The 144179-nt window shown below is 41.5% G+C and overlaps 3 protein-coding genes across 7 annotated transcripts; all 3 read left to right on the top strand.

Annotated features, from left to right (window-relative positions):
- The first annotated feature begins 27137 nt into the window (after nt 1-27137).
- Nucleotides 27138-127000, top strand: LOC308620987 (synaptotagmin-like protein 2). Of its 5 annotated transcripts, XM_081240987.1 has the most exons (20): nt 27138-27284; nt 72020-72517; nt 82229-82380; nt 84942-85077; nt 90605-90707; nt 91944-92058; nt 93173-93976; nt 97177-97245; nt 103859-103960; nt 105921-105974; nt 107223-107270; nt 110706-110800; nt 113898-114017; nt 115333-115502; nt 116603-116705; nt 118715-118885; nt 120882-120960; nt 122690-122789; nt 124715-124920; nt 125757-127000. In XM_081240987.1, the coding sequence occupies exons 2-20, from the start codon at nt 72417-72419 to the stop codon at nt 125900-125902; spliced, it is 2874 nt and encodes a 957-aa protein (XP_081097113.1). In that variant the 5' UTR covers nt 27138-27284; nt 72020-72416; the 3' UTR covers nt 125903-127000. The 5 variants fall into 5 exon arrangements, with proteins under 5 accessions (XP_081097113.1, XP_081097110.1, XP_081097109.1 ...); XM_081240983.1 differs by lacking the exon at nt 113898-114017 and having other exon boundaries at nt 27139-27284; XM_081240984.1 differs by lacking the exons at nt 107223-107270; nt 113898-114017.
- LOC308620120 (uncharacterized protein) lies at nt 97257-100073 on the top strand (the record flags this gene model as incomplete). Its single annotated transcript, XM_081239437.1, has 1 exon — nt 97257-100073. Exon 1 carries the CDS (start codon nt 97575-97577, stop codon nt 100071-100073), a length of 2499 nt encoding a protein of 832 aa, XP_081095563.1. The 5' UTR covers nt 97257-97574.
- An 8043-nt stretch (nt 127001-135043) lies between the features above and the next one.
- On the top strand, nt 135044-137781 carry CCDC89 (coiled-coil domain containing 89). Its single transcript, XM_081239606.1, has one exon. The coding sequence runs from the start codon at nt 135753-135755 to the stop codon at nt 136866-136868; it is 1116 nt and encodes a 371-aa protein (XP_081095732.1). The 5' UTR covers nt 135044-135752; the 3' UTR covers nt 136869-137781.
- Nucleotides 137782-144179: the final 6398 nt, after the last annotated feature.

Here is a 144179-nt window from a genome sequence, read left to right as displayed (position 1 = left end):
GAGTCAATTATTCATCCTTTTGTCCCCAGTAGACAAAAATTAGCTGCTCTCTTGGGCCTCCACTCTCTGCATAAGTCTCCTGTTTGGCATTCTTGAATTTGATTTAAAAAAATACATTTTCATATGTTTTATGATTAATGCTGTTACATTAATACATATTAAGAACTTAAGGAAGGGAACTGAAGCAGTGAATAAAAATATTAATTACCTTTGGTTAAGGTAGTTTTTCTCATCAATAAAAAGTCATCCAAAACCTAGCCAGTTTGAGGTCATTTATGTCTCCTACCTCATTCGAACCGCCCTTTATTCTATTACTGTTATATATTTCTTTAGTGTCAATTATAATAACAACAGGTGGGGATATGGGGTAAAATTATTGAATAGAGTTCAATACAAGAGGGACCAAAAAATCTATCACACAAATTTTTTAAAGCATGGGGATTTTTTTGTTGCTGTTCAATGGAAAAACAATTTTGTGATTCTTCAGTACTTTGAATTCATTCCTAAATCACTTTCTATAAATCTTAGGCCAGCTTCTTTTGCTAGAGCCTGGGCCCATGGTCAAAAATGTACTTTTACCCTATCATTTATCTCTTGTGCAGTTTTTCTTATGGTGTTTGCCAGTTTGTGGTCAAACAGTGAAGCCAGATAAAAACCATTTGCTGAGTTTCCTCATTTGACCTTGATTTTCTGTTAGCCTTGCCATGTTGAATGAGGCAGAAATAGAGGCAGGAGAGTTTCTGTGGTAGAAAAAGCCAAATATGTTGTCTGATTTTGGCAAACACACAAAGAACTTGTTTGGTATGTTCTGTTGCTAAGCATTTTATACTTTAAAACCTATTTTCATTACCTCTGCAAATAGACCATAAGGCAATCAACTAAATGTATTAATATTAAATCTCACAATAATTTTTAGGAACACAAGCTAGTGATTAACCCATTGGCTTTGTAAACCAGTTCAAACTTCTAGTAAATCAGAGCTTTTACTGACAGCAAAGTTACTTTTTTTTTTTTTTTGCGGTACGCTGGCCTCTCACTGTTGTGGCCTCTCCCGTTGCAGAGCACAGGCTCGGGACACACAGGTTCAGCGGCCATGGCTCATGGGCCCAGCCGCTCCGTGGCACATGGGATCCTCCCGGACCGGGGCACAAACCCGCGTCCCCTGCATCGGCAGGCAGACTTTCAACCACTGTGCCACCAGGGAAGCCCCAAAGTTACTTTTGAGAAATATAAAAGCCCTGCTATAACTTCTTATCCAAAAACTTTGTTCCTGACAAATTTGAAACAGTTAAATTGGTGTTTTGCCAAAAAAAAAAAAAAGTCATAAAGTAAAATATTCGCTTGAGGGGAAAAGTTTACATCACCTTTAAGCAGGCATGGTGACAAACTCATAGAGGAGATTATGTTTTGACCCATCATCAACAGCATGATGAGTCTCAAAAGAACTTAGCTAAGTGAAAAAGCCGAGTGTGAGAAATTATATACTATGTCACATGAAATTGTAGAAAATCCTGAAAGCAGATCACTGGTTGCCTAGTGCTGATGGGGGGAATGAGGGGATTGACTACAAGGGGGCAGGAGGGAACTTTTTAGGATGAAGGAAATGTTCTATAACTTGATTGCAGTGGTGGTTACAGGGTGTATGTATTTGTTAAAACTCATCAAATTGTCTTTAAATGGGTGCATTCTGTTGTATATAAATTATATGTTTAAAAGTTAATTTTAAAAATAGCTAAAGTTATTTGACAACTCCTCTCATCAAGAGATGGGGTCTCTGTTTCCTCTTCTTGAATCTGGGTGGTCTTTATGACTGCTTCAACCAAGAGAGTATGGCAGAAATGACTCTATGTTACTTCCAAGGCTAGGTCATAAAAGCTCATGCAGCTTCTTCCAGGTTCTTTTGGGATACGTGCTCTGAGAGAGGCCAGCTGCCACGTAAAAAGTCTACTTTGAGACGACCATGCTAGAGAGAGCACGTGTAGGCTCTGTGGTTAACCGAATGAGTCCTGCCTTCCAGCCCACAAAGTGCCAGGCCTGTGAGTGAAACCACCTTGGATCCTCCCAACCGGCCCATGCATCAGCTGAGTATTGCTGAGTTGATCTCAGTTGATGCCACAAGGAGCAAGAGATCACCAGTTACTAACCTACAGAATCTGAGATTCGGTTGTTTTAAGCCACTGAGCTTTGATAGTGCATTAGTTGTCCATCGGTATATGACAAATTACCCCAACGTTTAGTGATTCAAGACAACAATAATCACTTATTATCTCACGGTTTCTATGCATCAGGAATTTAGGAGCAAGTTGACTGGGCAGTTCTAACTTGGGGTATCTCATGAGGGCAGATGTTGGACAGATTCTGTCTCTGCCTGAAGGAGCTTTCAGTCTAGGAAGAGGGAGGGGCAGACAAATTAATAGGCAACCACAACAGAGCTGGATAACCCCTGGAACAGGGGTAAAAGCAGAGTGCTAAGGGAAAACCGAGCCCAGCCTTGAGGGTCAAGGAAAAATTCCTAGAGGAAGTGAGGTCTAAACTGAGTCTTGACGGTGAGCAGGAATGAGTCAGTTTGGAGGGTGTGAGAGGGGCTGGGACAGAGGCATGGGCATGTACAAAGGCCTAAAGGTGAAAATGAACATGACGAGTTTCTCATGGAGCTGAAAGAAATTTACTACGTTAGATCATAGGGTCCCAGAGAGAAGAAAGGGGCGAGAGGGGAGGCTGGAGAAGCAAGCAGGGGCAGGTCCTGATGGGTCCTCTGAACCACGCTCTTTTATGTAACAAATATTCACTCTGGCCACAGTGTGGAGGACGATGGGAGAGGTCAGGATGGGGACAGTTTCCAGGATGAACTCCACTGACCACAGTTCTAATCTTTTTCTGCCTAAGAGCCTCTCCCTTAGGTCTAGTTTCTGGTCCAAGAAACATGTCTCAGGATCTGCCTTTTGCCAGATTGCAGCAACTGGCAAAAAGAATGACTTCATCTTCCTGGCTCAAGTTATCAGCTTGCCTAATCTCTGGAGCCTTCTATGACTCAGGTGAGATGCCTACCTCCACACCAGGAAGTAGTCTATGAAGCTCTGCCTCCAGCAAACATATGAAAGGAATTATTATTATTATTTAACATCCTTATTGGAGTATAACTGCTTTACAATGTTGTGTTAGTTTCTGCTGTATAACAAAGTGAATCAGCTATATGTATACATATATCCCCATATCTCCTCCCTCTTGCATCTCCCTCCCACCCTCCCTATCCCACCCCTCTAGGTGGTCACAAAGCACTGAGCTGATCTCCCTGTGCTATGCGGCTACTTCCCACTCGCGATCTATTTTACACTTGGTAGTGTATAGATGTCCGTGCCACTCTCTCATGGAGTAACACTACCTCATATCTGGAGAATAGGGCAGTATAGATAATAATTTCTACCTTTTAAGAACTGTATTCATATCATTTTTTTCCCTTGATTTTTTTATTATTGTGGTAAAAACACATGAGATCTGCCCTCTTAACAAAATCTTAAGTGTATAATACAATATTGTTAGCTATAGGCACTATATTTAACAGCAGATCTCTAAAATTTATGCATCTGGCATAAATGAAACTTTGTTGAATAGCAGCTCCCCATTTCCCCCTACTATGAGCTTGATTATTTTAGATATTCCATATAAGTGGAATCATGTAGTATTTGTCCTTCTGTGACTGGCTTATTTCCCTTAGCATAACGTCTTCCAGTTTATCCATGTTGTTGCAAATGGTAGTATTTTCTTCTTCAATTAAAGATACATAATATTCCATTATATGAATGTACCATGTTTTGTTTATCCATTCATTTATCAATGGACATTGAAATTGTTTCCATATTTTGGTTATTGTGACTAATACTGCAGTGAACACAGGAGTGCAGATATCTCTTTGAGATCCTGATTTCAATTCTTTCGGATAAATACCCAGAAATGGGATTGCTGGATCCTATGGTAGCTCTATTTTAAATTTTTTGAAGAACCTCCATACTTTTTTTTCCAAATTTTAAATTCACAATTCAGTAGATTTCCTGTCTATCAGAAACACTGATTTAGAATAGACTATGGGAAAATGTGTCATATAAAAATATCACAAAAAGAACAAAGGGTTTAGCTATATACTGCTAGCATATGTTCAAAACCTAAATAATAATTTTTTTAAAGTTCTCAAAAGTTTTGACTTAGCTATTGCATTGGAAAGGAAATGCGTGCCTGAAGAGAAAATATGCAACATTGAAGAATGTCAATTCTTTCCAAAGAGATGTATAAGTTTAATGCAGATCTACAAAAAAAGTATTTGTTTGCAGAAGGGAAAATAATTGGGACATTTTCAGGACTATAAATCAATATTAGCACATCCAAGGTAGTGTGCTGTATTTTTAAATGAAAAGAAATAATGAGGTTTTGGGTTACTCCCTACAACTTCGTATGGTGTTGAAAAATACTAAATATTTTACCTTTTATGCAGCACACTAGCTAAGAAAACCATTGCAAAAGACCACATTATGTGATTCCTTTTAGAAGATATTTCCAGAAAAAGCAAATCTCCAGAGACAAAAATTGAGAAAGGGGGCTTCCCTGGTGGCGCAGTGGTTGAGAGTCCGCCTGCCGATGCAGGGGACACAGGTTCGTGCCCTGGTCCGGGAAGGTCCCACATACCGCGGAGCGGCTGGGCCCGTGAGCCATGGCCGCTGAGCCGGTGCGTCCGGAGCCTGTGCTCCTCAACGGGAGAGGCCACAACAGTGAGAGGCCCGCGTACAGCAAAAAAGAAAAGAAAATTGAGAGACTTCAGTTAGGGCTGTACACAGTAGGGTCACCAGCAGGGGGACCACTTGGAGAGAGAACTGTCCAAATGAGGGATGTGTACCTCAACAGGGCGCTGCGGAGAGAAGTCTTTGGGTGCTGAAATTGGAAGATCCTTCTAGTGAACGCACTTGACTTTGCGAATTGCTCATTGTGGTGTCTAGAGAGACTGAGAGACATAGGATACAGAATCACGCTTTGTTGATGCTTATTTTCTTTAAGAACATGAAATTTGGAGTAAGTCCAGAGTTTTTCTGAAGCTGCTTACCAGCTGTGTGACCTTGGATAAGTTACTTCTCTTTTCTGCACCGCAATTCCTCATCTGTAAATGGAGATAATATTGCATACCTCTCTGGGCTGTTCAGAAGAGTAAACAAATGCCTGGTACAATTCCTGGCACATAGTAGGTTCTCAATAAATATTCATTCTCCATCATACTACTTCTAAAATATTATTTTAGAGGGAATGCCAGAAAGTAGGAAAAGTGGAGCTCTTCTGGGTCATATTTCCCATGTGGCTGGTCTGGTGGGACCCAAATATTCATCTCTGACCCAGCTGCAAACCTGTACACCCAGCTGCCTACTCAACATCAGTTAGATGTATCACAGGCACATCATGCCCCAAACTCATTATCTCCTACCCCCTCTAACCTGCCCCTTCTCCTCGAGGCTGTGTCCATATTCAGTCAATAGCACCAGCATCTACTTTGCTGTTCAAGCCTGAAGATGGGGAGTTATTCTCAACTCTTTCCTTTCCCCAGACCCTAGACCTAATCAACCTTCGAGTTCTGTCAGTCTACCTAGAAATTCGGTAGATTGAACCCATTCACTAATTTTAATCAAAAATATTTGTTGAGCAGCTCGCTTTGAACTAAGCACCATGTCAGGTTCCGTCTTCATTGCCTTCTCCCTAATCTGGGTCACAGTTTTCTCCTATTGACTGAAGAAATAGGTTCCCAACTAGTTGCCCTGAATCTACTGTTTATTTCCTCTAATCCTTTCTCCACGTTCTTCCAGAGATTCATTCCTTTGCTTAAGACCTTAAGTGGCTTCCCACAGAGCCCTCAGGAAAGAATTAGTGACACAGCTGGTAAGGCTTTCTAAAATCCAGGCCCCCCAGGTCTAGGGCAGGTTCCCTGCTATGTGCTCCAGTCACTGGTTGGGTTCCCCCAGAAACATACCCTGAGACTGAGATTTGAGTGCAAATTGTTAATTTGGGAGGTAGTCTCAGGGAGCTCTGGTAGGAGGATGGGGAAATGAGGAGGGAAGAAAAAGAAACCAATTCAGCATGCATTGATGAACAAGTTACTGGGAGATGGGTAACTGGGGCTCAGCCTCAGTGGAGAACTCTGGGAGACAGTGTATGCTATGGACTGAACTGTGTTCCCCCAAAACATGTATGTTGAAGCTCTAACCCCAAATGTGACTGTGTCTGGAGATAGAGCCTATAGGGAGGTAATTAAACATCAAGGAGGCCCTACAGTGAGATGGTGAGGGTGGGGCCTGATGCAGTAGGATTAGTGTCTTCAAAAAGAGGCACCAGAGAGTTCTCTCTCTATCTCTCTGTCTCTCTGTCTCTCTCTGTCTCTGTCTCTCTGTCTCTGTCTCTCTCTGTCTCTCTCTCTCTCCGTCTCTCTCTGTCCCTCTCTCTGTCTCTGTCTCTGTCTCTCTGTCTCTCTGTCTCTCTCTCGGCACACAAGAGGTCACGTGAGCCCACAAACCAGGAAGAGACACTTCACCGGAAACCAAGCATGCTGGCACCCTAATCTCAGCCGTCCAGCCTCTAAGAACTGTGTGAAAAAAATTTCCTGTTGTTTAAGCCACTCAGTCTATGGCATTTTGTTAATGGCAGCTCAAGCTAAGACAGCATGGAACAACCTCAGAGTTGCCAGGGTGCTCTGGGTGGAAGCCGGGTAGTTAACTCTCAATCCTCATTTGCCGTTGGTTTAGGCTGCACCTGAAGGCACTGATTCCCCAGCAATCACGGCCTGCACCGCATGCAAGGGCAGAGCTTCTGCTCCCCTGGGCCAGAAAAGTTCTCACTCAGCCTGAGAATCCCTGGTGGGAAGAAGGCTCTGGCTTGCCTGGTGAGTGCTAAGGGATATGGGCAGGGCAATAGTGTCTACCATAGCTCCCAGAAAGCAGTTTATCTCTGCTTTGTGGCTCTCTTTACCCTGTAGTGACCCATCAGCTAATCTGTTAGTTCTATAAGGGTGCAGATGATACCTCTCTGCTTCACCAATATACCACCAGGGCTAAGCACAGAGCCTGATATGTAATAGGTGCTCAAGAGATATTTAGTGAATGTGTGGATAAATGAAATATGGTGATCCTTTCAGAAAGTAACCCAGTCACGGCATGCTTTGTATTTGACAGAGAAATTACACATGCAGCAAAAAAACCTCTAAGTTATTGTTACATTTGAATCCCTATATTCACATAAATCACTGAAATTTCTTAACAATGACAATTAAGGGCCTTACTAGGCTTCCTAAATAAAGCTTAGGATGTTCATTTTTATCCCTTTGCAGCAAATACAGTCCCGATATCTTTTTTCTAGACCCAGGTCCTCTCCACACGTTGTGCTGGGTCCAGGGAAGATGCGACGCTCCACACGTTTTGCTGGGGCTGGGCAGCAGCTTGGCTCAGCCCTGGGAGCTGGCTCCCAGCTGCTCATCAGTATGAGTGCAAACAGGTGGAGCCTACAAAGGTGGCCTTATAGAGCTTGGGCTTAATCCTGTGAGCACTGTAGAGCCGCGGAATATTTCCCAGCATGCCAAAAGCAAGACTTTAGAAAAATGAATGGAACAGTGATATTTAGGCAGGGATGGAATGGGAAGAGACTGGAAGAGACTGGGGAACGAAAAGAGAGGAAATAAGCCTGAGACAGCGTGGCTGACAGAAACTTTTGAGCTGTGTGAAACTTTCCACTGTGGGTCACTAGGCTGATTGGGGACAGAGAAATCACTGTGGTGAATGAATCAAAGTATACCCCTTCCTGTTATGTTCTCTTTGAAGTTATTTCCTAAAGCACCAAAGGGGTGTTTGTAAGAAGAGTAATAGGCAATCATAAAAGTTCCCTGTAAACAATCAAGAATGCAAGTTCCCATAGCTGTGTAGGTTTAAAAAGGAGGCAAAGTGGCATTGATTTTGGTGTGTTCCTGGGATAATGCACGAATGTTCCATGTGTACCGCACTTGACTTTCTCTGAAACTAATAAACTCTGTGCTTTTAAGGGTAAAACTTTGTCTAAACTTGAAATATTCCTCGTCAAATGCTCTGTATCTTGATTGTAGTGGTGATTACTTGCTGATATTCATGTATCAAAACTCATCAAATTCTACATTTAAAATTGGTGAGTTTGTAAGTTATGCCTCAATAAAGCTGATTTTTAAAAATTGAATAAAGTTCAAATATACCCAGAGATTAATCCAGGCAAATAATACATATGTATGATTCCATCTACGTAAAACCCCAGAAAATGCAAGCTAATGTATAGCGTGAGAAAGATCAGTGGTTGCTTTGTCGTGGGCAGGGTAGGGTCAGGAGGCAGGAATTACACAGGATCATGAAGACTCTTATGGTAGTAATGGGTACGTTCATAATCTTCAGCGTGCTGTCAGTTTCAAAGGTGTATACATATGTCAGACATATTTCAATGAAATGGCATATCTCTTTACCCCTGCCTGTAAAGTTTATGATGTTGGAAGCCATGACCTCCACTACTGTATCTCCAACATCTAACCTAGAGCCTGGCGTATATTTGTTGAATAAATTAACAGTTTGGAAAATATTAGCATAGTGGGATGAGTCTAGTTCCCAGCTCCGTCATGTTCTAACTTTGTAAATGTCTCTAAATCACTCAATGTCTCTAACCTCAATTTGCTCATTGGTGAAATAGAGTTAATAATATTGATCTCATAGGATTGTTGTGAGGGTTACAAATGATGTATCTAAAAAGTTACAAAATAGACCTTGGCAATGATAGATGCTAAATAAGTGGTAGCTTTTATTACTATTTGTAAGACATGCCTCATAATTTCTGGGGATTAGAATGTATTTATTATTTTGCATGGATGCACTTTGGAACATACTCATATAGCCATTTCAAATAAGGAGTAATATAAAGAGCTTTAGCCCATAATGGATCACTGCATAAGTGTGATAATTAATGGATTATTCCAGAAAGTGGATTTTAAAATGATATAGACTTAAAACTAGGTAGAATTGCTTTCAAAAATAAGCCAGCACAGTGGTTTCATGGGTGCATACATATGTCAAAATTTATGCAGTTTATTATATGTCAGTTATATTGCAATCAGGCTGTTTTCTTTAAAAAATTAAGCCACCAACGAGTGGAATTAAATACATGAAATAGCTCTATTATTTAGGATGAAGTTTGATTAATTTAATTATTTTTTTAACCAAAGGGATCTGTCTCCATTATTTGGCTTCAATCTGAGGACAATTTAATTGTTTCTCAGACAGTTCTTTTTTTAATTGAGATTTGAACTGCAGTTTGACAAATGTCAATGACATCACTGCTGCAACTGCACTCCTTAAATGTAAATATTTGCTGAAAGTTAATCTTGCTTTGACAGTACAAAAGGAAACATATCCATTTCAGAATGGATGGTTGCTTTTTATAGTGATGCCTGAAAAATATGCATAATGCCAGTTTTTTTTTTTTGTTTGCGGTACGCGGGCCTCTCACCGTTGTGGCCTCTCCCGTTGCGGAGCACAGGCTCTGGACGCACAGGCTCAGAGGCGATGGCTCACGGGCCTAGCCGCTCCGCGGCATGTGGGATCTTCCCGGACCGGGGCACGAACCCGTGTCCCCTGCATCGGCAGGCGGACTCTCAACCACTGCGCCACCAGGGAAGCCCCATAATGCCAGTTTTTTTCTGCTGTCGTCCTTCACAGATCTGATACTAAATGAACTTGGGCCTCTTTCTGAAGAGTGACTACTTAAGTATACAATTAATAAATCATGAGTATCTGCACATGATGCAACAGTCTGTATTTTTGCTACTGTTATGGCAGCAACAATCATTGTATTATTTATTTAACACCCATTGAGTACACCTAACTTGGATTAGCCAACCGAAAGACCTGCGAATAAAGCCCCAGGGCATAGAATCGAAAGGTGAAAAAGAGAAGATGTGGGTCAGCCAGCAGGTGATGCTTCCGTGAATTTGATGAAGAACTTGGAGATGGAGTGTCTTAGTTTGTGTTCCCCCAAAAGCAGACTCTGAGACAAGAGCCTGAGATTCGGATAGTTTATTTAAGAAGTGATCCCTGGAAGCACAAATAAGGAAGTGAGAGAAGTGAACAGGAAAGGGAGAAATACCAATAAAAGGTGCACTAATGAGCAAGTTGAGGGGACTTCCCTGGTGGTCCAGTGGGTAAGACTCCACACTCCTAATGCAGGGGGCCTGGGTTTGATCCCTGGTCAGGGTACTAGATCCCGCATTCATGCCACAACTAAAAGATCCCGCGTACCACAACTAAGACCTGGCACAGCCAAAAAATAATAATAATAAATAAATAAAATAATTATTTTTTAAAAAAATGAGCAAGTTGGTGCTGTGGGAGACTGGGGTTCAGTCTCACTAGGGACCCTCTGAGGAGTCATTTGAACAAGCTTCACAATTGTCCCACAGAGGTATAGTGACTCTGGAGTATTTTTCAGCAGAGTCATGGCCTCATTGTTTGAAGGAAAGTGGGGACATGAATTACTCACACACATACACACACACACACACTGCCTGTGGACTGAGCAAGCTCTTATTGGCTAAAGAAAGTCCTCAGAGACACAAAGAGATGTCAGCCATTGAAATGGGAAGCTGGCAGTGTGTATGGAAACCGCCCACTGCAATTGCAGGTAAACTCAGAAGCTGGATGAGCAGGTATGGGCTGGAACACCAATGCCATCTGCTACATGGTTAGTTTAGGATCTTTGATGCGATAGAATATCAGTGTTAGCTGTTGAGGCATGTGTAGAAGTGTGGTTAAAGCAATGGGTTTATAAACTCTGAAGGAGGAATTTCCTTTTACCATTTTCTCAGCATGAAATAAAATTGATGAAATGTACAATTAGCTGGTCAATTCAGTTGACTTTTCTGTTGTTTTATATCCTGTAGACAAGTGATTCTCAAAATGTGTTCTCTGGTTCAGCAGCCTTGGCATCACCTGGAATGCAGGTTCTCAGGCCCCACCCCAGCCCTATTGAATAGAACCTCTGGAGGTGGGGCCCAGAACTCTGTGACCAGCCCTGCAGATGTTCCTGATAACATACTGAAGTTGGACAACTTTGGATGTAGACAAAATACTGTACTGAGGGAATTAACTTTTATCCCAATCACAGAGTAGTGGACTGGTTTCTAGTCTTAGTTGGGTAAATTACGTGATATTTATGGATCTTTTCCAATCGGTCAAATGAGTAGTTTAGATTAGTATTCTGGAGTTTCAGATTTCTTTTTTCTTTTTTTTTTTTTTTTTTTTGCGTTACACGGGCCTCTCACTGTTGTGGCCTCTCCCGTTGTGGAGCACAGGCTCCGGACGCACAGGCTCAGTGGCCATGGCTCACGGGACCAGCCGCTGCACGGCATGTGGGATTTCCCGGACCGGGGCACGAACCCGCTTCCCCTGCATCGGCAGGCGGACTCTCAACCACTGCGCCACCAGGGAAGCCCCAGATTTCTTTTTAAAGCTGTGGAATTCCAAAGAAATTTTACCTGAAACACCAGTATATGGGACGTAAACAAAGTTGCTCAGTTGGGATAGTAACACAGGACCCTGTCTTCTCACTTCCCTATGGTGGCTTCTTAAGTACCACCATGGACCTTTAGGTTTCTAAGAAATAAAGTTTGAGAACCACTGCTCTAGAAGACCCTCAAGGTCCTTCTGGAATATGATCTAAGACATCAGGCAGACTTAGCCATAGTTTACCTCATGATAAGAGCACTGAGATTGGGCTTCCCTGATGGCGCAGTGGTTGAGAGTCCGCCTGCCGGTGCAAGGGACGCGAGTTCGTGCCCCGGTCCGGGAGGATCCCACATGTGGCGGAGCGGCTGGGCCCGTGAGTCATGGCTGCTGAACCTGCACGTCTGGAGCCTGTGCTCCGCAACGGGAGAGGCCACAACGGTGAGAGGCCCGCGTACAGCAAAAAAACAAAAAAACAAAAAAACACTGAGATAGACCTGGGATCACAAACCTTGGGTTCAAGACCCAGCTGAACCCTGCTACCAGGGTGACCATGAGCAAGTCATGTAGTTTCCATGGACTTAGCATCCTCATTTATAAAGTGAAGTTAACACTAATTCTTGTTATACCTGACTTACAGGGCTGTTGAGAGGATCAAATGAAATCATGTATGTCAACACTATAAATTGCTAAGTCCTGTCTCACTGGAAGGGATTATTGTGAGAGAAATTATCCTTCCAGGTAGTTTTCCTTTGTAACTGGTGCCAAATATAAGTAGAGATAGAGAGAAACTGTAGATAGTTAAATATTATGTAGTTTCTTCTTTATCTTCAAGGGATGCAAATATAATTTTTCTTTTTAATTAAAAACTTGTTTACCAGGAAGTGTTACTTTAAATAAAATGACGCTTAAGCAGACTTGAGTTAGCCTGTTGAATCATTTTACAATGCTTGTAAAAGTAATGTTTAAGGTAATACTATCAGAAGAGATAATTAATTTTCCTTAATAATTTACTGACCACATACTAATAGGGAGAGCCAATTTTGGACTAGGTTGATTTAGCATTTCTGATTTCTTGAATATTCAGAAAAATTTTAGCACAACATTAATTCATATTTATTTGGCTTTTTTGTTTGTTTTTTCTGTCAGATGGGTCTTTTGGGAGAGGTTTATTCATCTGCCACAGAGATGCCTGAGAAATATCCAACACTATGTTTTACGGCTGTATTTTGTCACCAGGGAAGTAGTGAATAATTCCTTGTGGAACTTTTGGAAGATTACCTACCGTGAATGTCAAATATGGTTACTGGGGTTACAAGGTAGTCTGATTTAAGACCTCTTTATTTCTAAACCCTCAGTGTAGCAGAAGGTCAGGATGATGTCTGAAAACTGTCATCATAAAAACCTGCCAATCTGCCAAATCTGCCAATCCCTACAGCCCCTTTGAAGGCAGCTACCACATGGACCTACCAACATTTTCTAAGGGTGTCTCACTCTGCTTTTCCTACACACAGTTTTCCAGTTACCTGGATCTTCAACCTGACACTATTGTACACCAATCAGAACTCCCACAGAGGGAATCAGCACAGACCGGACAAGCATTTTCTCACGACCAGCCCAAATTCAGGTAGAGGGAGCCATCAGCATTTCTGAGCCTTGGAGCTGGCGAAGCAGCTGTGGAGCAAGGCTCTTGTAAGTGGTCTCCTTCATTCATTCTAAAAGGAGACACACAGCGTTTACTATTGGTCAGACACTGTGCTGGGCACAGCAGACAGAACAGACAAGCCTCTGCACAGATCCTCAGGTTCCAGAGGAGTCAGGCAGGCAAAAGTAGGGCTGGGAAGACAACGAAGCATGGAAGGGAGCAGAGAGTATTTCAGATGGAGAGAATAGCACATAGAAAGGCCCCGAAGAGAGAGTATGTGAAGAAAAGTCCACAATGGCCATGGCGAGGTGAACTAATGCCAGGTCATGGAAGACCTTGTCTGCATGGGCTTCCTTCCCATTTGTATAATGACAGCACCAGTACAGAGCAAGTGGAGCTTCTCAAACTGCCCCACAGAGCCCAGGCATTCTACCAAGGGGACTCAGAGGGTCTTGTGGAGTACGGGGTGGAAGGGAATGGCTTGGGCTCCAACTTCTGCTTCAGTGAGAGCACCTTTGCTAACACCCATTTCAAATGTTAGGGATCTGAGTAAGATAGTGTTAGAAGACAAGGATTAAAAAAGTGATGGAAAACTACCAGGCCCTCTCCTCCGATAATAGGATTCCATGTTGTTCCCCCTGAGAGAATGCTGTCTGGGTGACTGGGGGCATCGGCTTATTATCTCCTGAAGAGCAGCCCACTTCTGATGGGAAACACACAGGGTTATGGTTTGAGCAAAAGGTCCTGGGAATTTCTGCCCATTTTTTCACAGAAATTTCAGAAATAGTCTCTGGAATTCTTACTTTCCCACACTGTTGTCTTTTTAAGTCGGCAGGACAGGAACCTTCCAGCAAGCCTCATCCCTGCCTCCATTGTAGTGCTGAGCCCCCTCAGATGGACTACAGATACAGAGCTACAAAGACACACCCACCTACTACTCACTGAAGGGGGTGAGCTACAAACCTGAGCAAAGAGCAGCCTTTCCTAAAAGGAGAGCTCACCCATCAGCCGTCTTACCCATCAGCAGCTCAGTAAGTATTAGTAGAACCGTCTGTTTCTGTTCTCTAGACTCTGGCTCTCTGGACCAGCATAACTGGTTTTAGCTTCTCTCACCTGATACCCCTGGCCTTGACTTCTTGTCTCTTTGACCTCTGGACATTCATTGCCTTCGAGCCCGGGCTGAGGCTCGGAAACTCCACCTTTGCTCACACCTTCATGCAACCTGCAGACCGCCCCTGCCCAGCCAGCCTGAGGTCCCAGCTCCTCTGATGCAGAGCAGCCTGGCCATCTGCGCAGGTCCTGACGGACAGAGGTCACAATTTAAGAAATCACTTTGGACGCTACCTGACAGATCCTACCTCCCCCAGTCCCTCCCAGCTGGAGCCACTAGATGTCTTCCAACAGGAGACTCAGGCCTGCTCATCCCTCCCGTTACTCCTGACTAAGCAGTGCTGCTCAAAGTGTAACGTGTAAACAACTCTTCTGGGGATCAGGCCGAAATGGATCTTCTGCTTCATTAGGCCTCGGCGGGGGTTAGATATCCTGTGTTTCTAAGAAGAGCCCAGGTGATGTCAATGGTTCATGAACTTCCCTTTGAGTAGTAAGAATGAGAATGTGTATAGACTATAACTTCAGCCTTACCTGGGGATAGGTTCTGGAATATGTTGGATTTTTTTTCGTTTATTAGTAAACATTTATTAAACATTCTTTCTATGTAGCCATTGCTGTGCTGCTAAGATTCATTCTTTGCTTTCAGGAAGCTTATAATCTTTTGGGTTTTTTTTTTTTTAGGTTTTTTTTCCTTTTTTATCTTATTGACATCTAGTTAATTTACAGTGTTTTGTTAGTTTATGGTGTACAGCAAAGTGATTCAGTTTTATGTATATATATATATTCTTTTCCATTCTAGTTTATTACAAGATATTGAATATAGTTCCCTGTGCTATACAGGAGGACCTTGTTGTTTATCTATTTTATATAGTAGTTTGTATCTGCTAATCCCAAACTCCTAACTTATCCACGCCCCCACCTTTCCCCTTTAGTAACCATAAGTTTGTTTTCTATGTCTGTGAGCCTGTTTCTATTTTATAAATAAGTTCTTTCATACCATATTTTAGATTCCACTTATAAGTGATATCATATGGTATTTGTCTTTGTCTGCCTGACTTACTTCACTTAGTGTGATAATCTCTAGGTCAATCCATGTTGCCACAGATGGCATTACTTCATTCTTTTTTTATGGCTGAGTAGTATTCCATGTAAATGGTGCTGCTGTGAACATTGAGGTGTGTGTATCTTTTTTTTTTTTTTTTTTTTTTTTCCGTATGCGGGCCTCTCATTGCTGTGGCCTCTCCTGTTGCGGAGCACAGGCTCTGGATGCGCAGGCTCAGCGACCATGGCTCATGGGCCCAGCCGCTGCGTGGCATGTGGGATCTTCCCGGACCGGGGCACAAACCTGCGTCCCCTGCATCGGCAGGCGGACTCTCAACCACTGTGCCGCCAGGGAAGCCTAGTTGCTCCTTATTTTTTTTTTTTTTTTTTTCTTTTTGCGGTATGTGGGCCTCTCACTGCTGTGGCCTCTCCCGTTGTGGAGCACAGGCTCCGGACGCGCAGGCCCAGCGGCCATGGCTCACGGGCCCAGCCGCTCCGCGGCATATGGGATCCTCCCAGACCGGGGCACGAACCCGTATCCCCTGCATCGGCAGGCGGACTCTCAACCACTGCGCCACCAGGGAGGCCCTACTCCTTATTTTTTTTTTTTTTTTTTTTTTCTTTTTGCGGTATGCGGGCCTCTCACTGTTGTGGCCTCTCCCGTTGCGGAGCACAGGCTCCGGACGCGCAGGCTCAGCGGCCATGGCTCACGGGCCCAGCCGCTCCGCAGCATATGGGATCCTCCCAGACCGGGGCACGAACCCGTATCCCCTGCATCCGCAGGCGGACTCTCAACCACTGCGCCACCAGGGAGGCCCTTACTCCTTATTTTTAACTGCATCATCTGTTCAGTTTTCTAGGCCTTTCAGAATCTGACTTCACTTTCTTAGCCACTGAGCTCCCTCTGCTTCCTAACACTCCCCCTTTCTGTCTCACCCAGAGCTGTGTCTCTCATCACAGCTTCTCCTTCCCCCTTGGGTGCTTCACCTCCAGCTGCCCCTCCTGTTCCTCCTCTCTCTAAAATCCTACTCTTCCTTCAACCAGGCTCAAGTCTCCTTGCCCTTGAAGCCCTTTTTCTAGTTCTTGTTGTTTTCTTCCAGTTTTATTGAGATATAATTGACATACCACACTGTATTATAAGTTTAAGGTGTACAGCATAATGATTTGTTTTACATACATTGTGAAACAATTACCACAATTACTTTAGTGAACATCCAACATCTCATATACATACAAAAGAAGAGAAAGAAAATGTTATTTCCTTGTGAAAACTCTTAGGATTTACTCTTTTAACAACGTTTACATGTAACATTCAGCAGTGTTAATTATACTAATCATGTTGTACATTACATCCCTAGTACTTATTTATCTTATAACTGGAAGTTTGTACCTTTTGACTCCTTCATCCAATTCCCCTCACTCCACCTCCCACCTCTGGGAACCACAAATCTGATTTCTTTCTTGAAACCCTTTTTGACTCCTGGAATGCTTATAGATCTACATATCCTTGAACACCTGCGATACTTAATATACAAAATCTAAGATGCCATCAACTAAAGATGCACCATTATTTTATGTGCCATTAGGAAAACCCTTCTAATTAAACTGGCAACTAAAGAATGTAAGACACCTTTTGATTTCAGAAATGTTAAGCTATAAAAAAAAGGACATGTTAGAATCAATGAAATATGGTAATTATTTAGTGGTACTTATTATAATTATAATGGACATTATCACTGTTTCATAATTACTGTTTATTTTCTGACTCCCCTACTAGAATGAGGACTTCATGAGGACAGATTTCATGCCTGGCTATTCACTTACCATCCAGCTCACCTCTGGTACTCAACAAATGTTTGCATAGGTAGATTTCTAAAGTGAACAGAAAGTTCCTCGAAGACAAGAATTATGTATTACACTCTTATGTATACTTATTTTTTAAATTGACATGTAACACATGTAAAGTGCACTAGTCTTAAGTGTGGAGCCTAAAGTCTTTTTATATATGTATACATCTGCATTATAATCACTCAAATTAAGATATAGAACATTTTCCTACAGTACTTTTCCCAGGGCTGAGGAAATAGGAGGTATCTGTCTATACTTATTGATTGATTAAATGGTCTTCAGCTACCCTTGTATTGCTCGGTTTCAACACACTACTGTTTTCCCTAGTTCAGTGGTTCTCAAACTTGCAAGAATTTGGAGAATCACCTGGAAGGCTTGTAGAAACACAGATTGCTGGGCCCCAACCCCAGGTTTCTGATTTAGAAGGTCTGTAGTAAGCCTGAGAATTTGCTTTCCTAACAAGGTAGTGCTGACGTGGCTCTAGTGGGATGGAGGAGGGGGCGTGTCTTTCCAAAGGTATTAAATTCTCCCTAGTCATATGCTCATTCTAATCAGGGGTTCTTCACCTTTTCTGAAAGCCCTGGCAGTGTGGTGAAGCCCACGTACTCCCTAGAATAATATTTCTAAATGGAATAAAGTAAAATACTTGGGACTACAAAGAAAACCAATTATATTAAAATGGATTGTTCAATTATTTAAAAAATTGTAATATGTACAATATTTGTGACAAGTCAGCTGTGATGTGATATTAAAACATTTGAGGTTTCTGTTGGTGAAAACCTCCCACACCTACCGATAGTACTACTGTGGTTTGTTGCATACATTTCCAGTTGAAAGAAAGGGTAGATTTCAGATAGAGTTTAGTGAAAATAAAGAACCTAGGTTAGGAATACTCACCCTTGTGCAATCTGAAATGGGGCGCTCTACTCTTGACATTTGGTGAAGTTCCAAACAATTCAGTTTGGTGGTTCAATATTATTAATTAAGTATCTCCTATGTGGAGACACTTTGATAGATGATCGACATTCAGAGAGGAATAAGACACTACCTCTTCTCTGTACAAGTTCCTCCCATTTTGGTGGGAAATATAAAAATATAAACTGATAATTAAAGTGGAGTGTGACATATGCAGAAATAGAAGTATGAACAAGGCACAGAAGTAAAGAATGGAATAATTTATGCAGAAGTGTGAGAGATAGGGATAAGATCTAGAACTCGGTCAAATGGAAGTTGTAGTGGTAGACTATTACCTCGGTGGTCCTTGATGAAACATGCCTCCACATATTCAGATCCCCTGTATTGACTCTGAACTTGGCCACAAAACTTGCTTTGGCCAGAGGATATTACCAAGCATGACACAAATAGTTGCACATGGGGGCTTGTCTCGTAATTTTTGGGCTTCAGCTGCCTTTCAGAAGCTTGGACTTAGAAGACTGGATGAGGAAAGGCCATGTGGAGAGTGGCCCCAGAGGATGAGAGGCCATCTTGGATGTTCCAGCCTCAGCTGAGCTCTCAGCTGAATGCAGCCACTTCAGAAATCGCAAGTAGTAGTGAGGGAACAGCAGCAGTACCGCCCAGCCTACAGAGTCGTGAGTAGTAAATCATTGTTTTAACCACTATGTTTTGGAGTGGTTTGCTACACACCAATAGGTGATTGAAACAGTTGTTTTTATTTTATTTTTTTAAATAAAGTTATTTATTTATTTACTTTTGGCTGCGTTGGGTCTTTGTTGCTACGCGTGGGCTTTCTCTAGTTGCGGCTAGCAGGGGCTACTCTTCCTTGCGGTGTGCAGGCTTCTCATTACATGGCTTCTCTTGTTGCGGAGCATGGGCTCCAGGCACACAGGCTTCAGTAGTTGCGGCTCAGGTCATGGGTTCTAGAGTGCAGGCTCAGTAGTTGTGGTGCGTGGGCTTAGTTGCTCCACGGCATGTGGGATCTTCCTGGACCAGGGCTCGAACCCATGTCCCCTGAATTGGCAGGCAGATTCTTAACCACAGCGCCACTAGGGAAGCCCAAAACAGTTGTTTTTAATTTCTTTACTTTCTGTCCTCTTCCATTTGGCTTTTAAAAACTGCAGAGGACAAAACACTGTTACAAAAAAAAAAAAAAAAAAAAAAAGCTGATGCAGAGATTTTTCTGCAAACAAATAGGCACAATTTCCAGGGAAGTGTCTAGTGCTTCATACTTTTAAATCCTATAAGATCTATGGCTAGAGAATTGATATGATAATTATGACTCTGGTAAAGTTAAATGCTGATCTTCAGAGAATGATTACTTTAAATCATAAACTCTTAAAACCTGGGATTTTGAGCAGGAAGACATCTTGGAATCTATGCAGTCTAACCTCTTAATTTAAGGACACTGAGGCTTGAGAGGTTAAAACCACACAGTGTGTTGTTAGTGGGGTCCAGGAAGGAAGCCAAGTCTCCTGGCTTCTAATGCAGTGTCTTTTAATAAGCAAGAAATGGTCATTTGTAGCTTACCACTTTCATTATCTTATTTTCACAATAGGCTGAGTTGGTATATTTATACTTCCCAATTTTATAAATGAAAAAACCTGAGATTTGGATTTGAAGACACCTGCTCATTTCACATAACTCATAAAACCAGGACTAGATTCTAGGCCTTATGACCCCTGGTCCAGGACTTTTTTATTATATCAGGCTGCCTGTGATGTCCAGTGTAATGAGCAAAGAAATAAACGAATATATTTTTGAAGGAGAATCAGCAGCAGACACTAATCTGGTTCATCTTTGAGTTAGCAATATACCATGTACATAATGTTCACTCAGTAAATATTTGTAATATGAAATGAATATATGAATGAATGAATGAACACTGAATAAACAAAAGATAGACCAGGATTAAGTTTCATTTTAACCAGACATTCCGTTCTTGAAATGTATGATTACTCAAGATCCCTCTGTACTTGAAAAGGAATAGGGGATAAAACCCCAGTCAGTAGTAATGACAACATTTTGTAATTATTGTGCTTTGAATTTGAAAGCAGAGTAATAGACACAAAGGTAAGCTCTTTCAATATGTCTCTCCTATTTTGTACATAATAACTCAGAAGGCCCTCTGTGGACATGGCACAATGGTGGGAAGGAGGTGAAGGGAAAACTTTCTACTAGGCCATCGGGAAATGAAGGTTACTCCCCTTCTCCCAGTGAAGAACTAAGGTAGCAGAAGTGACCCAGGCAACCTTGAGCAGCTTTGTCCAGTAGAAGGAGAATGAGAGCAACATATTATTTATTTATTTAATAAATAAATTAATTAATTTTAGCTATTTATTTATTTATTGGCTGCGTTGGGTCTCTGTTGCTGCATGCGGGCTTTCTCTAGTTGCGGCGAGCGGGGGCTACTCTTTGTTGCGGTGCGCGGGCTGCTCATTGTAGTGGCTTCTCTTTGCTGTGGAGCACGGGTTCTAAGTGCGTGGGCTCAGTAGTTGTGGCTCTCGGGCTCTAGAGCGCAGGCTCAGTAGTTGTGGCGCACAGGCTTAGTTGCTTGGCGGCATGTGGGATCTTCCCGGACCAGGGACTGAACCCATGTTCCCTACATTGGCAGACGGAGTCTTAACTACTGCGCCACCAGGGAAGTCCAACGTATTTAATTTAAATTTTTCTAGTAGCTACAGTAAAATAAAAGAAAACAGATGAAATTAATTTTGATAACATGTTTTATTTAATTCAATATGTCCAAAATATTATCTTTTCAACATCTAATCAACACAACAATTATTGATGAGATATTTTACTTTCTTTTTTTTTTTTTTTGAGATGTACTTGGAGTACATCTCACTCCAGACTAGCCACATTTCTAGTGCTCAGTAGCCATATGTGGCTAGTGGCTACCATTTTGGACAGCACAGGCCTAGCCACACAGGACATGGTGCTTCTGTAAAAGGAAGGTGACAATAATCACAGCACAGAGGAAGTAGTCTCCTAAGGAGCATTTGAGGAAGTTACCCTGCTTTAGTCCAATCATGTAACCCCAGACCACTGCTGTTTGAAGGGAGATTCTACTACCTCATGTTTGGCTCTTCAGCCCTGGGCAAGTACCTTAACCTTCATATAACTCAGTTTCTCATCTGTTATCACTTGGAGCTGCTCAGATGATTACATGAAATAATAGGTAAAAGCATTTAGTCAATACCTGGCAGGTAGGAAGTACTTGATTAGGAGTAGCTATAAAAATCTACTAGGATCCCACCTTATCACACAAACCTTAACCTCATTTTAGAGTTTTATAAAAAGGTTAGTAGGGCTCCCTACAGATTGCTATCGTCTCTTCTGCAGCAAGTGTAAAGGGGCTCTTAGGTAAGGTGAATTGGGAAAAAAGTAAAGAAACAAAAAAGGTCATGAGTTGCATTATAACTAGACTTCTTCTATTAGAGGGAATCATATTAATAAAATAAGATGGTGTTCTACTTTTAAAAAACTGTGGTAAAATGTACATAACATAAAATCTGTTACGGAGCAGGAGCCTATGGGGCCTTCCCAGGACAGACCCCTCCCCCATATCCTCTGCTGTAGTTCCTCTCTGACTACCCAGATAATAGTATCTCATGCATATTTCCTGAGTTTTTCATTTGCTAAAAACCACCACCAAGTGGAAGAAATTAACTACTTGACGATCATGAGCACGTGGCCCCAGACCTGCTGGTGACTAAGGATTGATCACCATCAACCAGAGAATTGTGCAGGAGTGCATCACATACCCTTTGGGATGACTCTCTCTTACCTGGCCTTTAAAAATGCCTTGCTGAAATGCTTCAGGGAGTTCGGGGGGTTTTGGGGCACGAGCCCTGCAATAATCCTTTCTCTGCTCCAAACTCCGACTTTTCGGTTTGTTTGGCCTCACTGTGTGTTGGGCACACAAACTTGTGTTCGGTAACAAACCTACCATTTTAACCATTTGTAACTGTACAGTTTTATGGCATTAAGTGCATTCACACTGTTCTGCAACCATCACTGTCATTCATCTCCAGAACTTTTTCAGCATCCCACAATGAAACTCTGTATCCAATAACTTCCGATTACCCCCTTCCCCAGTCCCTGGTAAACACTATCCTACTTTCTGTCTTTTTGTGTTTGACTATTCTAGATATTTCATATAAATGGAGATCTTTATTATTTTATTTTATTTTATTTTTAAAATAAATTTATTTATTTATTTTTGGCTGCGTTAGGTCTTCATTGCTGCACGCGGCTTTCTCTAATTGCGGCGAGCGGGGGCTACTCTTCGTTGTGGTGCGTGGGCTTCTCATTGGGTGGCTTCTCTTATCGCGGAGCACAGGCTCTAGGAGCACAGGCTTCAGTAGTTGTGGCACACGGGCTTAGTAATTGTGGCTCGCAAGCTCTAGAGTGCAGGCTTAGTAGTTGTGGCACGTGGGCTTAGTTGCTCCACAGCATGTAGGATCTTCCTGGACCAGGGATCAAACTTCTGTCCCCTGCATTGGTAGGTGGATTCTTAACCACTGTGCCACCAGTGAAGTCCCTGGAGGTCTTTATTTTTTGAAGTAACATGTTATTTCTTTAAACATTAAAGTAAGAAAATTTGTTCTTACGGATAGAGTAAACCTAGAAATGTTTCTAAAGAATAATTAATGTTGGAATGCATGTTGATATGTGCAGATGAAAAGCACTGAAGTAACAAATTATGACTATTACACATACATATCTGAGGGAGATGATCACCATGAAGGTTTTTCTTTACTTTTTAAAAGGAACTCTATGAAAATATATGCACATGAATATAAATTAGGACATCTGCATAAAACCATTGCTCATAAATGTCATAAATAATCAAAATGTTCATGAATATCAGAAATCTCTCTGGTTTACAGGTCCTTGGGTTCCAACCTTGGCTGTGCCACTAGTGTGCCATTTGGCCTGAGCTTAGGACCTGATCTTCTCAAGTCCCTCCTATCTTCATCTGTGAAATGCAGATACTAATAGCTGCCCTTCCTACAACACAGGGTTGATGTGAAGATCAAACAAGATAATCAGAGTAAAAGAGCTTTGAAAATACAAAGCCCTGTAGAAATGCAAGGCATTATTAAAGACTGTGGAGAGATTGCTAACACAATTTGATTCAAGGCCAAAGTTTTGTACTTCCAAAAGTTAAAAAGATATTCAGCATTTGCAAATTATTTAGAAAACCAAATTCCTGCTGTGGCGACCCAATACTATGACTGAATTATATGCTAAATGCTGTACATTTGATACCTACTGCTTGCTATAAGTCACATAACCACATTACCACACTAGATGTAATTGTATAGCATTTTGCAATATCTTCCATTTTTGGTTGGTAAGAGGTTATAAATCAACATAGCTTAAAGACAAACTCATGTCTTCACTAGAAAATTTGGTTTTTAATTTCTTTTACTTTTCCATGGTGGCAACAGTGCTCTCTGTAACATGTCTACTATGAGATGCAATTTAACAAGCATTAATTAAGTGCCTATGGTGTACAGTCATTTGGGGTAGAGATGGGGTTGGGGGAAGGGTGGAGGTCATGAGAAGAAACACAAAGAAAAAAGGGGTCCTTGAATTGGGGGAGATTTAAAACTGGTGGGAAGTGGCATATCCTGTGACAACTAACTACAAAGACACAATGAAATCAATGCCAAGAAAAGGCTTAAGGGGCTTCCCTGGTGGCACAGTGGTTAAGAATCTGCCTGCCAATGCAGGGGACATGGGTTCAAGCCCTGGTCTGGGAAGATCCCACATCTGTGGAGCAGCTAAGCCCGTGAGCCACAACTACTGGAGCCTGCACTCTATAGCCAGCGAGCCACAACTACTGAGCCTGTGAGCCACAACTACTGAAGCCTGCGTGCATAGAGCCTGAGCTCCACAGCAAGAGAAGCCACCACAATGAGAAGCCTGCGCACCGCAATGAAGGGTCGCCCCTGCTCGCCACAACTAGAGAAAGCCCACGCGCAGCAACAAAGACCCAACACAGCCAATAAATAAATAAATAAATAATAAATTCTTAAAAAAAAAAGAAAAAGAAAAGGCTTAAGTAATACATCATGCGGGTTGGAGATGTTCAAAGGATTGATTCATTCAACTAGGAGGGCAGAATCTTGTGAGATTTGTCCCTGGTCCTGATGCCTGAGAAGGATTCTTTGGGTCAGAAATAGAGGTGAGGATGTCCTGAGCCTGCAGGAACTACACCTAGCCTATCCCACAAATATTTACCCGCTAACTGGCTGATAAAACTAAACAACTTGGCAATGTGCCAGTGACTCTACACAGTAACAGCTGGGTGGTGTTAAGGGGTTAAATCCCAGATGCTCATTTGAAAGCAAGAGCCTTTGGCATTCCACCATCCCAGGAGGCCAGTTCAGAGGGCAGTCATACACACCGCTGCAAACAACACTTCATTTTATTTCAGTTCCATAGAGTTGCAAGAATTTAATCTTTGTTCAAACGGAGGTTCCAAATTTAAATAACCCATGCGCAGCTGGAAAACTCTCCAGGCCTAAGTTCCACCTGCTTGTTTCTAAGCTAACTTCTGCTTGTGTCCCAGTCAGTTTTCACAGATCCAGCACCAACCTTTACGTTTGAGTTTAGTTTTGGGGGAGGGATTACACTTCCCCTTCCAATTCATTACTGTTAGATTACTTTTCCCTTTCCCCAAAGTATAAGAACTCTCTTCTAACCATTATCATACTATTAGCTAACATTTATTGAGATCTTACCTCGGGCCAGGCAGTGTGCTATGCGTATTACAGCATCTCCCTTACACAGGACAGGTAATATTACTATTTCTATTTAATTGCAGAGGAACAGAGGCTTAAAGAGGTTATGTAACTTTTCCAAAGTCACCTGGCTAGTTTAGTGATGGAGTCCAGTGGAGTCATGACACGCACATATAACCACTGCACTGCATTATCCCTACCCACCTGTCTTTCTCTTCAATATCAACAGAGAACTCTGTGAAATTTAAGTGTCACTTGTATGCAAACCATTTTGAAGGGTGGCAATCTGTAGGTTAAGAGGAACAAGCCGCTCCTAACTTGCTAGAATCATGTTGACTAAGATTTATTCAGCACTCTCTATGTGCAAGACACTCTGCTAAACACAGGCACTTTCTCATTTTAACCTTCACAGTAGCCTTAGAGAGGGGCATGATTATCATCTCTTTAACAGATGAACAAACTGTGGCACAGAGAGGTTAAGCAACTGAGCTCAGGTCCTCTTAGAAAGTGGTGGGGACAGTATTTGAACCTTGGCTGTTTGATGTCAGAGCTCTAGCTTTTAAGCTCTGAGCGATATGGCCACTTCGGATGAGTTGAGCGTCCCTGACAAGACCTTACTTCAAAATTTCTCCCCCACTTGCCTGCCCCAGAACTTGAAGTGAGAAGCCTTAGACCCTCCTTTGCAGTTGGGAGTTGCTGTTTGTTTGCTGGAGAGGAGTGACCCTGGGAGTAGCGAGCATCGGTTTCCCTCAAAGCCCTGTACCAGGTGATGCAAGGCAACGATGGCGGGGTGCGGGGGGGCGGCGGGCAGGGCAAGACCCAGTGCCTGCCCTCCAGGCTGGAGAGGAGCAGGAAGGAGATAAACAAGGCAGGTGCAATCGACACTGAAATTGAGGAACCAAAAGCAAATGAAGTCATGCCACTCCTTTGCTTAAAATCATTCACCAGCAGTCATCACCAAGAGGATGACGACAGCCTGCTTCCCTCAGCAAGACAGGCACAGCTACTCCTCCTGCATCTGTCTGTCTTCCTCCTTAGCTTCATCTCTGACCCCCTGTCACTCACTCTGTGCAATAGCCAGGCATGTGACAGGCATCTTCATGTCCTCTTTGCGTCCACCTGACCTAAGTTATAGCGCTCCTTCAAGACTTATCTTGGTCGCACTTGTATTCAAGCTTTTACTGCTCTCCTCTCCCCAGTGTATGCGACTCTATAACACTTTGAACACCTGTTATAGCAGTTATTACCCTAAATTGAAATCGTTTGCAAATTTGTCTCTTCAAAGGCTTAATCCTCTTTTGCATCCGGAGTGCTCACTCCGCACGGGGGACACACTAGGCTCTCAAAGCTTGGGTGAAAGCCAAAATACGCACATTAACCCGATGCAAGGATTCCTAGGTCGATTAGCAGTCCTGCACCCAGCGCTAAACGAAGACACTTGGGGATCAGCACTTGTAAGTTCAGGAGAAGAAAGATCTTTGGAAGGACCCAAGGCAGACCTGGGCTACACTCAACTGGATGTTCAACAGTAACTGGGGAGATGATGAGGAAGCAGAAGGCCTTAAAGTTCACCAATTTCGGAAATCTGCCTGGTCTGGCTCCACCATCGGTAACTTTTTTTTCAACTGGCCCTGACACAATATTGTACTTATAGGCGTGCCTGCCTCTCCACCAGCCAGCACCTTCCACCAGTGTACCAGTCCTCACTCCGCACCCATTGGGTGGCTCAGGCCGTACACATCACCCTCACCGTTTATCCAGGTATTATTGTATTAGATATTTTAAAATCATCAGCTCATTTAATCCTCTCAACAACCTGTGAAATATTTTTGTTTATTTTACTCGTGAAGAAACTGACGTCCGGAGTGCTGAAAGCACCTTGTTCCGTACCACTGCGCGCCCCTTTCCACTGCGCAGGGGCTGACCCCGCTCTCTGAGTGGAAGGGGTCCTGGCGCTCCACGCTCTCGGGCTCCAAGGACCCCTAAAGCAGAGTGGTCAAAAACTATGTTGCATTCTTTATCTGCACAGTGAAAAAGTTGTTTCGGGGTAAAAGTTGTTGAGAAGGAAGCCAAGATGGGGAGCTAAGGGGGAGAGAAGAAACAGGAGGGGGGCGGGGAGGGGTGGGAGAAGGACCCGAGAGAGGGCTGGAGTCCAAGGCAGCTGAGGCCGCGCCGGGCCGGGGCGGGGCGCGGGGGCGGGCCGGGCGCGGGCGCAGAGCTATTGGCCCGGGCGTCCGGGAGCGGCCCCAGCGCGCCCGCCCGCCGCCCGACGGGGAGCCCGCACGCGCCTCCCATCGCTGACAGCGGCCGGGCGGCACCTGGACTGCAGGGCGAGCGAGCCGGGCAGAGCCGCCAGCACCCCGCCGGGGAAGAGGAGGCTCGCAGCGCCCAGTCCGGAGGAAGGTAACGCGCCGCACCGTGCTCGGGGTTGCGGGGTTTGCTTCAACCGGTGGGGTCTGCGGCCAAGAGGACGAGGGAGGCGGCGAGAGGCTGTCAGCGCGTCCGGCTCTAGCCTCGACTAATCTGCCCACTCGCTGTGTTACCTCGGGCAACTTTCTTTCCCTCTCTGGGTCTGTGTTTCCTCCTCCGTTAAATGAGGGAGTTGGTGTTGAATGGTGATGCTTTTCTGGTCTTCTGAGTTCTAAAACGTGAACTTGGTTTTGACACCCGGCAAGCGCCCTTTCTCAATTTCGCACTCACTGAAGAGCCGGCTCCGCTGCCCAGGGGACGGTCTCCAGGAAGCCGAGGTGCTTGAGTAGGCGGCGGTTCCGTGGGCTGTCGCGTTTCCTGGGGCTTTCGAGGACTGAGCCTGGGCTTGGGACTGGCTGCTGGGTGGCCCTGACTACAGAGTAACTGCCCCTAGATTGCTCAGGTGGAGTAAGGTAGGGCGTTAGGACCTACCTGCAGGCGGGGGGTTGGGAAGGGGGAGTTGGGTGCCGATGATTTCTACCTGGAAAATAAGCAGATTTGTTTTGGAGTTCTCCTCCTACACCCAGACCTTGTCCCGTGGTGAGTTATAAATACAGGAATGAGATTTATTATCTTTCAAAGTAGAAAACCAACTGCTTCAGCAGCTAGGACATAGGGCTCTTCCAGCATGTAGGAAGTGGGCCTCTCTCTCTGCAGCCTCCCTCTTCCTTTTCCTCCCTCCTCCCTTTATAAATCCCCTTTGACTTTGAGGGGCTCCACTTCCTGCCTGAATGAAAAGTCCTCACTTTCGTTGAGTGCTGGTCTGTGACCAGCAGCCTCCAGGGCTTTGGGCTCTGGGTTGAGATGGAAGCCTAGATAAGAACAGACTATGAATCATACTGTCAGCCTCTACCATGCAAGGATGTGCAGAGGAAGCCCCATGGGGTTTCAGACAGACAGACAGACAACACTGGAAGGTGGGATGGATTCCAACTGCTGTTCAGCTTCCCGTCCCCTTCTTGGCAGCCATTCTCAGCTATGCAGCCAACTGTCAGTAGGACGGAGCAGCCACACGGAGGAGGGTGCTTGAAAGGAGCAGGGGACTTTGGTGGGTTCTGTGGAAGGTCTCCAGCAATTCTCTCCCTTCTCTTTCCCTCAGCCCTCAGTGTGGGATCCAGGTGAAAGGAGATTCCAGGGTCCATCAAGAGCAGTGGAGGAGGGGGGCAGGGCAGTGGCAATATTGACTTTTTTGGGGGCACTTATGGGCCAGACACTCTTCTTTGCATGTAACACGTCCTTAGTTCTCACAAAGCCACGTGAGAGCTGGTATCCTGATATTTACCCCATTTTACAAATGAGAAACTGAGGCTCAGAAAGATGGCTTCCCTTAGTCACATAGCTAGTAAGTGGCAGAGCTGGGATTCAAATCCAATCTTTCTGACTCTAAAACCTGTGTTCTTTTCCCTTTTTTGGTGCTCCTTGAGTAAGGGCAAGTTGGAATAGTGACAGCAAAAATGATTGTTATTGAGTTTTCACGAGGTGACAGACTCCATTCAAAGCATTCTGGAGGTGTTATGTCATTTATGGTGCAGGCGTTTCAGTCATTCTGGTGGGCATCAGTGATGCCTTAGCGTCTCTCAAGCAGCAGTCCCATTCTGGAACGCCTGCCTGATCCCACCCAGCTGCTGGTGAGTGAGTGGGTTGGGTGAGGGCCCTGTTTGCTTTATCCTAGAGGTGGTTTGAGGTCTCATGAAAGATTGATTGTCCACAGCTGATCCGTTAGACCTGACCGTTGGCTTGTGAATGATCCCACTGTCCCCTAAGAGGACTTTCTCAGACTTCGCTCAATAAACATTTGTGGAATGAATGAATTAGCACCTTGTGCAGAGTGGTCTGCTGTCCTGAAGAAATGTGAGGCGGCCCCTGGGGCAGCCCGGGCCCTCACCATCCTCAGAACCCAGGATGCCAAGCCAGATAGTTCTCCCTCTCGGGCAAGGAAGGTAGGGTGAACTGTGCCCCTGTGGGCTTACAGATTTCCCTGGTAATGTGTTGGCTGCCACCTGTTTTATAAAGGAGTTTTTAAAGGTAGTAGATGAAGACAAATCTGACTTTTTAAAAAAGTTAAAAGGAAAAGTGACTTAGTTTTAATCAGGTTTCTGTTCTCTCAAAAAGGGGAGGAAACAAGATGGTACTATTTGCCTTAGGGCTTCCCAAACTTCTCCATTAGAAGAGTCTCTAATAGCAAAAGAAGCCTGACAAGTGCTCCTGGGGGTTGGGTTATAGTTCAGATTGGCCCCAGCGAGCATGAAAATTGTTTTAAGGATTTATGCAGGTTTTTTCATTTGATTCCGTATGTCTGTCAAATTTAGTTTTTCTAATAAATATTTATATATAGTTTTCTTCCCCAATATATTTGTGTAAAATTGGTGTCCTGGCATATTGCTTTATATTCTTGCAGGGCTGAGAGTACCCAAATGGAGAAACAGGACAAAGGTTCTGGTCTGGGAGCTTTAAGTATTGTTTGCATTTTCTAGTCACTTGGTTCATAGTGATAGAGCTTCCCAGCCTCCTGTGGTGATAACCTCTTTTCCCATTTTTCAGAGTGAAGAACATATTTAAAAAATAAAAACAATCATTGTTTTCCCTCCCCCAGACTTATTAAGATATAAATGACATTGCATAAGTCTAGGGTGTACACATGATGATTTCATACATGTATATATCACTACTATTTTTCTTGTAGTGAGGACGTTTAAGATTTAGTCTCTTAGCAAGTTTCAAGTATGTAATACATACTATAGTCACCATGCTGTATATTAGATCCTAAGAACTTATTCATCTTATAACTGGAAATCTGTATGCTTTGACCAAGATCTCCGTTTCCCCCACTCCCCAGCCTTTGGCAATCATCGTTTTACTCTGTTTCTATGAGTTTAGCTTTTGTAAGATTCGACGTGTAAGTGATATCATTATTGTTTGTTTTCTTATTACCAAAACTATACCTATTTGTTGTAGAAAAAGATAAAATACAGATTAGCATTAATAATAATACATCTGTACTCAGAAACAACTAATGCAAAACTTGGGATACAGCCTTCTAAATCTTTTCTCTCTATCTGTATGTTAAAAAAAAAAAAAGAACAAATGAATATAACCCTAACTTTTGATTGTATTATTGTCAGGGCTAAGAGCCATCTCAGGTTGCTTCTGAAAGAATGTTGAGAGTAAATCATGAATAATTAAAGACATCATAAAGGTTAATCCTGTTTGTGAACCCCAAAGTTTACCCCCTATAGTTCCCCTGTGTCATTTAGTTTCCAGCAGAAAGAAGTGCCCGCAGTGGGGCTGCTACTGAAGTTACGGAGTCAAGTTGTGCTCCTTGTTGAAGTGACTCGAGTATCTGAAATGTCTCAGATGTAACAAAAAGGTAGCTCTTCAGTGTTGTTGATGTGCAAAACGTGAGCAGAAAGTTCTAAAGCTAAATAGCACAGTGAGGAGGAGAGAGCCTTAGATAAGGTCCTTGCTCCAACATTGCATTTTAGTACCTGTGTGACTTTGGGTAGCTTCTGTGAACCAGTTTTTCCTTCCCTAAATTGGAAATAATGACACCTACGTGATTTTTCTCCACTGAAGTCACTAGGAGGACCAAGTGGCAGGTGTTACTGTTTGTTACTTGAATCGCATGTCAGTGTGTATGCAATTGAAAAAAAATTTTAAGGTAGAAAAAACCAAAAACATTGTCGGTCTTTATAAAAATGCTGAAATCTAACTCCTGGGCCTAACGTCAGTAGGACTTAATTATGACGCAGATGCTCTGTTGGATCCCTGCTCTGTTTTCTTCAAAGAATATAGGATTCCTGCGTGGCTGGCATCTCACTGATCTTCATCACAATCCTGAAGCGAAGAAAAGGACAGAAAATAGTCCCATTTCACAGAATAAAAACAGGCTTGTCATTCAAGGGAGCTGTTCCTTTGCACTGGGAGTCCCAGAGCTCCTGAGGGCTGTCTCTAGCTGCCTAAAGCAAGGCAGAGGCATGCTGGGAGGAAGCAGTGACAGCAGCCGGAAAGGTGATGATGCACCCCTGGGGGCACTCACCCAGCTCGGAGCAGCTCTGCGGAGAGGAGTGGGCCCTGTATCGGAGGCAGGTGGCTTGGCTTCTACTCCTATCTCACAGATAGGCTGTGAGCTCTAGGTTTAGTCATGTCCTCTCCCGGAGCCTTGTTTTTTGTTTTTTTTTTTAATCTATAGAGGGAGTTGGACCAGATGAAGTTCTTTCCAGTCTTAAAAATCTATGATTCTGGGTTATTTTCCATTCACATTTGCCCAGATAAAAGTTTGGTAAAGAATCCAAATGAATCAGGTGTCAGAAAATGTTCCCAGTTCCTGTTGCTTTCAGTGCCCCCTCATTATTTTCTAAGGGTCTCCCCAGCTGACTGCCCTCATGCAGAACACATGATCCATAGATCACTGAGGGGAGAGTTGTTTCTGCTCATCTATTTGTTACTGTTAATCTAGAACATCCTCAGATAAGGCTGTGTGCGTCACAAAGTACTCACTTCTGAAATCACTAAATACAGTACTTTTCTTTAGTGCCCACTGGGTATTGGTCCTGTGCTGGGACCCTTGCAGAACGTGAGAGAAACACACTCTAGAGCGGTTTAGAACCATAGGCTAGGGCGAGGGAGGGAGAGAGGAGACTGGAGAGAGGAGAGAGCGCCAGGTGTGGCTGGAACACCTTGGAGATGAAAAGGCCAATTTGGGAAAAGATTGAGGCTCTAAGGGCCTGGAATCTCTGGTTTAATTCGCATCTAATTGCCTGGCACTCAATGGGAACTTAGTAAAGTATTTTCAATGAATTAATAAATGAACAAATGGAAGAATGAATGAATCACTCTTCTGAAATGAAGTCTATGCTGAAATGTGGTGTAATGATCCTCAGGTGATTGCAGTGACTTTACATATGTGAAGTACTTACCACTTACAAAAACACGTTGCTATGCATTATCCCTCAAAATCATGATAGAGATTAAAGAAAGCCAAAATAAAAGCATTTCCTAATGGCATACTTTCTAGATATTTTGCAGCAACTAGTAGACCAGATTTGGTTTGCTATCCATAGATAAGTCTTCTTTCTATAAATGCATCAAGAAATATTTGAGAGGGGGGTATAAGACCTAGTAAACAAGTCCACAAATTTGCATTGTGAGTTAGAGGGAGAAAGAAAGGCATTGCTTAACTTCTGAGTGAATAGACATTCTTTTTTCCCTTGTAGAGCATTGTTTTACTATAACTCCTGGTGTAACTGACACCATCAGCTTCTGATTAGACAGATGTGTTTTGTGCTGCCATTACTCACGGCCACAGGCGCCTGGTCTCTCCTGCCACTGGCTGAGTCAGTTGATTAAAACACAGGGCTCTGAGGCTGAGGGCATGGGCTGGATCCCAGGCCAAGCCAAGGCGCCCTGTCAGATCCGTGCCTCAACCACTCTGCCAGCCATCTGCTCTGGGAGGAAGACTGGCATGTTAGATTCTTTAGGGCAGAATCTTCACCACTGCTGGTTTTAGACGCATCATTTGAGTTTCAGATATAAAGGGTCTGGCTCACAGACTTAGAAAATGAACTTATGGTTACCAGGGGGGAATGGTGAGGGGGACAGATAGACTGGGAGTTTGGGATTGACATGCACACACTGCTATATTTAAAATGGCTAACCAACAAGGACCTACTGTAGAGCACAGGGAACTCTGCTCAATATTCTGTACTAACCTAAATGGGAAAAGAATTTGAAAAAGAATTTTTAAAAAAAGAAATAAAGGGTCTGCGTTTTCAGTTTAATTCTTTGATTTTTTATAGAATGGATTCTAGGGTTGTTTTAGGTCTGCCATCTTGGGACATGTTGAAGGGCGCATCCTGAGACCTTGGTTGTCCCCCAAGTCTGCAACTATCACCATAGCATATCACTTCCTCAATGTGTCTGTAAAATGGGAATGATCAGACCTGCCTCACATTTTGCTCAGAGGATTAAATGAGGGCGTATATTTAATGGTCATATATTTAACGTGGGGAGCGGATGCCCAAAGGTGAAACCAGGCTAAAAACTTGTCCCTTATCTTGAAGGCAGCAAGGAACTAATGGAAGTGTCTCAATATTGTGTGTGAAATAACTAGACTTTAGGATAGTAACACTGTCCAGAGTATGGAAGGTGGATTTGAGGTTGATCGAAGGCCTGCTTGTTTGGACTTCTGGGAACAGATAAGATATTTTAAAGCTTTTGGTAAAAGGTACCTGTAGGAGCAGAGATGGTGCTGCTGTGTAATTCAAGACTTCTGGAGGAAGGTACACATGTGTTGGAAAATGGTGGCTCCATATACTAATTTATGGACTGGACCACATTGGGGATTAATTCCAAGATGATAACTATGCCTGCCTTGGAGTTAAGCATATTTATCTTTTTTATTTTTTATTTATTTATTTTTTTGCGGTACGCGGGCCTCTCACTGTTGTGGCCTCTCCCGTTGCAGAGCACAGGCTCCGGGCGCGCAGGCTCAGCGGCCATGGCTCACGGGCCCAGCCGCTCCGTGGCATGTGGGATCTTCCCGGACCGGGGCACGAACCCGTGTCCCCTGCATCGGCAGGCGGACTCTCAACCACTGCGCCACCAGGGAAGCCCCAATTTACCACTTTTAATAAGGACCCAGGTGTCCTGGCAAAACGATTGAGGCTTGGACCCAGAAAGAATGTGTAAGGGCTGTATATCCAGAATTGAAGTTCTGGGAATTGTTGACACCCAGTACATGCTGAATTTGGTTCCTGCTTTGCAGAATTTCTCGTGCTCAGCAGGCACTGCTGCGGTTAGCAGTCTCTGAGTTTCCTGGCGGGGGAGGAGCAGGGAGGTGTGGGCCACAAAACTCATCTGTGGGCAAATTGCAAGAAACTGAGTGGCCCTTTTCCCCAAGCCGTCAGCGTCAGACACAAGTATACACAAGTGTGTGTTTGTATGTTTCTGGGCCTGTGTTTCTGTTTCCCTGAGTGTTGTCAGCTTTATCCAGACCAACAGGAAAACCTGACATATACCCGGAGTTCCGCAGGGAAGAGCCCCTGGGGAGATCAGCCTCCGTTGCTAGAGTTGCCTAGATGTGGAGAGGATCACCCGCTTCCCACATGAACTGGGTGGTGGCCCGAGCCAAGGGTGTGGAGGAGATGTGGCTCCACCTGTCAGAAGCTTCCGGGAACAGATGTTCGTGGAATGGAGCACAGGTGTTTGCTTGGTGTGTGAGGAACTGCGGATGGAGTGGACTGCTCCTTTTTTCCCTTCTCTGGTAACCTTTCCCCATGATCACTCTCTGAGTCATTGGGAACTGAAAGCTAGTCTCAGGCTGACAGGTGGAACACAGGTTGCAAGATGTACCCTTTAACCTCCTGGAGGCACCTCACCTTGGGGTTTTGGAATGTGAGACCTTTGAACCTGTCTTCCTCATGTGCCAAGCCCCAGGTCCTTCTCAGTGGGTTAATCAAGCGGAAGAGGAATCCTTTGATAGATTCGGGTTTGGTCTCTCTCCTTTGAGACCACAGGCACCAAGACAGATGAGCTGTGAGTGGGAATGGTCAGCTCTTTGAAGGGTGTGTTTGTGTGCTTCACTCCCTATAGGTGCAATGACCACGTGTTTAAGTTTAGTTTGATATTTAAGTATAGTATGACTGGTTGATCTTTGGTGAAATTTTGTCGCTACTCTTTTAAAACTATTATTAAACAGCAAACGTTTGTGGATAAAGGGGCAGCATGCTCTGGGGGGAAGAATATCAGACTTAGAGACAAGAGTTAGTTCATTCAATAAATACTCAGTGTTTACTGTGTGCCAGAAATTGTTTTAGGCTCAGAGTCCAGTAGGGAAAGCAGATGTCTATAATTACACATGGTGTGATGTTAATAGTCAGATGTGAGTATAGAGGGAGGTGGGGTGGTGAGAGGGAAGAGGGAGCAAGTGCCAAGGGCTTCCTGGAAGAGGTGACATTTGAGAGGAGACTTGAGGGATGAATAGAGATCAGAAAGTTAAGAGGGGCAGGAAATAGTGTGGCAGGCACAGTTTCACGTTCAAGGTAAGGTTGGCAGGAACTGAGGCCAGGGAGGTAACAGGTGGGCTGAACATGGAGAACTTTGTAAATCTCGTTAAGGAGACTGGACTTTATAAACTCCTAACTTGTATTCTGCACTGTGTGAAAATTGGGCAAGTATTTCCTCTCTGAGCCTCAGTTTCCTTATTAGTAATATGGAGATGATGATTGCCTGGCTTTATCTCATGACATTATAGTGAGACTCAAGATAATAATAGTGGCCAACAGTTACTGAATACTCACTATGTGCCAGACAGACTTTGCATTAAGCCCTTTACATGAATTAACTCATTGAATCCTCACCACAACTTTATGAGATAGGTACTATTATTGAGCCCATTTTATAGATGGGAAATCAGAAGCATGCATAGACGTTAAGTAACTTGTCTCAGATCAGAAATCTAATACATGGTGGAGTCAGGATCTGAACCGAGGCACTCTGGCCACAGAGCACTTCTCAGTAGTGTGCACGTGTGTGTGTGTGTGTGTGTGCATGTGCATGCTTATGTTTATAGTGCTATCTCTCTGTCAAGCTTAAGAGCCTAGTTATGTTTGCTTGAGGCAGAAGAAATGCATAGCTCTTGACTTGCCGTGTGTAGTGTTTGGCTTCTCCTCTGCTACAGCTGAGCCTCTAAGCTGGCTTCCTCCACATTTGCCATTCAAGTCGCCACCTCCTTCCTGAGCACTGGTTCCTCATCTCCGTCGGAGTTCTAGACACAGCCACTGAATTTTCTGCCCTGCTATTAGTTTTTACCTTTAACCTGGCTGCCCTTCCAGGCACTTCTGGTTGAATGCACTAATCCCGCAGCTGACCTAAGAACTTTGAGTCTTGTTTGATTCCTGCATCTCCTGAGGAGCACTGTTACTGCTTCCTTCTCAATGTTGTTCCCAAATGACATTTATATTTCACCTCTTTGCACCTTCTAGCTGTCTGCGGCTTTTGTGAGATCTATGGCAAAAACCCTGGTCCTTTTGATTATAGTGACTCCTCTCATTCATGCTAAAGTAACATGTTTAGAAAAGTAAAAAAAACCTCACAGACTCCCCCATTACCCACTGCATAAATCACAGTCTCTTTCGTTTGACATTTGAGACCTGTGTTTTAGTTTCATATCTTCCACTATCCCCTTCTATGAACTCAGTCTTCCATTCAAACCGTATTCCCCTTTCCCTATAACAACCTCTGTGCATTGTTTACATAGCTTCTTGTCTGTTCCTTGAACGATACTTTTTTTTTAAGATGTTGGGGGTAGGAGTTTATTAACTAATTTATTTATCTGTGCTGTGTTGGGTCTTGGTTTCTGTGCAAGGGCTTTCTCTAGTTGTGGCAAGTGGGGGCCCCTCTTCATCGCGGTGCGCGGGCCTCTCACTATCGCGGCCTCTCTTGTTGCGGAGCACAGGCTCCAGACGCGCAGGCTCAGTAGTTGTGGCTCACGGGCCTAGTTGCTCAGCGGCATGTGGGATCCTCCCAGACCAGGGCTCGAACCCGTGTCCCCTGCATTAGCAGGCAGATTCTCAACCACTGCGCCACCAGGGAAGCCCTGGAACGATACTTTTATTCCCCTTCTTGAGCTCTTCCCTGCCCTGCCACTTGCTCTCAAAATCTTACCTGTTCCTAAAACTGCAGCTCTGTGGTAATTCTTACCAAAACCTTCCTGGTTCATCACAGCAGGAAGTTTCCTCTCCCTTCTCTAACTGGTTTAGTGTTTGGCTTATACCTCTTTTATGGTCATCATCGCATACCACCTGTGTTAATGCTCTTTGTGTACTCATCTTATCGTCCCTATTGGTCTGAAATTTCTTAGAGGGCAGGCACTTATTGTTATTTCCTTATTGCCTGGAGCCCAGCAGGCTGACACAGTACAAATGTGCTGAATGAATATATTTTGAAGCACTGAGTTATATTCACTATCTTTTTTTTTTTATATGAATTTCAACATGTCAATTGGCTATAAGAATTTAGTGGTCAGAGGGCAGTTATTAATTAGATATTTGGGTTTTTGTTTTGTGTGTGCGGGAAGGGATTAACATAGTGAGCCTGAGACTGCTTGTCCTTAGAAACGCTTGCTTGCAAGGTTGGTCCTTGACTGGTATCTGGGAACTTGGATTGCAGAAGGGTTCCCACCACTCTAAATGATACCAGTAGCTCACTGTATCTAAACTGTGCAAACAATGCAGTTTATGCTGAGCACCTGCTTTCCTTCTGGGAGTCTGGAATTTGGGTACATGCCAGGCAGGGGGTATCTACATGGCCAGTCCCCAATAAAAACCCCTGGATGCTGACTCTCTAATGAGCTTCCATGGTTGTTAACATTTCACACATGTTGTCACAACTTGTGTGTATGACTCAGCTGAGATAGGCCTCTTTGAAGCCCATGCCTGGTTTTCCCCAGACTTCACCCCATCTACCTTTTTTCCTTGCTGATTTTGCTTTGTATTCTTTCACTGTAATAAATCACGGCTGTATGATTGTATGCTGTCCTATGAGTCCTCCCACTGAACCATCAGAAATCTGGGGCTGGTGTTGGGGATCCACTCAACACACCATGAAATGCCACAAATGCAGACCCAATCCTTTTTTTCTTTTTTCTTTTAGCTAAGACTTCAGAGTTATTAAAGTTTTGGAGAGGTTATTGGTCATCACATAAGAGAAAAACCCAGTTCTTAAGACTGTATGCATATGGGCACGTGAATGAACATAATGCTCTGTGAGATAAAGCTGAAGCCTTCTTGATTGCTCTCTGTAAAATTTGGGTGAGAAAGAGCTATTGGAGGAGGCTTGGTTTGATTTTTCATAACTCTCAAGTACTGTCAGAGTCCTAAAAATATTAGTTATCAGAACTAGGCTCTTAGAAAAACTAGGGGCAGTATTAGCCTGGGATCCACCCATTCTTATTATTCCTCTAAATCAGGAGTTGAGTTCCTTGGGACATTTTTCCTGCCTGAAAATAAGGGGTGGGAAGGGTATCCATAATGTTGAGATTCTATTGTGTCGGACATCAGCTAGGTATTTAACATGAATCATTTCCTTTAGTCCTCACAAAGATCCTCAAAGGTAGGAATTTTAAGCTGTACAAACATAGTTAAGGAAAATGAAACTTAGAAGAAGTGAAATACTTGTCAAGAGTCACACAGCTAGTGAGTGGTAGCCCTGGAATTCAAGCCTAGGTCCAAACTCCCAAGTCAGTGCTCTTTTTTTTTTTTTTTTTCCCCATTGTGCTGCCTGAACACAATGGTGTGACTTCATAAAATAATTAATAATCCATCACTATATCAAGTCTTTTACATGTGGCTAAGCCTTACCTGGGCCTCAGTAAATGTTAAGTTTTGAGAAGTTTTATCTTCTGGTGCCTAGCTGGAAGGTTTAGAGAAGGAGGAAGTTTCCCTGGCAATGGTGGCTTCTGTGCATGCCCTAGGCTTGTGTATTGCCTTTCCAGGGTCCTGGCTCTATTCACAAGGCCCAGGAGTGTGCTGCAGTCCATGAGTGGGTGGAGGCAGGAATGGCCTGCTCTGTCATTTTGTCAGTTTCAGAACAAGTGTGCCTGAAGTCTTCCTGATAATCTTGGATAAAAACTTGTCTGGGAACAATCTGCTTTATGAAATTTGAAAGTAAATGGAGAGTTGTTTTCTTTTTAAAGAACAGAACTATAAGGAGGAAAATAGAAATAGGTGATTTGGGGTGCCCTCTTCTCTTCTTATTAGTTTCATCCTAGGAAATGCTTTTATACCACATTGCTTTTAGATGATAAGCATATTTCAGTAAGGAAACAAGGCCTTGGGCTCCACAGAGTACAGTGGGAAGTGCTGGGTATGAACAAATAAGTTTAGCATCCGGTACAGGGCCCAGCACAGACTAGGTACACAATGAACATTTGTTGAATAAATGCAACTGGGGGGTAAGTGTCTTACCTCTTTTGCTGCCCAAAGGACAGAGTAACTTGGGCCCCAGTTCCCATTAGTGTGCTCCTGCTGAGGAAGGGAAGATTCACTTTTTTTAGATCAGATGTTGAACCTGGGGCCAGGCCATCATCATTTCAGAGAATGAAATGCAAATGGTTTCTCCTTGGTGGGATGAGATTTTATTTGTGATGCTGAGAATAGATTTAGTGGTGGAGGTCGTAATAATAACAGCTAGTACTTAGGTAGTGTTTATTATGCGAGACTAAATGCTTTACACCTACAAACCCATCTCATCCTCACATCATACCTTGAAGTAGATATTTTACCAATGAGGAAGCTGAAATGCAGAGAGACTAAGCAACTTGCCCAAGGTCACATATAAGTGGTAACTCTGAAATGTAAATGTGGATACCAAAGAGCAGCCACTTAACTGCTCTTCAGTGATATTATAAAGGAATAGGAACCTAGGCATTTTCCCCCAATTTTTTTTGTTTGTTTGTTTTTTTTCCGGTACGCGGGCCTCTCACTGTTGTGACCTCACCTGTTGCGGAGCACAGGCTCTGGACGCGCAGGCTCAGCGGCCATGGCTCACGGGCCCAGCCGCTGCGCGGCATGTGGGACCTTCCCGGACTGGGGCACAAACCCGTGTCCCCTGCATTGGCAGGCGGACTCTCAACCACTGCGCCACCAGGGAAGCCCCCCCAGTTTTTTTTTTATTGTGGTAAAATACACATAAAATTTATCATCCTAACCTTTTCTAAGTGTTCAGTGGCATCAAACACATTCACAATGTTGTGCGGCCATCACCATCATCCATCTCATAACTCTTTTCATCTTATAAAATGGAAATTCTATACCCATTGAACAATAATTCCCCATTTCACCCTACTCCTACCCCCTGTCAACTACCATTCTACTTTCTGTTTCTGTGATTTGATTACTCAAAGTACCTCATGTGAGTGGCGTCATACAGTATTTCTCTTTTTGTGACTGGCTTATTTCACTTAGCATAATGTCCTCAAAGATCTCCCATATTGTAGCATATGTCAAAATTTCCTTTCTTTTTAAGGGCCAGTAATATTCCATTATATGTATATACCACATTTTGTTTATCCATTCATCTATCAATGGGTACTTGTGTTGCTTCCACTTTTTAGCTGTTGTGAAAAATGCTGCTGTGAACACGGGTGTATAAATATCTCTTCAAGACCTTGCTTTCAGTTCTTTTGGGTATGTACCCAGAAGTGGAATTGCTGGATCATATGATAATTCTACTTTTAATTTTTTGAGGAACTGCTGTACTGTTTTCCACAGAGGCTGTACCACTTTGCACTCCCATCAACTCTGCACAAGGGTTCTAATTTCTCCACATCCTTGCCAACACTTGCTATTTTCTGTTTTTTTTTCTTTCATAGTAGCCATCCTAATGGATGATAGATGGTATCTCTTTGCAGTTTTGATTTGCATTTCCCTAGTGATTAGTGATGTCAGGTATCTTTTCATGCGCTTATTGGACATTTGTATATCTTCTTTGGAGAAACATCGTCTTTTGCCCATTTTTAATTGGGTGTTTTTTTTGTTGAGTTTTAGGAGTTCTCTATAACTTTTGGATATTAATTCTTTATCAGATATATGTGATTTTCAAATTTTTTTCATTCTGTGGGGTGCCTTTTTACTCTGTTGATAGTGTTTTTTTTTTTTTTTTTTTTTTTTTTTTTGCGGTAGGCGGGCCTCTCACTGTTGTGGCCTCTCCCCTTGCAGGGCACAGGCTCCGGATGCGCAGGCTCAGCAGCCATGGCTCACGGGCCTAGCCACTCTGCGGCATGTGGGATCTTCCCAGACCGGGGCACGAACCCGTGTCCCCTGCATCGGCAGGCGGACTCTCAACCACTGCGCCACCAGGGAAGCCCTGTTGATAGTGTTTTGATGCACAAAACTTTAAAATTTTTGTGAGTTCCAATTTATCTATTTTTTTCTTTTGCTGCCTGTGCCTTTGGTGTCATAGTCAAGAAGTCACTGCCAAATCCAATGTCATGAAGCTTTTGCCCTGTGTTTTCTTCTAAGAATTGTATGTTTTAGGTCTTATATTTAGGTCTTTGATCCATTTTAAGTTAATTTTTGTATATGGTGTTAGGTGAAGGGCCAACTTCATTATTTTGCATGTGGATATCCAGTTTTATCAGCATTATTTATTAAAAAGACTGTCCTTTTTCCATTGAGTGGTCTTGGCTCCCTTGTCAACAATCATTTTAGGGAACCTAGGCATTTTGAAAGGCCATCTGGTTCTTGCTATTTCTTTGCTTTATTTATTAAAAGAATAGTACAGGTGAAAGGCTTCTCTTTCCATGAATTCCTGGAGCAATTTCTGGAAATTCTGCTTTTCTTTTAGGTCTATATAAACCTTAAACAATATTTTAAATTTTTATCAGAAAGAAATGAAAGTTCATGTTTGAGTCTTTTCATACTTTTCCCCCTAACATAATGTTGTTTTTTTCTTCCCTCAAATACCAGGCAAATAGGAGAAATCAAGTTCAAACAAGCAGGAAAGACTTCATAAACTCAAGTTCCCCCACTGGGAGACCAGTTCATGGAGAAACATGATGACCGGTTGGGAATTTGGATTCTTTAGAGTTTGTGATATGAAAGTCTATTCTGTGACCTTGAGGAAATAGGAGATTTTATTGCTTGTTCTGTTGTCCTTTAGAGTTGAATGTGCATTTTTGAGTCATTGGAGCATGGGGGTTGAGGAACTGTGAGCTCTTTTCTCTAATGAGTTTCATAGCATCATTAATTAAAGATGGCAAAGCGTTAACTTCTCATTTGGACATGTTTCCAGTTGTGCTGGACTTGTTTTTCAGACCACATAGTTGTTTTTAATTAAATATTTTGTGGTGTTCATATTTGCATTGAGGGAGCATACTGACCAGAACAAAGTGGAAATGCAATTGTTTGCCAGATTCCAGCCACAGATCCTCCAACCTTTTTTTGGGGATTTTTCATTTGTGCAGAACTAAATAATATGACAGCTGTGAGGCCTTAACCATGGAAATGCCTATTTATTTGCCTGTTGGAACAATTTCCATGACAGAAAGTACTGAGAGCATGCCCTTGATTTTTAAGGACAGGTTTATAAAAACATCAGTTATGAGATATATCAGCTTACATTTCATGGATGTTTTCAAATTTTGATGTGGCTGAAACTTTTCTCCATGTCTGTCTCTTAGAGAAAGTTTATAATTCAAAATCCTTGAAGAGGGCTTCCCTGGTGGCGCAGTGGTTGAGAGTCCGCCTGCCGATGCAGGGGACACGGGTTCGTGCCCCTATCCCGGAAGATCCCACATGCCGCGGAGCGGCTGGGCCCGCGAGCCATGGCCGCGGAGCCTGTGTGTCCGGAGCCTGTGCTCCGCAACGGGAGAGGCCACAACAGTGAGAGGCCCGCGTACCGCAAAAAAAAAAAAAAAAAAAAAAAAAAAAAAAAAAAAAAAAAAAAAAAATCCTTGAAGAGAAAATAGAAAACTGCTCATCTCTAAAACATAGAATTTGATTAATAACAGTTCTCAAATGACTTTCTTCCTTATAGGTATTTGTATTTTGTAATGAAACTGGGCAGGTGGAGTAGCAGTTTATTAACAAACAATTAGCTTTTGTGATTACTTCTCTTGTGAAATCATTTTGATTCTTTGGTTTATTTATTTGGTTTCTAAAAGGTAGTTGTTTGAGGAGGAGGAAAAATCCTTCTGGAGACTTAAAGGTACTCAAAGTGACACATTTCATAGGAGCCCCATTTGGCGATGGTTTGCATTAAATGGACTATTAAGTTAAGCTACAGGTTAAGAGAGAAATGAGCAGCCCTGACTGAGGATAGAACACAGAAGGGCAAGGGACATGTGGCTGACAATGGCCTCCACTGCCCTGTCAGATAACCCTTTCTGATCTATCCCAGAAGGGTCTGAGAGAGCTCTATTGGTAGAGCCCAGGGTCACCCCTAATTTGAAGAGGTTAGAGGCTGGGTTGGTATCATATTTTCCCTGGTGAGTTGGGTCTTTTTCAATGATTCAGAGTCCAATCTATAGAACAACGGTTTTTTTTTGCTGAAGCAGACTATACCCCACATCGGACCTTGCTCATCTGGCTTCTTTTGACTCATACTGGGTACATACCCAAATTTAGCACATAATAATAATCTTTCCTGTAGAATTCACCAGTTACATACTGTGTGTAGGTTCTATCTCAGCTAGACTGTCAGCATGTCAAGGTTATTCATCCCCTTCTCCTGCAGCTTTTGTATTCCTGTAACAGCTGGTAGGATTCCCAGGGAATGAGGTTGAGAGTTATGGGTCTTTCTCAATTTCAAGAAATTGAGAAAGCAAACAGCTATTTGCTGCATGTATTCCCTTATCTATGAGCTCAAAGGTTAGCTATATGACTCCACATGAGTTACTCCCAACATCTTGCTAACCACACGACTTAAGCCAGAAGAGAGGGATTGAAGTGGACACACATGAGATACTTCAAGTATGTATTTGAAGAGCTGTTGTAGGCGTGTTGGAAAACAGCTGTTTGCTGTGTCCACAGTGGACGTGCAAAAGGGAACAGATGGCAGATTAGATGGTAAAAACTTAGATGATAAAGGGCTGGTCCACCTTTAGGATAGGAAAGGAACTTAGAAGTTGTCTATCCCAGTCTTTATTCTATAGATGAGGAAACTGAGGCAAAGGCAGGTTGAATGATGAATCCAGGCTCACAGAGCTACTGAGTAGCACAGTCAGTGTTGAATTAATGTCTTGCGGCTTGCCGTTTTCCCATAATCCCCAAACAGGCTTGCTGTTTTCCCATAATCCTCTACTCCCAATCTTTAATCATTGCAAACACTGTGACTAGATGCTCAAGTGCTCTACCCAGCAAAACTGAGGTCTCTTCCTTCTGGATTTTTTTTTAAATTTAAAAGGCTAGATGACTATCTTCCTGGTGGAGGGGGTGTGCAAGTAAAGACCAGAAAAAAGAACATTTTCTGGAGGTCACTGTGAGCCAGTATACTTACTGAGAGTTCTTTGTTTTGGAAGATGCACGTTTGTACACATGTACCATTTCTCTGCCATGCCATACTTTATCTCTTCACCCTGAAGTAGTTTCTAGGGCATTTGGTTTTCCCTTATGCTGTGGAATGGTGATGGGGCAGGAGCTGCTACCATCCTAAGGCACATGCCAGTTTCCCTAAATAGAAGGCAAGCAAGAATCCTCAAGCTGGGTTTTTACATCTAACAAGTGAGAGCCCAGGGATCAGAGGAAGCTGCTGGGAGGCTGTCCTTGAAATGCAGATGAATTTAGAATGAAAGAGAAAGCACAGTGTTTGGCATGTAGTTGTCACTTAAGAAATAATTATTGAACAAATGAATTATGGTGCTTCTCTTCCTTCCCTTGTAATTATAGAGCTGGAAGGGAACTTAAAGACAAATTCAGCTCAACATTTTCATTTTATGGGATGAGACAAGTGAAGACTAGTGATTTGCCCAAAGTCTCACAGCTAGTTAGGGACTGTGCTGGGGCCAGGCACATGTCATTCTCTGTCTTGATATTGTATTATGTTGAACCAAGTGAAATTGTCATTTCTGTGGATCAGAACATTTGCATATTGCAGTTTTGTGTGGTTCCACCTAATATGTTTGAAGGACCAATACTAAGTATACTTTCTTCTCAGTAATAACAATAACAACCTTGGCCTTCTCTGTAAAACAAGCCCAGAGCAGTGTAGCTTAGTGTGAAGATCAAGAATACTGGTTCTGAATCAGATGATCCTGGTTTTATATCCTTGGTCTTTCTAAGCTGAAGTTTCCTCATCTATAAAATAGAAAAACTATTATGCACATCACTCTTGAGATTGTTTTAAACATTAAACGAACTGATTCTTTGAAAGGCTTAGTATATAGTGCCTGGCACGTAGTAATTACTTAATGAGTATATGCTATTATTCATTGCATTAATAAGGAAGAGAATAGAACTCATAAAGTTTTAAAGATTTTTAATCCTTCTAGACAGCACATTCATTTCTTTTTCTCTGAAATCTGTGGGTTATGCCATACGTTTGTTGTCTAACTTGGACATATCTTTATATTCTATTTCATACACTTCTGCTGGTTATAGGGAATATGCTTGGAATGATGTTCTTTTTTTAAGACCTTGGCTTTGACAAAACATGCTGTTGTTCCATGCAAGATCATCATGGTAGAAGTAAAGCAAACGTGTGAATATGCAAAATTAGACCAGGATCTCCATTAAGGGACGGGGTCTCTTCTGTAACAGTCATGCATGATTCCTCCTCAGTTTCTAGCTGAGGCCAGGTGTATAGTCAGGGCTCAGAATGACTGACCAACCGACTAAGTATATTCTTTTAAAACCTGGGCCCTGGAACTATATCCAGTGTTTGTCCATCTCTGTCTTATGGGTCAGCAAATATCTCTACTGCCTGGGCTTGGAAACAGCCATGTGTCAAGTGTTTATCATAGAACTCTTCATAACCCAGTGACACATCCAGAGCAAATATGTTTTCAGACAGCTGCATACTTAGGGGAAAAGTTATCACCCTCTGGGTAAGAATGGACTAAGGCACTCCCAGCCCTGAGAAGGAAGCAGTAGACTTACCCTGAAAACAAATACTTCCCTGGCAGAGAAAATAAACAGAAGCCCTTTCTCCTTCTCTTCAGTACCACCAGCCCACTATTCTTAGGGATCGTAGACTTTTGGGGTTTCTTGCCCTAGTGTCTATGCTGCCTTTGGACAGGACCAAGGCATGAAAGCAAGGGGAGGAGGCCATGCCCGAGATAAGCCTTCTTCCACAGTGATTTGCAGGGAGGGGTACTTGCGGTGCATTGTCCTAACAGCTACCAGTAAATTCCCTTGTCAGCTTCCACTTGAACTGGTCTCCTCCCATTTCTCCATCCTCTGTCTCCATTTACTTTGCACACATTACTTTTGCCATTGTAAATGGAAGTAAAGTTCAATCTTTAGAGAAAGGTGCTACGTGAATAAAACACTATTTATTGAAAAGACATGAACTTACTAAGAATTGGCCACCATTTTGCAAAAATAAATAGTATCCCCCATTTTACAAATGGGAAAACTGAGGTTCAGAGAAATTAGCTGGCACAAGATCACACAGCAAATAATCAATGCAGCTACTACTGCAGCCTCAGTGGGAGGTGATCTTTAACCTCACTGTAGGCCTGTAAGGCTAGGGTGGGGAGCACAGCTTTTACAGGCCTTTCAAAGTTGAGAAAATTGGAGCAAAAGGATTGTGAATTACTGGGGTACCCAGCTCTACTATAAGGAATAGAAAATGTATACATTCCTTCATTCACATATTTATTAAAACCATTTTTATTCAGTCTCTGCTCTTGGTTCAACATTGTGCTAGGCAAGGAGAGGGTATCAAAAAGGTAGAGGACATTGCTCCTGTTGCAGGAGCTTTTATCCTATAAGGAGCTAAGAGTCCTGAAACACCTGTCCTTAATGTAAGAAGAGGAGTTTGATTATGTGATAAAAACAGCCTGTGCATTTAGAGGCGGGAGAGATCTATGTAGGTGGTGAGGAAAGATTTCATGTGTTAAACATTCAGTCTCAAATGGTGGTGCTTATGGTGACAGAGGAGAGATTTCTTAAGATTTTTAAAAAAGTTTTAAGATAATTATAGATTCTTATATAGTTGTAAGAAATGATACAGAGAGACCTGTGTACGCTTTACCCGGTTTCCCTCAATGGTAACATCTTGCACAACTATAGTATAATAATCATAACTAGGATAATGACATCCATACAATTCAGATATCCTCAGTATTACATGTACTCAGGTGTGTGAGCACAAGAGTGCTCACCTGGGTGTGTTAAGTGCTGTACAATCTTATCATGTGCATCCGCCACTATCAAGATACCGATCAGTTCCATCCCCACAAGGATCTCTCCCTCTTTCCTTTTACAACCATCTCCATCTTCCTCTTGCCTACTCTATCCCCATTCCCAACCCCTGGCAACCACTCTTCTGTTCTCCATTTCTATAATCTTGCCATTTCAAGAATGTCACACAGATGGAATGATAGAGTATATAACCTTTGGGATTGGCTTTCTTTTACAGTTAGCATAATTCCCTTAAGATTCATCCAAGTTGTTGTGTGTATCTATAGTTTGTTCTTTTTATTGCTTAGTAGTATCCCATGGTATGGATATACTGCAGTTTAACTCTTCACCTCTTGAAGGGCATCAGGATTATTCCTAATTTCTGGCCATTACAAATAAAGCTGCTATGAACAAGATTTCTTTTTTACACTACTTATATAGCATAGTTGGGTCTAACCTCAGGCAGAGCATGAAGTGGGAGTCACTGTCGTGCCTTCCCTGGGGATATTTTGTTCTTTCATTTAGCACTCATTCAGTGAGTACTTTTTTGAGCTAAGCATTGTACAACTTACATTCTACTAAGAAGTAGGTGAAGGAAAATTACCTTTGTTAACTCTTGGACTTCAGTAGCCTACGGCTCTCAGTATATGGCTTCTTTGGAAAATCAAGCTGGAAGTCCAGGGTGTGGACCTCATTAAGCTCCTGTGGACTCTGACAGGCCTCAAGAATTCAGTTTTCAGGGTTTTACTCTCTGAATTCTCCTAGCCCAAGTCAGACTTTCTGTAGCATTTAATGATTAAAAATTTAATTGAAAATCTTACCATTCAGCCTTTGGAATTATTTTGGAAACAGAAGAATAGAAGAAGTTTCTGTAGAAATTGTTTACAAATCTGCTCTTCCTTAAAAACAAAAATTAAAAAATGGGACCTAATCAAACTTATAAGCTTTTGCACAGCAAAGGAAACCATAAAAAAAAAAAAAACGAAAAGACAACTTACACAATGGGAGAAAATATTTGCAAATTATGCAACCGACAAGGGCTTAATCTCCAAAATATACAAACAGCTCATACAATTCAACAACAAAAAAACAACCCAATAAAAAATGGGCAGGGGCTTCCCTGGTGGCGCAGTGGTTGAGAGTCCGCCTGCCAATGCAGGGGACACGAGTTCATGCCCCGGTCTGGGAAGATCCCACATGCCGCGGAACGCCTGGGCCCGTGAGCCATGGCCGCTGAGCCTGCACTCCGCAACGGGAGAGGCCACAACAGTGAGAGGCCCGCGTACTGCAAAAAAAAAAAAAAAAAGGCAGAAGACTGTAATAGACATTTCTCCAAAGAAGACATACAGATGGCCAGTAGGCAGATGAAAAGCTGCTCAACACTACTAATCATTAGAGAAATGCAAATCGAAACTACAGTGAGGTATCACCTCACACCAGTCAGAATGGCCATAATTAAAAAGTCTACAAATAACAAATGCTGAGGAGAAAAGGGAACCCTCCTACACAGTTGGTGGGAATGTAAGTTGGTGCAGCCACTATGGAAAACAGTATGGATGTTCCTCAGAAAACTAAAAATAGAATTACCATAATATGATCCAGCAATCCCACTCCTGGGCATATACCCAGACAAAACTTAATTCAAAAAGAAACATGAGGGCTTCCCTGGTGGCACAGTGGTTGAGAGTCCGCCTGCCGATGCAGGGGACACGGGTTCATGCCCCGGTCTGGGAAGATCCCACATGCCGCGGAGTGGCTGGGCCCGTGAGCCACGGCCGCTGAGCCTGCACGTCTGGAGCCTGTGCTCCGCAACAGGAGAGGCCACAACAGTGAGAGGCCCGCGTACCACACACACAAAAAAAAAACAAAAGAGAAACATGCACTCCTATGTTCATAGCAGCACTATTCACAATAGCCAAAACATGGAAACAACCTAAATGTCCATCGACAGATGAATGGATAAAGAAGATGTGGTACATATATACAATGGAATACTATTCAGCCTTAAAAAAGAATGAAATAATGCCATTTGCAGCAACATAGATGCAACTAGAGATTATCATACTAAGTAAGTCAGAAAGAGAAAGACAAATACCATATGATATCATTTATATGTGGAATCTAAAATATGGCACAAATAAACCTATCTACAAAACAGAAACAGATTCACAGACATAGAGATCATACCTGTGGTTGCCAAGGGGGAGGAGGGAAGGGAGAGGGATGGACTGGGAGTCTGGAGTTGGTAGATGCAAACTATTACCCTTAGAATGGATAAATAATAAGGCCCTACTGTATAGCACAGGGAACTATATCCAGTCTCCTGGGATAAACCATAATAGAAAAGAATATTAAAAAAAAAAGAATGTGTGTGTGTGTATACACACACACACACACACACACACACACATATATATATATATACACTGAGTCACTTTGCTGTACAGGAGAGATTGGTACAGCGTTGTAAATCAACTGTACTTCAATTTAAAAAGTCAATTAAAAAATCTTCTTTTCTTTTTATAAGACTGGTAGACAAGGACTTTGACTCCTAGGAAGATATTAGACATTTGCCAGATAAAAGCTAGTTAAGTGGAAAGTTGAAATCCCACTTTTCCTTCTGTTTTACATCCCTGAAGGGGGTTTATTTCCATCTGCCCTCAAATGAGCTGTGTTGTTAGTTTGAGCTCATACTGAAAGTCTGTTCTATCCCCTCTGTTATTTAGCATATGTCATTTCATTTGAGTTTTGTTCAGAATTACAAAAGCCTCTGTCCTCAGGTGAGACTGAGTCCCACAGAATAGACCTCATTGGTGTTTTGCCTTCTAGCTTTTAGGGGCCCCCAGGTGCTTTTCCCTTTAGCGGGGACCATACATCATATATAGCTGTGATTTCAATGTGGAGTGGGTTTGGGATTTCTCTTGACTCAAATTGCCCTTTTCTCACCTCCTACTTCTTTCCTCCCTACCTTGAAACCTCTTCTGACTGATCCAAGTAAGAAGTAACACCCAAATAAGAAGATACTGCATTAAATACATGCAAATACTGGTGTGTTGTAGCAGGCAGAAGGCTGTGATGTGAGTAACTAGTGACTCCAAGGGCTGATAGAAACTAGTTTGTAAATGTAGGTGATGGAAACATTTTCCCCCTACCAGCTCTGTGGGATTGTGGGAAGAAATGAAACACTAAAATTTAAGGTGGTGGGGTTTTTTGTATAATTCTTTTTTTAATGAATGTTGAAGGATGGTAGTTTTCTGTGCTTCTGAGGTACATGAATGTAATACAATGAATATTTAATAAAGTGAAGCCCCATGATGATATCATTTATTTCCTTTGTATCTCAGCCTATAGTAGTGGCATTTGAAAGCTATTATTTTGGGGAATAATATAATTATGGACCCAGGATTTGAAGTGAAAGAGCATTGCAGGCTGACTAGTTCTCTTTGATCTCCTCAGTCTTTTCTCCCATTCTTTTTTCTTCTCTTGTATCCAAGATGAAAAAAAAAATCAGGCAGAGAATATCATATCTTTAGATAAGATTTTTTTTCTTCACATCTCTATTAATTTACTTAATTCCCTTTTGCAACGCATTCATGAGGTTCACCACACTCCTTTTTTCTTCTTGGTGGCTTTGGCCTTCCAAATGGAAGAATAAGGCAGAAGGAATTTGAGGCATGTGGTGGTTAAGCCTGCCCTTAAAGCCCAGACTCTATTTTCAGACCATTGTGTTGCACCATCTCTACCATTAAACTTTTACAAAGTTTAGTCTTAATTTATCTGAGTTCATTAAATGCTTTTCCTGGGGAAATGTTTCTTTTCTCTTCTGACTTGTCTCTTGGTGAAGGTGAGAGTTCTCCCTGGGTTTAAGAAAGATGAATTTTCAGTTACCTTGTGAAGGCTGATTTTAGGACATTGTGTCAGGTCAGACCAAGAAGTTTGCTCTGGGACACATGACCCATGGCTGTTGTGGCTGAATAGCATCCAGTAGGCTGCTGGAGGCCTTCTGGCTCCTTCTGTCCTTGGGCTGCTTCAGAAAGTCCAGTCCGAGGAAACCTGTGGGCAGAATCTGCAGGAGACTAGAAAATGAAACAAGCCAGAGAGTCCGCAAGGGTCAGAGAGAAAGGGGCAGGAAGAGCCAAAGACTTATAAGGCTACAATCCAGGCATCTAGCGGGTGACACTGTTGTCCAAGAGGGGCAGGGTGGCATGGAGGTCAAGCGTGTGGACACTGGTGCTGAACAGCTGAGTAGAGTCCTGCACTGCCACTTACTAAGTTACTTAGTCTCTCTGTTTCCTTCTCTGTAAAATGCTTACCTTGGCATATAGTTGTGAGAAATTAATGAATTAATGATATAAAGTGTTTAGAGCAATGCCTGTCATATGGTAAGTGCTGCCTAAGCCTTTGATATTCTTATAGTTATTATTAGTCAATAATAACTAATTTTGCCTAGTTTGCTGTTTACTGTCAAGAATAAGGACTGTTTAATTTGGTTGTAAAATATCTTACTCTTTAGAGGAGCCTGAGCACTACTGAATGGCTATGTTAACTTGCTCCTGCCAGATTGGGATGGCGTCATTCTGGGCTTTGAGATGAAAAGTGTTCTTGTGAGTTATGGGGCCATGGCCTATTGTAGCCAAATTCTGCTGTGGTCTGAATTTTGCTCTTTTCACCAGTATGAATCAGAGCATTTTATTGCTGGCTCTATGAGATCCCTCTTTGGAAAAGAAAGATCATCTTTTTCAGTGCCATTATTTTGCAAATGAGGTGAACAAAGACCCAGAAGGTTAAGTGACTTGCCCGACATCACACAGGTCAGGAGTGTCTGAGCTGGGAGAGAGATTGACCTTAATTCCCATGACAGTATTCTTTTTCCAGTACATTCGGGTTTTCCACAATCACAGCCCTCCTCTGAAGCGTAATGTACCTGATAAGTCTCTCTCACACAGATGTCCTTAGGAGGTATTTCTTGATCAGTCTTCATTGATTAAAAATTTATAAAATGAGGGCTCATCTTCTTCTGTAATCAAAGTTATGGGTAAGATTGATTTACCTAAATATTTCAGCTTTCCATTATAGCTTAACCATTTATTTAAGATCTACCTTCGCTAGGAAAAAAACCCCAGTCTAATAAGAATTTATAAGTATTACCTGACCCATATGTTTGTAGTTTTTTTTGTTTGTTTGTTTTTTGCGGTACGCGGGCCTCTCACTGTTGTGGCCTCTCCCGTTGTGGAGCACAGGCTCCGGATGCGCAGGCTCAGTGGCCATGGCTCACGGGCCCAGCCACTCCGCGGCATGTGGGATCTTCCCGGACCGGGGCACGAACCCGTGTCTCCTGCATCGGCAGGCGGACTCTCAACCACTGCACCACCAGGGAAGCCCTGTTTGTAGGTTTTGAAATGAAAACTTGAAATTCTATTATCGGTTTGTAGAAGCTAGCTGTTATCCATAAAATACACACATATACCCATATCTGTGTGTGAATTAGTATTTAAGAAGACAGACGGGGGTGAAGTTCCTCCACTCCTCTGAGCCCAGTTCCTCTTCTGTAAAACAGGAATGATAATGATACTTTCCTTACAGTGTTGGACTGAGGATTCAGTGAGACAGCTTATGTACGTCTTCTAACATGGTGCGTCTTCATAGTTACTTACAACAGCAGTAAGTAACTTCACATATAATCCTGCTAATCTCCCCGAAAACAAACAAAAAAACCCAAACTACATCTGAACCAAAATAAGCCTTGTTAGGACGTTGTTTTACTGGGGAGAGGTGACTGATTTTACCCCCTACCTGGGCATCAGAATCCTGGCTTTATAATCACTTAGCAGCAGTCTTCTATATATAACAATAGGATGAGGAGTTCTCAGGATTTCATAAATTGGTTGCAAATGATTGAGATGTAAATATATATATGTGTATATATATATATTTATAGCATATATTCATGTATACAAATGCTGTTATATTCAAATGTATATATATATTTGAAAATATATGTATATATACACACTATATTTTAGATAGGTGGATAAGTAGGGAGATAGAGTATATGTGTGTCTATTCTTGTTCCTCCTCACTAAGCTTAGTCATTACTCGGCACTTGCTCAAGGACAAGTCTTCAAGACTCCACTGGTAGATGTCTGTGGAAGGCTCTGCTGCCTTCTGATGAGCTCCTCAAGATGTCAGAAAGGCTGAAAAGATGCTGGCACTGGTTCTGCTGCCTAGTTTGGAGCTCTGTTTATCTTTGGTCATTGTATCCACTCTGCAAATAGTACTGGGTTCATGTGATGGAAGAGAAGGTTTAAATTCCCTCTGATTGGAAAGAGTCCCTTTCAGCTTCAAGTCCAAACTCCAAAACAGTTTCCTGGGTACCATCATCATATAGTCCCAGCCTCCATCCCATCCCCACTGCTTTCCAGTTGCTTAGGGTTGGAGATGAGGGGGGATTGTTTAATATCCTCTACTGTGTGAATTACACCTGTGAATTCCATCTCAGAACCCTTGATGAAATAGGTATTGTTTGAAATGTTACCTGATGAAATAAAATTGGAATCAGAAGTCTGGAGGATTGACTAAAGTCTTACTAGTAAGAAATAAGATCTATAATTCTACAAAGAGTAAACTGTAGAATTCCTGTCCCCTAAATTCCCTACCCCAAACAGGTCTGTGGTTTAACTTTAATCTCACACTTCTTTGTGTCCAAAGTCTCCCCTCTCAAGGACCTTTAGCCTGAATCCACAATCTGCCCAATTCCTGTTGTTTGACTTAAATCCCACTCTCTCTGATATACAGAGCCTGGGCCTGTGTTATTACACACTTAGGTAATTTTGAGGCTCTATCATCACCTTGAAATCTTTTTCAGACATTCTCCTCCTCTTCCTTCCCACTTCAGGACCAGGTCCAGGTTGCTCATTAATTACATTCTTGAGCCTAGGTAGCAATGAATGCAGTTTGGGAAGGTAGGCTGGCTGTACAAGCAAGCGTGTGACTAGTCTCACTCACAGAGAAGAATACCTGACTGAGAAGGCCAGTTAGCTCAGGTAGTTACTGTAATGGTCAAGAGTGCCAAGTTCAAGTTCAAGGATTTCACCCTGGCTCATTGGGTACAGATCCCATGCCCCTACCGCCACATGGCCCTTTCCCTGATGCCCACTGTGAGTGCCAAGGGAAAAGGCACCCATTTCTGCTCCTGAGAAAAATACTCAGAGTACATACATGCTGATTACTGATGGTGGCTAAAGAATGTCCACTTCTTAAATGAAAGACAGTGTGCTTCTGTGTGTGTATAAATATAGACATCCTTTTGTTTTTCTGCACTCCACCCTCTCTAAAGTAGTGTTATGCTGTCTTCTGCATTGGATTCAGTGAGTGTAGGTTGTGAATTGTCTAAATCTTACCCCATAGTCAAAGCTGCGCTCAAGTTTCACCACTTCCCAGTTCTTGCCCTCGTCTCTTCACTTCCCCACCCGTCACACAGTTGTCACAAATATACCCCTTTGTCTGTAGTCCTTTTCCTCCTCTGCAGCTGTGTTGTCTGCCCAGCTCTGTCACTTAGCAGCTGTGTGACCTTGGACAAGCCACTTGACCTTGCTGAACCTCAGCTTTGACATCAGTAAAAGAAGAATTATGATGATACTTGTTCCTACCTGCCCTCCTGCCCTCCTAAGGTTGTTGTGAAGAGCGCATATGCCAGAGTATAGTGTAAACCCCCAACCTTGTACAAATGGGAGCTGTTATTGCTGGGAGCCAAATCTTTTTTATTTATTTATTTATTTTTTTTGCGGTACGCGGGCCTCTCACTGTTGTGGCCTCTCCCGTTGCGGAGCACAGGTTCTGGATGCACAGGCTCAGCGGCCATGGCTCACAGGCCCAGCCGCTCCACGGCATGTGGGATCTTCCCGGACCGGGGCACGAACCCGTGTCCCCTGCATCGGCAGGCGAACTCTCAACCACTGCACCACCAGGGAAGCCCATGGCAGCCAAATCTTCTTGACAACAGGAACCAGGTCTTACTACTTAATAGTTGTATCTGTAGTGCCTCACCCAGTCCCAAACAGGGGACACTCTGAATGAGAGAGGGAAGGAGGATGGAGGGGCAGAAAGAAAGGAAGGGTGACTTTTGTCAGTTTTTATACCCTGTTTTACTAGTTATCATTCTCTCCTTCAGTATAGCTATATCTTATGAAAGGTTTTTTTTTTTCTTAAAAAGACATTTTGCACTGGGCAGAAGGATGACTTTTTTTTTTTTCCCAATATTCTTCCTCTACATCTCTTGCTCCCTCAGCTAGCTGGGTAGTGGTGTTGGAATTTACTCTGATCATTTGATTTTACGCTCATGAGGAAAAAACTTATAGAATTGGAGGATATCTGAGAGATCAGAGATCAAATGCCTCATTTTATAGGTGAGGTCACCCAGGGAGGTAAGTAAAACCACCAAAAGTTTCAGTCATTAGCAGCAGAGAAAGAACTGGTTTTCAGCTATTCCTCCAGGCTGACTCTGAATAATGAAGTATCGGTGATCATTTTTGCCCGCCTTTGGAGGGTATCTTAAGTGTTGACTGACACTGTAAAGCTCTTTCTTGGATCAGTGCAAGGATTTTTGTTGTTCAGGAGGGCTTAGGAAAAAAAAGATTTGCTTTTGATGCTGGATCATCACACTCCCTGCCTGCTGTCCACACTTGAGGAGTTTATTTATATATGCTGATAAACTGGATCACATAAAGCATAAAAATCCCTTTTGTAACTAGTTGCATTACACGTCAGGTTTAACAACATTCTGTACTGCAGAGCTCAGTGTCTTGGGTGTGTGGGCATTGAGGGAAACGCAGCTCCTCTTTGCACCTTTGAGTTCCTTCATAGGTACTGTGTGCCTGGCCCTACCTTCCACTTTTACCACTCTCTTCCTGGTGTGTCGGACAGCACTTCGGAGCCAGGCAGACCTGGGTTCATATTTCAATTCTGTAGCTTAGAGGCGAGATATGTTTAGGCAAGTCCCTTAACCGCCATGAACTTCAATTTCCTCATCTGTGAAACACAGACAATACTGCCTACTTTGCTGGTTCGCCTTATGGTGTAGAGGTAATGTGTATAAAGATGGAAGATGGTACTGAAGGAAGATAAAATGTCTGTTTCTTCTCCAACTTTTCCATCAAGTCCAAGTTCTACCTATTAATTTCATTAACTTAGTTTTTATCTTTTATAACACACATACATACTTTTCAATATTATTAGTAGTTAAGGCATTTTGCTTTTCAATACAAAATCACATTTTTTCTTGTTGCCTTTCATCTGATTTTTCCAGGGTCTGGCTGAGAATTTTCAGAAGGCTTAGTGTATAATTTATCTCTTTTGGAGATTTTCCTTCCTCTTGCTAAAAAAAAAAAAAATTTTTTAAACCCCACCCCAAACCAAAACCCACCAAGTTGGACATCATTTCTAAATTTGAATCTCCTTTTTAAAAAACTGTGGTTCAGTTAGTTTAAAGAGAGGTTTCTCAGAAACAAATGTAGTGTATGTTTTTCATGTCCACGAAGATTATGTCACAATTCCAAACCGCTATATATATTTTTTCCTAATAAGGCAAAGGCTTGGAGATAGTTTACTTTCTCGCTTTTTGAACAGAGAAAACATTCCTTTAAAAAAAATCAATTTCTGGTCCTTTGTAACAACGCTTTAAAACGCATGTGGTACTTCAGTGGAATTTGGCCCAGTATCAGCAAACACTGTATGGCAGGCACAGGGTCAGGTCGTGAGAATACAGAGGAGATGGACACGATGTTTCTACCTTCAGGGAGCACCCAGGGTCCTTGTAAGGGAGACTGACAAGTCAGCAGGCAGTTGCTGTATAATACAGTCCTGTGAGACCACAGAGGAGAAGACTGTAACCAACTTGTGAGGAAAGGGCTAGACTCACCTTCTCAGAGGAGGTGACAACGGGACTGTGACTTGAAAGATGAGGAGGAGTCTAAGAAGCTGGGAAAGGGCATTACAGGCAGAGGGAGTTCTGTGTTCTAAAGGCACAGAAGTGTCAGAGGTAAATTTAAGGACCATCAGGGTATGATGTCGGGGAAAATGGAGGGGAAGGCAGGGGCCAGATCTGGAGGGGCCCATGTAACACTGAGGGGTTTGACTTTTATCCTGAAGGCAATGAGGAGCCATTGAATGGACCTCCCAGGGAGTCTTACACCAGAAGGAGACCTTAGAGGTCAGAGTCTAGCATTTCATTTGACAGATTTGGAAACTGAGGCCGAAGAATGGAAATTGACATACTCGTGGCCACACAGCTAGTCAGTGGCTGATAACGTACATCTTTGTATAGACCCAGTGGTACCTGGGGAGTAGGGTAGAGGGGAGCCTTCACAATGAAATTCCAGTGTTGACCTTGTGAAGGCAGATTCTCATAGGAACATTTAGCCAAAGATTTATCATGGGGACTGCATGATTTGGGCTAATGACCCCAGCATGCCTTTTTTGCATATCATGTCCTTTAAAGGAAAGGCCATCACGAGCTAGAAATGCTCTTTGACTATTTTTAGGCTGTGTGGTAGGGGGAATTAGTGGAATTCTTAAGGTCAGCTCCAGCTGTTTTTCTCCAAAAGACCAGCTGAATTTTTCATGAGATTTGCTCATTAGGGCTTTTACCCTTCAGTGAGGCATTGTACTGAGTCTGAGTCAGCCTGTCCTGGGAAATAAGGGACGAGAGTATGAGGGAAATCTAGATTGGAGTTGGGATGGCTGCTGCCCTTTTTTTAAAAAAATGTTAAGCACTAACTAATATTAAGTGCTAATTAATGTTAAGTGCTGTCTTAGATGTGGTTGGTTATTTCTCATACCTTCTCAATCACAGTGAAGGTCCTTCTGGATTACAGCAAATACCTCAAAGGATTGTGGCGTTTTGAAGATTCAGGGATGCCATATATGTAGAGTCTGACATGATGCCTGGGTAGAGTTCTGACTAATTGCATCCTAGTACACTGAATAGCACCTTTCATTCAGGACTGTCACCTTGGAACACTCTAGAGATATCAAGTCAGATATTCCTTAAGAATCCTGTGAGGGGAACTTGCCCGTGGTTATTTGGCATCTACAATTACAATACTACCTCTCTATTGTGGGTCAGGGACTGTATGAAGGCAGGTGAAGTGAAGGTATTCTTCATTTCTTCTGGAGTGCTCTGTGAACCCTTACTCCTATCTAATCTTATGGGTGTTTTTTTGGAGCTCATGCTGTGTTAGAAGGTAAATGGATAAATATAGCTGTAAAGCATTTTTGCAGTTCACAAATTATCTTTCCATGTGTGGTCTTATTGGCCCCCTGTAGTAATTCAGCAAGGGAGGTGGGCAGTGGTTAGAATCAATTTTAGAAAGGAGGAAATGGAGACTCAGGTAAGTGCTGTGTTCGTGGTCACCAAGGTAGTCAGTGGGTGACTCTTTTCAAACCAGATCGTATGACTTTAAATCTCATGTTCTTTCCTCTTCATGATGCTGCCAACTAGATTGAGAAATAAAGGGCCAAGTTTCTCCTCTAGCATAAAAGTGGTTTAAGGAATGCCTTTAAAGGAAGGTAACTGTTGCATACCCAACTGAGGAATGAAGGGTCATGTCCCGCATGGGATTTCTAGACGTGATGGAGTAAAAGTGAACTTTGTCCCGCTAGCTCCGGAATAACAGCTATTTTTCTGATCTAGAACTCAGTGACATTAAAATAACAACGTATATAACTTATGCTAATGAAAATAGTACTCATTTAAAATTGTTGGTTGGGTTGAAGAGTAGTGGAGAGGCATTAACCAAAGAGAGTAGGTCTTACAAAGTTTCTATCTTAAGAATTCTAACACAGATGATTCGAAAGAGAACCAGAACACTTCTCCCCTTCTCTCTTAAATGGAGAAAAATGAGGCCATCCTTACTATTCACAGAACAGGAAGCCTGAGGAGATACCCCCAACACTTCAGTGACTTACTTAATATTTAAGAGGTGTTTTGTTTTTTGTTTTTTTTTTACTACTATGTGCAAGGTACTGTGTGGCTACAAGAATGAAGTGGACATAAATCTTTCCCTTAAAGAGTCTAGAAGTGGGAATTTGATATGTTTATAAGTTTCTGTAATGTTTATGTAATTGTTGAATGCTTATTGTGTTGGGCACTTATTATGAGCTTAAATCTTCTCAACAACCCAGTAAGACAGGTATGATGCCCATTTTACAGATAAGAAGCCTGAGGCTCAGAGAACCTAAGTAACTTGCACAAGAGGGTCACATTGTACCCAGGTCTGACTCTAGAGCCTATGCTCTTTCCTACTTCAGATGACAGATGTACAGATAAGAGCTACGAGGGCTCAGTGAAAGAAGTAATTATTGCTAGCTTGTGGAAGGGATATTTCTGAGGGGCAGGGGGCTGCAGGAGCAGCTTCATGGAGGAGGTGTCATTTAAGCTGGGGCTTGAGTGATTTGTAAGGTTTGGATGTGTGCAGATATAAGGGAAAGACATTCTAGGTGACGAGAACAGCAAGAACAAAGGTCTGCTGATGATAGTGTAGAGCTGATATTGAGGAGTGATTTGGCTGGAATTCACGGGGTGAGAAAGGGTCCATGGAAAATAAGATTGGATAGGGAGCTTGGGATGAGAAGTACGTCAGTACTAGGAATTTGGATTTACTCTGCCGTCAGGGAAGAGCTAGGGAAAGTTTTTAAATTGAGTATGGCATGCTCAAAGTGGGGCTTTGGAATATGAGTCTAGCTGGACTGTATACAGTAGCCAGAAGTGAGGGTGAACCAGGAAGTAAAGAAGCCATGTTCAGTTCATGTTCCCTTCTAAATGAGTGGTAGAAAAGGAGAGAAGGGGTTGAATTGGAGGGAGAGTGCAGAGGTTCAGTCAACCGAACCTGGCAACTGATTGGCTATATGGCAAGGAGAGGAAAGCATCCACTCTCAGTGTTGCTTTTAAAGATGTATTTAGTCAACAGAGTTCCAGGCAACAAACTGGGGGCTCAGAGATGAATAAGGCACATTATCTATCCTCAGGCTGTATTAGTTTCCTATTACTGCAGTGCAAATTACCACAAACTTAGCGGCTTGAAACAACACAAATCTATTATCTTACAGTTCTGGAGGTCAGAAATCCGAAATGAGTCTTACAGGATAAAGCCAAGGAGTTGGCATAGCTGAGTTCCTGCTGGAGGCTCTGGTGGAAGAACGTTTCCTTGCCTCTTCCAGCTGTTAGAGGCTGTGTGCATTCCTCGGCTCATGGTCCCGTCCTCCATCTTCAAAGCTCATCACTCCAACCTGTCTTCATCCTCACATCTCCTCTCTCTCTTTTAGACCATCTTGCATCCTTATGAGGACCTTGTGATTCCATTGGGTCTGCTGAAATAATCCGGGATAATTTCCCCATCACGATATCCTTAATATCCTTAATCACATATGTAACGTCCCTTTTACCATTTACCATATTCACAAGTTCCAGGAATTAAGATGTGGACATCTTTGGAGGACCCTTATTCTGCCTACCAGGGAGTTAACAAACACATCTATGGAAGATAACTTGACAAAGCTTTTTGTCCCTGTAATCTCTTTTTTCTTCCCTTTATTCAATCAATGAGGCACCTGTTGTAAGTCAGACACCATACTAGGTGCTGAGGACACAGGGATGCCAAGGCACCTCGCTGCCCACCTCTAGAGGAAGAAGAATTAGAAAAGGGCTGTTAATGTAGAATCAGAGACCAAAATGTCAGGCTCTTGGCTCTTGATTTTCTAAAGCGGAGGTCCAGGCCTAAGACGAGAAGGTTTAGAAGAATTTTGGTAAAATTTCAAAATGGGATCCTCCTACTCACCCTCTCTACTGCCAAACCCCAACCCCCAATTTAGATTTTTTTAATCTACTCAAAGGCCTCTGGGGATGGAGGTGTTTGCAGAAACCAGGAATTTGACTCCTTCTTACAATAGGGTGGGAGGTTGGAAGAGGGAGACAAGTCTAATGAAGAAAATAGAAAAAGCAGCAGCAGTAACATTCCAACCTCAAGGTAGCACAGAAAGGTGATTGAGTTGGTGAAATGTTGAAGATTTATTGTCAGCTGGTGTTTATGAAGCCCTTACTATGTCCCAGACCATTTAACCTACAGCCTAGTGTCATCCTCACGGTAACCCTGTAAGGTAGGCCTTACTGGCTGTGTAGCACAGACCAAGAAACAAACCCAGAGTCCGTAGGGGAACTGCCAAAGAACTAATGAAAGATCAATCCCCTTCCAAGCATCTTTTGACCCTAAAACCAGAGTGTCCTACGCCATCACAGCAGCCTCTTATGTCAAGGGGTATAGTTAATGCATGTGGTCGGCATTATTCACCTGTATCCATTTCAAAATAAGTGTCTCTCAGAAAGGAGCAAGAAAGACCTTGCACACAGTTCAGAACGTGATATATCTTACACTAGGGTGGTATTTCATAGAGGAAAGACTATGTGAGAACATCATGGGAAGGTGGCCATCTTCAAGACAAGGAAAAAAGACTCAGAAGAAATGAAACCCTCTGACACCTTGGTCTTGGTCTTGTAGCCTCCAGAACTATGAGAAAATACATTTCTACTGTTGAAGTCGCCCATCTTTTTGGCATTTTGTTCTAGCAGCACTTTCAAACTACTATAATGTATGCAGAGTATAGAGACATTCTTTGTGCCCTTCTTGCAGTTTTTTATGAGCTTGACATTAATTTTTTAATTTCAAAATAAAAAAAGGAAAAATTAAAGAAAAATGGCACACATCTATCTATTCTAACATAGAAACAAAAATATTGAAAGGGTATTATTAAATTTTTAAAACCCAAGTCACAGAAACAATATTCACTTTTTTGTTGAGATATGTGATATGAGTATCTGAATAGAAAATGCCTGAGTTGACATATAATACAGTGTAAAACAATGATTACTTCTCTGAAATGAAGTTGGTAAGTGTGAGAGAAAAAGAGGTCATTTACTTTATATCTTGTATGATTTTGTGATTTTCAAACATTTTTTAACAAAGAAAATATATGTTATTTAATGATAATAATAATAGTATTAGTAATAAATTCAATTAAAAAAAGAACTTGATGTATCTTTGGTGGGATAATTAATGGCCTGACCAGAGAGATTTGAGCAGGTCTGGGCTAAGGGTGAGGCACATAAGGCAGCCAGGGCACGAATCTATGGAGAAATCGACACACAAGTACTGGCATTGCACTTGCCATACCCTGCGAGTGAGCGTCTCCTTACATCGTGTGCCTGGGTGCCTGACTGGTAAGGAGGCCTCACTCTCAGGGTGCTGCAGTACAGTGTGCTGTGCTCACACAACCTTGCCTCCTTGAATTTTGGGCCCTGGGCATCTTGCTTGCCTCACCCTAGGTCTTAAATTTGAGCAGGGGCCAGAAAGAGGAGAGGACCAGTGAGTTCAGTGACCTCAGTGCTGGCTGCACATTCAAACCCCTGAGTAGCTTAAAAAAAAAATCTCGGATAAGGTCTGACCCCAGACCAGTTAAATTAGAATCACTGGCATGGGGTGGGAGGAAGGCAAAGAGGCCTAGGCACGGATATATTTTTTTTAAGTTTTTCAGGTGATGCTGATATACAGCCAGGTTTAGGAACCCCTGAGTTTGTACATTTGGAGAGAGTCCCTCACTGCCAGGCTGAGTAGGAATGTACATGATTGTTCCAAAAGTGAGGGTTTATGTAGTCCTTTTAAAGTCAGAGCTGAGGATTGCTACAGTTCAGTTAACTTTATGATCCTGAGTTTAATTCCAGCCTGGTTAATAAATCAGCTGGTTCTTCCACTCCCTTCCTCTGAATTTGAAACCTAGAAAATAATTAAATCTAGAATTCATCTGCAATGCCTGTTGTTATCATCAATGTGCTGGTTTCAGGGGTGCTGGGAAATGTATCTCAACCCATTTTATTAGCCCGTTTGCAAATCCTTATGTGGGTTGAATCTGTATCTGTCCCGGAAGATAAAGGAGGTCTGCTCTGAGTGTCCCAGCTCTCACATTAGGTAGCTGTGTGACGTTAAGCAGTTGGTCTAACCCCTCTGTGTCTCAGCTTCCTCATCTGCACAAAGAACTGGGTATGACTCCATGATTCAGCCATTACTTCGTTTTTGCATTTGCTCTTGTTACAGCTGGATGTACAAATGAACATGCTTAATTTTGCTGTACTCTTTAACCAGTCGTCAGCCATTTCTGACCTATTGGGAATCCTTTATAGCTGTGATTGCCAAACCTGGCCAAACATCTTCATCCTGTGGGAACATTTTAGAAAATGCAGATTCCTGGGCCTTGTCCCTGAAGATCTTGATTCAGTGGGTCTTAAGCAATGTCTGGGAATCTGCTGCTCATCAGCCATATTTTGATACAAGCAATGATAAGTTTGATTCAAGTGGTAGAACTCCCAATTTAGATATCACTATAGAGTTGACCATTGACAGAGATCAGTTCTTCAAGGAAGCCTTCCCTGGCCCCCCGAAACTACATTATAAGCCTCCTGGTTAAAAGTTTTAAGGCACCCTGCTCTTCTGTTTTGTAGGACTTCTCAGGCTTGTTCAATATCTGTCTTCCCTTCTGGAATATAAGTTCTCTAAGGGCAGAGACGGTGTACACTATTCCAACGTTTGGGACATACGACCTAATCTCTTCCAGAGTTGAGATCTGTGGTGTATGCTGCCATGGCAAAGGGAGAGGAAGTTTCCATCTGGCATTTTGAACTGGGGCAGGGCTCCAGGTGCTTCCCAAGCTGTGTAACCAATAAGAGCCCATGACTGTGTTGGCTTTTACAGCAGCTCTGTGCGATGTCCGATGAACCTTGTTATACTGTCTTAAATCTCCTGGATGTGTTGTAAGTCATCCCTTTTGTAGGTTGTCATCCCTTTTTTTAGATTTGAGTTGTCAGCCCAAGTGTGAAGATTAATATGAATTTTCAGCCACCCATTTCCCCAGCTCCTTTCTCTTTACTGTTTTTATCTTTTGAAATCCTGATATTCCAAGACAATACAGATTAAAAGGGTAGTTCAGGCACATTTATCGAGACTGAAAAATGTAAAAAATTCCAGTTCCAGTTCCCTCCCTTGGCATTTCAGGCCCCTCAAGGTCTGACCCCAGATACTGTTTCCCCACTTGTACCCTACACTCCAGTTACCAGCCTTCTTTTTGAACACCCTACCTTCATGGTTTCATGGCCAGTGCACTTGCCCAGAATGCCCACTCCCTTCTTCTCAGCCTCCAAGGCTCTCCTCATTTGATCTCCTTCCTAAATCCCCGTGGCCCCTGACACTTGGTTTGTGCCTCCTTTATTAGTACTCGACATAGTACCTGTACGAAGGTAGGTTGTGTGTGATAGTCTTCTTCGCGTGGCCCATTTTCTTACCCTTGACTAAACTCTTTGATTCCTATGGGTACCATAAGGCTAAACTTGCCTAGGAATGGCAGAAGGTGAGGTTTCTAGAAATCCAGAGACATTATCATTAGGTTTGAAGAGGAGATTAAGGTGTAGGGAGCATTGTCACATCTGAGTAGTCTTTCCTTCTCTGCACTTTCTTCATCCTTAGTTTGAGATCACCTAAGGAAATGTTACCTGTCAGTTGCGTCAGCCCCAGGGCTGAAGGAGGTGACTGAAGTAGAAAAATTTCTTCCACTTTTGTAAGAATCCTCACAAAAGTGAAAGCTTTGTATCTTGCGGTGCCTGTCAGTTTTGACTTTCAATTGTTCCTCTGTGAAAAATAAAACAGAAACTTATTGGATAAATTATTCTTTCTTATTCCATCTATATTTTTTCATTTGTTCACTTCTTCCTAGGTTCATTTCATTTGTTCATTTTATTTATTCATTCAACTCAGGTTGTTTTTGAGAAGCTACTTTGAACCAGTCACAAGACAATTGTTCTTTCCTCTCAAGAAACCCAATTTAGGCAACACATTAGATTGAGTAATTTACATGTTTTTTAGTAGACTGATGAAAGCAGAGACCATGCAGAAACAAAATATTCATATAGCATTGTTTCCTGACAGTGCTGTGGACAAAGTTTGCTGTTCACAAAAACACATTTCTATTAAAAACAACAACAACAACATTCTGATTGAGTTTAAACACATCTGAAGAAATTTTTTTTTTTTTTTTTTTTTTTTTTTTTGTGGTATGCGGGCGTCTAACTGCTGTGGCCTCTCCCGCCGCGGAGCACAGGCTCCGGATGCGCAGGCTCAGTGGCCATGGCTCACGGGCCCAGCTGCTCCGAGGCATGTGGGATCCTCCCGGACCGGGGCACGAACCCGTGTCCCCTCCATCGGCAGGCGGACTCTCAACCACTACGCCACCAGGGAAGCCCTGAAGAAACTTCTTTTAGTGATAGTTTCTGGTTCCTGGGATTGCTACCATTCTCAGAGTCTAATGAGCACATATAAACACCCGCATATTGACACAGGTGCCTTTTTTCCTCTCTCCATGCTTGTCTTCTTTTCCGTGTCTATCCGTAAAACAAACCCAAAGGGCCCAATCATTTTCCTGTTGCTGACAAGTTCTGCAGAGCATGCTGTGCGTTGAGGGCCAGTGCAATTCACTCATACGAAATGACAAAGAAGAAAGTAGGGCATCCAGAAGGAGGGACAGCTGGGTGAAAACGGGACTGGGCTGGGAATCAGGACACCTGGGGGTCTAGTTTCATCTTCGTGCCTAACTAGCTGTGTGACTTCTCAGAGAATAAGGGGGGAGGGGTGTAATGAAAGATTAAAAGCGGCAGCTTTAGAATCTCACAGCCCTGGGTTCAAATCACATTCTGATTGAGCGACTGTAGACAAGTTACTTAACTCCTCGAGCCCAGTGTGATCTGCACGATGTGGAGAAGACCTGCCGTACTGGGTGGGCAGAGTGATTAACTGACCTCCTGTGTATGAAGGATCTTAACGCCACCTGCTCACTTTTCAGCCCAGAGAAAAATGACCAAGATGGTGAGAGGCTTAGAAAACATCATGTGAGGAACCCCTGAGGGAAGGAGGAAGTTCATCTTTCTCTCAACAAAGCAGACTCAGGGAGAACATGAACGCTGGTCTTCCTTTCAGACTGTTGAGATGTCATGGGGCTGTCAGAACAATTTGCTTCTCTTCTGAAAACCTCTCATGTGAGAGTCACTACTTAAGATTTCCTCCCCTTCCTTGAGGTCCACAGGCTTTGGTACAGCAGCAGCCATCTGGGAAAGGAGAAGGTGCAGAGAGAGTTGGGGGAACGAATGCTGCTGTTAATCAGACTTTAACCTGGGTTTGGTTGGCAGAATGTTGGAGATTAAGCCTGCAAGCCTAGCTCTTCTCTTTGCTGCCATCAAAAGCAAACGCCAACTGTTGGGGTCTTTTGGACAGCTGACAAAGAGAAGAGTATAGGCTTTTACAGATGTGGCATAGCAGGGCTGACACATGCAAAATATGTTGTTTGTTTGTTTGTTTTCTTCCAGTTTCAGTGAAATACAATTGACATACAGTACTGTGTAAGTTGAAGGTGTACAGCATAATGATTTGACCTAAATACACCATGAAGTGATTATCACAGTAAGTTTAGTGAACATCCGTCACCTCATGTAGATACAAAGTTAAAGAAATAGAAAAAGTGTTTTTCCTTGTGTTGAGAACTCTTAGGGTTCACTCTCTTAACAACTTGCATATTTAACACCCAGCAGTGTTAATTATAATTGTCAGGTTGTACGTTACCTCCTTAGTGTTTATTTATCTTGTAACTGGAAGTTTGTACCTTTTGGCTGCCTTCCTCCAATTGCCCCTCTCCCCACTCCCCACCTCTGGTAACCATAAATCTGATCTCTTTTTCTGTGAGTTTGTTTGTTTTTGAAGTATAATTGGCCTACAGTACTATGATAGTTCCTGTTATACAACATTGTCATTCAGTATTTCTATGCATTTCAAAATGACGCAAGGAAAATTTGAATTAAGCACACTTTGCATTTGGAGCCCTCACATTTCCCTTTTAGCCGCTGTTCCTATTGCTGCTCATTCCTTGCTTGTCCTCGACACTTTCTTCCTTCTCACCAGTGCCTCACAGTATCTCCATAAGGAAGGGAAGGTAGGAGTGAAGAGACCCATCATACAGGTGAGGAAACTGAGGCTTGGAGAAGTCATGTAATTTATTTAAACCAGACAGTCATGTGAAGGACCTGGAGCTGGAACCTAGTGAGTAACGTGGACCTGCTTTTTCAATGATGGACCCTAGAGCCAGGTTCGTGTTAAGGGGGAAGTGGAAGCTCAGTCCCCTTCCACCCATGTTCACGTATGAAATACCTGAGTGCCTAGTACGTAGATGGGTGCCACAGTGGCAGGTGCTGGGTGGGTATACAAAGCACTTAGAGGCCCTGGCCTTGCACATAAACTAGTGGAGGACAGATGTGAGTAGATGGGATTGGAGATGGTGTGGTGAGTATCCTGAGTGAGAAGTTAGGTGCTCATGGAGCACTTCAGAGGGGCACCTAACCTGGCCTTGGGAGGATGGGGAAGGCTTCTGTGCAATAAGTGACATCTCACCTGAGACCCAAGAGGTATTTTCTCAGGAACGAGTACTCTAGGAGCCAGGACAAGCATATGCAAAGGCCTGAAGGCAAAAGGAGCTGAAAATGTTCAGTGGGGCAGGAAAAGAGCTTGGAGAAGAAAGCAGGTGTGAGTTCACGGAGAGCCCTACAGGCCACATAAGGACTTTGAGCCTTAGCCAGAGGACAGTGGGAAGTTGGTGGAGGGTTTTAAGCCTGGAAATATGGCTTTGTCATATTCATATTCAGTAGCATGAGGAGGATGGGAGGGAGGGCTGAACCTTAGGAGAACTGTTCGCTCATCCCGGGAGCTACTCCTTCTGTAAACACGTCAGGCATCCCTGTTGCCAAGATTCATCCCTCCCGAATTTTTGCACTGAGGTTCCCTCCATGCTGACAGCCAGCTCTGGGCCAGAGATTCTTTTATGCTTAAGCAGAGAATGAGGGTCCACAGCCAGACAGAAGAGCGTTTTTCTGCTTCCTCAGTTTGAGGATCTGTGTGCAGGGGAGAATTAAATGAGATGTCAATATCGGGGTGACCTATTCTAACAAAGCCACTGGCAAATGCCAGCACCACCACACACAAGCTTGGTGGCAAACACCTCCCTGGGCCTCATGGTCCTCATTTGAAAAACAAAGGTAACAAAATACCTCCCTCAGATCTTTGTGAGGATCCAATGAGATGATATATGTAAAGTGCCAGGCGTTAGGAGGTGCCCAGTAAATATTTATTACCTTCTTTTTTTTCTGCCTTCCCTTATTGCTGCTGCAGAAATCTTACAGTCCTTGCAAAGCCCGATACAGTCTGACCTATTTCCTTTCTGACCTGCTCAGAAAGACCCTTTCTGACCTGTTCTCCTCCTGGCACACTGGCCTTCCAGCACTGGCTCCCTTGAAGTTTCTTGAACATGTCAAATAAACTCCCACCTCAGGACCCTCTGATACCTGCGTGGCTCGTTCCCTCATCTCTGGCAAGATTTTGCTCAAATATCATCTTCTCAATGAAACCTACCCTAGCCACTCTCCGTACAACTCCAATGCCCCTCACCTTATTATTCCCTTCCCAGCTTTGTTTTCCTCCAGAGCTTTTATCACCTTCCCAAAAGTTACATAATTGTTTTTATTTTTTATTTATGTTTTTATTATTTAGTTTGATCATTATCCCCTCCAACTGACATATACACTCTACAAGGACAGGAAGTTTTTAATGTCTTATTCATTACCGTATCTCCAGTGCTTAGAACAGTGTCAGGCACATAACAGGCTCTCTATAAATGTTTGTTGAATGAATGAATGAAATTGGTTAGCTCTCATGATAGATATCATCCAGAATATTGGGAGTTGGGGGGGCACCTGGTACTGAAGAGGCTTGATTACCATCTGAGGGCTTTCCTACGATCTGGCTGGGTAGTAACTCCCCGCTACCCAATTAGGAGTCAAGGGTTCGAGCCCTTCACTTCTTTGTAAAATAAGGACATTGCCCTTTGCCTCACCAAATAGCCTATTTTTAGGAAAAACTTAACCCTAGAAGCTTTTACACAGAAGCACTGGTTAGCTTATAGTCCTATTTGAAGGTGTGGAAACCAGCATTTCTCCCTTTAGCCCCCCCTGCCAATTACCACTGCTGGAAAATTTAAGTTGTTTTTCTCCTTTGTTCTCTTCCTGTCCTCAACTCATTGAACTTAAAAACAACCTCCCATTGAACCTGGGAGGCAGTGTGATGCCTCATGAGGGACATGTTTCCAAGAATGTGGCCTGAATCTATTTCCTTGCCAGCCTTTGAGATCTAAGGAAGTTACTGCACATGAAAGAAAGCTACTGTGCATAAAAGAATTGAGATAGCCATCCCCTGGTGAAGTTGTCTATTTGGATTAGGTTCACTAATTCATTTACTCATTCACTTATTTCTTTTATTTTTTTAAGTTAATTTATTTATATATTTATTTTTGGCTGTGTTGGGTCTTCATTGCTGAGCATGGGCTTTCTCTAGTTGTGGTGAGTGGGGACTACTCTGTTGCGGTGCACAGGTTTCTCATTACAGTGGCTTCTCTTGTTGCGGAGCATGGGCTCTAGGCGTGCAGCCTTCAGTAGTTGTGGTACCCGGGCTCAGTAGTTGTGGCTCGTGAGCTCTAGAGTGCAGGCTCAGTAGTGTGGTGCACAGGCTTAGTTGCTCCATGGCATGCGGGATCTTCCCAGACCAGGGCTCGAACCCATGTCCCCTGCATTGGCAGGCGGATTCTTAACCACTGCACCACCAGGGAAGTCCCAACTCATTCACTTATTTCTTCACATTGAGAGACTCACAGTCAGATGGGAGAGATGGAGAGCAGACAGATAATTATAACTGGAGATACGTAGGTGGAGGAGAAAGTTTTTGTGTTAGTCAAGTTCCTGCTACAAAAGTGTTGTGTAACAACCCCAAACCTCAGTGGCTTCCAACAAAAAATATTTACTTCTTGCTTCAATACCTACAGTCCAGCTAAGGTGGCCCTGCTTCAGGTGGATGAGGTTCTGGTCTGTTCTTGTATCTCTTTTTCTGAGACCCTGACTGAAGAGGCAGTGGCTACCTGGGGCAAGCTCTTCTTGTGGTCTATGGCCAGAGTACAAGAAGCCAAGCCAAACCACACAAGCACATCCACAGACTATGCTTGCATCACATTTATAACATTCCATTGGCCAAAGTAAGTCACAGGCCAATCCCACCACCAGAAAGATAGGGATGAATACTCTGCTTACTGTAGTGGCAACATGATTTTATAGTTCTGTTTCAGGGAGGAAGGGAAGAGTTAGGAATAATCGAATCTACTACAGCATTTAACTCTGGCTATGGGAGTGAGGGAAGGCTTCCTGGAGGTGGTGACTTTCATCTTGAAGGATGAGTTGTTTTTCAAGACAAACAAGCAGGCAGTAACATATGCAAGTGCATGCAAATTAAAAAAAATAAGTGTGAAGTGTTGTCTTAATATTTATTTGAGTCATCACTGTGGGCAATATGCAAAGAGCTACAGGGAGATAAAATAAAGGTCACCTGAGTACCTGCCTATGAAGTCCAAGCTTCATGGGGGAGATCAGAAAGATACAAAAGAGAAAAGGAAATTATGTAACCAGTACACTCTTACCAGCTGGATGGGACAAAAGTGTGAACTCAGAAAGGAAGCTAGAATATATTTTTAGCTATTTTTGGTACAGGATGCAAAATATGCGCTCTTTTATATTCATTATTTCATTTAATCCTGACAACCTTCGAGGGATGTCCTAATGAGAAACCTGAGCCTCAGAGTGGTTAGGTAACTTACCTAGTGGTTTGTAGTTAGCAAGTAGTGGTGCGAGTACTTCTTAGTAATTGTTTTGCCAAAGAGCAAAAAATTTATTCATAAAAATTACTAGTGTACACACTGTATTTTCTTAAGTAGGGCTGCTTTAAAATTTACTAAACCCATGTTTTTTAGTGTCTACTGTGTATGCAGTACTGTGCTTAGTAAAGGGCCCCGATCCTGGAGTAATCTCTGAAGTTCCACCTGGCTGTGGCATTCTGTAGGTCTCATCTTCTTCTCACTGCTCATGGGTTTAAAATGCCTCAAAGAAAATACGATTCTTGCCCATGGTTCTACACAAAAATGCTCACTTTGAATGTTGAGGAGTTTTGAAATTCTGCCTCTTCCATTCCCCCAGATTATATACACAACACCAGTAAGTGTTCTTTCTCCTTGGAAATGAAGGGAGACAAGCTAGGTGAGTTGCCTCCAGATCGAGCAAAAGTTAGAGGTGGGACTAAGTGGAGTATAACAATTCCCATTGTTGTGCAGATTACCTCTACCTAATACTAAATTCTCTTGTCATTGCGGAGCACAGATATACTCTAGTGGAATGTCCCTATGCAAGAAGAAGTGAGCATTTTTGAATTTTTATTTCTAGTTTCCTACCGGTAATCACTTGACAACTGGAATAAGGTCTCCCTGGTCTTCCTGACCTTTAGCGTGACCTTTTAGCCTAGCATCCCATGAGTTTTCGGAGAGAACCACTTCCTTTTGCAACCATCTCTTCCCTCTGTGGATGGTTAAACATTGACAGGCGTTTTTGTGCGCTCTCCATCTTGGCGGTCCGGAATTGAGTTGAAGCATGTTTCATGACCCATTTTCTATTTGCTCAAGAAGCTGGCAGAACTGGTTTCCCGGATCTCAGACACCATCTCACATGGTCAGTTTTCTCCCCCCAGACGTGTTTTAAATCCTAAAATAATGAGCAATGCTTATAGGAACTGCCTCTCACTGTGTGGTGTTCACTATCTCACGATTCTGCAGGTAGGTGATGCTCAGATGCTGTTGCCTCTCATCAAGTTGACGTTGGACGGAAGGAGAATATACTGTGCTCAGACTGGTCCAGGAGAGGGGGCGTGAGCAGGAATGCCGCTGTAGGTATAAGTGACCTGTCTGGCAAGGAATGCAGCATCCCGAGAGCCTCTTCTTGACATCATCCCACAGACCACTGCTTCCTTGAGGGAAAGGGCGCTGAGGATTTTGCTATCAGCCACCTAAAACTTTTGCCTAGCCAATAGAAGACTTTTGCTGAAGAACTGAACAAGATATCGTTTCATTTCGTTTTTGCACCTTCTAATCATCTGGGCTACAGTAACTGTTGTTTAGCTTTGAGAATTTTAAGCCATATTTGTTGCTGTCATTTTTGTGTACACGTTTCAAAATGATCGACTTAAGCTTCCTGACAGAGGAGGAGCAAGAGGCTATCATGAAGGTTCTGCAGCGGGATGCTGCCCTGAAGAGTGCTGAAGAGGAGAGAGTCAGGTAAGAGGCCGGACTGGTCCTCGGGCATGGGTGGAGGATGGGCAGTCTGTAAGAAGATGGGACACTTTTCTTTCCTCAACCTTAAGTGGTAGTTCTGACTTGGAGCCTGACTTAACGGATTCCAATTTTAAGTTTATTTCCTGGACAGAACTTTCTCCTCCGTATCTCTTAATTTATCCCATAGGACTCCTGCCAGAAATAGTCTTGATTAAAAACCTAACTAAACTCCTTTAACTTATTAAACACTGGATTAAAAATGAAATAATGTATACAAACACCTACATACATCTATCTCTCTCTCTCTCTCTATATATATATATATATATAGATATAGATATAGATATAGATATAAACACACACATATATATCCACTTTTTTAACTGAATCTACTTAAAAATGGATCATGTATGAAATTAGAAAAATTTTTTAATTTCTAAAGTTTTCAGAAGAAAATAAATTGAGAAGTAGCTCACATTTTTGCACATCTTCAGAAATGTTTGAATTGATTTCAACAGCAATTGAAATTAGTTCTGACTGAGCCAATTTTTTATTTGTGTTCCATAAGAAGGAGTGGCAACTTTGACACACTATCCACTTTGGGAGGAACCCAAATGTTCCACATCAACATTCCCGCCACTTTCACTCACTTGCGGGGTTGGAGGAGCATGAGGTCAGAATGCTGAAGAAGTGGGCTTGAGTCCAAGCCCTGCCATCCATTGCCTTTGTAATCTGGGGCCTTGAAGGCAGTGAAAGGTTTCCTGAATGTGAGTTAGTTATATTAACTGCATGATCCCCAACCTAGGAGTTATTCAAAAGGAACATAAGCCCTGTTGTTACTTCTTAGGATAGCAGGATCATGAATAATGGAGTTATTTGTGCCCATATTTCGTTATCCATATTTTGACCCTAATTTGAACATGGGTGCTTTATAAAAGAACATGCTGAAATTCACTTCAAGCACTCCGAAGTGTCTGACTATGGCTACTAACAATAATTCATATATCGATAGTGCTTAACAGATTGCAAGGAGCTTACATGACTTTTATCTCTTCTGAGCTCACAACACTAGTGCAGTTGGGGGTGCAGGGTGGGATGTAATTACACCCACTTGATGTGTGAGGAAATTGACCTTGAGACAGGTCAGGTGACTCACCCAAGCTCATGTAGTCCGTAGGTGTCGGAAGTGAGAACTAAATCCTGGCCCTCAGGTACTCATTCACTAACTCCACCTCCCCTCCCTAAGAAAACTATAGCAGACAAGACATCCTGGGAAGACTGTTAGACCCATTTTAGAAAGAAGGGGAGGGGGCAGCACAGAGAAAATATTAGTTGATTTTTCAAGCATAGTGGGAAATGGGAATTCCTTTAGTCTCTCGGAAGACAAGATGGAGAGGAAGGGAAAGAAGGCAGTGGAGCTGGGATTGCACTGGGTCCTGTGCCTCTTCCTGCCTCAGGATGTGGGGACTCTGAATCCTGGCGAGCTGCGATCTTTGATTCCTCCCACTTACAAGACCTTACGTGTGGTCTGTAATTCTGTTACCTCTATCTAGCCAGGTTACGAAGAGAGATTCATTCTCCCTCCCTTCTGTATTTACTTGGCCCCAGAGATTCCAGGCTGCTGGGTCTTCCCTGTAGTTCTGTGATTCTGTATGAGATGAGTGGAGGTGTTTCTCAGGCATCTACAGTAATTGCTGAAAATATACTTAAAAATTCAAAGCTCTGCCTGGAACTGGGCCTTGTAAGGGGTGTGTGTGTAGCCACTAGTGCCAGCCAGTCTACAGCCACAGCAGGAACGCTGTGAGTCCGTTTGTAGCAGGGACTTTGCAGATTCTCCTTCCATGCACAGTTTCTGAGGATGCCTCGGAAGCTGCTGCTGGTGCTGCCCTTGTTTCTTGCTTTTGTAAACTGATAGGAAGAAGGCTTGGGGTGGTGAAAATCTGGTGTGAGTCAAGTCCTGTTTACTGTTACCATTCTGGGGGCCTTCCTAATTAGGCACCAAGCAGCTCATGTGGACTTGGCCACAGGCAGGTCCAGGACTGAGTGACTGTGTGCGGGGGGCACAGATGGGCATGAGGCCCATAGCCTATGGACACTGACAGAGGCTGTAACCTGCTCCACACAAAAGGAATGGAGCTCTGGCACCCTTTGCTTTAGGACTGACGGAACCTGGGTTGGTTCTGAGACTGTCTGCTCCTGGGCTGGTGGAACCATGACTAGGTTTCTGGTCTCTGAAAATGCTATTCCATGGGCTTTTGCTTTTCAGCCCTGTCACCATCCCACAGCTGTTTGTCTCTAGCTCTTCCATCAGAGTGATAGCCTGACAGCTCTGGAAAGATTTTTTGGGTCCATATCAGTCACTTTACAGATAATGAAGGAAAAGCCCAGAGAGGGGAAGTGACTTTCCCAGGGTCACACAGCTAGTCAGTGCCAAAACCATGGTAAGAAAAGCTCTTGGTCTGCTGCTTTTCCTTCTGCCCCATGTTGCACACTGGTATTGCTTTTTCAGGAGAACAGTAAGGGCCCTCGCGTGGACCTTGAGTCAAAACTTAGTGAATTTGAATCCTGTCCTCACCATTGAAACTATGGTTCATTCAGCAAGTTACTTGACCTCCCTGAGACTCAACTCAGAGACTGGGAATGACCCTAGTACCAAACTCAAAGAATTACAGTCAGGATTAAGTAAGATAATTCTTAATCTTCTTAGCACACAGTAGGTGATTGATACATTTTAATTCCCTTATTCACCACTCCACCTATGCCTCTAAAAAAGGACAGAATTCTCTGGTCAGTGGTCTGATTCCTTAGAAGAAAATTACTCCTAAAACTCTCAACTATTTAATACAGTGAAATTTAATTGAGTACTCATTAAGTCTAGGGAACTTCTCTGAACAAATGGAAGGAATTTTAGGGTAATTGAAACATGGTCCCAGTGCTCAAGGAATTTACCATTTAACCATCTAATGGATTATCAATCGCAAATTTAAAATCTCAACTTTGTTTCCCTAACGTGATTTCACAATGCCCCAGTCCTCCTCCAATTTAGTATATGGCTTTAGAAACATAAATTAGATAATTCTAATATTAGCCTAAGCAAAACATCATTAGAAAGGCAAATCTGCCACTAAAATTCAGACTGCTATTTCAAATGCTAATTCATTATGGGCTTTGGAGTATAACCCTCCTGGAGCCGTGAGGACATTACTAATGGATTATAGCACTGCTGCCCACTAAGACCAGCCACTGCCTCAGAGTCCTTTTCAATATGGCTGTTGATGAGAGTTGGATTTAAATTGAAGTCTGTTTGCCATTCCTGATTTATCCAGTGCTTTGACTTGTTCACATCCAAGCTCTTTCAGGGCACTTTGGAGATGATTTATCCTTTATGCTACCTCCCATCCTGATTTCATGGACGAGAAAATGAGTGTCAAACAGGGGAAGCATCCAGTTTCCAAATCACTCAACCTGTTAATGGTAGAATGTGGATTTGAACCCAAGGGAATATCAACTGTGGTATCTCGGGGGTTCTGTTAGAAGAAAGCAATTCCAGGTCACTGTCTTTCATGCTGCCTCCCTACCTGTACCACAGTGCTAGGCCCAGTTATTACCATGCCTCACTACCCAGCTTGCTTTCCTAACTACCAGCTGGAGACATTTCACAAACCAGCAGTGAAGCAGACATCAGGATGGATTCTTTTTCTCTCTCCCCGCTGCCTCCTCCCTCTCTGTCCTCCTTTTTTTAAAGAAACACCACCATACATACATAGATGTAACTTTAGTCTCTTACGGTTTGAAAGTGACACACTCTAGAGGTGGTATTTCCTGTGCTTTGCATCACACTGCCAGCAGGAAATCATTGCCGCTGTGTGTCTGTACACCGCCAGCACCACATCCCCCATCCCATAAACACACAACCACATCTAGGGTGATGGGCGTTCTTGCAGTAGACACCATCTCAACCACGACCGCATCTTATGATCCTCAGCTGCTGCCTTAAGACCTACTTTCTTTTAAACAAAGGCAGTTGTCATTGAAGAACTGCTTTCTAGGACCTCCGATGGCATTTTCTGTGAAAGCGAAGGGGAAAGGAACCAACATTTGTCCAGGATTGACACTGTACACAGAGCTTCACATTTTCCCCTTTCATCCGCACAGCAGTGTAGCTGAACCCACTCAACAAGGGGGAGGAAATAGAGTGGAGGAGGTTAAGTGCCCTGTAAGATTGAAACCTTGCTTATCCGACTACAAAGCCTGTGCTTCCCACACACTGTGCTGCTTCACAGCAGATTGTGGGGGTCTGTGGTGTGTCCACAGCACAAGTGATGCACGTTTCTTCTTGTTTTCCGCTGTAAAGAACTTTTGCAATTTATTTCATTTTCACGTGTTTGTTTTCAGATTCTCTATCAAAGGTTGAATGCCTTTGTCGAAAGAGTGAAGTGTGATAGCCATCTTAGACATCAAAATCATGTTTGGCTCTCTCAGGCAGGATGATGGGACAGTGGAAAGAATGTCAGCTAGGACTCAGGCTGGCTTCTGGTCCCAGCTCTGTGTGACCTTGGGCAAACCTCTTAAACTCTCTGGGCCTCATTTCGTCCCTAAAGTGAGGCCATTTGTAACTATCTAGGGTCCATTCAAAACAAACATTCTCTCATTCAAAACAGACATCTAAGAGTACTTTCAAATCACATAGTCTAACCATCTTGCCCAGAATATACTGAAAGGTTAAAAAAGAAAAATCTGGGAATGGATCAATCAACCTCTCTGGCCAGTCTGCTGATTCTTATTATGCACAGCTGAGCAGATAATATCGACCAGGTCCTGCCTATGATGTTAGGCCTTTGCTTCATCATGATGAATAGCTAGAAGCCGGGGTGTGCTATGTGAGTACAAGCAGGAAAAATGTTGAACGCAGGATGAAGGGCACCACTGCTCTTCTGGCTTTCCTCTGAAAGTGCTCACACTCTCTCTGCACCGCAGGAGTTGATGTTAGCAGTTAGGGCTGTGGACTAAATTTTTTATGTACAATTCCAAGCATATGCCTGGTATACGATAGGGAATTAATGAACTGTTGAACGAAAAAATGAGCAGATATGGCCTTTACCATACAGAGAAAGCAGGATGGCCATCTTTTGCAATTGACTGAGTTCTTTGTACATCATGGTGAAATTGTAAGGATTAAATGAGATGATGCATGTTAAGTGCCACGCGTGAGGCCCAGGACCGAACACATGCTTTGTATGTATTAGCTGAAAGAATGAGGTGTGGCCAGCATGTTCTGCCTGGAGGACCAACTGGACAGTGTCTTCTCTGGGTTGAGTGTTCTTCTGCCTTCACTTCTGCCCAGCAGCAGCCCATGGGTGTTTATTGAGCATCGTCTCTATCCTTAGCTCTCTACTAAGTACAACATGCACGTGTGGAGAGGATGGTAAGGTGTAAAAAGTGTGTCAAGAAACTTACCTTTTTCCCACTTCAACTAAATGGTACAACAACGAGAGAATCAAGTGCTAATTTGGTTGGTACAATTAGAGTTCAAGAAAAATAAGAGATCAATATGGGCTGGTAGAGAAGATTTTATTTTTTATTTTAATTATTTTATCGAAGTATAGTTGATTTACAATATTATGTTTCATATTATATTAGTACTGCATTGTGATTCAGTATTTTTATAGATTATACTCCATTAAAAGTTATTACAAGATAATGGCTATAATTCCCTTGCTGTACAATATATCCTTGTTGCTTATCTATTTTATACATAGAACTTTATATTTCTTAGTCACGTGCCCCTAATTTGCCCCTCCCCCATTCCCTCTCCCCTTTAGTAACCACCGGTTGGTTTTCTATGCCTGTGAGTCTATTTGTGTTTTGCATGTACATTAATTTGTATTATTTTTTTAGATTCTACATGTAAGTGATATCATACAGAATTTATCTTTCTCTGTCTGACTTATTTCACTAAGCATAATATTCTCTAGGTACAGAGAAGATTTTGACAGCACCACCTAGATGGTCGGATTTCTTTTTTTAGTCTACACCTTTATAAAACTTGGGCTTTGATGTCATACATACGGATTCATCTGTAAAATATTCCACATGACTAAGCCAGAAAAAGAGATTGACTTACCCTAGTAGTGATTATCATGATAAGAGATATATAAATAGCACTTACTGAATTTGAAAGAATTTCCTATTCTTTTGACACTTTAAAAGAAATGAGCCAGGGCTTCCCTGGTGGCGCAGTGGTTGAGAGTCCGCCTGCTGATGCAGGGGACACGGGTTCGTGCCCCGGTCCGGGAGGATCCCACGTGCCGCGGAGCGGCTGGGCCCGTGGGCCATGGCCGCTGGGCCTGCGCGTCCGGAGCCTGTGCTCTGCAACGGGAGAGGCCACAGCAGTGAGAGGCCCGCGTACCGCAAAAAAAAAAAAAAAAAAAAAAAAAGAAATGAGCCAGAAACCCAACCTCAATTCTTTACTGTAACGGCTTTACTATGAAGGGCCATGTGCTTCAATAAGCCTGACTCACATGGCGCGGGCTCATGTGCACTGAAAGCTTAGTGGGATCAGAGACTTGCAGACAGTCAGTTAGGCAGGAGCAGATCAAGAGTTGCATAAGGACCCTTACAAAGTGCCTTTCCGTTGAACAACAAAGATAAGTGAATAAATAATCTCATGAAGAGAAACTGGGAGTTGTTATGCTATGAGGGTTTGTGGTCTTCTTCAACACGATGGTGGCTGATGCCGTATTTCATCATGCTTTTCCCTAATCCACCAAGAGATGAGGTGGCCTGCCTCATTAGGAGGAGGCACTGCCATTGGGATGGAGCGTGGTTCACTTAACCCCAGCAGCGACAGGATCTCTCCTATCTCTTGTCTTTACTCAGACTAGGTTGGCTGCTGAGCATTTATTTGTTAACTGATTTATTCACTCAACAGTTTCTGGGTATCAGCTCTGGCCAGGTTCCGTGCTGGATGCTGGTGTTACAAAGGTGTTTATGAGGTAGTCCTTGCCTTCAAGGAGTTTGCAGAGTTCACAGATTAGTGTGTAAGACAGATGTGCAAATAGGTCACTGGAACACAGCGTGGTGAGTGCTGTCGTGGAGGAGCTGTGGGAGCACGGAGAAGGGCAAGCCACACGGTGCCCTCAAGGATCAGGGAAGGCTTCCCTGGGGAGGTGCTACCTAGATCTGAGGGATGAGGGGCCACGTGCTGGACAGAGAAGTGAGGGAAAGACATCTGGAGAGAATGCACATTTATTGGTCTCTTACCAGGATCCGGGCACTGTTAGGTACTTTCAGGTAAATATCGCATTTAATCATCCCAGAAGTCCTGCAGAGTAGGTCTTATTTCCCCCTATCTTTATAAACAAGGAGACTGAAGCTTAGAGGGGTTCAGTAACCTGCCAAAGATCACACTTAGGAAGTGTCACAACTAGGAGTTGGACCTAATTTCAGGAGACATCAAAGCCCATAGTCTTTCTGCCACACCTTTCTGCCCTTAATGTATACGGAGGTCATGTAAGAGCAGTGTGGAGATCAGTAAGAGGTCTAGTGTGCTGGCACGTGGGGGAGCATGGGAGCAAGTGCTGGAAAATGAATCTGAACAGGTATCCTGAAGCCAGGTGGTCAGGGACCTCATGTGATATCCCTTCACTCCAAAAGCACTGAATAAACACCCACTGTTTTCCAGACACCAAGCAAAGCTATATTGAGTACAGGCCCTGCCCCTAGGGGCTCACTGTCTAGTCAAGGAGAACTGGAAGGACTGCTCTTTTCTGGAATTGAACTTGAATGTGGTCCTTTGGGGAAGAGAATGTAAAAGCTCTACCAGCAGCTCAGGGTGGATTTTTTGCTGTGCTGAAAAGCTAGACAGTGGTTCCACATATAAGCGATATCATATGATGTTTGTTTTTCTCTGTCTGACTTACTTCACTCAGTATGACAATCTCTAGGTCCATCCATGTTGCTGCAAATGACACTATTTCGTTCTTTTTATGGCTGAGTAATATTCCATTGTATGTATGTACCACATCTTCTTTATCCATTCCTCTGCTGATGGACATTTAGATTGCTTCCATGTTCTGGCTACTGTAAATATACACACTACTCTATATAAAAGAGATAACTAATAAAGACCTACTGTATGGCACAGGGAACTCTACTCAATACTCTGTATAACCAGTGTGGGATATATGTGTATCTATGACTCACTTTGCTGTACAGTAGAAACTAACACAACATTTTAAATCAACTATACTCCAGTAAAAATAAAAAAAAAACAGAAAATTTAGGCAATGGGAAACCATTAGAAACATTTTATAAGAACCATGACCTCTCTGGTGATTCAGAACCATGAAATGAAGACACTGTCCCTGTCTGGATTTGGTGATGGGCTGTCACAACAAGGTGTGTCCAAGCGTTGTGATTGGACATGTTTGGCATAGGGTCACTTCTTTCTAGGTAACTGGGGGAGGAGGGGAGTTTCCAGCAGAGAGTGGGACTCTGGCTGGAAAGGTCTCTCCAGGCACACGTGGGAGAGAGAAGACGTACTTGCCAGAACCCAGGTAACTGACCCTCCTGCCTTCCCCGTTCCCAGGCAGGCCTGCGTGCAACCCTCACACAGCCCTGCCACCACCTTGGGTGTGGCTGCCATACACGTTCTCTGGCTAACACACTTAGATTGGCTGCTTTAGGAAGCGTGCGTATTGGCTCGAATGACAATCATAAAACCCTCTTGGATTTTTGTAACACATTACCCTCCAAGAGTTCAAAGTCACCTTAAGGCTTTTATTCCACTTTATCGTAAGTACAGCTCTATCAAAAAGAAAAGATAGATTTTTTGATTCTCATTTTATTGACGTGGATAGAGAGATGCAGAGATGATAAGACTTGTCATGTAGAACAGTGTTTTCCCCTCCACTGTAAATGAGGGAGATTTTAGGAGGGTGGTACTTGGTTTGTTCTTTAGGTTTTAACTTTTCAGTGAGCATGAATGACGTGGAACACTTAGATGCAGTATCTGCACAAATGGAATTTATGTCTGCCTCCACTCCCCACCCCATATAAATATGATCTTTCCTGATCCCAGCCAGTCTTGTTGAATTCATTTCTTGTTGAATTCAATTCATTCATAACATTAAGAACCAGGGACCTCATGCACTGTCCCCTACAAGCTTCCAGGAAAGTCTCTGATAAGCTCATTTCAGTGAAATGGCAAGAACTGATGAGCCGATAACTTCCTCACCAGTTATTCACTGAGTGTTTATTAGGTGCCAGGCATGTGCAGAGGGTGGTCTGCATGCATTAGCTAATTTAATCCTCATATCAACCCCATCAGGTGGGTTACTATTATTAACCCCTTTTTAAAGATGAGGAAACCAAAGCTTAGGGAAGCTTAATATGTCATTTTTCTCTGGGGTATTTACATTTGAACAGTGAACAACAAGCCTGCAGCCAAAAAGTGAATTTGCTCTTGAGAAATTTCAGGCATCATCTGGGGATCATGGCTTAAATCTTTGAATTTTAAAAAAGTGTTGGCCTTGGCTTCTCTGACCTTTCAGTCAAAGCATGCATTTGCTGGTCATCTGGGAGGTTTGTGGGATCTTGTAAGATATTGAGAACTTCATTTTGGTTGTATGTTTACAGATTTCTTTATGCAGTGTCATAATAAACTGATTTATTTACTGTGGGTTCTTAGCAAAGCCTTTTTTTCTTTTGTAGACATTTGCCTGAAAAAATTAAGGATGACCAGGAGCTGAAGAATATGAGTGGCCAATGGTTTTATGAAGCCAAGGCAAAAAGGCACAGAAACAAAATCCACGGAGCAGATATCATCAGAGCATCCATGGGAAAGAAGAGGCACCAGGGAGCAGGTGAGTTGATTGGACTAGTACATTTAGAGCCAGCATTTGTTTGGGAGAAGGAGTCCTTGGGAGAAAGGAAGGGTGTCAGAATCGTTACTGAAATCTGCAGCGGAAATCATTTAGGGGTGTGCTTTGCATCATGCATAGTCCTCTAGGTCGTAATCTCCTTGCCCTGGGTTTGGATGGATGAGGGCAGGGCTAAGTGACTTACTGTGGTGAAGAAGGATGAGGGAAGCCCTTTAGATGCCATGTTGAATTGGAGTAGCCTAGACAATTGGGGGTTATAAGGGATCTGCCACTTCCTCTTTCTTTGGCTTTTAACTCTGAAAATTCAGCACCTTTTCTCCTGAGTAGGGTGACAGGAAGAGATTAGCCTCCCTGTTCAATGACCTTGACACCTGGTACTTCTTTAAAAACAAAGTACATCATTTAAGGGACTGTAAAGACAGCATTTTGAGGGCTTCTGTAGAATTCTGTTGAGTTCATCAAATATTAACTGGGTACCTTGTCTCTAATTAACTCTGCACTAGCCAGTATAAACCTTTATCCCTAAGAACAGCCACTGTCTAGTTCTAGCCTGTACTCAGTAAGGAAAATAGCTGTCACCTCTTCAGTATCTAATATATGATAGGCGTTTAGTCCCTTTTATTTCTAATTGTAGTAGCAATCTTGTAAGGTAGGTATTATTATCCCCATTCTATATGTGGGGTATGTGAAGTTCAGAGAAGTGAAGTAACTTGCCCAAGGTCATATAGTTGGCAAATGACAGCTCCGGGATTTCAGTCTTTCGGACTCAGAGCCATGCTCCTTACAGATGAGGGCTGACCTCTTATGATGTGCTACGTATTGCTCACAGCCCTCTTGATTTCCAAAACCACCCAGACCTTCAGAAATCTTGAAGGGTGCAAGTTAGTACTGTGGACTCCGTTTGCAGCTGAAGAAAATAGACTTATGTGTAAAGAGACCTGTGGATGTGAGTATTTGGAAATTGGGAGCCCTTATATTGCTCCATCTTCTTAACACTGATGAAAGTATTCCTGGCACTTACTGGCTATGTGGCCTTAGGCAAGTTTCTTGAACCCTTTGATCCTCAATTTCCAAATCTGTAAACTTGGAAAATAATTACCTCCTCATAGGATAATGCATGCAAACGACTCAGCACTATGCCTGGCACTCAGTCATCTCTCAGTTGATGCTAATTATCTAAGAGGTTCAGGTAAAGAGTTCTGGGTGTTCAGAGGCAAAAGAGGTTATCTCCTGAAGAGGGATCACAGAGGTTTTAAGGGGGCCCTGGCATCTGAGCTGGCTATTAAGGAAGATATAGAATTTGGATGTGTAGAGATTGGGGGAGGAGGAGGCAGTGGAGAGGGACATTCCAGAATAGAAGCATTTGTTCCCCTTTGTGTCCCAGAGCCCAGCCTCAAGTTGGGCCCATTGTAGCTGTTCAGTAAATACTTGGTAATGATGGTGTGTCTGTCCCAGTGAGGACTCCCTGCCCTGAGCGTCCCCTGGCCATACACATTTGGTCCTGACCCCAGTTCAGGTCAGAATCACCTAGGGCAGTCGGAATTTTGCTTTAGTCATCTCTGCACATTTAAAGGTGCACCCATGCTCTCCGGAGACTATACTTGTAGGGAGGTAACAACGTGGGAATCTACTGACTTCTCTCGCAGATGTAATTTTTTTTTTAATTATATGATTTCTTTTATTTATTTATTTGTTTGTTTGTTTGTTTATTTATTTATTTTTGGCTGCGTTGGGTCTTCGTTGCTGAGTGCGGGCTTTCTCTAGTTGCGGCGAGTGGGGGCTCCTCTTCATTGTGGAGCACGGGCTCTAGGCGCGTGGGCTTCAGTAGTTGTGGCACATGGGCTCAGTAGTGTGGCACGCGGGCTCAGTGGTTGTGGTGCACAGGCTTAGTTGCTCTGCGGCACTTGGGATCTCGCCGGACCAGGGCTCGAACCCGTGTCCCCTGCATTGGCAGGCAGATTCTTAACCACTGCGCCACCAGGGAAGTCCTGCATGATTTCTTTTAATTTTCACAAGTGTCTTCTTTTTAAGAAGAGGAAAATTAGGCTCATAGAGCTCAAAAAACTTACCCTCTGCCTCAGAGCAACTTAGTAATATAACTAGGTCTTGTATACAGGTCTTTGTGTGTTTTTTTTTTTTTTTTTTTTTTTTTTTTTTGCGGTACGCGGGCCTCTCACTTGTGGCCTCTCCCGTTGCAGAGCACAGGCTCCAGACGCGCAGGCTCAGCGGCCATGGCTCACGGGCCCAGCTGCTCTGCGGCATGTGGGATCTTCCTGGACCGGGGCACGAACCCGTGTCCCCTGCATCGGCAGGCGGACTCTCAACCACTGTGCCACCAGGGAAGCCCAGGTCTTTGTGTTTTGACTCCTCTTGCAGATGCAATTCTGATCCCAAGTGCTCAGACTCATTAGTGACTGCCTGGGCACTCAGGGGAGGCCTGACGTTCGGGTTCCAGCCTTCAGTGATAAGAGCTGATATGAGAGTTGTAGGTCGTGGAGGTAAGAGATAGATAACCTTCTTGTCTTTATCGTTTTCTGTTTCAGCTGAGCAGAGTAAGGACAGAGCAAACAGGGCAAAGGAAAGCTGGGTGAATAATGTCAACAAAGATGCTTTCCTCCCCCCAGAGCTAACCGGTGTTGGAGAAGAGCCAGAAGAAGATGTAGCGCCTGCAAACCCAAGGTGAGACTGAGCTCATGGGGAGAGCTGCTGCACGTGGGATTCGTGGCTTGGTTCTGCTGTATGAGTGCAAATGCCAGACAGGTCTCATGGGCATGGGAAGGGGGCATGTATGAGAGAATTCTGGGCCCTGATGTGGACAAAGCCTGCACAGTACTCTTTCTCAGCTTCCAGAATTTCTAACAGATCTGCATAGTAAATAAAACTAAAATGTTAAGTGGTGATTTCTTCCAGCACTAACAAGAGCTGTTTTTTTATTTGTGCTAAGGATATCTCTGTAGAGTCAGTGAAGAGGTACTCCAAAATGAATGTTGGGGAATAAGTCATTTCAGGAAAGAGATGGATGATGATCAAATTGTAACAGCTTGGTGCAGTAGAAGAAGCTCAAGCACAGGAACCAGGCAGACATGAATTCACATCCTGACTATGCCACTTATTAGCCATTTGACCATGGGCAAGTCATTTAATCTCTCTGAATCTCTTTTCCTAACTATAAATAGGAATCATACTATATAGGAAAGGTTATGGTGAGAATTAGTGGTAACGTATGTAGACTACCTGGCACATGGTAGGCACTCAATAGATGTCTCTTAAGGATGCAGATTGTCCTCAGTATTTCAGTCTTGATTTTTTGTGTTTTCCATACATTTTTATCATCTGGCCAATCAAAACGTGCATTTGTACAGTACATGGTTCCTGCGATATAGCTGATTATGGAGTTACTTTGCCACACACCTTTTGGAACCATGATGATTTGCTTTTAGGTATTTAAGGATCTTCCCATTGGTGTCTGTCCCTTGGCGGTATAGTTGTTACCCTTTGGTGGGAGAGCAGTTGCATTTTATCTCTACTTCCTAAGTGAAGACAACTCAATTCAGCTTCTCCAACTGGAATGGAGTCAGTGAATTTGCTGGTGGGACAGTCAGTGATCCAGGATCCAAGGCTGAGGTACCTGGGGAATAGGGATGTTTCCAACATAATTTACAGGTGAGGGAGAGGGTCTATACTGTAGGCAGCAACTGGCATTTCAGAGTCAAATATAAGTAAAGTTATGTCACACGGATAATGGAATACTGATTCTATTGTTTCCCATTATTTATCCATTTCCCTTTTGGAGAGGACTTGCTTTGTTGTCCTGGGTGGTAGGCGGCACTATTTCCCCTCTAGGATGATTTGTAATGTTCTGTTATGTCTATAGAGGCCATGTCAGCTAGCGGTTGAAACACCTTAACAGTAGCTGTGAATTGACTCTGTGACCTTGCACTAGAAGTGACTTAACTTCTTGGGCCGTTGTTTCCTCGGCTGTAAAATGGGAATGAAATAGTTTGCTAGCAGGATTGTTGAGACTCTAATTAGCTAGTACATGTAGAATTCCTAACACATAGTTCATAGCGCATAGCAGTTGCTCAATGAATGGAAATGTGGGCTCTCACATACATACAGGTATTTCACGGAGCTCAGGAAGGGATGTGAGAACACGTTACCTCTTTCTCCTTGTGACTCCCCATGTTCCAGCTGCCTGCAACTTCCCTAATGGGATGAAGGCCTGCCTTCCTTCCATACAGCAAGAGGACACCTTAAATATTAGAAACTCTGGGAGTGAGAACACAGGCATTTAGATTCCCCTTCAAGGAACTGAGAGCAGCTCCTAAGAGCTGGGTTTGATGGGGACACCAGAGCGCTGACTGACTGAGGGAAGAGGGGGACAAGAGAAGATTTGGGGGTGTCAGACACAAACTTAGCTCATTGTACTCTTTTATCTGGGTCAGACTTCCTGTCCTTCTCCCAGGAACTCGTTTCATCTCTAAGGGCCTAAGGGACCGAGGTGCCACTGCTCTTAGAGCATATAGTGTCCACATTTGCATCTCCATTGTTTGCTGCATTTCTCGTGTGACCTCAGAAGAGTCTTTCGGGTTTCATCTGTACGTACATCAGAACTAAGCTGCCTCACCAGGATGTTATGAGACTGAATGAAATGAGGTATGGGAACCACTTGGCATTTCTCAGGAAGAAAGAAAATTGGCAATTTGCAGGTGGCCTTATAATTATGTTATTTTAACATAGATGAGGTAGGTTGAGAAGGCAGGAATAAAAATGTTAGATGTATCCAACGTGCCTTGCTCATTACATGGCATGGGTGGTAATCACCGAGAACTGTAGAAGGAGCTGTTGTTTAATTCCTCCTTTCCGTGTCAGAAACTACTGCTTTACTCAGTATCAGGTTCCAGCATGTTTTTCACCTATACTTTAACATTTGGGAACTGGGTGTGTTAAGTATATTTGGGGGCCTGTACTTTTAGACTAAGTGAACTTCAACAGAATGACTCAATACATGTCAATATTTTGTCAGCCAGGAGTCAGGGCTTGGGGAGTGTGAGCCAGCAGTGACTGGATATTGGAGCTTCTGAAGGAGGTTTTTCTAATAAGCTCTGGGGCAAGAGTCCTTCTTCCGTTGTGGGTACAATTCTGTGGGCTTCTGCCTGTGAATAGTTAAAACACTGTGGGTATTCAGCGTGTATTCAAGCCTGGGAAGCTACCTGCGTTATTTTGGAACTCATCTTTGTTTGCATCTGTAGCACGGGGAAGCAGAGAGAGGTGTGATGAGCAGAGGAGCAGAGAATGGGGTTCCCTTTCGAGTGGCCAAGAAAACTCCAAGTGATCCCAGCTCTAGTTCTGGTTACTGATTTTCAGCATGGTAGTATTGGCACACACGGTGGGAAAGGACCAGTGTTTTGGGGTTTTAAAAAAAGGCATAGCATATTTTTGAATTTGCTTCACTCAATCCCTGAGCCATATTTCTTCAAGTGTTTGTTGATGTGTTGAAGGCTCATGAAGTGTAATACGTGTTAGCACAGCGCTGGGTACTGGGCATGGGCACAACATTAGCTGCCAAGGAGAAAGGGAGAAATCAACAATCCAAGGGGAGAAATCAACAACAAAAAACACGGGGGAAAAAAAAAACACTTGCCAAATTTGCTTCTGATTCCAGACACAGTTAATATTTAAGCTGAAAAATACCTCAGAAGAGGGTACGTCTGGTGTTATTTTTAACTGCTTTATTTATTTTTTAATTTTTTGGTTGTGCCACAAGGCTTGTGGGATCTTGGTTCCTTAGTTTCAGAGACAGTGTGAGGCATAAGACTCTTATTTTTTTCTAGTAAGCAGACTTGTGAACTGTACTTAACCAAGTATCTCACCCTCATCCCATTTCCTGCCAATCCCAACCACAAGGTAACCCAGTGAATATTGTATGTTTCTGGTGTTTGATCGTGTGCTCTGAATACCTCATTTCTTCTCTTTTGATTTCTGAATAGCAGGAACAAAGACATTTTGTTTAAAACCTAAATAATGTGCCTCATTGTAATTTGGCCAACAACATAGATATTTTAAAAAACCATGGCACCTGTGTGCTGCTGCCTTCCCTGGCACTGGCTCAGTTGGCCTTCAGTTGTTCAGTTGTTCACCAGTTGTGTACCAGGCACTGTACAAGGCATCGTGGGGAATAGAAAGAAGGTCAAGATACTCTTTAAGTATCTCCCAGTTTACTATGAGAGATAAGATATGTATGCACAGAATGAGGTTGAATAGCAGACATGAAATCCATAGCTGCATAGAGTTTAGTAGAGAGAGACTGGTTTCATCTCTGGGCAGGAGGGGACAACGTGATATACAGTGTGGACAGTTGTGGGCCTGGTGGCTAGAGGCGCAGGAACTGGATTTCCAGGGAGCAGAGGGAGGAGAATGTAGAGACTCTGCTTGTCCTTTGTTCTTGGTGAGTGGGAAGGAGAAAGGAGGAAGATGACAGGAGAAATGGCTGTTCCATGGAGACCCCAACCATCAGCATTTGGCCCAGGTCCTCTCATTGTGTGACTGATTTATTTACTAAAGGAGATGATACAAAACACTGTGAGAAAACTGAACATAGCATCTGCTATAAGCTTCCTCGTATCACTCACTGGCTTCTTAAAGTGACACTCAGGAGACATTGCTTTCTAGTCCTGAGCTATTGGCTGTTTTTACTGTGAGTTCTATCAGTGACCAGGATTCTTTTCTCACATTGCCCGCTAGATAACTTGATTCAACTTTGTGCTCACCTGTTTCAAGAACAGAGGCCTCCTGCCATGTGTTTTTCTATTAGCCTTAATTCTGCCTCCATTATAAGTTCCTCCTCTTGTTCCCTGCCCTTCCCCTCCCCATCCTTTTCCCCCCGCCTTTCTCACATCCCTGTGGTCAGTATTCGATATACAACTGCCTCATCTGCTGTAATTCCTTTCTGGAACAGTGAGGAAGGCAACAAAAGGGAGCATGGCTTCCTCAAGTGTTCAGCCTGTTCCTGGGACTACAAAAGTAGTAATCAAAGTGCAGAGAGAAGGAAAGGAAATGAATTTGCTAGAACATCTAGTCCATAATTTTAGTGACAACAATCTTGGGCAGGGCTCTGTGGCCTTGGGGCAAAATGCTCCCCTCCCCCCCTCCAGTTCTTTAGCTTCGCTGTAAAAAGCCAGCACCTTCCGAGGTACTTCTTCCAAGTCCTTGACTCTGTGATGCCACTAGGAGAACTCGTGGAGTTTAACCAGGCACAGTGCTTTCAGCCAATAGTGACTTCCCCTCTTTTGCCTGAGACAGGACCACTGGAGCAGGAAGTCTGAGTGGGTAGTTTTCCTCCCTCTTGGGGGCCACTATGACCCTCTTTGCCCTTCTTACTCAACAGCCAAGGGAGCAGTTGTTCAGGAGGGAGCTGGCTCAACTCACTTTTCTCCATTCACCCTCCCTTCACTCTCACCCTAGGGCTGCTCTGTCCCTCCGGTAGGGCATCATGGTCTAGAGAATCCTCCTCTCCCCTCTAAGCCAGCTCCAGGCTTCTGAACTCCCACCATCTTCTGGATGCTCTGCTTGTCTTTACTCCTCTTGTATTCGAACGAGAACTCACCTGGCCAGCCTGTAGAGTTGGGTTGAAAGTTCCCAGTCAGTTGCCCCAGTCCACCATCCTCCCGGCACAGCATCTCTTAGATCTGCTGTTTCTTCTGTTCTACTGCCCAATCACTTGTCTCGCCTGTGTCTTTTCTTTAGCTATTTTCTACCCGAGTTAGAGTAAGCAGTGCCATTCTGGTTCTGACCTACGGAATCTCTAAAATGCTTTGCGGCCTTATTTCAGCAGGGATGTTCCCTTCTTGAGAACAACTGCTCACTGTTCTAGTCTGCATCTGATGTTAGGTCCTGACTTTGAGGTGAGTTTATTTGTACAGATTTAAACTGTGAACCTCCTGTGTGCCTGGTACCATGATAAAAATTTCAAGGCTTCTGATGGATGGTTTTGTCTTGTCTCATGCCTGTTTTCATTTCTGTTCTACCATTGCCTTTGCTTCGCTGCTTAATCATCTCTAGGCTCCAACTCCCTCTACCTTCCTGGCAGTTTGATTTTACAAACTTCCTCTCCTATCCTGCCTTAATAGCTTCTGGCTTCAGAGGCGTGATTTATGCTTCCTCAAAGGGTAAGTTTTTACTCGCTGAATTATTGTTTCTTTTGCAGTTCCAGCGTGGTAAATCCAGCTTCCACCATGATAAATCCAGCTTCCACCATGATTGATACATCCCAGGAAAGCACAAGGAAGTCAGCTGTATCTCCAGCCAAGGTACATTGAGCTCAGACTTTGAAAATCTCATTTGGGGCAGGAGTGCCATTTTTCTCATTTTATCAAAGCACCGTGAAATAAAGAGAATTTCATAGTACTTTTTTCCTACCAAATATAGATAATTTTTACTGTTTAATATAAGAAATCACTCTTGTGGTGGAAAATTTTATGAATATCATGTTACTGCATTGCTGAAGACCTAGATTTTTTGTCCTAAAGAATGAAATGTCTAATGCTGTTGAGGGCTGCTTCTTTTAAGCATAGGAATGTGGCTTGTTGGTTCCATATCAGTCCTTATTCCTATTCATGGCTTCCTGAATCTCTGTTAGAGGTCTGCTTAGGGGAGGGAATTGTCAATTTATGAAACAACAGATAGCAAATATTGATGTTCAGTCTTACATTAATAAAAAAATGCTGGGGGGGAGAGAGAAATTAGGAGTTAGGGGTTAACATATTCACACTACTATATATAAAATAGATAACCAACAAAGACCTACGGTATAGCACAAGGAATTATACTAAATATTTTGTAATAACCTAAAGGAGAAAAGAATCTGAATAAAATATATATATATATATATATGTATATGTATGTATGTATAACTGAATCACTGCTCTACACCTGAAACTAATACCTTGTAAATCAACTATACTTCAATTGAAAAAAAATTCTATTTACTGATATGCTTTCTGTCATTAGAATTGATGATCATGATAGTGACTATGAACCACTTCGATACCTTGTCTTTTAAATCCTTATAGGAAAGGTCAGTTACAATTATATTTAGTACAGCTTTAATCTATCACAGTGAGTCTCATACAGTAGGAAGAGAACAGGTGGGAATCTGCCCTAATTAGAGTCTCAGATTTACCCCAACCTTGACCAGATCTTTGATATGTTCAGGCCCATGTTTTCTCACATCTGTAAAAATTTCACTTCTGTGAGATTTAGATTTGAATGCCTGGTTCTGGTTTAACTTTGGAGGACTCTGGAATTGAGTATATTTTATACAATTTTGTTCTGCGGTTCTTTTGGGGTTTTTTTTTTTTTTTTTGGTATGGCATATACATGGTAATTCTTTGCTAACCAGATTAATTAAGACCATCATTTTTCAAACATGCCAGATAGAATTTACTGGATAAAACTACCAACTATTGGAGATAATAAGCATTTGCTGACACTGAGTTGCTGTTGTGACATTTAAAATAAATTTAATAAACAATATTTTTCCTCAGCAAAGGAAGAATCCATTTAATAGCTCCATGCTGCCAGAAGATCACTTATCTCAACAAATCAAAAATGAGCGGTCAAAAAATGGAAGGGCTGGTTTCTTTCAGACTTCAGAAGAGGGTAAATATTATTTTTATGGGCTAGATATTTTTATCTTTGTTATCTATGGACTAAGGGAAATTCTCAGAGTTCCTTTAACCAAAATAGCTTTCAAGAGAAAGTGAAAAGTTCTGATGGTTTTCTTCTACTATGCCCACTGGTTTCCTGCCTGAGGGAAGGAAGCAGAAATTTTAGAAACTGGAAGTTCATGCATTCCAGTCTCGGAGCTGACACTTGTGTGACCTCCATGTCTTAGGTCCCCCCACAGTGACCTGGGAAATTTTTTGACCAGAGGCATTCAGTCATTCATTTAACAGTCTTTATTGAATGTCTACCAGGTACAGACACAGTTCTCTGTTTAAAATTGAGAGTTTGCCTCAAGATAAAAAGACCACTTGACAATGTTACAATCCTCTAATCTGTAATTATCAGCCCAGTCTTCCAGGAGCATTTGATCAGATTTGTTGCTTAACTGATTGAAGTCTGCCTCTTATGGAATTTTACCATTCTTACCACTAAGAAGAAGCATTAGACAATTTAATCTCTTCAAAAGCAACTGTAAGAAGATTCCACAAGCATCAAAGATTGGACAAGGGGTAGAAAATTAACAAACAGTAGAGTTAGGAGTTTCAATTAGCCTGTTTTAATATTAGTGTATTTTTCCTCTCCATTGGATACACTTTATATAGCATAAAATACTTTACAGAAAAGAAGTCACTGGAACATTACCTGTTTTTTTTTTAACTTTTTGACAAAATTAATTTTTGTTTTAGGTATTGAGATTTAAAAAAATTGAGCTCCCTTTTCTGGTTTCCATATGTGAATTTTTTAAAGTGACTTCTGTGTTTTTTCTTTACCTTCCTTGAGGAATTTTTAAAGTTTCTTTTTAAAAAAAAATTTTTATTGAGTATAAAGTACCACAAACTATGTATGTAAAGCACAGCAATCTTAAATTCAATGAAGTTCATGCGTGAATTTTTTAAGGCTTTTTAATTAGGTCTGTATTTATGCTTCATGCTTCATTGTCTTTAATATTTAGTGTTTTTGCTAAATGTAGATTAAGTTTATGATAGGTGTTTTAAATTATAGAGTTATTCTGCATTTGGTATATCATCTAATATGTTTTGCTTTTCAGGTGAATTGTCAGAGTCCAAAGAAGTGTCATCTATCCTGGATATTTCAAGCCAAAATTTAGAGAAAACAAAGCAGACTTTTCCAGGCCCTGAGAATGGGTCCCAAATCAAGGCTCCAATCCCCAAAGCCAGGAAAATGATCTATAAATCACATGACTTAAAGCAAGATGATAATCAGTCTTTTCCTAGACAAAGGACAGACTCCCTGAACACAAGAGGGCCTCCAAGAGGGATCCTGAAACGCAATTCCAGTTCCAGTAGCACAGACTCAGAAACTATTCATTTTCATCAGAACATTGAACCCAAAAGCAAAATTGTGTCACCTGGCCTAACCATCCATGAGAGAATTTCTGAGAAGGAGCATTCTTTAGAAGATGACTCCTCCTCAAACTCACTGGAGCCATTAAAGCACGTGAGATTCTCTGCAGTGAAGGATGAACTCCCACAGAGTCTGGGGCTAGTCCATGGCCGGGAAGTAGGAGAATTTAGTGTTTTAGAATCTGACAGGTTGAAGAATGGAACAGAAGATGCAGGGGACATAGATGAGTTTTGGAATGATCCTAAGCCTTCCCAATACAGAAAGCCTTTGCTTTTTCAGCCATCAGCCTCAAGCCCAAGTACATCAAAAAATGAAACACATCAACCAACGACTTCTGGTTCCTTTCCAATTAATGAGCACCATTCTCCCAAAGAAGTTTTAACTACAAGAGCACAGTCCACTGAGAATTCACACGCCATCAATGAACACACAGCTAACTCATCAGAATTATCAAGGCTTGAATCAGAGTTGTCCAGAAGCCCTGCTGGTAAGAGATTCGTCACTACCAGGCTCTAAAAACTGAGCCAATGGGCTTGGAATGGCCAGGCCAGCCAGCCAGCCTGGTAGAAACCCATTTTGCTTTCTCGGTATTCCCGCTAAAATTCAAGCAGATAGCACTGGGGAATGTTTATGCCTCTTAATGGGTTTGCATGTTTTCCTCAATCACCAATAACTAAAAGAACCAGGATAGCACACTTTCTGGCACATTATGCTTAATCCAAAAAAAAAAATCATATCAATAATTTAACTAAACAAATTATAGTATTTTGAGTTAAATCAAGGTGTATATACAGAGTGAGAAATAAACATATGCTAATACCTTTGTACAGAGTAAATATATTATTACTCACCTAATGCAAATTTATCAATTACCATTTAACCAAACTTCGGTTTCTCTTTTAATTTCAGGAGAACCATCACTTTCTTAGCCTCAAAGGATGGGAAACTAGACTTTAAATTCTTACTGTGAAAAAGCCTCATACTTTGGCCTGCCCAGGGCCTCCATGCATTTGTTCTTAGACTTTAAATGCTCTGAAGGAACTTTCTCCTTCAGCTGGTGTGAGCTGAGAGGCAATGAGAATACTGCTTTTTCCTGCTAACTAGCTGACTAGTCCTCTCTTGAAGATCTTAGAACTCTCAAGGGATGCCTCAAACAGCTTTCCTATACCTATATGATTACTTCACAATTCTTATGTTTTAAAACAGAAGCAATGGGAAAAATCATTTTGTGTACTCTCTCCCATCTTCACTAAGTCCTAATCTAACTCTATGATAATTTTTCTAGTCAGGAAAATTTAGAGTAGCAACAGTCAAGTTTCTAACTCATTTGCTCTCCTCCTCCCTTATTAGTCAATATTAAGTGACCCTGAGTCATTTTTGCTTAGCCGTACATTTTCATACTTATTCAAATCAATCCACTTCTTAAAGGACAAAGCATTTCCATCACCCCTCTCCCTGGGTATTTTAAATCATTGGAACAGAAGAGAATATTTTTAAAAAAAATTAAAAATTAGCTTCTTCAAGATATAAAGGAACTCATTTTAAGGAAACTACTAAAGTTTGAATAAACACTAGCAAATAATTGGGTGATGCTTACTTAAGTGTTTATCCAAAAGATGAAAAAAATTTCTTTGGTAATATTTTCCTTTGTTATAATCCATAGAAAAAAATGGTAAACCTTTCCTGATTTTCAAAGTGCACCTGCTTTCCCACAGACTACCTTTATAATTTTGTATTAACTATTTATTTTTGCTTTCTGATTTTTAAATCTCAATCTCAGCTCACCATGAAGTCTGGGGAGAAGCCATCATCAGCTAAACCCATTTTGGTTGACAGACAGGCCTTCTGGTCTCAGAGCTTATAAACAAAGTTCTGCTTACTCATTAATGCCCTGCTTTCCCCCCTGTTTACCACAGAAATATATACAAGTAAATAATGGAGCATAAGAAGAAAATCAGGACCAAAAAAGAATGGTAAACTCTAACTGTGTGAATTATAAGGGTTTGACTTTAGCTCTGAGCTTTAGAACAGTCATTATCACACTCATTATATTATACTGGAAGAAAACAAAAGAATTCCTCAAAGGAAACAAAACATTATCTGCCATCAAATTTTTAAACTCTTCTTATTTTTAAGTAATATACTTTCATTTGAAAAGTGTAAAAACATTTGAAAAGAAGAAATGCATACAGAATAAAACAATTATCATCTGTGATATCACCCAGCACTAACTATCACTAATGTTTAATTGTAGGGCCTTCCAATAATTTTCACACATGGATATAATTTAAATTATGTTTATACTGTCCAGACTGCTTCTTTCACTAACAGTGTAGTACAAGCATTTTTTTCATTATTAGTCTTCTGTTAAACAGACTAACAAAGAATTCTTAAAGATTTCTCAAAGGAACTTTATCATTACTGACATATATTTAATAGTATAATGTGTAGTTATGAAAGGAAACCAGTATCCACTATGTGCCAATTATTGTATAAGCCTTTGTTGTTTTTACATTTAGCCAGAGTTGATGATTAAAATCAAAGAGATAATTTTATTAACTGACATCTCCTCTGGTGCATTTCAGATGTAGCTAACGTCATAAAAATTCAGCTTACGTAATTTTCAAGAACATGTATTGTGTAGCTTAGCATTTATAAGGAAGAGCAAGAAATGCTGAAACACCTTTAGTCTTAACTAAAGTGAAAGAATAACTGAGTTCCCTCATCTACATGTGCCATGTGCCCTGTGAATAAAACTCAGAAAAGTCTCTCCCTACTGTTTCTTTTTTTTTTTTAACATCTTTATTGGAGTATAATTTCTCCCTACTCTCTTGGTAGCCTAGAAAGAATTTAAGTGTCCTTCCCTAGCCTCCTAGCCGTTGGTTGGCAAACATCAGGGAACAGGTAGAAATCCCATTCTCCATCAGTCCTCATTTTACTTTGTCTCACAGAGACTATCTCCAGCTTACAGGTTGTGGAAGGGAAATAGGGGATCATGGAGGAGCCTCTTGAGACCATGGTCCTCAAACTGCAGTATGCAAAACAACCACTGGGATAGCTGGTAGGAAAGATTCCTGGGCCCCATCTTCAGAGATTCTGGTTCAGTATACCAGGAGTAAGGCCCTTGGATGCAAATATCCTTCTTGTGCCATTCTGACGTTTTGGAGGGAGCTCCTTGTTTAATCTTCCTTGAACGTTGTTTTTCTAACTTCTGAAATCTCCTAAGTCTGTGTTTCTCGAACTTGAGTATAAGCCCTCTCTAGGGTTTATGAGTGGGCCAGTAGATAGGTGGCGTCATAAAATCAACATGATGTATCTTCCTGGAGTGTCTATTTTATGCAAAGCTTCGAGAAAAATTAATATTTAAAATGTAACATGGGTCAGAATACAAAATCTACTTGATTTTTTAGAATAAAACAGACACTTGAAAGAAATTCCCCAATTCGGCTTATACCCCATACTTCCAGGGGCCTATGTTTACCTTCCTTTACTGTTATAGGGCATCTTTGGTAGAATATCTTAATTAGGATGGTTTACATTATAACTCCAGATAAATGCTGATATAAACAGCTAATGGTGTAGAAAATGTAAATACAAAGTGCCTTTTTAAAAGATAATGTTAGTGATTGAATAATAATTCTTTAAGCATTCTCTTTTCTTATTTAGAAAAGCATTTCTGTGTTGCAGATGAACTGTCTCACGTTGAGCCTGAGTCATCTCAGGTGCCAGATCTCAGTTCTAGAGACCATCAGCAAGGTAAGCCCCCTCTTCTCAAGTCCCTAAAAGCTAAGACGTCCTCATGCTCTGGTCCACATGCCACTGAGATAAGGAAGACAACTGATGATTCCATATCTAAAGTCCTAGACTGGTTTAACCGAAGTTCTCATTCAGATGACAAGAAATCATCTCTCCAATATTCCCAAGAAATAGAGCCTAAAGGAAAAACAGACTCAAAGTCACGGATTGCTGTTGCCTTGGTGACCGATGATACCAGTCAAAAAGAAAATGGCTCAAAGGCTCTGTTATCCACCAAAGTTGAATTGACACCTGTGGGATCTGATTCAACATTCCAGGTAGAGGAAAATATGCCTTTTGGAAATGGCAAAAATGTGGATATCAAACCCAAATCTATTAATTTGTCCCCACAAGGCAAGGAAAGTCCAGGCATACTGCAACCATTTGAAATCTCCAGTCCAAATCAAGAGAGTAAAACTGTGGACTATAGCCAAGGTTCAAAAAACGTAGGAGAAGGAATTGGGGTACTTCCTCCAACCAATAACTATTCCTACAGTGTTTGCAAAGGATCTCATGCAGAAGGTCAAGTTCCATGCAACACTAAGGATGTTGACAGTTTAGGTGAAGAAGAGCCCAAGCTTTGTGTTTATGAAGAAAATAGAAGAAAGTCAGAAGTGAATTTTGACTCTTCAACAGTTATCGAACAATGGAGTTTGAAAGACAATGTGAAGGCAGGGAGAGAGAGCAAAGGAAGAGCTAGTTACATCCTAAAAGCTTCTTCAGAATCGGAGGCTATTGAGTCACCCCCTGAGGCTACCAACAATAAATCTCCTTGGAAGAAGCCTAAGGTCCAACTACAAGAAGCAGGTGAGGTTCCCCAAAACCAAGTGCAAAGAGAGAAATACAAAAGAGTGAGTGACAGAATATCCTTTTGGGAAGGTGAGAAAGCTACTGCTAACTTAACTCATAAAGAACCGACATCTTCATTTAGTCAGGAACAACTTTCTGCTAAAGCATATCAGCCTGTGAAGTCCATGGACAGTTTATCTATGGGCTGTAGTAAATATAATAATCAAGTCACTGCCGAACAAGTGGTCCTAGATAAGGATGGTCAAGCAGCCCATCTCTGCCATTTTTATTCCTCAAATAAAACTAAAGAGACCAGGCCCCAAACATCAGGTCCATCCAAAATTGATCCTTCAGCTGGCCAACCAGGTAAAGTGTCTCTGTTTCAGAGTAAGACAACTGAGCCTATAAGAAGATTACCAGTGACAGACAGTTTGCATTATGAAAAGGACATTACTTTTCCACCACTGCAACTTCCTTCAAATGTTGGGAGTGAAATACATACCTCTTTGGAGAAAGACAGATCTCTAATTGGTGAATGGAATCCCAACTTTAAAGTTATATCCCTAAAAGAAAGAATGGATGAACCCAATACAGAACAGGTCTATAATCACTCTCAATTTGAGAATTTGAGAAAGTTTTGGGACTTAGGAGCCAATCCAAACAGTCAAGATAATATTGAGAAGAATACTACCACAAGCCAAAAAAATTCTGTGCCTTCTACTAGCCAGAAACACAAAGAATTCAATGACATTAAATCATCAGGAAAAAATACCCATGAAAGAGAGACGCTTCTAAGCCAGAAAAAAGTTCCGGAAAGAGAGGAAATAGAGAAATTAAATTCAAAGGGCACACTCCAGGTGTTACCAAATGAAACCACATTTCCATTGAGACCACCCAGAAAGTCCACTCATCAGTTGCCAGGATATGAGTCATCAAAGGAAAACATGGGAAAAAATACAGAAGGGTTTGTTACTCCAGTGTTCAAGGAAGAAAAGGATTACTCTGACCAAGAGATTCAAGAGATTCAAGAATCCATCGTGAAAACAAGTGTTTTCTCTAAAGACTACAGAGACACGTTTAATGACAGCTTACAGAAGCTGCTTTCAGAAGCCTCATCACAAGTCATCCAGCCCTCTGGTGGAAAAGTTCATAAAAAACAAGCGCTTGAACCAGGTATTTCTGAAATTAAGACATGGCCTCGAAAGACAGATTTTGCTGATACTGAGGAAGAAGCCAAAAGACCTAAGGAGATCATTAATGAGCATATAGACAAAACAGTAGCTCCTCCAAAGGTCAATTCGAACACTTTGACTGCTAGTCCAGACAAACTCCTGAAGGAAGCAACTGGAACTCCACCCTCTCCCTTGCAAACCAAATGTGAACCGGCAACCACTAGGATCAACTCTGAGTCTGAAGAGAGTAGAGTTTATGAAGAAGGGATAGAATGGAGTCAGAACACATCAGCCTATCAGAGAGAGATACTAGCTTCTTTTCCAGAGGCAGAAACTTTGGGAAATTCAGCTCTCTCCCAGAAAGCTCAAAGTGGTGAGTGCCAGCTAAACACAGAGAACTTGTTTCAGATGGCTGCAGAAGGTTCTTACCCATTGGATCAACCTTCCTATCACCACAGAAAGGGTTCTTTTGGGGATGTGGCCAACACTCCCCAAGGTATGCCTTCTTCTAAGGATGCTCATCTTGTTCCTCAGAATAAGGCATTACCTTCTCAAAGGGAAATTTCTGAGACTGTAGAAAAAGTTCTTCTTCTACCCAAACCTGCACTGAATGATGTAAAGGCTGTATTACAAAAGCTACTTAGAGAAGCTTGGTTGAGTTATCCAGTTGGGAGGGAAGTAGTTTCTGGAGAAGTAAAAGCAGAATTTCCTGAAGGCGTGCAGGTAGAAGGTAGCCCCTCAAAGTCTGGGAGTTATCCCATCACAGACTACAATGGACAGCATAGTTCCAGACAGAAAGGATTTGTATTCCTGCAGTGTAGTTCCTGATCAAACTCGTAAAGTTGGATCTTATTTAGCTGCCCAAATGCTTCCATCAGAACAAACCCTTAGCTCATCTGCTTCTACTGTTGCTCAGTATGGCAAAGAGTTATCTCAGGAAGTGACAGAAATTTGTGAGGGAAACAATTATTCAACCTAAATCAGAGCTCCTTGAATTCAGTGCTGTCTTAGAAAAACTACTGAAGGAAACAATTGAAACCCCCTGCTCAAAATATGACAGTGATACAGGGACTCTTTATTCATCAAAGTTAAATAGGTAGTACTGAGGTGCCCAGGCAAGCTGCTTCTGAATTCCATCCTAAGGAAATAAAAGAAACAGTAGAAAAGTCTGAGGCTCCATCAATTACTGGGAGTGCTTTTGAGATTGGCTTTGAGAAACTCCTTAAAGAATCATCTAACGGTCCTTCTTATCAGCTCCAAGTGTTGGTGAAGGAAGAAACTCCTGAGAAGGAGCCTTCACAGTCAAAGCAGGCCAGGTTCTTGGGGAAAGTGCCCTCTTTTTACTGGAAAGCCTCAAAGGCCTCGGAAATGAAACGTAAGAGTAGTGTTTTCAAATCTCAAGTCAGTCAACGTGATAAAGTGTTGGGAAGAGACAAAGCTGTGACTGATTTACCAATAGATCTCTGTGGTTTTGAAAGTGGGGTTGAGATCCCTGGAACCTCACAACTTTCTGTGGACCATGAAATAGGGACCACTGAAGCTATAAAACCCCCAGAGGACAGGAATTCTAAAAGTGAGGTTGCAGTAGTTTGAGAAGGGGCTTTTCAGGAGCTTGGTTTCAAAGAGGCTCCTGAAGCAATTAATGTGCCCAGAAATAGGCAACCCATTCCTCTCCTGACAAACAAAGAAAACTCTACAAAAATAAGTAAAGTTGAATTGATTCTGGCATCCCCATATAAGAGACAAGAGAAAAAGGAAGAAAAAGAAGGTTTCTCTGACTCTGATTTTTCAGATGGAAACATCAGTTCTAAGGCAGAAAGCTATAGAAATACCTCCAGTGAGCATTTTGAAGTTTTAACTGATTGGTTAATGAGTTGATTTATGTAATGCTGACATAAAGAATGGTGTAGTTTTTAGAATTGGGATTAATTTGACAATCCCAAATGGTACTAAATTCTTCTTTGTACTTCAGTTCTCCCTAGATTTTCTTAATAAAAAACTACATTTCCTTTTATATTCTTTAATCAAATGAGTTACATAGAGATAGCTTTACCCATCAGGCAGTGTTTCAGAATCTGACTTTATTCTCACTGATCAATGATAGAATTTTTAGGTTTCAAAAGTATTTTTTAAAGAACTTTTGGGTTTTAGAGAGTACCTCTAAAACATCCAAGTGTGCTTTCCTCTTGGAACTAATTAGAATTTCCTAATTGGCAGTCCATACAGGAGTCTCTAGTAAGATTTGTGGCAAGAAACTCCCATATTGGTCACACATTTCCCTTTTAAGAACAGTAGTTTACCACATTAGTGGCTAAGTATCAGGAACAAAGTGCAAGGCTGGAAGTTTCCCTCAGATACCTTGGGCTGTGGTGTTTCTGTTGCCACTCTCTCCCTCTTGTTTGCAATTATCTGCAGGATCCTCCCCTTCTAGGGTATGCCTCAGTCTGATGACCTCACCTGATTCCACCTATAAGGGCATTGCCTGGCCTGCTGCATTTCTTTGGCTCCAGCCTTAGCTAAGTGAATGGAGATCTTAATCAATTACCATATTCACCTAAGTGGACTTGGGCTTCTGGTTTCAGCCAGGCTATAAAAGATAGGGCTTATCTCAGTTTGCTATTCTGAGCAACCTGGCTATTTTGGGAGAGAAACCCAGGAACAAATAGGGATTAGAAGTTAGCTGATTAGAGTGATGAAATGATAAAGGATGCTCTCTGGCTGGAACATTCTAACCAAAATTGCACAACAACTAATGTTGATCACCTTCCTTAGTAGAAAATTAATAGAATTTGTCATTTTCTGGCTCCCTTCAGTCTCAATGAGAACAAATGAGCTTTACTGAGTGGCTGATTTGTGAGGTTTGGGCTCCTTTGCAAGTAGCTATAGGGCCTCTTATTGAAAACTGACCAAAGAATCCACCTTTAATCCTAATTAATCAAGCTGAAGCCCCTTTAACATTTGTAACTGGTGAGAAAAGGAAAATAAAATACCAGTCTCTCAAACCAGACATATGCAAGAGTGTAAGGCAACATCTTAAACTTGTTGAAGTAGACTTTTACTAAGCTACCCCATGAGTTACTAGGCCAAACTGACCTATAGGAGGTGAAGGGCTTGTAAATTTGCACTTACTTTACAGACTACTGCTTAATGTATATGGCTGTGTTAAAGTATACCAGCATAACAGATTGAACAGCAAAAAAGCCTATCTAAAAAAGAAATAGTCAATATAAATAACCACCCAGACAGACAGAGCCCAGAGAAGATATTTTAAAATTATAAGCCAAGTAGGAGGTATAAAATAGTACCTAGTTTTGTATCTTCTAACCTAAATTATTATTTTTTAAATAAGTGAGTGGGGGTGGAGTGAGAGTAGGGAAGAACCTGACAACAAGGCACCATAATTTTGATGAGCAGCCTAACATGTTTGACTTGTGGCTGAGCTCTTAACCAACCAATACGTCAGCATGTTCCTTTAAAAAGGGGGGAGGGAATGCTGGGAGATCATGCACATGATTAGTACACTAAAGCATATTAAAGTCACTGAGAAGGTCTGCAGTAAGAAACCTTTTAAGTTTGAAGACAGAGCATCCCAAATCTAATTCATCTTAGCATCCATTTACTGGAGAATGCCTATTAACATTGGGCAGAACTGGGATGCATTTCAGGAAAGTATTGTCTAGAGAAGTAATTCCTAAGTTCATCGACTCATTAATGGAATCATTCATTGATTTAGCAAACATTTTCAAAGTGCCTGTTGCCAAGCCACTCTTCTAGTCACTGAGACTACAGCAGTGATGAATGAGAGTACTCAGACCAGGGCTTATCCATGATGGAGTTTCCACTGTCAAAATGGAACAATTAAGGACTATCTAGAGAAAAACTTTTATAAAATTAGATGTATTTAAAGAACTGTTCTTATTCTCTGGTTATGCCCTTTTTCTTCCTTTTTTTTTTCCTTGTGGCCCTAAAATGCCTTTCCTTTTATAAAATAAAGGCATTAGTAGATAATAGAGACCCCCCCCACGCAAATGCCGTAGTAAAATAAAAAGTTGACTACCTCATGTCATTACCCAACATTTTGTTGGAACTTTCACCAGTTCGTGAAATCCAAAAAGCCTACATTTGTATCTGGAGAATTCACCCATCTCTGTACCCAATTATACACAGATGTTAAAACATCTGAATCCTGCCTTCTATGGTTTTCAGCTAATTATTTTAATGCTCCTAAAACCATTTTGTGGCTGTCTTCAAAAGCTAGAAGTGAAGGGGAAAGATTCAAAGTCTGGCACAGAACAAATCATGTGCCTAAAATAGAGGTGTAAAAGACTAAGAGAGCACATTTCTATTAATGTGGGAATCTTGTTAATCTTGTTTCTGTATCATTTATGCTTACAAATATTTCTTGACCAGGAATGTTATTTAAAGAATATACTAATATTCTTTAGTGGAGAAATTTTATTTTCTTCTGTTGGAGTGCTTCATAGAGTGAATAAAAGTATAGAGGCTTATGGCATAATGCCTCCTTTCAACCTACCATTTCAGTGTCCATTGATTATTAAGAGTTTGGTTGTTTTCTTTTTTGTGCAGTATTCATCGGTTTTGTCTTGCAACAGGTTCAGAAGAAGAACCCAGTCCTGTTTTGAAAACTTTGGAAAGGAGTGCTGCTAGGAAAATGCCTTCCAAAAGTCTAGAAGATATTGCATCAGATTCATCAAGTGAGAATAAAGTTTGCCTCACTGTTCATGCCCCCATCTCAGCTTAAAAATGCGTATGTGCTCTTCTGTGGCCTCACTGCATGCTGTTGTGCACTGAAAACCCTAAAGGGGGGTTAACAGATGAGAATAACTTTTCCCAAGTGAGCTGAAGAGGCTCAGCCTAAAGTGGCTGGAACTTTGCTTTTAAAATAATGCGTGAGGTTTGGTTACTAGAATACTAGGTTTCCTTGAAGAATCCCAGTTTGAGGGTTTATTCAAGTACAGTGAGTTTTAAAAGACTGTGGTAGCTAGTGGTTCTAGTGGTAATAGCTAACATTGATTGAACACTGTGTGCCAGGACTTGGCTAAGTGTTTCATATGCATTTTCCCATTTAACTGGCATAGGCAACCCTGTGAGGGACAAATTGTTACTCCCATTTTACAGATGAGGAAAGTGAAGTTCCCAGAGGTAAAGTAGTTTGCTTCCTTTCATACAGCAGAGCTGGGACTCAAAATCAACAGGCTATTAACAAGAGCATTTATGAAGAGACCGTGTTACATATGACAGTGTTGGATGTCTGATGAATTTTTGCATGATATAGAGATGAATTAGTCCCTGGCTTCAAGGACTTTGCTTTCTCTTTTATCCCTTTCCATGCATTTCTTTTGGATAGTGGAATTATAAGCCCAAAGGCTATCTGACATGCAACACTTCAGGCACACTATTCCCCACTGGCTGCTGCTTTAACTGGTGAAGGATTTCTAGAGTACTAACATACAGCATAATGTATATAGGGACTTAGAGATTGTGACTTCTTGGGGTTTTGTTCTTAATATTTTTAAGCTAAAATGCACCCCTGGGATTACAGATGGTCATGCGAAAACTTATTGAGTGCCAGTTAACCACTGCCAAACTCATATGATTAAAATTGACCATTGTCATGTTTAGGATATTTTTATGCATCTGCAACTGAGACTGAAAACTCAGATTTTAAAAAAGAAAAAGCTATGCCACTAAACAATTCTTAAAATTCAGAGATTTTCAGGGCTCTGGGGGCGATAGTCCCAGTTTGGAATGCAGTCCTCACCCTACCAAAGATCTTGGAATCTCAGGGTTGGAAGGGACCTTGAAGGTCACCCATTCCAAACTCCCCCCAGTGCAGGAATTCCCTCTAAAGTCCCCTAACAGGTGGCCAACCCCCCACATCCGCCTGAATGCTTCCAGAGAAGGCGAGTCCAGTCCTTTGTCGGACAGCCCTGATTGTTCTTCCTGATGTTAGTGATGGGCCCTGAGGGAAAAAAAAAAACCCAAAACTCAGCAACAATTGTCCAATTTGGCAAACCTCTTGCCTGAGAAGCATGTGGCTATTTCCATGGTGCAGCTTTAAAGTACTCAGGAATGTGTAGAGTTAAAATAAAAAACACCATCAGCTGACGGGTATTCCTGCATGCTCCTTTCCAAATACCGATACCCACTCTCACACGAGCCTGCCAAGATTCCACTTAGCAGCTGGTCCCCAGTTACATCTCTTCAGTTGACTTCCCAAGCAAGGCTCCCAGAGGCATACACAAATGATGATGCACGCACAGAAATATTCGTTAATGACCGTGGGTTTGAGAAGGTGTTAGTCATGGCTAGCATCTTACCATTTCCAGAAGAATAAAGAGGCTGTTGCAGCCCTGTGCTTTCTCCTGCTGCCAGCCGATTGCTTGCTCTGAGCTAACCCTCTAACCCTTGGGAGTCCGTGTGCAGCAGTGTGCTGATGTAAGCTGCATCGGGGCTGAAATGGGAGCTCCCGCTATGGCACTGGCTCAACTAGCTAATCTAAAGAGAAAGTATTTTGGGGAAGACATCTTGGTTGCACCCCTCACCGCATCTTGACTCATTGCTTCCAACTCCGGGGGCTTCCAGGGACAATCTCACTGTTCTTTCTCGCCAAGGGTCAGTCGTTTTAACCATTTGTTAATTTCTCCTGCACAGATCAAGCAAAAGTAGATAATCTGCCAGAAGAATTAGTGCGTAGTGCTGAAGATGGTAAATATCTTTATGTATTTGCATGTCTGTCTGTGTATTAGGTTCTGGGATGGTTCGGGCAGTCACTGGGATGCAGCTGTTAGAGAAATAGAAGAACGTCATTTGCCGCTATGTGATGAATTGTGCCTAAGTTATTATAAAATGGTTCTGACTTGGTGCATTTAATACTGCTTGTATTCTTAAGGTTTCTGCTGATGATACTGTTGTGAGGATCTCATCAGAGACCCTTGGGAAGCGAGGGTTTCTAAAAATAGGAAATTGTATTTCTATGGGTATGAGCAGATTTTTGCTACTCTGACTTGCAAAACTCCTTGTGAAGGCAGGGAGAGTGGAGAGGGTTTCTGGGTTAAGTTATTGCTATATTTGATTCTCAAGTCTCAGCATTTAGATCTCTCTAGGTATAACTGGTAAAGACTTAAGGTCAAAGGAAAGGGTCCCAGAACAAGAGTGGGGATCCTGCCTCTGCTCAAGTAAATAACTAAGTATAGACCAGGGGTGAAATTAACTGATTCTGAATTTTAAGGAGCCAGAAGGTCTTGCAGCTTGTCAATGGATCAGGTATTACTTGGTTCAGTTATAAAATGAATAGGGTAATAGTGGTGGGAGGGATGGAAATGAGTCTGATTTTTATGGTTCAGCATTTATGCAAACATAAATATAATTTAGACTTGTATGCTAGAATTTTGTTTTCTAAGTTGCCTGCACTATAATGATAAAAATGTATATCAACTGAGCTTTCTCATGTAAAATGCAGCAACAGAGCTCTTCAAAGGTCATTCCTTACTTTTATGTAATAGTTTTGTCTTTCTCATTTTATGTTTACAACCACCTCACTGAAGTAGGTGGGGCAGTGATTTTTATCTTCATTTTACAGATGAGAAAAGCTCAGAGAAATTAGGTGATCTATCTAAGCTCTTGTAGCTAGTCAGTCAGTGGGAGGGTGGGGACGGGCATCTCAGCTTCACTACTCCTAGTACAGTGCTCGTTCCATTTTCCATGCTGTGGCTTATTGAGTGAGAGGAAAGACACTGCACATCTCCTGTGCTGGATGTTGGATATTTAGTTGAACAGGAGACCTCAAAGAGGCTAATGAAGAATTGCACTGGGGAATGGAGGAAAGCAAGCTGAAAAACTGTCACGTGTATTCTGCAGTCTTAGTTGTGAAACTGACATTTGAGCTTTATTTTCGTGTCTCTTTCATCTTTCTGTTAAAATGGTATTTATTCTCAATGTTGCTCTTCTGAGTAGATCAAAAAGCAGATCAGGAACCAGATACAAATGAATGCATTCCAGGAAGTGAGTAGCAGGATCTTTCTCACAAATGACTGAATGTTGCCGCTCTACATGGTGTTAAATGTGCTGAAATAACTAACCCCATTAATGTAGCATTTATTATTATACTAAACTCTTGCAGCTTACAAAACTATTTCATTCTGACAAGGGTTTTATTAAAAATATTTTACTACTATCTGTGTTGAAAGATTAATTCATGATTCCACTGAGGGATAGTTATATATATTTAGAATTTTTATGTATACATATGTATATGTATTATATATACACATGTTATTGCTCAGTACTGTTATACTTTTGCCAGTCTCTCTGCTCTTTGAGTCTTTACTTAAAATGAAGTTGGCCCCTTCTAATATCACTTGGCTTTTATGTTGCAGTATGGTCTGGAGTATTGGATCTCTTATGGCCTTTACGCAAGGCTATAGACATGAAACAATTTATAATGTATCTGGACCTAAGAAAGAACTGTACTTTGACAATTAGTATGTAGTATGGTCATATATGCCTCTCTACATTATCTATAGGAGCAAATTTTATAATGCGCAGGGTTTAAGCTCTGAGGTTCAAAACTAAACTCTAGTATAATTCAATATATAAAGCAAATGAACATCTGAATCTCAAGTCGTAAATGTATGTGACAACATGGATGGATCTAGAGGGTATTTTGCTAAGTGAAATAAGTCAGAGAAAGACAAATACCATATGATCTCACTTATATGTGGAATCTAGAAAAACAAAACAAAACACAGACTCAGAGATATAGAGAACAAACGGATGGCTGCTGGGGGCATGGTGGCTGGGAAAAGGTTAAGTTTATTTTATAACTTAACCTTAAAAGGTTAAGTTATAAAATAAAAAAGCTGTGGGGATGTAATATACAGCATAAGGAATATGGCCAGTAATATTGTAATAACTTTGTATGGGGACAGATGGTTGCTAGACTTATGGTGATCATTTTATATGCAAATGTCAAGTTATTAATTAGTACACAACATAATATTGTATGTCAACTATATTTCAATTTAAAAAAAGAAATGTATGTACACTTGTGGTAGCTAATATGCATCAACTAATTAATATCCACCATGAAGAAAAGATAATGATTATTCACCATTTTCTGTTCAATCTTAAGACTGCTGTTCTTAACTGTGACTATTGTCTTGAGTACAAATAGTGCATTAAAAAGGTGTGGAGGCTAGCAAAGCATGAAGATATGCATGTGTGTCTTCTTGACGTCCCTGTTTGAGGTGGTTTCATAATCCTAGGCACTGGAGGGTTGAAGATAATGATATACACACCTGCCCTCAAGAGTCCACATAATTTTTAATAACAGTTTCCCAACAGTCTTTGGATGTGCTGATGGTTCTTAAAGAGAAGAGCAGCCAAAGGAAGGAGCCATTAGGTAGAGAAGTGCTACTGCTTGAAAGCTGTGACATCTCATCTGAAATCTGAAACTTTGCTCATGAGGTTCTCCTGCCAGAGATGAAGGAGCTGAGCTTTGGCACATGACCTGACAAATTCTTAAGAACCACCTAGGAAAGAAGGCAATCCAGGCTTCAGCCCTTGGTGTGTGTTCTCTGTCCGGCTGCTGCAGAGGAAACAAGATTTCTGTCCCTCAGGGGTGTTGGGTAAAGAGGCTTTTCCAGTTGCTTTTGAACTGGCAACTGGATACTTAAGTTTGGGCATCCTAGTTTATCTTTCTGTGTTTTGTTCAACATTTAACTTGAGAAGTGGAAACAAAACATAGGCATAGACAATGTATGCCTATATGTCTGTGTCTTCATATGTGACCTCCTAATTAGCTTAGTTATTGGTCAAGGGAAATAGGCTAATCATGTGCTAAATTCTGGGTAAATTAATTTCTCTTTTTTGTGATATTTTCCAAGATGACTCTTAATGTCTGGGCTGGGGTTGTTCATTTTCTCTAGTAAAGAGTGTATTCTTACCACAAGACAAAATGAAATGCATGATCAAAACACAAATAACTAAAGCCCAATAAATGTAAAACTGACTACATTTGAGTAACAGATATATACTTTTGAAAATAATAGGGAGTAGTGTTATGATAAAAAAGTTTTGCATACTCATTGGGCTACATTGTGCCCTTGTGGGATCTACTTTTTCACTGCTTCAGTATAAGTCACCTGAATACACACACACATGTGTTATTGTTTAATGGGAAGTAATTAAAGTAGGTATCATCTTGTGAGACACCATAAATGTATTTTGATGCATTTGTGAGCCTAAAGCTAGGTGAGAACTATTATGTGAATAAGCAAATATTTAATGTGTGTAGTTCAAGTTTCTGTCTTCCTTCATTAGATTTCTTTTAACTAAAGATGAATTTAGCTAATGCTCAGGACTAAATTTGAGCCTTTTGAGTTACATGTAGAAATACAATTTTATTTTTATTTATCTGTTTTCCTAGTATCTCTTTCAATGAGAAAGTCAAGTCAGTATATTTATATCACACTGAAAAGATAATTTAAAGATTTCCTATCAGATAATGTTTATTTGTTTAGCAAATATTTACATAAGGCCTAATATGTGCCAGACACTGTCCTAAGTGCCTTGAAAAATATTAAGCCATTCAATATAGAAGCTCTGATTCACCATAAGAAAAGCTTAGACATTGTCATTCTTAGTCAAAGAAGAAGAAAGTTTTCTAACTAGAGTTACACAAATGAGGAAGCGAATTCATCATCTTATTGTGACTTCCACACATATACTTACTGTATCAGAAAGAAATCATATGCTACATTTTCATAGTAAATTCTTAGAGTATCTTAAATTGAATCATTCAAACTTGCCTTGGGATATCTCTATTGAAAACTCTCTGAATTGACAGGTATCTAAATAATTTCTATTTTCAAAAAATAATTAGTTTTGAAATTGTAGTCTTTCACGACTTTCTGAGGGCGAAACACTCTTACAGGTAATCCCAACAATCACTAAAGAAACCAACTTCCTTTTAGACACTCAATAGCCTGAGTTTATGACTGAGTTGTGTACAAAGATCCTTGCTATCTGATGAAATAGTTTTTCAGCCTGCAGCATGTTAAAAATGTAATATATCTCAAGGAGATGAACCAATAAAGTACAGATCTTGTGGTTCAAAGCTCTAATGTGAAAAAATAGAAGTTAAAACCAATTCACATTGGTAGTAGGTTTCAGTATAATTCAAATCCAGTCCTGCAGTCCAGTAAACCTAGTGGTTTTTAAATTTTTGTTTTCTATTTGGTTCAACTCCTTGCTAGTTCTCTCTCTATAATTGCATGTTGCTTACCTTATGGTCCTGTGCATGTGAACTACTATGCCTTTAACCAATTTACAAAAACGTCTCTGTTCATAGATGAAAGAAAAGTGTGTTTTCAACTTATGCCTTATGTTTGTCTGACAACTGTGAGGATAATTTTGAATGGAAATGCTACTGTTTAGTTTCCACAGTGCCTTCAAAACCTGATAATCAGTTTTCCCACCCTGACAAACTCAAAAGGATGAGCAAGTCTGTTCCAGCATTTCTCCAAGATGAGGCAAGTTTGTCTTTTGTACCTTCCGAAAAATGGAACCAAATAGGTGAATTTGCTATGCCAAGATTGGTGTGTCTGTATTCAGCCATAGCAGAGACCGAAGAGGTCAGCAGGACTGACCTTCGCCTCTCATGTCAATAGAGGTAGTGTTGTTAGTCCTGGAACAAGGCAAGGCACATCTCATTTGACTCATACAGTAACTCTTATTGGTGGTGAAGTCAAAGTGCATAGATTTGGGAATGTGACTTTTGTTTCAAAGTGGGTACAAAATAAGAAATCCAGCAGAAAAATGTTGGCATGAGCTCCTCTGTAGTTTAGAGTACAGTTGATTTGTGAAAGCTAAGTCTAGGTAGCATGACTAGCTTGAAAGCATATGTTAAAATAGTAAAGTAACAATGACATAGAAAACTTAAAGGATATCAACTGGGGGTAAGCACTTTACGTACATTATCTCATTTAATCTTCCATTAACCCTGGGAGGTGGGCACCATAGTTATCCCCAGATATTACAGATGAGGAAACTGAGAGTAGGAGAGGTAAGGTAACCTCACTCAGCTAGAAAGGGGTTAAACCAGCACTGGAGCCCAGTTCCAACCCCCATGCTATTAATACTATACCTACTGTCTCAAGTAAGAACATGACTATTACCTATTATTCATTTGGTACCTAGTAAGTACCAGGCACTTGATATTCGCTCTGATGTCTAACTCTCACAAACAGTGTGGTAGGTACAAATTTCTCCATTTTATAAAAGAAGAAAGAGCCTCACAGAGGTTAAGTAACTTTCCCCAAATCCAACAGCTACTAAAAAGTAGATCTAGGATTTGAACTCAGGTCCTGTGACTTAACTAAGATTCCATGTTCTGGCAGCCAGCTAGTTAGGAGCCTGAGCTTTGAGGTTAGGCACTCCCAGTTCTGGCGATGCTACTAATTTGCTACGTGATTATGGACAATTTCCTTAGCTTCCCTGAGTGCTTTCCTAGTACCTACCTCATTAGATTGTGAGGGGTCAGTGAGATAGTGCAGGGAAAACACATGGCACAGTGCTGTCACAGAGTACTTTAATGTTAACTGTTCCTGTTTGCAGTTTCGGTTTGATTTTTTTTTTTTTTTTTTTTTTTTTGCGGTACGCAGCCCTCTCACTGTTGTGGCCTCTCCCGTTGCGGAGCACAGGCTCTGGACGTGCAGGCTCAGCGGCCATGGCCCACGGGCCCAGCCGCTCTGCGGCATGCGGGATCCTCCCGGACCAAGGCACGAACCTGTGTCCCCTGCATCGGCAGGCGGACTCTCAACCACTGCGCCACCAGGGAAGCCCTGGTCTGATTTTTAGTGGCGAAATAAAAGCTTCATCCTTAAGTGTTCTCTTAGTAGATGGAATGTAAGGAAAGCTCTGGATAATATATAAAAAACATCCCTCCTCCCCCCACTGCCTGGGCACCGTTCTGTCTACTCTTAGCCTTAGATGAACTGTATCTGCAAGTATTCAGCCCTTGCATATGCTTAAGAACCCACATTACAGTTCCTTTGGAAAGGATCACTCATTCTTTGAAACTAACTCATTAGCTAGAAGCCAGCGTAGGCACCTCATGTAGTTCCTATGGTTTTATACCTTTGTAGATATGCTTTGGTCTTGGTTGGTCATATGAATGAACCATCTAATAATTTGAGAGGCCAATGATACCTGATTGGCCTGATTTTTTATTTTTCTCCTCCCTTCAGTTTTAACCTGCTGCCTCACTGCTCCACACAAAAGACAGTCCAAATTGTTTGAGTTTGTACGTCAGAGATGCCAAATTAAGCTGCATCATTTTACCTTTCAAAGTACCTGGGGTTGGACTGAATGTTAAAGGAAGTGGGATGAAATCAGGCATTGCTTCTTTGTCCACTGTCCCTTTGAGGCTTAGTGTCAGTCACATTTGTTGAGTACCAACTTTATGAAAATCAGTGTTCCAGGTCATCAAGACAAGGTCCTATCCTTCCAATAATCACTAATGATCTGATGTACCAGGTAGAATGTATTACAGCTATGATAGGGGGAAATGGTCTGTAAGCATGTGGGAAGGGTGTATGAGAATAGAAACATGAAAAATGTATGGATTTTTTTCACCCTTGAGGAAGGATTCTTTTCTCATCCATATAAATCATAATTTTTAACCCTTTTCTTAATCTGCGTTAGGATTGGCTTCTGTTATATTGACATGTAATTGCATGGGCCCTGGAATATGTTGGCATGAACTAATCACTCCTCCATAAAGGTGTTTCCCTAACCCCAGGAGCCACTGAACTGCTCCATAAACTGTGTAACCCCAAAAGGAACTCATTCTGAAGCATAAATTCTTAAAGCTACCATCTAATAAACTATAGATCTAAATATAATAAAATTTATTATTGTCACTTTTCTTTCTTGACCCAGGTAAATATTTCCTGGGACATATTTAAAATAAGTATCTTGTTGCTATTTTTTTTAATTTGTTAAAATCTAATGTGGGCAGAATGTACAAATCAGTATACTTCCCTATAGTAACACAAAAGATAAGCACAATAGCACTGTTGAAATATCTAAGAGGTGGTTTAAAATTATATATACACACATATATACATATGTATAAAAAACTTGAAACACAGATCAGATTAGCATTTGTTTTCCCTAGTTTAATAGTGTCTCAAGTAAAATGAGACACTATTGATTTTTAGGGAAGTTAAGCCTATGTTAACGAGAAGAATTAGGCATGACATTTTATGATTTGATAGTAAATGTTAGACCATTTATTGTCTAGGTAAAGTTAATTTCTCATATGTATCAATAAAGTTTTCCAAGCAATATAAATATATAATATTAAGAGAATGCGCCTTGGGGCCACCTTGTAGGTGAAAAAAATCGCTTTGTTATTTCAGTACCTAACCACTGCTCTCCTCCTAAGATGAGGTCCAAGGCAGACCACCCACCCCATCTTGAATACCATTCCTTGGCAGTTAGCACTTTGACCTTGGAAAATGTCATAGATCAGTGGGATACAAGGATATTATCTTTATCTAAACAGATTTTGATCTTGACTCATTCTGAATTTAAATTTTGTATATATTATATAATGTTTTGTAGAGTGATGACAGAGAAACAGATACAACATCAGAAGGCAGTTACCAGCTCAGCAGACACAAGAAGAGCCCGAGCTCTTTAACCAATCTTAGCAGCTCCTCTGGCATGACGTCCTTGTCTTCTGTATGTAAACAAAGGCTTCATGTTAATATCCCTCTGCTTCTGCGAACCTTGCTCCACCATGCTCCTGCTACTGTAAAAGGGCCTTTTGTTGTATTTCTCAGATTCCAGGGGCATGAGAGCTTTTTCTCTAACCCACAGTTGGCTTCTGGCTAGCCAAATCTTCCTTTTTCTCTGTTTTAGTCACAAGAGAGTTCATATCCAAAATAAATAAATATGGTTTTTTGGATGTAAGTACTTAAAAAATAAACCTAAATGACCAACAAGATGTACCACTAAATTTTTCTGTGCAACAAATGGGATAACTATCACAAAGTATGCTTATATCTCATATGCTTTTATATACTGTGTGCAGGTATAGAATTGTACCTCTCTTTTAGCAAGACTTTTATTCTGATGAATGAAAGTACTGATTCACATAAAAGAATAGGAGAGACGATTCTTTGCCCCATAGAGGGATTCAGAATGGAGTTTTCAAAGGAAAGCTCCCTAAGTGTAGTTGCTCAGATCTGATTTAGAGAATTTGACTTTACACAGAACTTTCATAAAGTGAGGTAGTTTTGTGTGTGCATGTAAGATGTGTGTAGAAATATATATGTAAATATGTCCACATACACTTATCCAAATATCTCTGATATATATACACATGCACATATCTCACCAGGTATGCTAAACAAATGATAAATCTGTGCTTAAATTCTTACTAGCCTTGCATTTTTCAAACTCCTTGTAAAAAAATCTATTTTAATTGAATTTCTGCTGATGACAATCAAATGTATGACCTTGGGAAGGCTTTAAACTTCCTTCATCAATCATCCATTTTCTGCCCTTCCTGACCTCTAAAAGTGTATGGCTCAGTAAGCATTTTCTTAGATTCAGTGGATGGGTAACATAGTAAAATTCCTTTTTAGTGCCTTGGAAATTTGATAGAGCAATGTGTCACTGTGATTTGTGTGCCTGAGGTTTCTCACATCCTCCTTCTTTAACACTTTAAATTCTAAGCATGCCTAAAAATGGAACTCTGAATGCCCCCTACCATAAAATCACCCTGCTTTGAAATGAGTCAGCATCTAAAAAACTTTGCATTTCACTTTTCATCTATGTCTCTTAGAGGCAATTTTTGTTAAACACTAGTCATCATGTCATGCATATCATGTCAGGTTGTCTGTGTTGGTACGCTTTTTTGATGCCATATTAAATTAACTGCTTTTATGTGCAAACTAGAGAAATAATGGCAAGCAAAGATTACATCCATGATCCTTATGTTGGGTTCAAGAATGAGATAGAGACAAACACTGCTTGTTTCCTACGCTTTCAGGTGAGCGGCAGTGTGATGAGTGTTTATAGTGGAGACTTTGGCAATCTGGAAGTGAAGGGAAATATTCAGTTTGCAATCGACTATGTGGACTCACTGAAGGAGTTGCATGTCTTTGTGGCCCAGTGTAAAGACTTAGCAGCAGCAGATATTAAAAAACAGCGTTCGGACCCGTAAGTACATTTTGGAGTCACTATTTTCTCTTAGTTACTCTTAATCTTGTAGAAATTGGGAAGGAAAGAAAGTAATTGAAGGGAGGGTATGTGTGTGACTGTGTTAAAAGGAACGTTTGGGAAAAAAAGTTGGGGGGAGATGCTGTTTACTTTATAGATTCATATGCCAAACCTACTAAATTATAAAAATATCAGAGAAGCACAAAACGTTTCAAGTTGGAAGGGACCTTTGAGGTCATTTTGTCCTGATTCCTTCTTTTTACAGATAAGGAAACAAGGGACAGAGAAGATAAGCGACTGTTTACATAAATTCAGCAGCAAAATGAGGAATGATAGATTGAGCCCCAATCTCCACACACTTTCAAACTTTCTCTAAGATTAGGGACAGGTGGGACATACTTTATAATGCTCTGCGGTGCAGAAATAGTTAAGATTCTAGAATAAGGTAGTTTCCATATTTAAATTATATTCTATAGAACTTTAGGGGGAATTACCAATTCATCTTTGAAATCACAGGTTTAACTGCATTTCAGTTTAGTTACAAAGTTGAATGGTATTCCCTACTTATCCCTATGCAGAAGTCTGATTTTTAATTATTTTGCTAGCATAAGCCCAATCCTAAAAGGAACTGGGCTTAATAGCCTTTTTGTTTTTTCTCTGTTTCTTCTTTTTATTTTTTAACATTCATATGGCTTGATTAGGTATGTACCAGATTATTTTTTTCAAAAGACAGTCACAAAAACTTTAAATTCTGCAAGCATCAAAGCCTTTTCTTAATAGGAAACTAGCCAATAGAATTAAGCATCACGTTAGAAGTCTGTCGTCTTCCCCCTGCCCCACATTAGTTAAGGTCAAAGGAAGAAAGGAATTCAGGAAATATCCCTTAAAAATCTTCAAAACAATATAAAATTATCAATTCCACTGAAATCACTTTAAAAGCTTAAGTGTAAAGGTGTTGGTGAGAGCATTTATTACATAGTGCTTTTCCTAGTGTCATGAAATAATTACTTCTATCAATTTCCAATGCATTTTTAAAAATGGAGGTAGACACATCACTTTTATGTTCTCTGACCTTCTTGTCTGTTCAATTCTCTTTTTAGATATGTAAAGACTTATCTGTTACCGGACAAGGGCAAAATGGGCAAGAAGAAAACGCTTGTAGTGAAGAAAACGTTGAATCCTGTGTATAATGAGATACTGAGGGTATCTATGACCTCTCTATCTAGGAAAATCCTAAATAGTGACCTATGCATTTAAAAGGCCATGTCATCTTGGGTAGTATCTCTACAGAGGAAGTCAGTCACCAAGAGAGAAGGAAATGAATAACCATTTTCTGAGAATCTGCTTTGTATGAGATGATACACCATGACTGTTGTATGCATTATCTCATGCATGCCCTCCATACCCTGCCAGGGGGATAGTATTATCTGCATCTCACAGATGAGGCAAATGAAGCTTAGAGAAATAAAGGAACTTGCTCAAGGATACACAGCTGATAAAGTTGAGCATTGCCGCCAAAACAATCTTATAAAAGCCTAATTCTGATCATGTTATTTCTTTGCTTAAAATATTTGAGGATTCCCATTATCCTTAGGGTCAAGTACACCCATCTTAACATGCACACCACTCCCTTGATAACCTGAGCTCCAGCCTCATTCCACTTTCATAGTCTTTCTTCAGGTCACCCTGATTCCTTCCTGTTCTTTGGAGGAACTACATTTTCTCACAATGCTGGGACTTTCTGTTCCTTCAGACTGGGATATTCTTCCCCACATTCTGTCCATAACTACTTCCCACAGCCTGAAATGCCTCTTCCTATGAGAAGCTGTCCTTAACCCCTAAGTTTCCCTGCTGCCTCAGTCTCCTAGTTTTACAATAGGCTGTTTTAACATTCAGCACTTTAACTACTGGTTTAATTGTAAGTTCCATGAGGGCAGGGACCAACTCTGTATTGCTTGTAAACTGCCTACCCTTATGCAAATGATTTAACCCATCTGCACTTCAGATCTGCAAAAGGGAGATAAGAATAGTACCTACCTACCAATATGTATGAAGTAATTAGTATGCATTAAACACTTAGTAAATGCTGGCTCTTAGCGCAGTGTCTGGTATAGGTACTTAAAAAATGTTTATAGATGGAAGGACAGATGGATGGATAGATGAATGAAGACTATACCTGGCTCAAATGCCCATATTCCTTTTTCCTTCAAACTTTATTATGCTGCCTTAGTCATGAGTAACAGATTATTTAAAACTACAAATATGAGAAGGATTATTCATTCCCTCTTTCTGAAAATTCTGTCCAAGTATTTGGTTATCCTCTGCGAAAAGGAGCTGCATTAAATTAACCCTCAGTCATCCATGGGTGAATTTTCTGTAACAAGTTTTTAATTATGATTTGACTATGATATACCTCAGAACCCTAGCTATTTCTAGGTCAGCTACTTCAACCCTATACTCAGGAAAAACCAGCTAGTTTAAATGGTAAACTCAGAGAAAGGCAAGTCTGCTACAACCAAAATGGACAGTCAAGTAGTATATCATAAAGCCAAGTAGAGATTACTTTTAGATTAGAAAGACTATTATCCCTTCCATGATTATATGTAATCAAGGGTTGACTACATTTTAGATTAAAACTATTAGGATGCCAAAAAAAAAAAACAGGTTGATCTTTTCTTGAAAAATATCTTGTCCTTGCAGGATAATGGTGGGAGAGGTTGTATGTATATGAGACAGGTGATATATGGGAACTCTTCTGTACTTTCAATTTTGTGTGAATCTAGAACTGCTCTAAAAAATAAAATCCATTAAAAAATACTTTGTCCTTAGGTAGAAAATAGGCCATTGGATTAAACTTCATTTGTATTTTTAGACTGAATTTGATTTATGTTATATCTAGTTAGAACTAAAAACATCCAGTAAAAATTGAATAATTGGCTTTTGTTTTTAGAGAGCAATTACCGGCTATGATATTTGAGCCATCATTTGCTTTTCCAGAGGGGGAAAGAAAAATGAGCTTTTGTGAAAGATGAATTTGAGCTCTTTGAAACAAGACACTTAGAATAAGATGACTTTGCAATATTCTTGAGACTTGAAACCTAACAGATGAGAAAATCTGATCTACACAGATGACTTTTTTCTTCATCTCTAAGTCATAACTTTGGCATAAAATAATATTATTTACCACTTTAATTTCCTTCTTTGAACTGCAGTATAAAATCGACAGGCAAATCTTAAAGACACAGAAACTGAACCTGTCTGTTTGGCATCGAGATACATTTAAGCGCAATAGTTTTCTAGGGGAAGTGGAACTTGATTTGGAAACTTGGGACTGGGACAACAAACAGAATAAACAATTGAAGTGGTACCCTCTAAAGCGGAAGGTAAGTGCAGAGTTTTTTGTTTGGTTTGTTGGTTGGTTGGTTTGGGGCCTAGGATACAGGAGAGAGCTGCTGTAAAATTGCATTTTCATTCAGAATGCTTACCCATAGTTTGGGATCATTATGTCTTTTCACTCTGTCCCATATGTTTCTTATGCTCTTTTCTATATTTTCTATTCTATTTTTTTTCTCCTCTCTATTCTTTTGGCTGGCTATTTTTTGCTAACCTATCTTTTAGTTCAATAATTTTCTTATCTGCTGTGTCTAATCTGCTGTTACACCCATCTACAGGTCCTCAATTATACTTTTCAGATCTACATTTTCATTTCATTCTTTTCTATAGATTCCATTTCTCTGCTAAAATTCTCCATCTTCACATTATCTTTATGAATTTATTAATCAAAGTTATTTAAAGTGTGTATCTGAAAACTCCAATATCTTAAACATTTGTGAATCTCTCTTATCTAATTTTTTATCTTAGTTTGGTCATTTGGTCCTTTGTTCTGTTATGCCTGTTCATTTTTTATTGCATGCTGGACATTGCATATGAAAAATTCTAGGGATAATTTGAGAGGGTTTACTTTTGCATCTGACACACAGAGTAGGGACACACCGCCTTAATTTAGTCTGGTAATGAACTGACTAGAAGCTGGGGTTCAGCTTTCACATGGTCTGATCTAGTTTTTCTTTGCCCATATTCCTAGACTGGGTTGCAACTGAAAACCTAGGTAGTACTCAAATTTTAGCATGTATCCAATTCACCTGAAGGACTTATTAAAACATAGATTTCTGGCCCTGTTCCGAGGATTTCTGTTTTGGTAAGATCTGGCCCAAGAATATGCATTTCTAACAAATTCCCAGGCATTGCTGATGCTGCCGGCCTGGAGACCATACTTCGAGAACTACTGGTCTAGAGTATTTTCTGAGACCATCTCTCCTTAGCTGGCCAGTTTTTGCCTCCCCAGCACTGTGAGAAGCCCTGCTCAGCTTCTTAGTCTCTTTCTGCTAGACTTGTTGTGCTCTCAGTTGGCACTACTTGAAAATCAGCTAATGCCTCAAAGTGGAAAGCAGAGAATGTCAGGCTCCAACATCTTGTCCATTTGAGTCCTGTCTATCGTAATAATTCTTCATCACCTTCAAATAGGTTCTTTTAATCCAGTTTTTTTTATCCTCATCGTGAGGGTTGGTGTGATCCCAGCTAGTCCATCATAGCTGCAAGTGATACATACAATTAATACAAACTATTATTAAGTATCTACACAATAAAACAGTTCCACTTAAGAAATGGTTCCAAAATATCACATCAGAATCACCTGAAGCACTTATTTCTAGGTCTACCCATGACTTGCTAGATGAGAATTCCTCAGAAGTTGTCAAAAGCATCTCATTTTTAACTAACTTCCCTTATGTTTCTGACATGTAGCCATGTTTTGGAAACAAGGCTCTAAAAGACCAGTATTTGAAAGTAGAACTCTCTCTCTCTTATAATAGATATGTTTTAAAATTATTGTTCAGTCTTTGTTATTCTTACAGGCATCTCCTCATTTGGTCTAAAATAATTAGGTTAATGCAGCTTTGAAAATGTAATATTTGTTCCCCCCCCCGCCCCCGTCCCCCGCCCCGACTCTTCTTACTCCTTCAAAGAAAGAGAATACAAATAAGTTGTTTTATGTGCTGGCTGAATGACTGACAAAATGTATGTATTTTTATAAAAACCAAAGCATCCCAGAACACCTCTCCTGTCTCCAAGAAAGCCATTCTGATTTCTCTGAACTAAAGGCCTTGAGATGTTTTCTGTGTACCCCACAAAGATATACAATATAGCTTTCTCAGATATAAAAGCAACAGTCTAGCTCTGATGGGGAGGGAAATTTTAATCCAGGGCACTCATGAGTGATACCTAATCCGAGAAATGAGGCAGATATTGTCCCATAACAGCACCAACAAACAGGGTAAATGGTTTGTGTCTCGTACCTGCTGACATTCTTTCATTTTCCAGACAGCACCAGTTGCCTTTGAAGCAGAAAACAGAGGTGAAATGAAGTTAGCTCTCCAGTATGTCCCAGAGCCAATGCCTGGTACGTAGTGATTTTCTGTCCAGATTTATGTCCTTACCTTATGTCTCCCCTCTTCAAGGATTTCTTTGAGTTCTATGATTTTTTCAAAGGTGAAGCCCTAAATAAACTTACCAGTTTAGTAATCGTATAGACCGAATGAGTCAATCCACAGTTGTAAACTACAAGATTTTTTTTTTATTGTGGTAAAAACACATAACATAAAATTTTTCTTAACCATTTTTAAGTGTACCATTAGTAGTGTTAAGTATATGTACAATGTTGTGAAGCAGATCTCTGGACTTTTTCATCTTGTATATCTGAAACTCTATACCCATTACACCACAATTCCCTTCTTCCCCTTCCCTCCAGGTTCCCCTTCCTGGTAACCACCATTCTATTTTCTTTTTTTTATGAGAAAAATTCTTTTTTTTTTTTCAGTCCAGCTTACAGCCCTTGTTTTAACTTCTACCTCACTCTCCCAAAAGTTTGTATCTCCACAGCGTGAATGGCCTTTCCTGTATAGTGCTGTGATACAAATGGAACTGGTGTGTTTTTTTCCCCCATAGGTGGGAATTGGGAGAATTCATATGAAGCCCCTAAGAAATTAGAGCTCATTTGTCCTCTACTCTCAAGGTCTCATTAGAGGAGAAAGCTTTTTCTTCAAAATTTTTAATTGCATCCTTGATGTTAGGGCCTCAGTTCTCCAGCACAGTTAAGGAGCAAGAGACTGTCAGGAAATGAGTGCTAACCCCCCTCTCATTTCCCACACAGTTCCCCAAGTTGTCCTCCTTAAGAATCTACATGAATGTTAGGACTGAAATCAGGGGTTGCAAACTCAGGTGCTTTCAGTAGCCTATCAAAGTCTTAGATGAAATCCCATCTCCTCCCTAAAGCTTTTCCTGAATGTTTTTACCCTCACTGATCACATCATCTTCTAAAACATTACAGTAATAACTTTGCATTTCGTTCTTATATTACATTTTTATAGTTTTTATTGATTTTCTCTCTCTAGCTTAACTGTAAACATCTCCCAAGGACATAGATTTCCTGTATTCCTTGTATGTCCAATGACATTCCTAGCCTAGGGCTGAGCACATAATAGATGCTCATTAAATACTGGTTGGTTGACTGATTGGGCCCACCCATCCAGAAATATACGGTAGTATTCCTCCATCCATGTGCACCCAACCTAGACAACTTCAGACTAAGCCAACTTCTCAGTAATTCCCTGTCCATAATACTGGCTGTTATGCGTGTCTGTACAATAGTCCTATAAAATTTGTAACTACTTTTAGCAAGAAGAGTGACTATACCTTAATCAGTACCTGTTTTGGTTACTCTGTACTCAAATATGTTTAAAATGCCTCCTATCAGCACCGATTGATATTGGTATTAATATTTGAAAGGTATATGCATTTCACTGAGTAGTTTTGAATATAACTGTAAATGGATGATTCACATACCTAATATCTATAATTGATCTCATTGAGCCAAGCAAAACCCAAAAAGAATGATGTAATACTCTGTACTTGGAATCAATTAAATTATTTTCATAGAGCTATCTGAGCTCAGTACAGCCAGACTATGAAAGATATAGTTAAGAATAGATATAATCAATTAGGATCATATGATCAAGCACTAGCTAGCATCGCTATGTCAGACCATTTTTAGGTTGGCATCTTTGGATGAAGTACTTCCAAGAGAGGAATGGCAGTGGAATTTCATTTTCTCTCTCATTTTTCTGTTACAGGTAAAAAGCTTCCTACAACTGGGGAAGTGCACATCTGGGTGAAGGAATGCCTTGATCTACCAATGCTAAGGGGAAGCCATCTAAATTCTTTTGTTAAATGGTAACAGCATTGATAATTCTCCACCCTCAGTTCTACAATAGCCTGGCCTTTGCTGCTTGGTTTTACTTTTCTGTATCTGTGTTGCTGAAAATCATCATTCATAGTATAAATAAAATAACTTGAGACAGTGGCGACTTGAGCTAGAGGGATCTTTGACATGAACCCCCTCCAAGGCTTCATTTAGTTTTTTGCTTTTTGGGTTTTTAAAATAAATTTATTTATTTATTTATTTTTGGCTGCATTGGGTCTTCGCTGCTATGTGCGGGCTTTCTCTAGTTGCGGCGAGCGGGGGCTACTCTTCATTGTGGTGCGTGGGCTTCTCATTGCCGTGGCTTCTCTTGTTGTGGAGTGCGGACTCTAGGCGCGCGGGCCTCAGTAGTTGCGGCACGCAGGCTCAGTAGTTGTGGCTTGCGGGCTCTAGAGCACAGGCTTAGTAGTTGTGGTGCACGGGCTTAGTTGTTCCGCAGCATGTGGGATCTTCTCGGACCAGGGATTGAACCTGTGTCCTGTGTCCCCTGCATTGGCAGGCAATTCTTAACCACTGCACCACCAGGGAAGTACTTCATTTAGTTTTAAAATCATAAAGATAAGAGGGAATATATACAATCGAAACCAGAGATCACATACTCAGATACGTAATGTCTTCTAGGAGGTACATCTGCTGATGAGGACAATATTCATTACTAAAGAGTTTATGAAATGGCTAATGGTGATGCCACACCTCTTGGGTCCTTTGTGGAGCATCTGTTTTGTGGCCCATTTGCAAAAGGCCTTTTGCATCAGTCTGTAAATATCTGGGAAGTTATTTGCTAAATAGACCCATACTAATAATTAGCTCATAAGAGCTTAAGACAATTTGGGTTTTTAAGTTGCAACCTTTTTCTCTGTTGTAATATAAATGCTTGGCATCTAGTAGATAGTAACTAAACAGATATTATTGTGCTGTCCTAACTCTCTCTGACTAATTTTATCTATATAGATTCTACCAGAAGACCAGTTGTAGCTATTTAAGTTTATATGACCTTATTTATGATTTTCCCTATACATTTTATTTTATTTATTTATTTATTAATTTTTTGCGGTACGCGGGCCTCTCACTGTTGTGGCCTCTCCCGTTGTGGAGCGCAGGCTCAGCAGCCATGGCTCACCGGCCCAGCTGCTCTGCGGCATGTGGGATCTTCCCGGACAGGGGCACGAACCCGCATCCCCTGCATTGGCAGGCGGACTCTCAACCACTCTACCACCAGGGAAGCCCCCTATACATATTCTTCATAGATGTCAACTGATAAGTTTTTCAGCTCAGGTCGGTCTCCCATTCCAAGACTAGTCCCGGCCCTTCTTGCCTTCACAGAGACATAGTAGGTTAAATTAATTTCAATTATTACCATAAAGTAAATGTAAATATTTGCAAATATGTAACATAATTTATCCCCAAAGTCAAATCTAGCAAATTGGAGAGGTTTCTCTTCTTTTGCAGTTCTGTACAAGACTGATTTCTTAGGCTATCACAGATAATCAGGAATAGATTTTAGAGGAATCCTCAAACAGTTGCTACATAGTAAACACTAAGTGCAGGTACTGAACTAAGTTGTTTGCTTAATATGTAATTCTAATATTAACCTTTTGAGGTAGGCATCACCATTCTCATTTTATAGATGAGGAAGCAAGTGTCTAAGAGGTTAAGTCAATTTCCTATACTACACAGCCACTAAGTGGCAGAGTTAGGATTCCAAGCAAGTGTGGTCCACTCTGGTGCAGAGAGTCTTTCCAGCAGGATGCCCCACCATCGCCATCACCATCACCATCTCTCTAACACTCTTTTTTTCTTCCATTTCCTCTCGCCAATCCTCAGTAGCTGAAGCACACTGAAAGCATTAGTTTACTGTCTTATTAAAATGCTCTCACAATAATGTTTCCTTTTGTAGTACCATCCTTCCAGATACAAGTAGGAAAAGTCGCCAGAAGACGAGAGCTGTGGGGAAAACCACCAACCCTGTCTTCAACCACACGATGGTGTATGATGGGTTCAGGCCCGAGGACCTGACGGAAGCCTGTGTCGAGCTTACCGTCTGGGACCATTACAAATTAACCAACCAGTTTTTGGGAGGTCTTCGGATTGGCTTTGGAACAGGTAACATTTGTTACATTTTTAATTCTCCATGAGTCAAACGCTTCTGGAGACACTAGAGATTGGTTGGTTTGTTGTTTCGCTTCTTCCTAATGAAAACAGATATTGTTTCTGTTAAGTATAATGAAATGAATGAGTGAAGGAATGTCAGGCTGTGTGCCAAGGACTCTGGATACAAAGATTAACAGGATGCAATGTCTGTCCACACAGAACTTAAGTTATTGTGGGGGAAACCAGAAAAGCCTTCATCACTACTCTTTCCTGAAAAAACATTTATGGCTCTTCATGGCTAAAAGTGTGCTTTGCATAATAATAGTAACTAATATTTGTGGAGCACTGATCACTGTACTAAGTGCTTTATTTGCATTATTTCATTTAATCCTCACAGCAGTTCTACGAGTTGTTTCTAATGTTATCCCCAGAGAAACTGATGTTCCAAGAAATTAAGAAACAGAGCTAATAAGTGGCAGAGCCAGGATTCAAAATCGAGTCTGTTAGACACTAAAGCTGTAACTGCACTTCCCTAGAGATCACCTACTGTCACTTCCAACCCAATGCTGGAATCCTCCCTACTATCCCCTTATGCACCTGACAGATTCTCATCTACCTTTTATATGGATGTGAAGAGAAATCATTACTCTGAGAGTAATGAGAATAATCCCAATTGTGGTGGGTCCCATTATTGGATATCTCAGATGGTTAAACAGTTCTTTCTCTGCCCTCCTGGTGATGTTAAAACTCTTCCTAGCTGTTTCCATTGGTAATTATAATTAGGGAATGACTCAGTTTTTCCCAGTGAGCTATTCCTTTCTAAATGCAAAGCTTCCCTTTTTCTCCAGGGAAAAGCTATGGTACTGAAGTGGATTGGATGGACTCTACTTCAGAGGAAGTTGCTCTCTGGGAAAAGATGGTAAATTCCCCCAACACTTGGATTGAAGCAACCCTGCCTCTTAGAATGCTGTTGATTGCCAAGATTTCCAAGTGAACCCAGAGTCCACTGGCTCCTCCACTGAAAACTACTAAACAGGTGGAATCTGATCTTAAAAATGTTACTATGTAGACAGAGATCCTCACCTTCTATCTATTGCCATAACAAATGCTACACAGCATGTTAAAGTCAGCCTGCATGTACTTCTTTGGTTACAAGGCCCAAGAGACTTAAATGATAACAAAACATGTAACGTTTTTGTGACTCCAACATTAAAGAAGATGTTTGAGAAAGTTAAGAAAATCAAACCATTGCTGCTGCTTCAAAGAAAAAGCTGCCAAAAATAATTAAATGTGGGGTGTTGTTAATGAACAAAGTTTTCCAATTTGCCATCATGTGTTTCTTTTTTGTTTTTTTTTTCATTTTTTGGCCATGCCACAAGGCTTGTCGGATCTTAATTCCCCGACCAGGGATCAAACCCACGCCCCCTGTACTGGAAGCATGGAGTCTTACCCACTGGACCACCAGGGAAGTCCCACCACCATGTGTTTCAAACCACAGTTTTGTGCTACAGTTAGAAGGGCCTGCCACTTGATCATTGAAAACCCTTGCATGAACTGAAAAAATGTTGGTTGTAGAAGAGTGACTGAAGGATACTCCTACGAGGGGACAAAAAGGCAGAATATCAGTGATGATAAAGAATTTGTTCATAAGAAAACTATTTACTCTGTAGTCTCTATTGAAAATGGAATTCCATGTTAGGGCAATGAGACTATATTTACTGCATATATTTTTTGTCTTGAGAAACTTTCCCTTTTCCCAGTGTTAAAGTCCCAAATGTGCTTTGGTGCCACTCACTGGCCATAGGTGGAATTTAGTTTTGGGCTTAATTTTCTCCCAAGATAAGTCTCAAACCTGTATTTTGTAATAGAGTGCCCGTATATAAAACAAAACCTTGCATATATGAGATTCTGTTTTTCTTATAACTCTACTATATGAAAAGAGCATGAGAGTGGTCGCAGACATGCCTTGCAACAAAGTTTTAATTAGAATGTAAATTGTTAAATTATACTGTACTTCCTGTGTTTGTATACTTTTCATAAAGTATTTTGTAAAAACCATTAGAATAAATTATTATATGATTTAATTGTCAAATTAATCTTACTTCTTGTTTTAAATGAAATACTTTATGTTAAGAACCCTAAAATCTAAATTCCCTAGCAAGGCTAAAGAACTTTTGGGCTAATATTCCTCCAGAGTCCTTACTGCAACTCTGGGCATCATTTCCTCTAAATTGGAAGCTTCAGCTGTGTTATTAAGAGTAGAACTTTTATTTTTAAAAAGTAGTTGAGGGACTTCCCTGGTGGCGCGGTGGTTAAGAATCCATCTGCCAATGCAGGAGACTCGGGTTTGAGCCCTGGTCCGGGAAGATCCCACATACCGTGGAGCAACTAAGCCCATGCACCACAACTGCTGAGCCTGTGCTCTACAGCCCGTGAGCCACAACTACTGAGCCCATGAGCCACAACTACTGAGCCCATGTGCCACAACTACTGAAGCCCGCGTGACTAGAGCCTGTGCTCCACAACAAGAGAAGCCACCACAATGAGAAGCTCACGCACCGCAACGAAGAGTAGCCCCTGCTCGCCGCAACTAGAGAAAAGCCCGCGCGCAGCAATGAAGACCCAATGCAGCCAAAAATTAAAAAAAAAAAAGGTAGTTGAAAAGCTTTGAAGATACATTAACATTTATTCTTAAAGTTTTCCACAAAGGCATTTTTGGGTCATTTAATACATAAAACATTACTCCCCCTTAGAACCCCACTAGCTCGCCATTCTCAAAACAAGCCCTGATTTAATATAGGTTGGGGGAAGCCTGGGTGGTGAGGGGAGGGTGAGATCTTACAACAGGTATCTAACAAATGTCATTGAAAACATCTGGAGTGCTTGCCTCCCATCCCCGAAACAGATGCTAGAACCTTCGACCCACTGGCCAGTAAGAGCAACTAACCTAAAACAACGCCCTTCCCTCATTGTCTCTCAAGATCTTTTAGGAGGGTGGTTAATCTAGCTGTATTTCCTCTTCCTGTTCTGGCTGCAGGGAGGGACAAGATGAGGTGAAAGGAGGCACACCTCCAAGATCGGCTGGAGCCGTAGCAGAAGTGCAAATCCTGTTCCAGCTCCTGCCACTTCATAGTACAAGCTACTTCCTCAGCCCTTTTTTCAGTTACCTGCTCAGCCATCTGTCAGCATCCAGCCAGCTATGAAGCATGAAAGAGATGGGTTCTAGTATCTCTCCATCTAGGACTAGGAATGCCCGCCTCCCCCATCCCCAGATCCCCAAAACACCAGAGGGGACAATAGAACCGTCCTTACATCTGCCCACAGAACTTCCAACTGCCTCAGGTCATCCATGGGGATGTCATGTCACATTGTTTTTCCGAAAAAAGACTACAAAAGCTTTAATCTCACCTGGCTACAAGAGGAAGGCTAAATGGGATTTTCATGCATTATAAAGTATAGGCAACCTGAATTCTTTGGTGAACTCAAGTTGACAGACTTTTCATCCAGTGGGATTTTTAGGCAAAGGCCCTGCTGAAATTTTTTATTTTCTTAAACTGGAGGCATTTCCTTGAACTGCATGTTTTAGGGCTCTTTTTCTTTTTCCAGAAACCCAACCAGAAATAAGCCCAAAAGGGGGATTTATTGGAAATAAACTGTTAGCCCAGAGAATTAAGGAAGTACTACAGGAACTAGATTACTTTGGGGACTCATGGGCTGGAACCAGGAACTCAGATACTGTCTCTCCTCTTCCTCAGGGACAGGCAGCTCCAGCATCACAAGCTCTCAGCTAAAGCACTTCTCTTTCCTGGATTCAGCTTGAGAGAGCTCTGGGAGAAACTGGCCAGGCTTGGGTCACGTCCCCACCTATTGGACCACTCACGGTAGCCAGGAATGGATAGGGTAAGATCTTATGCTTGGCCCTGCGTGGATTATGTGTCCACCCTGTGGCCAGGGAGAAGTGATCCATTTTCAGAAGAATAAGGTATCATACACATGGGCACTGGAGAAATCAAGAGCTAGGTAGCCATGTAATTTGTTTCCCCCTTTGGTGAAAATGCTTCAAAATTCCATTATTTAAAATATGAAATAATATTCCAAAGAGTCACTGCTGCCTCTTTCCAGGGAGGCTGAAATTTCCCCAACCATCATGACTGCTGCAGCTTTTAAGTAGATGGTGAGGATCCTGGGAACTGCATAACCTGTTCACATGGCCTAGGAGCCCACCAAAGCATGATTACTCTTAGCCTAGGCTTACGTCCAGGGAACTTGCTTGGCCTTCTTTGTACGTCTCTCATCCATACTCACCATTTAAGTAAAAGGTCCCCGAACATCTGCCTTCTCTTGTACTCTTAGGCATTTGTACGTCTTCTCTCATTTAATTCTGACAATATTCTTGAAACATAGGCATTATTATCCACATTTTATAGTTGGCAGGGAACAAAGAAACTAAGGCACAGAGAGGTTAAGTTGTCCCAAGAAGAATTCTTGTCCCAAGAAGCATCCCCATTCTCCTTTGGGATTGCTCTCCTATCTCCTCTCCTGTCTCCACTCCCCCGCAGGCTCATTCACTAATTTCACTAGTTTGTTTTACAAAACAAATGCTCCCACACATTTGATCCAATCACAGAACATTCCTTCCACTTCTTTGGCTGACTTGTTCCAAAAGAACTGGTTCTCCTTCAGCCTTACAAAAAGAAGACTCTCACTCTTCACATTCAGCACCTCAGTCAGGATGTGGGATCAGACTTCAGATCATTGTGCCCCTATTTTTATTCTTTGAGAAGAGTGATGTGTCCAATTTATCCATGATTATGTTAGCAGTTATCATACTGAATTGCTGTTTTTCTATTATTTGTCTCCATCATTAGACTGTAATCATCTTAAAAGCTGGGACTGCAAACCTTGGACATAACAGATTCTCAGTATGTGAATTGAATGAATGAATGATTAAGCAAATGAATGAATGATGAACTAAAGACCATGGGGTTTGGTATCAAAAAAATCTGGGTTTGAATTCTGTCTCTATCACTTACTCTCTGAGTGACTTGGGACAACTTAACCTCTCTGGGCATTAGATTCTTTGTTCCCTGCTAACTATAAAATGTGGATAATAATGCCTGTGTTTCAAGAATATTGTCAGAATTAAATGAGAGAAGATGTACAAATGCCTAGTACTATGTAGGGCATATAGAAGAACTCTGTAAATAGCAGCTTTAAAAAGGAGACGTTAAAAGACTTAACAAAGACAAGTGGAGGGAACTCGTTGGTCACCACTAGGGAGAACATTGGCCAAGCTTCATGACTTGGACCTCTGGAAAGGGAATATACTGGATACCTTCAGGGTCAAAGGTAGGTGGGAAAATGGCATAACGAAGAAAACCATGGCAGAAAGGAGCCAAAAGTCATTATTACTAAACTGAAAGTTCTCTGAGAAGAGTGATATACCTAATTTATTCATGTATACTTAGCATCTAGCACCACACCATACATTACAAATGTTTGTTGAATAAATCAGTGAATGAATACTGATTAGGATCTTTTGAGATTTTTTTTTAATTTATTTTATTTTTTTATGTTTTTTTACAAATTTAATCAGTTATACATATACATATGTTCCCATATCCCCTCCCTTTTGCGTCTCCCTCCCACCCTTCCTATCCCACCCCTCCAGGCGGTCACAAAGCACCGAGCTGATCTCCCTGTGCTATGCGGCTGCTTCCCACTAGCTATCTACCTTACATTTGGTAGTGTATATATGTCCATGCCGCTCTTTCACTTTGTCACAGCTTACCCTTCCCCCTCCCCATATCCTCAAGTCCATTCTCTAGTAGGTCTGTGTCTGTATTCCTGTCTTACCCCTATGTTCTTCATGCCATTTTTTTTCTTAAATTCCATATATATGTGTCAGCATACAGTATTTGTCTTTCTCTTTCTGACTTACTTCACTCTGTATGACGGACTCTAGGTCCATCCACCTCATTACAAATAGCTCAATTTCATTTCTTTTTATGGCTGAGTAATATTCCATTGTATATATGTGCCACATCTTCTTTACCCATTCATCCTATGATGGACACTTAGGTTGTTTCCATCTCCGGGCTATTGTAAATAGGGCTGCTATGAACATTTTGGTACATGTCTCTTTTTGAATTATGGTTTTCTCAGGGTATATGCCCAGTAGTGGGATTGCTGGGTCATATGGTAGTTCTATTTGTAGTTTTTTAAGGAACCTGCATACCGTTCTCCATAGTGGCTGTACCAATTCACATTCCCACCAGCAGTGCAAGAGTGTTCCTTTTTTTCCACACGCTCTCCAGCATTTATTGTTTGTAGATTTTTTGATGATGGCCATTCTGACTGGTGTGAGATGATATCTCATTGTAGTTTTGATTTGCATTTCTCTAATGAGTAAAGATGTTGAGCATCCTTTCATGTGTTTGTTGGCAGTCTGTATATCTTCTGTGGAGAAATGTCTATTTAGGTCTTCTGCCCATTTTTGGATTGGGTTGTTTGTTTTTTTGTTATTGAGCTGCATGAGCTGCTTATAAATGTTGGAGATTAATCCTTTGTCAGTTGCTTCATTTGCAAATATTTTCTCCCATTCTGAGGGTTGTCTTTTGGTCTTGTTTATGGTTTCCTTTGCTGTGCAAAAGCTTTGAAGTTTCATTAGGTCCCATGTGTTTATTTTTGTCTTTATTTCCATTTCTCTAGGAGGTGGGTCAAAAAGGATCTTGCTGTGATTTATGTCATAGAGTGTTCTGCCTATGTTTTCCTCTAAGAGTTTGATAGTGTCTGGCCTTACATTTAGGTCTTTAATCCATTTTGAGCTTATTTTTGTGTATGGTGTTAGGGAGTGATCTAATCTCATACTTTTACATGTCCCTATCCAGTTTTCCCAGCACCACTTATTGAAGAGACTGTCCTTTCTCCGCTGTACATTCCTGCCTCCTTTATCAAAGATAAGGTGACCATATGTCCGTGGGTTTAACTCTGGGCTTTCTATCCTGTTCCATTGATCTATCTTTCTGTTTTTGTGCCAGTACCATACTGTCTTGATTACTGTAGCTTTGTAGTATAGTCTGAAGTCAGGGATCCTGATTCTTCCAGCTCCATTTTTCGTTCTCAAGATTGCTTTGGCTATTCGGGGTCTTTTGTGTTTCCATACAAATTGTGAAATTTTTTGCTCTAGTTCTGTGAAAAATGCCAGGGGTAGTTTGATAGGGATTGCATTGAATCTGTAGATTGCTTTGGGTAGTAGAGTCATTTTCACAATGTTGATTCTTCCAATCCAAGAACATGGTACATCTCTCCATCTATTTGTATCATCTTTAATTTCTTTCATCAGTGTCTTATAATTTTCTGCATACAGATCTTTTGTCTCCTTAGGTAGGTTTATTCCTAGATATTTTATTCTTTTTGTTGCAGTGGTAAATGGGAGTGTTTCCTTGATTTCACTTTCAGATTTTTCATCATTAGTATATAGGAATGCCAGAGATTTCTGTGCATTAATTTTGTATCCTGCAACTTTACCAAATTCATTGATTAGCTCTAGTAGTTTTCTGGTAGCATCTTTAGGATTCTCTATGTATAGTATCATGTCATCTGCAAACAGTGACAGCTTTACTTCTTCTTTTCCAATTTGGATTCCTTTTATTTCCTTTTCTTCTCTGATTGCTGTGGCTAAAACTTCCAAAACTATGTTGAATAAGAGTGGTGAGAGTGGGCAACGTTGTCTTGTTCCTGATCTTAGTGGAAATGGTTTCAGTTTTTCACCATTGAGGACGATGCTGGCTGTGGGTTTGTCATATATGGCCTTTATTATGTTGAGGAAAGTTCCCTCTATGCCTACTTTCTGCAGGGTTTTTATCATAAATGGGTGTTGAATTTTGTCGAAAGCTTTCTCTGCATCTATTGAGATGATCATATGGTTTTTCTCCTTCAATTTGTTAATATGGTGTATCACGTTGATTGATTTGCGTATATTGAAGAATCCTTGCATTCCTGGAATAAACCCCACTTGACAAGTGATCTATGAATTTAATATTTTAAATAATTTTAATATAGAAGAGATATATAAAATATTCCTAAAGTAGAAAATGTATTTAATCAACAGATTTCATTGAGCATCCATTATGTGCAAGGGACTTAGGTACAAAGAGAGGGGAAAGCATCCATAAGCTCATCCTCAAGAAACAACTGCTATTAACATCTTGAGTATTTTTCCTCTTTTCTTTTCTTTTCTTAGGAAACATATTCTGTGAATTCACTTTACTATATCAGACAACCATATATGATAATCAGCAAATAAAATTTTCAATGTATGTCTGACCCTTTTATTTAAATGAAGAGGACTATTCTAATTTTCTAGTCACTTGCCTCAACTTTTCAAGTTCCATTTCAGTATATGAAGCTTGAAATTTAAAGAAAAGTGAAGAAGAGATGTGAGGGGGAAATTAAAAATAGGTTTCACTCACATTTTTAAATTCACTTTCATAAACCCTAAATAACCTACAATTTAAGTTATTAAAATTTTAGTTCAGGAGATTTTCCCAGCCTTTTGCTGGTGAAAGCTTTCCCTGATAGACAGATTCAGGATTTGGGACAGGAGATCCTGATCTTTGAGATCAAAGCAAAAATCTCAAACTCTTCTTTCAGATCTATTTTGCTCCAAGTGAAACCTGAAGCATTTAAAAATCCATCCATGTATAATAACACCCCAGGCTTTTTCCTTATCATCATGACTTGAGAAATTAAGTCTGACCACAGACTTAACAGTGATTGCAGGAATAGCTAACTCTTTGCTCTGTACTTAAGTTTTCACATCATTGAAATCATTCTAAATTTTAACTTTTTTATCTTGCTTTTTTCAATTAGCTTTCAAACACAAGTATTTCCATGCCATTAAATTACCTATAAACATGATAATGTTTAATGTCTACATAATATTCTATTATATGAAAATATCGTAATTTTCTCTTTTTTGGACATTTTGGTTTCCAACTTTTAGCTGTTATAAACCACACTTGAGCAAAACTTTTTCTTTCAGAAAAAGGCCTTTCTTTCAGCAAAGACCTCCCCCAGACAGACAATCATTAGTTCAAAAGGCATAAAGGTGTTTTAAGTTCTCAATACATCAATTGACTTTTACCATGGTATAAGAGAGCACCTATTTCACTATACCCTTACCAGTCCTGGGTCATCTTAAAAGAATAGGAAAATTTTTGACTAATTTGATAGATGAAATGATATCTAATGTTAACTTATATTTATTGGATCCCTGAAAGGGTTCAATTCTTGGCCATTTCTGTCCCCTCATCTATGAATTCAATTGTTTATTTCTCTTTTAAGATGTTAATGCTTTATTGATTTGTACAGGCTCTTTGTAAAAATATAAATCCGTTGTCTGTCATATTTATGGTGGATATTTTTCTCTATTCGATTTTTGCCTTCAACATCCATTCAACACATATTTATCTGAGTCTCCCCAAGGTGTTGGTCTAGTCATCAAGGATGAAACAGACACAGTTCCTGCCCCTAAGGATCTCAGAGTTTAACAGGGGAAGGCAGGAGAGTAAATGATGAGTGCAGTAAGGCTTTCAAATGCTCTGTTGGAAGTAGAAATAGGCTAGAGTGGCTGCACTAAAAGAGGTGAGTGGTCACGTCTACACTTAGGGGCTAGGAGACGTTTCACAGAGGAGGTGATTCTTATCTAAGTATAAAGTGCTGAGTAAATTACTAAAGCGACAAGGGACAAAATGGGAAAAAGCATTCCAGGCAGAGGGAACACCTACAGACAGGGCCTGCTAGGGAAACGTCAATAGCTGGTGTTAGGCTAGGGAATAAAACTAAAACGTCAGGCAGGTCCTGAGGAAGAAGGGGCTGGAGAGACCTTAGAGTCACATAATTTTTTAAATTATATATAACTTTAGATGTTTAAGTCAAATTAAGTGTTACCTTATTCATCTCTTACATAATATTTAAGCTAAGAAAGTCCTTCCTGACCCAGAACTTTAATGCTTACCTTTATTTTCCTCTAGTTTCCATTTTTAATACTTTGTTTTCATTTTAGTCTTTACATTTAACTGTTTAATCCATCTGGAATTGACTTTGTTGTGTATAAGGTAAGCCTCATTTGAATCTTTTTTTCTGTTTTAATGTTTATCACATCTATATTGTCCATTAAGCTTTTCTTTGTAACCCTATTGTGCCAGTGGGTAAAACAGGGAGTGCTGAATAGCTAATAAAATGTATTCCCAGGTGGGGATAATGCTTCGGGAAACAAAAGAAATTTCTCTGGGGTTTGCTCTTTCACTGAGGTGTGTTAAACACTACAGGTACAAACTCACAGCCATTTAGGATCACCGCTCTCAGAGTACTACTGCTACTTTGTATTTATAGATTGCAAAATTTTTAAGGAACCAACACTTTCCACAGAGATGACTTTATTCTCATGACCACTGAAGTGGGGAGAGGGAAGAGTAATATGTCACCACTACTTGATTTGTTTATTCCCACAAGAAATTATGTGGAGTCAGGCTTCTTCCCCTGATGCTGGCTGGAAATCAAGTGGGCTTGGCATCTCTGTACAGTACAGGCCAGACACTGGGCTGAGAGCTGTGACTGGTTAGAAAGGCAAGTATAACCTGACCAGATTGGTTCTGGAGTCACCGGGGTCCCCCTGTTGTTACTTCACGGCATTCTAAAGACCTGTCCACCAATCACAGGGCTCCTTACTGGGTGAAAAAATGACTGCTAGACATTGCCAGGAGTCCCTAGCAACACTGTGGCTTTTGAAATCTGGAGGGGGAGGCTGTGCAGTCGGCCGATAGTAGAGGAGAGTGCTGATGCCTCAGGAAGAGACGGCTCTCAGGATGGACACCCCACCCTCTGAAGAACCCTTAGATAAGCAAAACAAAAAACTAGAAAACCAGGAAGAGGAGATGGAGTGTAAGGAACTGGATGGTCTGAGGGAAGCCTTAGCAAACCTCCGGGGACTGTCCGAGGAGGAGAAAAGTGAGAAGGCGATGCTGTACTCCCGCATCCAGGAGCAGTCCCAGCTCATCTGCATCCTGAAGCGGAGGTCAGACGAGGCCCTGGAGCGCTGCCAGATCCTGGAGCTGCTCAACACAGAGCTGGAGGAGCAGAGGATGCAGGATGCTGAGAAGCTGAAGGCCAAGAGCGAGCAGGCCCAGAGGCTGGAGGAACGCTTTATGACCCTGGCAGCCAACCATGAGTTGATGATCCGCTTCAAGGATGAACACAAAAGTCAGAACATCAATCTGAGAGAGGAGAATGAGAAGCTGAGGATGGAGAATGACCACCTCTTCAGCCAGGCTCTGAAGGACCAGGAGGCCAAAGTATTGCAGCTCACTGCCCAGAGTGAAGCCCTCACCAAGGAGCTGGAGTCTCTGAAACAGAGGAGCGCTCAGGAGACCTGCCAGGCCCAGGTCCGAGAGAAGGAACTGCTGGAGCTGTTCCAGAGCCAGCAGGCCTGCGCCCACACCAAGGACACAGAGCAGCTGCGCAGCCAGCTGCAGAGCCTCAAGCAGCAGCACCAGCAGGCCATGGAGCGGATGGCCAAGGCCGAGCAGGCACACAGCCAGCTGAACCGGGAGCTGCAGGCCAGGCTGCAGGCCGTCACTTGTGAGAAAGATGAGCTGTTGCAGCTGTCCATGGAGAGGGGCAAGGTGCTTCAGAACAAGCAAGCAGAGATCCGCCAGCTTGAGGAGAAGTTGGAGACGGCCAATGTGGCCAGGAGGCATGCGCTAGAGCGGTTTGAACAAGAGGCAGGGGCTGTGGACAGTAACTTGAGAGTCCGGGAACTCCAGCGCAGGGTAGATGGGATCCAGAAGGCTTACGATGAACTCAGGCTGCAGTCCGAAGCCTTCAAAAAGCACAGCCTGGATCTTTTAAGCAAGGAGAGAGAACTCAATGCCAAACTCCGCCATCTCTTTCCATAAGGAAGCTTCTAGTTCCTCTGGCCTCCAATTTAGAAATCAAGTATTTGTGCCTTGTGACGAGAGTAAAGATAGGATTCCATTTATTCTACTTTTAAGTACAAGAGACCACTCAAAGAAAAACTACTTTACTATGATATTGTTGTTGCCATTGTCAGGATAACACTAATTTTCAGTCCTACCACCTAGAATACACAAGATTTACCAAATTTCTTTCTGTGCCTTTGAAATCTTCCTAAGTTTGCTGTCAGTATCTCCACCTCCCCCATAACTTATTCATTCTCAACCTCAGATATCTTCATGTGTCCTAAGTTTTAAAATTAGCAGCCGTTATGGACTTGAGTGAATCTTAAAAGTGCAATGGGATGTGTTACTGTGAAAAGAAAAAAATAGTATAATTAGCCCTTGTAGATAGGTAAGCTTGTAATCTCCCGTAGTTGAGACTGTAATCTGTAACAGTTAATAGCATATTAATAGCATATTAATAGCATGGGTAACTTGCAGAAAAGTGTCTGATTTTGCAATGGGACAAACAGTTGCTCGCTTCACCTGCTTTATGGCAGTATCCTTTCTATTTTATTTTATTCGCACTAGCTTGGAGAACAAAAATTGAGCTCATTAAATTCTTTTCCAAAGTAGGCAAACTCTATTATAGTCAGTCTATATGAGCAATAAGATTCAAGTAAGTAAAATCAACCCATTTTAATTTTTCCTGCAAGCTTAGATCACATTCCATTTTCTTGGTTTTTCTCCTTAATAGAAATGGATTTAAAGGTACAAAAAAGCAAATATCAGTAGTTTCATTTAATATTGCACCATATGCTAATAGACAAAAGTCCCCAGTTTGGGGTAATAGGTCACAGCCCACTGGATATATAGAAACCCATAGTGATTGTTGTGTTTCTATTAACATACTTTCTTGCAACTCTTTCCTTTTATAAAAAAACCCATCTAAATGTAATGTATGTATGTATACTTACATCATTTTTGTAGGAATACTTAAATGTGTAATGATAAAAACATAATAGTTATTATATATTTATGCAAAGTTCTTAAAGAGGTAGATGTAAAACTGCACTTTATGTTTCCTTATTTCCCTGTATTTAGTTGACATAGAAGCATTATTATGAATACTTCCCAAAATAGATTGCAGTGTAGTATTTTTCTCACACATTTAGTGCTAAGAGTGCCAAGAGTTACCTAATGATTTGAATTTATTAAAAAATATTACTTGGTACCTTTTTAATAAACAATTTTAAGCATCACTTGCCTTACCTAAAGCAATTTTTAAAATCTATTTTCTCACAGTCCTATTAAGATTGTGGTATTAAATACAAATTCCAAGGATCCACCTTGCTGGCATGAAAGGACTGTTTACTTCCTCTTACACATTACCAAGAATCAGAATATATAGGAGCTGATTAAGGTTACCCTTTACCGAGTGCATACTATTTATCATTGTGCTGAAGCACTTTCAATGTATTGTTTTATTTAATCCTTAGCACCACTGAAGAAGCTAATAGTGTTCATTTCTGTTTCAAAGAAGAGGAAACTGAGATTCAGTAATTTGCTCAAGGCCAGTTGGTCACTGGGGAGCCGGGATTTTGATGACAACATCACACTGAAAGATTTATTGACTGTCTACTGAGTACCAAGCTCTGGGGGTGGGCACTGAGAATAAGCATGAAGAAGCATGTTTTCTGCCCTGGAAGAGCTCCCACACAGTCTAGCCCAGGGGCAAAAGAGCAGTCACATACAGTGTAATGTGTTTTCACAAGGGGTGTTATGAGATCACAGCGGGTAAAACACACACACGCACACACCAGTTAAAAGCCTGAGGGTAAGGGTTGGGATGGTAGAGAGGATTGCCCGGGATGACTAACACAGAAGTTGATATATAAGCTGGTTCTTAAATAACTAGTAGACTTTTATCAGGTGTTGAAAAGGGAGAAAGATTTCAGACAGCATCGTGTAGAAAGCCACAGAGGTTTTTAAAAATGTCCAGAATACTTGGAAATCATAAGTAGTTGGGAGGAGGTGCGGAGAAGCATCTCTACAGATAGAAGAGAAGAGAGGCGGGAGGAGACTGGCAAGTGCACAAACAGGAGCCACAGACGAGCCCTCCTCCTCCTCCCACGCAGGTTCGGGCGGATTAGCGAAGAGACTGGTGCGCATGCTTGCCAGCATCTCTTCCCGCCCCCTCCTCCACCCTCGCTGGCCCGTGCAAGCTCCGCCCAAACAGCTGTCGGGTGGGGTGATGATCTCTCCCATTCAACTTTTGTGCCCAGCCTGCGAGGAGGAGGAAGAGGCTCCTGGGCAAAGGCCAAGCGGGTCCTGAGGGCCATTTGAGCAGGGAATTCTGGGATCCTCGTACAGGAGTGTGGGCTAGTAGAGGACTTGCCACCTGGGCTCTTCATTAGGAGGGAAGGGTGCGTCTGGAAGAGCATGGGGGATGGGTAAGGTGCATGCTCCCTAAAACGTGGGCGCAAAGAAAGGGTCTCAGTTGACCGGGTCTAAGGACAATACTGTTCAGTCATGCTAAGGAGTTTGTGTTAGGTTGAACCATATAAAATTGCCACTTTGTAGGTTACAAATGATTAGATGTGGGCCATTCCATAATGCTCACTCTAATACCCTTTTGAAAGATATTGAAAAGAAAGTGGGTAATGAGAATAGAAGGTCAAAAATGGATGCCTAGAGAACAGCTGAGGAAAGGAGCCCACAACACAAAGGAAGAAAGTAAGAGTAATGTGAACCTATCATGTGTCAAGTGCTTTGCATGTCACCCTCATACCAACTCTTCAGGGGAGGTTCAATTATCACTATTTTATAGATAAAAAATGAGACTCAGAGAGAGAGGGTGACTCGCCCAAAGCCAGGAAGTTTTGGGGTGGCAGGGGTGAGATTTGAACCCAAGCCCCTCTGGCAGGACCGGCTTCATGGACGTGCCACCTGCACGGGGACCCTGCACTTGGTTCTACTGCTGCTGCCTTGAGATTCTTAATAATTGTGTGGCAAGGGGCTCCACATTTTTATTTTATGCTGGGCACAACAAATTATGTAGCTGGACCTGCTTTCTGGCTCTAAAACCCATGCTTTTTCTCAGTATACAAACCACCTTCTAACCAGCCACAAAAGGGCAATGTTTTGTATTTGTTTGTTTGGTTGGTTGGGTTTTTTTCCCCCTCTGTGCTCCACAGCACTTTGTAATTCCACTCTCAGTGCTTATCTTGTATTTAATCTGTGACCCAGACCAGATTAGGGCATGGGCAACTAGTTATTGTGGTATGCTCATCTGTAAAGCCATGTTTATCATTGGAACAAACTGTCAAAATGTAAATCAGCCACCTCCAAATGACTGCCCTTGAGGAGAAATTTAAAAACAAAACAACAAAACTCCTTTGTAAAGTAGATCTAGATCCCTAGTGAATTTGTCTGTGGCATCCACAAGCAGTAACCCTAAAATGAAAATCCATAGAACAGAGATTCTAAAACCAAATAACGTGTGACTAGTGCTGTGTAGCTAAGTGTGATCTTTTGTGTTACCTACACTGTAAGCCCTTCAGTGTGCCTCTAAGGAACTTGTCTGGTTCAAAAAAAAATCAAAGAGAGCTAGAAAAAGAAGAACTACAGGAAAAGTGAACTGACTGGCTGATGTTTTCACAACACTGTCTCTGTTTCACTTAGTGAAAATTAACAGAAGTTAATTTGTTTCTAATAAACAAAGTATTGATAGAAAATCTATTTCTCCCCAACTCCACTACATTGAAGTTAAACCTTTAAAGAACATTGTTTGAAGAAATACCTGCCCAGGTGCTTGCTGTTCTATCCAGCCCTCATTGGCTCAGATACCTGTGGAGTAGCTGTGGCTGGGTTGGGGCAGGAATGATTCTGTGTTCCCCACTATGACAAGATGAAGAGAACTGGGCAGACATTTGAGATACTACCTCTTGGCACATGAATAAAGGAAAAAGGGCCACGACCCTAACTACTCTCCCCAAAGCTGACCAGATGACTTGTCTTCATTATCATTGGCCAAAATTGGGCCATATGCAAATACCCCAACCAAACATCTTCATGGGCAATGTTGCCACCATGACTGACTTGGACCAGTCAGGATCTGCCTGGATCCTGGATAGGATAGGAATGAAGCCAATCTCTGTGGCATATAGTAGATGGGGCTACCTGACAAAAGCAGGGCTTTGCCAGCAAGGATGAAGGGAGATGAATGTTGGGTGGGCCACCAACAGTATCTGCTGTACCACATCTACTTAGATTGACAGGGCTTTGTCAGGCAGGGAATCTGGTTTTTTTTTTTTCAATCTCAGCCTCTTAAAAAAGTTGTTGGAATTTTAGGAGGTGGCCAAGAATGGACTTTTCTAATCATTTGTCCATCTCCTTAAGGACAAACTGTATATTATTTTCCAAACATTAAGAACATCTTATTAAATTTAAGGGCCTAGGGCTACTTGATGTTGTTCTTTTCAAACCTTCTGTTTATCCCATTTGGCAAAAACTAATCCAAGAAAGAATTTTCCCTTGGACAGAACTCCCTGGTCATTCATTACACAGTCAACTAACTACAACACCCCTTCTCCAACCCCCTCACTCCTCAATTCAACAAAGGGACTTATCCTAGCTATTTGTCAGACTCTCCCTATTTAATGCTTCTAATCCACTCTTATTTGCACTAGTGTGAAATAATCTTCCTTTTCATGTTTAAGATGATTCATTACAGAATTGTTTGTAATAGCAAAAGATTGGAAATACCCTACATACCATCAATAAGGAACCAATTAAATAAACTGTGGGCCCTCCATACCTTGGAATACATTGCAAATGCAAAAAAAAAGAGCAAGAAAAAGGAAGAAAGAAAAAGGAAGCTCTCTGTACACTGATATAGAAATATCTCCAGGATATATGCAGGGGAAAAAAACAGGGTGCGGGGACTTCCCTGGTGGCGCAGTGGTTAAGAATCCGCCTGCTAATGCAGCGGACACAAGTTCAAGCCCTGGTCTGGGAAGATCCTGCGGAGCAACTAAGCCCGTGCGCCACAACTACTGAGCCTGCGCTCTAGAGCCCGACAGCCTAGAGCCCGTGCTCCACAACAAGAGAAGCCACCGCAGTGAGTAGCCCCTGCTCTCCACAACTAGAGAAAGCCTGAGCACAGCTCAAAGACCCAACGCAGTCAAAAATAAATAAATAAATAAATTTATTTAAAAAACAAACAGGGTGCAGAACATCTCTCATATATTACTTTTGTGTAAGGGGGAGAGAATGGGGGGGATAAGAATATAAACATATGTACCCCCATCTGTATAAATAAATATTGGAAAAAAGAAATGCTAAAAAGAAAGTGTTTATTAGTGGTGTGGATGAGTGTGGGGACAGGGCTGGTTAAGGATGGGAGTGTGAAGGAAACTTCTCAACTTATCCCATTTTGTATCATTTGACTCTTGAACCATGTGAATATATCACCTCTTTAAAATTGGGAATTCCCTGGCAGTCCAGTGGTTACAACCCTGTGCTTTCACTGCCGAGGGCCTGGGTTCAATCCCTGGTCGGGGAACTAAGATCCCACAAGGCGCATGGCACAGCCCCCCCCGCAAAAAATATATATATATACACATGTATATTAAAATTAAAAACAAAAAATATCTTCTGCATAATTGCTTCCCAATAAGCTGTATTTCTGTGCAGATGACTCAAAAAGCCTACAGATTTTTCTTTCCCCAAGAACTGAGTAGACAAGACATATTTTCTATAGAGCCAAATATGGCCTGACAGATCTGGGTCAGGCCATTCAGCTGGAGGCTGCTGATTTCATTAATGTTCAGCCACATACGGCTAATGACAGTATCTTTTTCCACCCTAAGGACTGCCTCCTATGATTCCTATTTCTCTCCTAAGTATAAAGATTTAAATGTATTAACTTTTCTCATGGATTTTCACATGTCTGTGTGAGACCTAAATTTTAGATTTTGGAAAGCCTATTTTCTCATCTATTCAAGTTTTTAGGCTTTGGGTGTTGGTTTTTGGTTTTGCCCTAACAGACAAAAAAAGATGTAGAGGTAGGGCAGGCCAAGCCACTCTGATATTCAATTTTAATTAATAACTAATTTATTTAATATATCTCATTAATGTAACAAATATTTATAGAGAGCCTATTATCAGCCAGGCACTATGTTAAGTGCTGGGCACAACGTGAGCAACGCAGAGAACTTATCCTCACTGAATCTGCATCCTAGTGGGTAAGAAGAAAATGCTAAAGGATAGGATGACATGGGAGTGCATAGCAGGGTTTCTTAACATAAGGTAGAAGAGGTTAGGGAAAGCTTTTCCTAGAAGTGGCATTTAAGTTAAAGCCTATATAATGTATAAGAATTGTCCAAGAGCAGAGAGGAGGAAAGCATTAAAGAAGCTCAGAAGCCTTCATAGCACTTCCTGTTCTTGGTAAGAAAACTGCTTTCACAATAGCCACACCATCTAGGGCTGCAGAATAAACACTCACAGCAGACTCTAACAAGAGACCCTGGCTAGATTAATCCAATTATGCTCACATCCATATTTATCTCCATCCCTGTCAGAGATCTTAGCTCAATCCTCCCCATGCCCTATCCCCACTCAAATCCTTTCACTACGCCCTTTAGAAACCCAAATCTGTGATCAACAAACTAGTCAAGGTATTAGTGCAGTGAGTGAAGGGGAGAATTGGCATCAGACTGCCTTGTTTCAAATCATGTCACTTACTGGGTATCCTTAAATAAGATCTTACCGGGTGAAGAGGAAATCAGAGAGCTAAAGCTTTCAGTGAGTGAGCATTTATCCTACTTTTCCTATCCCCTGTATTTCACAGGGGAAATGGCCCATACGTGGTGAGATAAAGTTGCTTTTCACTGAAGAAATCCCAGATAAGAAAAGAATCCCAGGTAATAAAAGTAGTGAAATAATTTATTCAGGCACTGATCATCATTAGATGAAACCATTAGGAGAAAGGTTAATGGAGAATTTTACTGTCACCATTTGAAAACATTGATCAATCTTAGCATCACTAAAAACAGGAAAGCTAGATGTTATATGCCTCCTGAGGTGACTGGCCATGAAGAGCAGCACCTCCCTGCAAGTATTCCGGCCAAAAATGTTGAACCTTAAGCTAACTAAGCCCTGAGAACTAACTTCCCACTTACAGGAACTATGGGGATGAGGGGAAAGTAAAACAGTACAAGAAAGCAAACAGACAAATATAGAATAATGGGACATTGAACAGGACAACTGACCTGGCTTCTTCGGAAAATCAAATGGCATTGGTGAAAA

Source organism: Mesoplodon bidens, assembly GCF_964165515.1.
Source record: "Mesoplodon bidens genome assembly, chromosome: 7".
Lineage (NCBI taxonomy): Eukaryota > Metazoa > Chordata > Mammalia > Artiodactyla > Ziphiidae > Mesoplodon > Mesoplodon bidens.
This window is presented reverse-complemented; position numbering and strand designations above follow the sequence as displayed.

What these genes read in the sequence shown, in the direction of transcription:
- LOC308620987 (XM_081240987.1), top strand. Translation starts at nt 72,417, where the DNA reads ATGATCGACTTAAGCTTCCTGACAGAGGAGGAGCAAGAGGCTATCATG. An exon ending in GCTGAAGAGGAGAGAGTCAG is followed by an intron (nt 72,518 to 82,228) that starts GTAAGAGGCCGG and finishes TTTCTTTTGTAG; the next exon opens with ACATTTGCCTGAAAAAATTA. An exon ending in GAAGAGGCACCAGGGAGCAG is followed by an intron (nt 82,381 to 84,941) that starts GTGAGTTGATTG and finishes TTTCTGTTTCAG; the next exon opens with CTGAGCAGAGTAAGGACAGA.
- CCDC89 (XM_081239606.1), top strand. Translation starts at nt 135,753, where the DNA reads ATGCCTCAGGAAGAGACGGCTCTCAGGATGGACACCCCACCCTCTGAA.